This window comes from Petaurus breviceps, unplaced genomic scaffold (genome assembly GCF_028583685.1).
Source record: "Petaurus breviceps papuanus isolate PSGF00001 unplaced genomic scaffold, PetGlider_PUasm1.0 551, whole genome shotgun sequence".
Classification (NCBI taxonomy): Eukaryota; Metazoa; Chordata; class Mammalia; order Diprotodontia; family Petauridae; genus Petaurus; species Petaurus breviceps.
The window spans coordinates 3,428,253-3,553,436 of NW_027186372.1; the positions used below are offsets into that span (position 1 = coordinate 3,428,253).

At 38.8% G+C, this 125,184-nt stretch overlaps 2 protein-coding genes, 2 long non-coding RNA genes and 1 pseudogene across 8 annotated transcripts; 2 read left to right on the plus strand and 3 right to left on the minus strand.

Annotated features, from left to right (window-relative positions):
* The first annotated feature begins 35,411 nt into the window (after window positions 1-35,411).
* Window positions 35,412-62,286, plus strand: LOC138172628 (uncharacterized). Its single transcript, XR_011171191.1, has 4 exons — window positions 35,412-36,232; window positions 48,879-48,950; window positions 58,345-58,421; window positions 62,160-62,286. It is a non-coding gene; the product is annotated as an uncharacterized lncRNA (long non-coding RNA).
* Window positions 35,730-38,977, minus strand: LOC138172629 (uncharacterized). The gene is made up of 2 exons (XR_011171192.1): window positions 36,985-38,977; window positions 35,730-36,664 (listed from the first exon to the last, which is right to left on the minus strand). It is a non-coding gene; the product is annotated as an uncharacterized lncRNA (long non-coding RNA).
* SFXN1 (sideroflexin 1) lies at window positions 56,105-103,220 on the minus strand. 5 transcript variants are annotated; one of them, XM_069102340.1, is made up of 14 exons: window positions 102,312-102,435; window positions 95,180-95,300; window positions 93,057-93,184; window positions 85,528-85,602; window positions 84,662-84,829; window positions 83,798-83,968; window positions 82,875-82,973; window positions 73,760-73,835; window positions 72,377-72,462; window positions 71,229-71,356; window positions 68,179-68,228; window positions 60,322-60,371; window positions 59,923-59,970; window positions 56,105-58,403 (listed from the first exon to the last, which is right to left on the minus strand). In XM_069102340.1, exons 3-14 carry the CDS (start codon window positions 93,065-93,067, stop codon window positions 58,307-58,309), a joined length of 1,059 nt encoding a protein of 352 aa, XP_068958441.1. In that variant the 5' UTR covers window positions 93,068-93,184; window positions 95,180-95,300; window positions 102,312-102,435; the 3' UTR covers window positions 56,105-58,306. The 5 variants fall into 5 exon arrangements, with proteins under 5 accessions (XP_068958441.1, XP_068958444.1, XP_068958443.1 ...); XM_069102343.1 differs by lacking the exons at window positions 93,057-93,184; window positions 102,312-102,435 and adding an exon at window positions 103,136-103,154; XM_069102342.1 differs by lacking the exon at window positions 93,057-93,184.
* On the plus strand, window positions 101,822-102,568 carry LOC138172842 (proline-rich protein HaeIII subfamily 1-like). Its single transcript, XM_069102721.1, has one exon. It carries the CDS (start codon window positions 101,822-101,824, stop codon window positions 102,566-102,568), a length of 747 nt encoding a protein of 248 aa, XP_068958822.1.
* A 16,867-nt stretch (window positions 103,221-120,087) lies between the features above and the next one.
* Window positions 120,088-121,198, minus strand: LOC138172501 (large ribosomal subunit protein uL10 pseudogene; annotated as a pseudogene).
* Between the last annotated feature and the right edge of the window lie 3,986 nt (window positions 121,199-125,184).

Consider the following 125,184-nt stretch of genomic DNA (forward strand, 5'->3'; position numbering starts at 1 on the left):
CTGGGGCATAGAGATCCACCATGCCCTACTGGAAAAGTTGAAGAGGGCGTGGGAGAAGATATGGGAGAGAGCAGATTGGAGGAGGGGATATCCTGTGGGACTGCTGTTTTGGGGTAGTGGGTAGGGGGAAAACGGGGAGAATATTTGTAACACAAAATCTGGGGGAAATGAATGATGTAAATCAGAAGTTAATAAAGCATTTGAAAAAGGAAAAAAAAAGAAATGCTTCAGAAATGCCTGAAGGATAAAAGGAACCTATTAAGGACCAAAAGGTTTCCCTGCCTCCCCAAAAGGATTTACCCTGGAGTTTTGTCTTTTTTATGAACCAAATTTCTGAAATTCCTTGTGATTTCAACTCAGTATCCTGCCCATGCAAACGACCTTCAGAGCCCCCTGTGGCTGGGCTCCCCTGGGAAGAGGATTGAAAACTTGACCTTATCTATTCAAGATTACTTGTCATTTTTTTTCCTATAGGGACTCTTCATGAGGTATTTTTTTAGCTATTGAATGAATGAATGAATGAAGCTTTTATGAAGTGACTAATACAGGCTAGTCCCTGTGCTAAGTGTTGGGGATGCAAACCCAAAAGAGAGATAGTCTCTTCATTCAAGTACCATATTCTGATAGATATGCTCTCCTCTGGTATAGAAAGCAGTGGTATTTCAAGACCTAAATGTACCTGGGGGTAGGGGCAAGGACACAAGGCTGGTTCTTGGGAAAACTAGGGTGTAGCCCTTGCCCTCCAAGGAATGAACTGTGTGTTCTGAGTCATGTCGTAAACTCTCTGGCTTTGATTTCATCATTTGTAAGGTAAGAATAGGAGAAACATTGGAATCCAGACATAACAGGAAAAAACCCTTGGATGTGAAATCAAAGACCTGAATTCCTGCATTCCCTTGAGCAAATCATCCCAACTCTATGGACTCCATTTCCCTATCTCTGAAAAAGGAAATGGGGTTAGACTAAAAAGTTTCCAAAGTCCTTTTCAGTCAACATTCTTTCTCAGTTCTCAGGTCCATTCTACTTCTGACAAAAGTGGACCTTCCTTGCTCTTTCCCTGAAATCAAAATCATACATGAACCAGATATATTCTCAACTCTTGTAAGGCAAAAAATGTATCACCTCCTCCCTACCCAGACTCCACCCACACCATCTTGACTATCAGAACAGACCAGAGACTTGACGCCTCCTCCCACCTACCATCCCCAGCCCCTCTACCTGCTGCTCAGGCACTGAAATCAATATTATCGTTGCTTCCATGAAGGGCTAATCAACTTGTCTGTCCTGTGGCTCCTCTCAGAGTCCCTCTGATTCTGTCTAGGTTTCTGTTCCTTTTGTTGGCCACTACTTTGACTCACTCATATGCATGCATAACAGCCCCATATTTCCTGGTTCCTATCCTATTCTGCCTCACCCTTTCATTGTGCCCTTTGGAAACTCCTAACAAACTTCCCTTCATACTGTAGACCTATGGAACTTTGTCTTCTACCAAGGAAAATATTTTTTTTTCTATTTTGAATTCAATTTTCAACATTCATACTATTTTCCTCTGGTGGAACATCTTTAAGGCAAAGGACTATTTTATTTTTGTCTTTGTATACCTAGCACTTAACACAATGTTTGGCACATAATAGGTGTTTAATAAATATTTGTCAAAATGAAATTAAAATGATATGAAATCTCTCCTAGAAAGCTTTCATTGACTAATGAATCTCCATAGTGGCCTTTCCCTAGCACTTGGGAATTCATTCTTCCATATTATCAGGTTTTCTTAGAATAGTTCTATCAAAAACATAACACCAGCATTAGCGGTTGACACTTATAGTTTAATACATAGTGGCAAAGGTACTGGAATAAGAATCCAAGAACCTGGGGGGGGGGGCAGGGTGGGGGGAGAGGATGAATGGAGGGATGGATGAAGTACAGTGCAACAGAGTTAGGGTAAAAAGAGAGGCTGAGAAAGAAAATAGTGAGTAGAAGTAAGATGTAGGGAAATCCACAAATAGCAATTATAACTTTGAATGTGAACAGGATGTTTATAGCAGTTCTCTTTGTGGTGGCAAAGAAATGGAATTTGCAGGGATCATCCTTAACTTCAACCTCACACTATAAATCTCATATGATAGTAGCGAATAACTTGGGAGATGATGGCTCTCTGTTTTTTACCTCATTTGCCGTTGAGATCAAAGAGAGGGTTGTTGAACAAGGTTATTTCTTAAAGCTTTCCAGAAAAAAAATGTTGCATAATTTTGACATATGCAAGGGAAACAGATAGTTGAAAGAAAGCCTTTAATGAATCATTTTGTTCCACCAAGGCAAATTCTTTTTAATAATTAACAAATATAAACACAGTGGAACTTGTGATTTTTATGTTTCAGTTAATTGCATGACTGTAAAAATATCTATTTTAAAATATTTTTGGCAAAAAGCCTACCTGTTCTCTTATCATACTGCTACCAAGGATGCCCTTCATGTTTGTTTATGTTATTCTTATAAAAAATTTTACACAAATGGGAAGGTAGACATATAATTTGATTATTACTGATTGCTTTTATAAGGGAGGGGTAGTATGGTCCAAAATTTTTTTCTATATTCACCCTGAATTCCCACATTGAGATGAGAGGGGGTTGCATCTATAGAAGCTAAGTGTCATTACATCCATATTCTATATCATTGTTGAGTTAGGGAAAAGAAAACCCTTAGTTCAGTGACTTATAAATGCCTCACTTCATCCCAAATTGAACCTGAACTATTAGAGTGCTGGTGTTAGTCTCACACCTAACACGGGGTCTGTCTAAGATGTACATATTGATAAATAACTCCACAGGGTATACGTCTTTGATAGTTACTCCTCTTTGAGATAGCTTGAGAATAAGCACCTCAATGCCTTAAAATTGTGTCATCTCCAGCACATATCTCTGCTAGATTTATTTCTCTAGTCCACTTCTTGTTTTCAGCTGTTTTCTTTACTGCCATTTTCTTCTCCCTTCCCTAACACATTGGAGACTTGTCACATCACTGTCTGAATGTAGTCACCTCAGTGTGAAAAGACTTCATTGTAAAATCTTTTGTTAATCTATCCCATATTTAATATTTGTTTTCATCCTGCTTTCAACCCTGTATACCCTTGGAATAGTGTTTCTTGGTCAGATCTCTTAACAAGCTTTCTTTACATTTGCTTTTCCTCCAACTGTTTCTGGCTATTTTATGATGTGGTACTACACAAAACATCATACCTCCTACTCTGAAAAATTATACAGATGAATTTATATTCTAAACAGATATTGCCATCAGCATGCTATACCTTTGTCTGGAAAAATGGTCAGCATTTCCTTGACTACAGCACTTTCTGGGTTCTTTTTCAATGTTCATTATGACAATTGATTGACATAGGTTAAACTTCTTTTTTCAGAAAGGCAGCAGTAGGGCATAGAAGATTGAGAACTAGTCTTAGAATCCTAAAGACTTTGGTTCACGTGTCATTTCTGACACAGATTGATTGTGTCACTGACAAGCCACTTAATCTCTCCTAGTGTCTAGGTCACTCAATAGTACTACGTTTCACAGAAGATGTCAATCTGCATTGGGAGAAGAAATTTATCAGTGGGTGCTGTCTGTGACGATAAAGGCACAGGCCTGGGGTCTTTAAACTTCTTTACATTGTTAAGTGTTAATGCTGTCCCACCTCCATTTACCTTTTTATTTTGGCATCAAACAGCTCTTTTAACACCAGAAGACCAGAACCTCAACTGATACAAAAATATATAGAGTTTTACTTTGAAATGAAAAATTTTCATCATACTAGCTCCATTTTCTTTGCTTTATAAAAAAAAATTGTACTACGTCCATTGACACTGTTTAGTCTTTCAAAGTATTTGCTCTAGCCATTAGAAGTATCCAAATTAAATTCTAGTCCTTCTAATCTTAATGAGGTCATTCTAGAATTGTTTTAATTCTATGCCAACTTTTGCTCATTTGTATTTTTTTTGTAGTTTTGTATCAATTTTTTCTGTTCTAACAAGATTGTTGTCTGACTGAACATAGGTAGTTGATTTGGGAATGACTCCCACATCAGCAACAAGCTGTTTCCTCTCCATAAAATACAATCAATCTCTTGTCCAGCTTTAGGACCCACCAATTGTTCTTGACTAAAATATTCACAATGTGTAGTTATGAGACGTCTGTGTGGCCTATAAGGCTTTATTCTTTTCTTGTTTCTTACTCCTAAATCATATTTTCCAATTCTATCTTTTCCTATACAAAAAGGAAAGCTTTGCACTAAAGTCACCCACTAGCAAAAGAGATGTTGATTTAATTTCAAGGGTTTTACTGAGTTCTGCATAGAATTTGCCTACCTCTTCAACCTCTATAACAGATGTTGGCACATAAGGTGCAATCATTTTCATGGTGCTATTTTTGTAAATGCTTATCATGAGCACCGCAATACAAGATGACTGAATATCCCGTGAAGAAATGTTTCCTGATGTCTCTGGATGCATGTTAAAAACCAACTCCTTTGTTTTACTCTCCAAGGACAACTGGTGAGCATCCTTCCATTTACCTGAAGTTTCCTTTTATCCTCTGATTTCTTTTATAGTGAGATTTTTTTAAATTGGTTCAATCCATTTCCTACAGTAGCATTTTACATGTTGGTCACTAGGCAAGTATCTCACATTTAGGGAAACAGCTAAATCAATTTTTATGGATAATCTAAAGAACCTTTACTCTCTAGCTGCCTTTTTGCCACCCTGGTACCATCAAAGCAAAAGCCCAAGTCCTGAGGGCCATATTGTATTTTTCTTTGTTTCCCATTGGTTGCCATGGCCAAAGAGTGGACACTAAGTGTCCAGCCAGCCTCTGGTGGGGAAGCTTTCTGTCACGAGGAAACCTGGACCTCCCAAAGCAGAAGGTTTTCAGAGATCATATCTGAGACCCTTCCAGGGAGGTAGAATCTGACAGAGCTTGCATTTGGCTGGCATAACCTTCAAGAACTTACGGTTACCTCCACACACAAGTCATTGAGGAAGGTCTGTGTGGAAGGGTTTATAATCACAATAATAGAAAAAAGCTGACATTTATATTCTGCTTTAAATTTTCCAATTGCTTTGTGTATATTGTCTTTTTCTGAATCTCATATCAACTTAGTGGGTAGGTAATATGAATATTATTACCTCTATGAGGGCTCAGAGTTCAAAGGACAAAGGAAGGGAGCAAGATACACAGGTAGCAAGTGTTTAAGCTAGGATTTGAATCTGGAACTCTATTTTAGGTTCAATGTCTTTCCATTATATTTCATTGCCTCTATCAATATATTTTCTGCTGCTTCCTTCTTGACCCTCAGATATTAACACAGTGTTAGGCACAATGTAAACACACAAATGCTTACTGTTCAGTTAATTAATCTTCCCCGCTATAAAAGTCATCTTCACAGATTGAATGCTGACATTGGCAAGCTGGAGTCTTTCCTCATGGTTACTTGTTTGAAGAATGTCCTGATCTCTTTCTGTTATTTTCTGTGACAGCTTATACTGCATCAGTTGCCTAAAAATGAATGCAATCATGTAGTGAATATGAATAACAAATAGCTTTTGCCTTGAGCATTATAGAACATTTTGCCTAGACATTATAGAATAGAATTCTTCCATTTTTAAGTCCATGATCATAGAATTGCAGAATCTTAGAGAAGGAAGTTATCTCAACTGCCGTATAATCCAATTTGCCTGGGAACAAGAATCCCATCAACCACATTATTGAGAAGTGGCCATCCTTCCTCTCCTTGATGGCTTGCAGTGAAGATCTAGAGACAACCCATACATCCTTTGAATACTTCTAATGGCTAGAACAACCATTATAAAGTTCTTTTTAGAAATCAACACTCAGATAAACTATTGTTAAGCAAATAATCTTCTAACGCAAAAATCATCCAACAAATAAACACCTAGAAAATCGTGTTATTCATTAAATTAAAATTAAAATTTTTATTAAATTGTTATTAATTATTATATATTTTGTATAATAATAATTATTGTAGTTATTAATTAAATTAAATTTTTAATTTAAATTTTAAAAATTAAATTTAAAATCATGTATTATTGGTACCCCTGCCCTCCTAATGCCTAGTACAGAAAAAAGGACTGCTCCCATCTGCTGCTCCTTATTCTTCACTTACTAGTTCTGTGTCCCAAAGGAGAAGCAAATGCAGCTACTAAAGCATATCACTCATGATTCAGGTCAACTGCTATCTCTTCTATGAAGCTTTCCATGATTTCTCTATCCCTCATCCTCTTATAATAATTTGCTTATACCTGCTCCATGGTACATGTCATGTAACGTTTTTAGTGTTAGTTATATAGTTATATATATATAACGTTTATAGTGTTAGTTTTTATACTTGCTTTCTCTCTCCTTCCAGACTTCAAGTTTCTTGACAGAAGTAAAAGAAAGCACCATTTTGTTGTACAAAGTGCATTGGACTTGGCATAAGAAAACTCATATCAAATTCCACTATTTATTATCTGAAAAGACATTGGGCAAGTCACTTAACCTCCCAGGGCCTGTTTACTCACTTATAACATGGGACTCCAAATACTTATCCTTTCAACCTACTTCATAGAGTTTATTTGAGGATTAAAAGAGATAATTGTAGTAAAATCTTCTGTAGCTGTAAAGTGTTGTGTATTTATTCAACATGCTAATAGGCATAATAACAAAGAAGCTAGCTTCACTTGATGGGTTCAAGTCCCCAGGCCTAGACAAACCACTCTCAGGTGCTGAAGGAACTGATGGAAATCATTGGCAAGTCCATGACTTTTCAAAGGACACTATTTCTGCCAAGGGAACTACTAAGATCTGTAACTTCAGAATAGTCTATAACTCTCTCCTCTCCTTTACCCCCCCCCAAGTCAACTACCTTCAACCTTGACCTCTCTCACACCTGCCCCCTTGTCTGCATTCACAAGGCCACTACTCTAATTCAGGCCTTTGTTACTTATCCCCTGCCCTATTGCAATAGCCCCCTAATTGCTCTTTCCCTTTCCAATCCATTCTCCCTACATATGTCAAATAATCATCCTAAGGCACACAGTCTGGCCATTTTATGTCTCCACTCAAAAGCCTTAGATGTTTCCCTATTTCCTGAAGGAGAAAAATAAAACTTATGCCCTTTATAAATCAGTTCCATTCTAACTTTCCAGTCCTTCTTCATATCACTCTCCTCATGAACTCTACAGTCAGGGTAAAACTGCACTGTGGGTTCTTGGGGCGCAGGATTCCCTGTCCTGCATCCATGCATGTATACATGCATCTCTGTGAAGACTGCATTTTCTCTTTACCTCCACCAATCAGAATCCTTGTCTTTTTGTAAGTTTCAGATCAAATTATAACCTCTCCAGGAAGCCTTCTTTAATTCCCCCTCATCTAATTGTTAATGCTCTCTCTAGCCTCAGTTTACTTCATTTTACTTATCTATTCACAGGTTAAGTCATTTACCCCTGTTCAAGGATTGTTTTGTTTTTGTCTTAATATCCCCCAGAATTAAGAATACTGCCTTATACACAATTAAATTTTGTTGAATTGGACTGTATTCTCTTACCTAATTAAAAAAAATGGATCTATGATCTCACTGATGTAGTTACTATAGTGTTGGATATTCCAGCCCATCCTATACCTTCTCATCCTGTGTGACTCTTATTCGTGCCTTCACATAAATCCTTCACAAGGTGGCTGCCAAACATGGTGGAAACTTCATCAAGATCTCTTGACATTCCATAGATATGAATGGAACACATAGGCTATCTGTCCACTGGCTATCATTTCTCATTCTCACTATATGACAGTCCTCCCTCCATTTCTAGTCATACATTTTTTATACCCCCTTCTCCTAAGAAATTCTTTATTTATGACATGATATAGTCTATTCATGGCCACTATACATCTTTCTATTGTCTTTTATGTGGCCCACTGCATTAATTTTTTAAAGACACTATTGCAGTCCATGACTTACAACCACATAGCATCACCAGAAGTATATTGAAATTTTTTAAATCTTTTTTTCTGGGAGAAACTTAAGGTCATTAAAAGTATTATGTATTTTCCCCAAACCAAGCCAGATCACTCTTCCTCCTCTTCAGTTTTAGGCTCTGGTAACTATTCATCTGCAATGTTGGTCCAATGTGTAGATAGACAGATAGATAGATAGATAGATAGATAGAGAGAGAGAGAGAGAGAGAGAGAGAGAGAGATGAATGGATGGAAGGATGCATAGATGGATATGGATAGATATATATAGATACACATGTATATGTGTATATCTATCTCTTGCTCTCATATATATAGAGAGAGCACATATACACACATGCATATATATGTATGTATATGTGTATATTGATATAGATACACATGTATGTATACATATGCATATGTGCATATATATGTGTGTATCTATATATCTCTGTTATTCTCTTTCTCTCTCTCAGAGAGAGAGAGAGAGAGAGAAATATGAACTAACCATCCCACTTCATATCATAGACTGGGCAAGAGACGTTCTTTATCCACTTGGTTTTTCCTATTTGGATAGTAAAGCTGAGTCTTTTAAAAGTAATTCTTATTTATACTAGGACAAATATTAAGAAAAATTTTAGATGAGAGAAGAGATGGAGTCTGGGAACAAATAACATAGGTCTAAGGGTGATATTTTCTAAAATATCTAAGGATCCTATTTTAAGAGGGGGTACCCTTTTCCTCTGCTTGAAAAGGTAATTTGAGTATCTTTTAAAATGATTATTAATAGTTTATTTTTCATCATTTGCAAAGTGTCTTTTCATGACAACCATTATTTAATTGAATAATATGTATTATAGCTTACATGTTTATTACATACATGGTTTATAGCTCAGCTCAAGAATTACCTTCTACATGTAGTCTTTCTTTATTTCCCCAGCTACTAGTGCCTTCCCCCCAAAAAACCCACTTTGTATTTGTTTTTATTTACTAATATATACACATATCTCCTTTTCTAGAATGTAAGTTCCTTGATGGAAGGAATTATTTAATTTTTGCCTTTGTGTCCCCAGCTCCAAGAACATTTTGTAACACTTGGCACACTTTGTAAATGTTCATTGAGTATTCATAGATCATTGGATCATAGACCTGGAAGGCACCTCAAAAATCATCTAGTCCACTCTGTGCATTTCATAGAGGAGGAAACTGAGGCCCAGAATATTTAAGTGACTTATGCAAGGTTACATAAGCAGTAAGCATCACAAGTGGAATTTGAACCTTGGTTATCTCTCACTGTTTCCCGATAGACAGCAATTCCTTATAAGATCTGTATGTCAGCTATGCATCTGTTACATTTCCTGGGTACTGTTATTTTTTTATGAAAAAATTTTTTTAATATAAATACAGCAACAACGGCAACAATATTAGCTGGCATTTATATGGTGTTTTAAGGTTGCAAGCCTTACTTTGCAAAGTACCTTACATAGAATTAAGTGATGGTCTTTGACTCTTTTATTTCCCACTGTCCATCTTTGAAGACTCCCAAATGAAAAGAGGCCAAATTCAAACTTTGAGATGACTGTGACTACTGAAAGAACTGAAGAAAGAAAGAAAAAAATTGAAGATTGGGGAATAAAGGTGCAATTACTTGAAGAGGAAAAGCATATGGGTTACATTTGTGGTCCCAATCCTTTCGTATTTTTATAAAAAAATCAATTAACATTTTTCACACCAAATCCTTATTAGAAATAAAGGTAGGGGCACAATTTTTCTTGTTCATTTTGATTGGGTCTGTGATTTTATTATTGTGCAGAATGCTTGGTAACTTCCTCCAGAAATGATAACAGAACCCCACTTTGTTCCCCAATTTATAGTGTTAGCAAGATGGGCCACCAGGTGCTTAACTAACCTGCCCGGCTCACACAGTGATTTGTGTCAGTTAGGTCTTCCTGACACCAGGGCCAGCTGTCTGTTATGCATCCTGCCTCTTTAATGCACATAAGAAATCGCTATTTTAGAACATCTCAAAGTGGGAAGGGCTGGATTTCTTTTTTGCTGTTTTTGTTTTTGCTGTTGTTATTAGTCCCTTTATAAAGGATTTCATACACAAAGTTGAGATTTCTCTAAGGAAAAAGGAATTTAATCCTTCTTTGGGTCTGGAATGAGAGGGGACTCCATGAAATCTTAAGATATTTTGTGAGGGGGGGGCTAGGTGGTACAGTGAGTAGAGCGTCGGCCCCGGAATCAGGTGTAACCTTGGGCAAGTTACTTAACCCCAATTGCCCTCCAAAAAAAAAAAAAAAGGCATTCTGGGATAAAATTAGATAAACAAATGGACCTTAGTACCGAGTTTCTCTCTCTCTGTTTCTCTCCCCTCTTTCTTTTTCTTTCTCCTTCCTTCTATTTCTCTCTCCTCCTTCAAACCTTGACCTCTCTATTTCTCCCTAGACCCACCTCTCCCTCTCTCTCTTTGTGGTCTTTGTGGCACTTCATATTACAATGACTTATCTTTCTAAAGTCACTAAAAATTCCCCTTTAATTGGAATGGGAAGCAGCTTTTCTGTCATTCCAGACTGTCATGTCCTTCCTCAATTCTCAATTCCCTTCAGAATGGAAATACAGTTGATGCATACAGCCTGGGGGCTTGAAACAGAGCCCCACTGCAGTGAAGGTTATAATAAGAGGCTAATGCAAATCTCAGCTTCCATTCTTGTCTTGATTCCAATCTGGAGCCCCTGGAAGAGGAAAGCCTGACTTTGAAGCTTGGGTGTGATTCAATCCCCATGTTACATGGTGAAGGGTCTCAGGATTGAAGAGTGGGGAGCAAGAGCCTCACTCAGTCAAAGATATCACCCCTGAACCTGCTACAACCTTATTCTTTATGTATTGGAGGAGGGGGAAGATGGAGACAGTATCTCACTAGGAGAATATTGATGATAAAAAGTCAGGCTTGTGTTCCAGGGTGATGTACGGGATGTTAATGTGTGCTATCTCACTTTTAATATTATTCATCTGTTCTCCTTCTCTTCTGCAATTCTCAGTTTAGTCAAGAAACATGGCACCTACTACTACTACTGGATATTGTTTTAAGTACCAAAGATCAAAACAGTCTCTGTCTTCAAGGAGCTTATATTGCATTATGGTAAAATAACATTTACATATAAGGAAATGAAATCTATATGCTAACTGATTTTAAGAGCATTGGCATCTGGGGAATCAGGAAAGGCCTTGTACAGAAAGGAACCCTTGAGCTGGATTGAAGGGGACTTAAAGTGTGTAAGAGGTGAGGAGAAAGTACATGTGCAAAGATTTGGATATAGGATATGGAAGTTGTGACTTAGAAACAGCAAGAAGGCAAATTTGGGTGCAGTGTATACTCTATTTAAAAGGAGTAATGTGTAATAAGCCTGGAAAGGTAGGCTGGAGTCCTGTTATGAAGAACTTTCAATACCAGAGAAATTTATATCTTATCCCAGAGGCAATAGGAAGCCACTGGAGCTTTTTGAGCAGCGGAATGACGTGGTCTTGGATCTGTGCTTTAGAAGCATCATTTTGGTTGCTGGATAAAGGATGGATTCTTTTCATCCCTTCTCAAACCTCTCATGGTTTCCTTTCCCTCACCTGCTTAGATAAGATCTTTGCTTCATATTTTGCAGAAAAAAATGAGGCTATTTATTTATTGTGAAATCCCTCCTCTCCCCTCTTTCTCACTTTCTTTCACTCAGACACCTTCTTCTACTGTCTCCTTTACCCCAGATTCACATGATGAAGTGACTTTATCCTTTACCAAGGTTAACCCCTCTTCCTGTTCAAATGATCCCATTCTATCCTTTCTCCCTCCAATGGATTTCCCCTTTGACATCTCTATACACCATTTTTTCAATCTCTCCCTGTATACTAACCCATCTCCTACTGCCTACAAATATACCCATTTTCCACATTCTTAAAAAAAATATGTATCATTTGATGCTTCCATCCCCATTATCATCCTACATCCCTTCTACTCCTTGTAACTAAACTCCTCAAAAAGATCATCTATAATCATTGCCTCCAACATCCTCTCACTCTCTTCTTAGCCCCTTCACATTTAGCTTCCAACCTTCTACCAAAACTGCTCTCTCCAAAGCTACCAGTGATTTCTTAGTGACCTATTCTCATTCTTCATTCTCCTCAGACCTCTCTGCAGCCTCTGGCCCAGCTGTTCAGTCTCTCCAACTCAAGACTCTTCTCTCTAGGTTTTGGGGATTCTGCTGTCTCTTTGTTCCCCTCCTTTTTGACCACTCCTTCTCTGTTTCCTTTGCTGGATCTTAATCTAGACCGTGTCTTCTAACATGGATGTCTGTCCTGAGACCTCTTCTCTTCTCCTTTTAGAAGATTTCACTTTGTGATTGCATGGGCTCCCATGGATCTAATCACCCCCTCTAGGCTGATGTTTCTCAAGTCTGTCTATCTTGCCTTATGCTGGCTCCAGTGTTACACCTCCAATTGCCTTTCAGACATCTTAAGCCAGATCTCTAGTAGACACTCTAAACTAAACAAATCCAAAGCAGAAATAATTTTATTTTCTCTGGGGAACCTACAGCCTCAAGGTCACATGTGGCCCTCTAAGTCCTCAGTTGTGGACCTTTTATTGAATCCACATTTCAGGGAACAAATCCCCTTTTATTAAAAAGAATTTGTTCTGTAAAACTTGGATTCAGTCAAAAGGCCACGCCCAAGGACCTAGAATGCCTCATGTGGCCGGGATGCCTCAGGTTCCCCAACCCGGCCTTAAACCTTCTTCCCTCCACATTCCTTATTACTGTAGAGGACAATATCATACTCCCAGTCCTAAAGCTTGCAACCTAGGAATCATCCTTGGCTCCTCCCCATCTCTCATCCCTATGTATTATGTTAATTTCACCTTTACAACATTTCTGAAATATGCTCCCTTCTCTCCACTGACAAGCTTCTCAGTTTTCATGTGGAAACATTCAGGAAAACAAAGGCAGAATGGGTCCTAAGATTTCATAGGCTAGTTAAAAAGTTCATCCTGAGCCCCATTACCTATAGGATCATAAGTCCAGAGATCAAGGGGACTTTGAAAATAATTTACTTCAATTCTCTAATTTAATAGATGAGGAAAATTATACTTGAGAGGGTAAATGACTTACCCAGAGTCACATGTGCAGTAAATAGCAGAGCTGGGTTTCAGACTCATATCTTGAGACTCCAAGTTCAGTGCTCTTTCCATTGTACCAAGCTGCTTCTTCAGGGACATACAACAAGTACACAAGGAAGTAAGGACAGGGTAATTTGAGGAGAGTAAGAGTATTACTAAGAAGGGCACTTCAGGCATTTGTCTGGGCAAACGTATGGAGGTGGGAGATAGAATGTTGAATGTAGGAAAGAGATAGTAGCTTGGTTTAACTGAAGCATAGAATTTGTGAAGAAGGGGAATCATAAGAAATTAAGATGCAAAGAGAGGTTGTGCTAGACTGTTGAAGATCATAAAGGTCAGGTTGAAGAGTTTGTCCTCAATGAAGGGTAAAAATAAGATTTATGCTCACATTTTAATAGGTTGTTTAATGGGTTGTTAAGGTTTACCAAACACTTCCCATCAAATATACTTCAGGATGCATAAAAATTAGGGTTTTTTTTAACTGAACATGAATGTAACTAAGGCATTAGTGAATGAAATGTAAATACTCACAAAACTAGGAGATAATATGACCAATGCCTAGAAGAGTGAGCACCAGCTGTGATGTGAACCACCCAACAGCAGAGGGCTCTCTAGGGCAGCCATCACATTTCCTTTGACTCTTAGGGAGCTGGTTGACATTTTCTTATTAGCATTATTGGTAGTATGGATTTTCTTTGACTAGACAAGGGGTTGACTTTGATTATGTTTGTTTTGTTTCTTTTTATCATTAAGGTCAGAGTTTTCAAATTTCTCTTTGAAGGTGATCTTTACTTAGTTCAATAGTATTTCCATTAAAACTGACTTTTTTTCCAGAGCAGGGAAGGCAGAGCAATTGGGGTTTAAGTGACTTGCCCAAAGTAACATAGCTAGTTAAGTGTCAACTGTCTGAGGCTAAATTTGAACGCAGGTCCTCCTGACTCCAGGGCCTGATTTCTTTAGGTAAAACAGGTTGATCTTACTTATCCTATGAATATGTCTTTTTGTGGTTACAGGGTACAGTGGGTATGTTTTGGTCATGTAGCCTATAGGAGGTAATTGCCAACATAGTTTCCTTCTTGAATTGGGGCAGATTTCATAGACTGACCAGTTGTTAATAAATCTTCAAGTAGGGTCATATGATCCGTGCCTACTTATTTTGTATTTTATTTATAACTTTATGAACTCTACTTGAAAGAATAGAGAGCAATCTGAACATGGAGCCTTTTGTCACATCTGGCTAAAAAAGTCTATTGTTATAAAATGGATGTAGCTCTCTAGAGAGCACAGTTCTAAGGGGAGTAAGTGCATTCCAGGTACAGGAAATGGACACTGCAAAGGTAAGAAAATGAAAGACAGAGTGCCCTGGATGAAATACAGCAAGAAGGCTACTTTGGTTCGACAGTAGGGTACATGAAGGGGAGTAACATATAATAGAGCTGAAAAGGTAAGAAGAGTTCCAGTTGTGAAGGGTTTTACATCACAAATGGAAGAGATTATATTTGATCTTGGAAGTAATGGTGAGCTATTGAATTTTACTAAGTAGAGGAATGACATGGTCAGACCTGCCCTTCAGAAAAATCACTTTGGCAGTTATGGAGGATGGATCAGGCAGGGAGAAACTAAGGCAGGGAGACCAATTAGGAAGCTATTGTAGCCATCTAGATGAGAGGTAATGAGGGACTGAAATAGGGTGGTAGCTCTGCGATCAGAGAGAAAGGACATAAATGCAGAGAAATTGTGGAGGCAGAAATGACAAGATTTGGCAACTGATTATATACTGGAGGTTAGTGAGTGTGAAGGTTGGAGGATGATATCAAAAGTGAGAACCTGTGTGATTGGAAAGATTGTAGTCATCTTGTGAGAAATACAGAAGTTTAGGAGGGGACAGATATAATGGGAATAATAATGAACTACTTAAATAAGCTGTACACTCTGAAAAATAGGAAATGGATAAAAGGAAAGACTTTGAATTTTATTATTGACATTTCTTAGAGAAATTTAATTAATATAAAATAATTGCCATAATATAGTAGCAAAAGTAGTCCAGAAACCATTTCAGGAAGCAAAGACTTGATTACCTTGCTGAACAGAAAGAAGCGATAACTAAGGGCAACACTGATTTATAATTCAAGTACATTTGCAAAACATTAGGAAAGAGGAAGAGTAATATTATCTTGAGAAATATAGAAAGCAGTGGGGAAACAAAATGAACTTTGAGTAAATTTTATTTCTTTCAACTAGCAAATATTTCTTTTCTTTCTCCCACCCTCCTCCACTGGGAAAAAAAAAAAAAAAAAAGACAGTTATAATACATGTCAAGTAAAACAAATCCCCATATGGGCCATATCCCAAAATGTGCCTCAGTCTACATATATAGTCCATTATCTCTTTGTCAGGAGGTTTGGTAACAAAATAAGCTTGAATAAAGCTTGATATGAGACACAACCTAAAAAGATCAACCCAGTAGTGTTTTTAGATTAAACTAGAAGGACAATATGTTAAATGGAGCAGACATGAACTCTTCTAGGGATTGATTACAGTGGAATCATTCATTTGGACTCATACACTAGTATGCAATATTTTATATGAAATAGTGAAAATTAGTTTTCTACTGCCTCCAAGATAAAAATACCAACTTCTTATGCTGCCATTAAAGTCGTCCACCATCTGGTTCCAACTTGCCTTAATCGGATGATTTTACATTACGCTACCTCCTGTAGTCTACATTGCAGCCAAGTTGAATACTTGAAGCCTTCTCTGATTCCACCCTGCCCCCCACCCCCAGCTATTAGTATTCTCTGCCTTTTCAATTACATTGTATTTCCATTCTCAGTAGAATGCAAACCCCTTGAAGGTAAGGACTTTTTCTGTTCTTATAACCCCAGTGCCTAATCCAGTTTTATATAAATACACAGACACACACATATATGTATATGTATATATACATGCACATATATATCCACATGTGTGTATGTGTTCACATATGTATATATATTTTTATGCATATATGCAGCTAAGTGGCACAGTAGATAGAATACTGGGCCTTACATCAGAAAGATCTATTTTTCTGAGTTCAAATCTGACCTCAGACACTTACTAGCTGTGTGGCCTTAAGCAAGTCACTTCACCCTATTTGCCTCAATCTGTAAAATGAACTGGAGAATAAAACAGCAAACTCCAGCGTTTTGCTGGGAAAACTGCAAATGGAGTCATGAAGACTGGGACATGATTGAAAAATGAGTAAACAACAATAACTCCCTTTCTGCATATATCTCTATCTATCTATCTATCTATCTATCTATCATCTATCTATCATTACTGAACTGACCTTATGAATTCAAATCCCTCCAATTAACAGGAGCAACAACAATTGTGATCACGACAGACATTCAAGAAAATGAAGTTGAGAAAAACAGTTTGATTTGATTGAGAACAAGCAGAAGAAAATTATGCAACATATTTTTAAGATATTCAGGCTTTAATTTCTTTTGAGATATCTTAAAAAAAGGATTTATGAGAGTAAAAAAAATTAAGGCTATATCGTTACAAGAAGGGATGATTAAAAAGATATTAGTAGTTACTAGTCCATCTTGCCTTATGCAACTCTAGAAATTAGCTCCTTAATTATACACATGCCACAATCTGCATTAGTGGAGGGAGTTCTCACACCAGAATTTACCCAGGATGACAAAATCATGAATGACAAGTTGTTTTGGCATCTTGGATCCTAATCTCCCTTCTCTGCAAAGCATTTATGCCAGCAGAGGAGTTCAGTGATGAGAAGATGATCACCAGATTTTCTTGTTCATAACATGCATTTAGCTCAGGCCTTTTATGAGCAGTCCTTTGGGTTACCATTAGTTTTGCTTACCATGAGATATTTCGATTGCAAAATTCACAGCTGTATAGCATCATGAGTTAAATGCACGTAGATATGTAAACAAATGTGATTTCATTCTTTCTGCCAGTGAAGCTAGCCTATTTGTTCTTCACACACAGCATTCCACCTCTAGCCTCCATGGCTTTGTAGAGTTGGTGTCTGATGCCCAGAAGGCGCTGCCACCTAAACCTGGGCTTTTAGAAGGCTTTGCTTTCTCTAAGCACTTTAGAAGTTAAGGTGACACTGCACCCTGGAAGCCTTTGTCTGTCTCTGTCTCTGTCTGTCTCTCTTACCTTCTTTGTCTTTGTGCTTCCCACTTTTTATCTCTGTACATTTTGTCTTCAGAGTAGGATGAGATTTCATTGAGGGCATGAGCTGTTTTGATTTTTGTCTTTGCACTTTACACATAAAAAGTGTATAATAAATATTTATTGAATCAAATTGCCATAGACCTCCCAGTCTTTCCTCTGTTCACAAACACCCTTCTCATTTTTTATATCCATTAAAAAATGATCAGAGCTTCCATGTTCCCCACACTCTCTCACAAATGCTAAACTGACTCTCTCCTGCTTTGTAATGGCAAGCACAGAAGTAGTTCACACTTTGTTTCAGCTATTGAATTAACACCTTGTTTCAATTCAAGTATCAAGTCTGTTAAGAAACAGAACATATGAACCCCACAACTTGTGAATGCTAGAACTCATGAACTCCTGCAACAGGAAGGGGAGGAACTAATGACCATATATAAGGAGAATTTCCAGGCTAGAGATGGCACAACTGAGAACTGAGGACTATTGTGGTGGCAGTGAAGGAGAAAACATGTGGTATCCCAGCACTCTGTTTGTGTTGATATTTGTTTGTGATACTTTGTACAGAAGCTCTGGGACCTTACTGGAAGCCCTGAAAGAAGATTTGTATGTTTACAGAAGTCCTGGAGGAGCGTTTTGGAGGTCCTGGGACTTTACTGGTGATTTGTGCTGAACTCTTGGACCTTGTTTGTGGGTCTATGTTGATTTCTATGTTAATAATTTGTGTTGAGTTCTCAGACCTTGTTGGTGGGACTGAGTTGATTTCACAGGAAGATAGTGAATTGTTGTTGGTACTGGCAATGTGCATGAACATTATTGTGGCTCTGTCAAGCTTTGTCTTCCCAGAAACAGGAACCATGAAGGATTTGAGATGGACTGGACACTGTGAGCTTCAATATGGAACAGGAACTAGACAAGGAACTGGGATCTGCCTGCCTTTAAACTCAGGTGACAGTTGGAGCTGGGACCATGGAAGAGGAACCATGAAAGCTGAGAGCCAGCCTTGAGTCAAGCTAAAAGAAGACTTTACTTGGATACTGACTGAGAAGATTAGGATTTACTGTGACCTAGGGGTGGAGAACTTTGACTTTAGTACTTTGTGATTGAATTAAGGATTTTGTGATTGACTAAATGAATGTACTTTGGTGAAAACTATGTGGCCATTTTAGTGATAAGCTGTTGAGTTGTGATGTGGTGAATGCTGTATTTTTATATTCTGTCATAAGTTGTAACATTGTTAATGCTGTACCTTGATTTTCTGTGAATGTTTTGCTCTAATTTGTTATTGAATAAATAGAGAGTTTGCTATACTATGTAATCAGAATCTTGAAAGCTGTTCACTAGTTTTCCTCTGGAAAACTGCTCATGCATGGCTTTACATGCTTCCATATTGTTTTTCTCTACATGCAGTCACTATATGATCGATCAATCCTTCCTTCCAAGCCCTGGACCAGCTCACTCCTCCTGAATCACTCTTCCCTCTTAGGAATCCTATAGCTTCTTGAAACTCATTCTATATTGCTATGTCTAGTTCCTATTGACAGCCCTCTTATAAACAGCAGTGATAGGTGTAATGCGAATGTAAATTTTAAAGATCTTCCCTGCCCCTAGGCTAAAGTGCACCAGAAGCCTGGGGAGGGAGGCTTGTTTTTCAGTAGATACTTTTTGATTGGCCAGTGGGTCAATAAGGTTGTTACATTCTCTGAGCCAGGAGAAGGCTATATAAGCCCTGATGTGTAGCTTTGTTTTGGGACTCACTTTGAGAAGTGTTCTGTGATTTGATCTGAATTCTGGGAAGTCGTTGTTGAGAGTCCCCCGGCTTTGAAAAACCCAGAATGTGGAAACCCAGATGTTGACTGGGTATGGATGTAATGGTTGGACAGTTTGGAAATCTGTCCACTTGATGTTTCTGTCTTGATAATTATGCCTGTATACTTTGAGGTTCAGGGTGCTGACCTTTTCTCCTGAACAAGGTAAACGATATATGTCTGACTGATTAAAGTAAGCTTGGTAACGCATTTTGAGTTGCTTTCCTTTAACAAAGCAGATCCAAGAACCTGTGGTAGCTGCAAACCCTGAGGACGCTTGGGGTGCTTGCTGCTACAATAGGAAAATATCCTAATAGTTAGATGACACAATGGATAGAGAGCCCCTTCTGGAGTCAAGAACATGAGAGTTTGAATCTGGCCTCAGAAACTTACTAGCTGTGTGACCCTAGGCAAGTCACTTAACCCTAGTTTCCTAAACTATAAAATGGGGATAATAATAGCACCTATCTTGCAGGATTATGAGAATTAAATGAGATAATAAGAAAATACTTAGAACAGTACCTAGCACATAGTAAATGCTTATCAAAATGTTAGCTATCATTATTAAATAAATGAGACCAGGGGCTAATTGGTAGCTGTTATATTTGGCATGTTCCCTTCTATCAGCATCCTCAATGCCATCATCTGCAAAGTAAGTGAGTTGGGTGTGTTGCAGGGTCTTGGGGACAAATTAACCTCACTTATAGATTATCCTTTAGCTTCTTGACTTATATTTATTTTCATCATCAAAAATTCTAGGTTTATATAGAGGTATGTGTGAAAATTTTCTTAGTAACTACTAAAATTTCAACATATCTCATATTAATTAATCAAATTGTTTGGAGTTCCAACCTAGGGCATTAAATAATATCTAGTAAAATGGAGAAACTTTTTTTTCCCCTATAAGTCGTTGATTTTGTCTTTCTGTATACTAAAAAATCTCAATATCCTAGAATTATTCATTATTAAAGTGACTAGTTACACAATTTATTAACAGAGTAATAAATAATAGCATAAAAATGTAAATAATTATTTATAATGTTGTAGCTGTGAGAAGGAACATGGTCAGAGTTGACTCTAACCATCAATTATACCTAGAGAGTTATTTAACTGGGCATAACTGGTCCAGCTATATCACTATTAGACACCCACCTCTAAGAAATCAAAGAAAGAAAAAAAGGGTCTATATATAGAATGTGTGTATATACTATCTCTTTTCATGACTCCCCCAAACTGAAAACTAAATGGATACCCTGTTATTAGGAAATGATTAAACAAATTGTGATAATAGAATTTTACTGTGCCATAAGAAATGATAAAATGAACAATTTCACAGGGAACTGGGAAGAACTTTATGAAATGTTGTAGAGCAAAGTGAGCAAAATTAGGAGAATAATTTATACAATGAAAGCATCTTAAAGAAAAAGTTCTTTGAAAATCTTTACAATTCTGATCATAGAAATCATAAACAATGTGTCCAAAACCCTTGCCAGTCACATCCAGATAGTGAGGGGATGAACTTACAATGCACAAAGAGGCATACGTGTTTTGATGTGGTGTTTGTGGAAATTTGTTAGACTATCTAGAGATATATGGAAAGATTCATTTTCCATTTTAAAAACTGCTAAATAGCAGAGGCCTTGTGGGAGGAACATATTGACATAAATACCTATTACCTTAAAATTAAAACAATAAAGTATTACAAAAAAGCAAAATATATTTTGTACTCTCACACCAAAAAAAATATCAAGGTAGTTGCAGATGACTTCTCAATTCTTGAAATGAAGCCCCATATCAATTAGTTTATGCATAATAACAAATAAAGTCCTTTCTCATGATTTCTTTTCATTTTCTTCTTAAGGTAAAGGCTAAAATACTTTAATTGGCAAAGATCTTTCCACATTCTTTTTTTTTTGCTTTTTGCTTTTTGGAGGGGAGAAGGCAGGGCAATTGGGGTTAAGTGACTTGCCCAAGGTCACACGTCTAGTAAGTGTTAGGTGTCTGAGGCCGTAGTTGAACTCAGGTCCTCCTGACTCCAGGGCTTTCCACATTCTTTTTGCTTTCTCCAGCTTCTCTCCAATGATAACACAGAAAATAATAGCCTCTTTAGTTATTCTCCAGCCATCATTCTAGTCTCTCTCCAGACTCGGTTCTTCTACAATTCTCCTTAAATTATGTTTTCATAAAGTAATAGTTAAAATAGTTTTCCAAAGAAAGCTTTCTCTTACTCTCATTCTCTCTGTCTTCCCCATTATTTTTTTCAAACCATCCCAATTAACTCTTTTTTCTTTTTCAGTTTCTTAAAAACTGCCAGCTCTGCCAAATTCTAAACATTCCATTTGGCTCATAAAGCTATAGTAACATTAATTAATTGAATTTCTAAGAGAGGCATTTGAAATAAAAGATCTCAAGGACTCTTCTAGACTTACTTTTTATGAGTCTAGTGACCTAATGTAGTCCCCAGGTGTCTAATCTTGTATTAGATCTTTATGGACCTCTAACAAACTTTGTTCTGGCATTGAGAATGTCCGCTGTTTTAAGTATAGAGGTAATCAATGGAACAGAGTAGACATACAAATTATACCAGAAAATAAATATAACAGCCTTGTATTTGACAAGGGTAAAGACTTAGGATTTGGGAATGGAAATTCATTATTTGGCAAAAATTGTTGGAAAAACTGGAAAGCAGTGTGGCAGAAACAGGGCATAGACCAATATCATATGCCCTTTACCAAGATAAAGTCAAAATGGACACACGATCTAGATATAAAGAGATATCACAAGAAAATCAAAAGAATATGGCACATATTACTTATCAGACATATGGAGAGGTAATTAATTTATGAAAAAACAAGAGATAGAAAGCAAAGTTATATTAAAATGGATAATTTTGATTACATTACATTAAAAAGGTTTTGTACAAATAAAACAAATATAGCCAAGATCAGAAAGAAAGCAAAAAGGGGCGGCTAGGTGTCTCAGTGAATAGAGCACCAGCCCTAGAGTCAGGAGAACCTGAGTTCAAATATGACTTCAGTCACTTAACACAAAACTAGCCATGTGACCTTGGGCAAGTCACTTAACCCCAATTGCCCTACCTTCACTCCCTCCAAAAAAAAAAAAGAAAAGAAAAGAAAGAAAGCAGAAAATTGGGGGAAAAATTTATAGACAGTTTCTCAGATAAATGTATCATATCCAAAATATATAAAAAAACTTTGTCGAGTCTATAGGAATACAAGTCATTCCCCAACTGATAAATGATCAAAGGAAAATAGGTAATTTTCCAATGAAGAAATAAAAACAATTTATAGTCATATTAAGAAATGCTTTAGGGGCGGCCAGGTAGCATAGTGAGTAAGAGCACCGGCTCCAGTGTTGAGAAGACCTGGAGATCGAATCCCAGGCTCAGACACTTAGCACCCACACAGAAACACCTGGCCGTGTAACCTTGAGCAAGTTACTTAACCCCAATTGCTTAGGGGTGGCTAGGTGGCTCAGTGAGTAAGAGCACTGGCTCCAGGGTCGGGATGACCTGGATCAAATCCGGGCTCAGATACTCAGCACCATACCCAGAAATAACTGGCTGTGTAACCTTGAGCAAGTTACTTAACCCCGATTGCTTTTTAAAAAATGATTCAAATAAATATTGATTAAAGAAATGCAAATTAAAGTAACCTTGAGATACCGTTTTACACCTATCAAATTGGCTAGATTGAAGGGGAAAATGGCAAGTGTTGGAGGGGATATGGAAAAAATTAGGCACTAATTCATTGTTGGTGGAATTGCAAACTGATCCAACCAACCATTTTGGAGAGTAATCTGAAATTAAGCCAAAAGAATTATTAAATTGCCTATACCCTTTGACCTAGCAATACCACTATTAGGTCTATTTCCAGAGATGACTATGGAAAAAAGAAACCTACATGTTCTAACATGTTTATAGAAGTTCTCTTTGCGGTGACAAAGAACTGGAAATTTCGGGGATGTCTATCAATTGGAGATTGGATGAACAAGTTGTGGTATATGATTATGATGGAATAATATTGTGCTATAAGAAATAATAAGCTCGATGACCTTATAAAAATATGGAAAGGCTTGCATGAAATAACAAAGAGCAAAATGAGTAGAACCAAGAGAACATTGTATGCTGTGAAAGCAATATTGTTTTAAGAATGACTTTGAGCAGATAGGTAGTTTTGACTATTATAAATGCCCAAATTAACTATAAAGGACATATGAATAACAATGCTATCTTCATCCAGAGAAAGAACAGATAAATAGAAGTAAGTATAGAAGAATTTTGCATACACATACCTATTTGTATTTGATGATACTCTTCTGGGGGGGAGGAAAAAAGGGGGGAAATTTACATAACTTTATTCTTTATTTAAAAGCAATAGCAAGTTGCACATAATAGATTTGTAGTTTCACATGCAATCATCTTGTTTTTTCATTATGCTGTTATAGAAATGCTTGTTTTATTCCATAAATGAAAAAATAAATAAAATTTTTAAAATGTTAAGTATACTGATTGCCCTCATTTATGAAGATTTTGATCTGGCATTAATGATGTCTTAAAGCACTTCCCAAAACACTACCTCATTTATAGGCTATCAACTCACTTGCCTTTCATGGACATATCCCCTTTAATAACACATTAATATAGATTTGTTGATTCACAATTAATATACTTGCGAGAGTCTCTTAGAGTTGGTATTTAAAAGAAAGCTGGATGGAGTCTTCCACAGCTTTGGGACATATTCTTACTCTGGACCTTCTCTGATGAGGGCATGTCATCCTATGGGCAGAATATTCTTAACCAAGCAAGACAGAGTTAGTGAGAAAAGATAAAATTGTTCATTTATAGACAAAAGATACTACTAGTGTAGCTGTATGACCCGGGGCAAGCCACTTAACACTGTTTGTCTCAGTTTGCTCATCTGTAAAATGACCTGGAGTAGGAAATGGCAAAACACTACAGTATACTTGCCAAGAAAACTCCAAGTGAGGTCAGGAAGATTCTGACATGACTTAAAAACAGCTGAACAACAACCAAATCTTTAAGGGGCTTTAGAATCTTGGAACTACTAACTTAATTATCATTTTAACCAGCATTAAGGGTAGGGATTTGGAGAAACAGTAAGGAGATGATTTTCTCTAATTCTTATCTTGTAAATAAACAGAGAATTCCTGGAAGAGTCTGTGAGGAGATTGAGTTTTAACAGCTATTTTAAAGAGTTTTATTGTAATCTTTCGAAATACTGTTTTGCCATTGTAGTTGGAAAGAGGCTGTGAGAAGACTGAGAGAGAAAAATGTATTTCTTAAGAAGAGTAAATTTTTGCCTTATATTGTGAATCAATAAGAGGATTCTTGAGAGATTTTGGCTGCTATCCTGAGAAGGTTTGTATAGCTCATGAATCCTCAGACGTAAGAAATCTAGCTAGGAGGGATGGTGAGAGATGACTCTGGCTTTGATGTTTCACGCAGCCAAAATGTTGTGAACAATTACTTTCCATATGTTGAAAAGACAAGAACCACATCGCTTACTTAAGTTCAGGAGAATGGGGATGGAGAGACGGATGGACAGACAGATAGTTGGTTGTTGTCTTTCATTCTCCAAGAGGACCAAAATGGCACCACTCTGTGAGATTCAAGGTGCCATGTGCCCGTTGTGGCTAATCAGACTAATACGAGCCCAGAATGCTCAGGCACAAATAATCCGTGTGAACATTTGGGGTGTATTCTCTAAATTGGCACATCTTGTGTTTCTCTTGAGCTACTTCAATTCTGCTTTGCTCATAGAATACAGCACCTTCTCTGATGAGGGCATGTCATGCTGGGCCATCCTGTGCTGGTGTCTCCCACGTCACACAATCAATTCCAAAGTTCTTAGGAGAGACCTTCTGAGCCTCCTTGTATCATTTTTTTCCAACCACCATGTGAGCACTTGCCCTGTGTGAGTTCTCCATAAAATAGTCTTTTTGGCAAACATGTGTTTGGCATTCGATCACCATGGTCAGCCCACTGAGGCTGTGTTCTCTGAAGCAGAGTTTGAATGGTTGGCACTTCAGTTTGAGAAAGGACCTAAGTGTCTGGTACCTTATCCTGCCAGAGGATCTTCAGAATCTTCCTAAAATAAATCAAATAGAAGCAATTCAGTTTCCTGGCATGACTCTGGCAAACTGTCCAGGTTTCACAGGCATACAACATAATGATTCTGTAGAATTTCAGTCTAATACCTCTTCTCTCCCACACTTTCCTTCAGATCCTTCCAAACACTAAACCAACTCTGGCAATGTGCACACCAACCTCACTGCCTCTGTGCATATCCCTGGGAAGTATACTTTCAAGGTAAGTGAACTTAGCCACAGCATTCAAAACTTATCCATTTGCTATAACCGATGGTTCCACACATGGATGATGTGGTGCTTGGCTGATGGAGCCCCTGTGTTTTCTTGGTGTTAATTGTTAGGCCAAAATTAGCACAAGCAGCAGAGAATTGATCCATACTTTGTTGCATTTCAGCTTCAGAGGTTTCATGGAGTCCACAATCATCGGCAAACAGAAAATCATGTACCAACACTCCCTCCACTTTAGTCTTGGCTTGTAGCCTTTTCAAGTTGAAGAACTTACCATCAGTGTGGTAGCTCACCTTGATGATGTGTTTGTCCTCATTGAAAGTATTTGACAACATGGCTGAAAATGTCATGCTTGGGAAAGCATGAGAGCATTGTCCATTCTCTAGAACCCGAGCAAGCATGCCATCATGAAGCTGATGTACAATACTGAAGAACTTCTCCTGGCAACCACATTTCCACACAAGTTTCCCTAAGCCCTTATGACTAACAGTATCAAAGGCCTCGGTTGGTTTTACAAATGCTGTGTACAGACCTCTGTTCTGCTGCTGGCATTTCTCCTGGACTTGTCAGGCGGCAAACACCATATCAACTATTTCTCGGCCCTTTCTAAAGCCACACTGGCTCTCAGATAGATGACCATCTTCCAGGTGAAGGATCGGTCTAATAAGGAGGACTCTGGCAAGAATCTTGAAGCAATGACTAAGAGAAAGGCCACTTTGTGATTGTCATAGGACGATCTATTTCATTTACCTATGTGGCATATATATGTATACCTATGTGTATATGTGTATATATACATACATGTGTATGGACAATGCAGGCATCCTTCAACTCCTGGGGGATAACCTCCTATTGCCATATAACCCAGAAAATTTCAGTCAGCTTTAGTATGAGCAATCCCCCCCTCCCCCATCACCTGCTCCTTATAAATCTCAGCTGGAATAGAACCACATCAGGTGTTTTGTCACACAAAAGAAGTCTAAGGGCATTCAGAACTTGAATTTCAGGTAGGGCTGGAACTTCAGTGAGTCGGCCTTCATTTGCCAGCTTTGTTTCACTCGGGGCTCCGATTAGGATGTGGCACCTGCTGCGTTCTCTTGCAACAAGAGCTGTTTGTCTTTCAGGTCTCCTGGATCTTGTGCTGTCTGTAAATGTGAATACATTCCGTGTACCTATGGGTAGCACAATCATCCTTGCAGAAGTTTTTGTGCATTTGTGCATTGCTTTGTGTTTTGACTGTGGAGTGGAATCCCCACCAGCCGTGGTAATTAGACCAGGGCTGGGTAAGCAGACGGTTTCTAAGGCCACCTCTTCCAGCCCTTTCCTTATACCAGGAGGTGACTAGTGATCCTTATAAGGCTGCTCAGACACCCAGGGGGCTGCTGAATCCCACTGCTGTTTCCACTGAGAAGATTACCCTCTGGCCTGGGCTGCCTGTGTGTGGGATTGTGACTACAGCTCCCAGTGTATCTGGGAGTCACTTGTCTGTCACCACAAGACCCTGACTCCTCTAACTCCCAAACAGATTTGAGAACCCTTGGTTACTCTCAACCTGGGTTAGCCCATCTACTAAAATAGTTTACTGGAGTGTGGGTGCTGTGAATTCTACAGCTTCTTGGAGCCACAGGTGAGAGTTAGGTGAACACCAAAGGTGGAAAGCAGCACTGAAAAGGGCTTGGTAGCCCTTAAAACAGAGGTATTAATTTTCCCTGAACACATGGGATGAGAGAGAGAGACAGAGACAGAGATACAGAGACAGACAGAGACAGAGAGACGAGAAAGAGATAGAAAGAGACAGAGAGAGAGACGCAGCTACTTATGAGGAAAAGAGAATATCCCAGTTGATTAAATAAATAATATTTTTAAAAATGGGGCAGGGACTCAGAAGTAACTGATCAAAGAGAGAGGTTGCAATTTTTGTAGTTTATAATGAAATATCCAAAATCTGTCCCTGGATTACCTTAGAATTTAGCATGATGAGAATAAATATGGTACCAAGTCAAGTAGAAGCCTCAGCACTCCATTCATGCTAAAAGTTGGTATAGATTCTTTAAATTGTGCTGGACACGAAATTGAAAAGCATTTGTGTTGAATAAAGTTAATGCAGTTAGGATAAGAAAGGAAGCCTTCATTTGAGGAAAAATCCTTTCCATTAAATATTCTAAGGATATAATAGCCAAGACAGAAAATGAGCACAAATTAGACTGAGCCATTATCCAGTGAATAAATGGTCAGAGGTTGTTTGTTTGTCTTGACACTCTTGAAAAAAAGTTTTTTTTTTTTTAAAAAACTGAATCTCCTATCGTGCCCAGGCAGAAAGTTCAGGGGCAGCTCATGTCCCAGTCTGGGACTTTGACTGATTTTATTTATGAACTGCTTATGTTTGCTCCTCTCTAGATGACCTGGTGGCCCCCACTTCTTTGAGTTCATAATTTAAATACCAAACTTGGTGCGGATATCCCACTGACTTAGTCCACTACAATTCAAACCATTTTTTTTTTGGAGGGGAGACTTGCCCAAGGTCACACAGCTAGTAAGTGTCAAGTGTCTGAGGCCGGATTTGAACTCAGGTCCTCCTGACTCCAGGGCTGGTGCTCAATTAAAAACTCTTGAGTACAATATTTTCCAATATCAGCTTCCCCTATAATAGGAATTATAGATGTGCATTACCATTTCCAGTGAACAAACTTCTCAAGAGAGGATTGCTCCAAATCAGAAATCAGAATAACTTTGGGTTTTACCTCATATCCAGCAAAATGGCAAAGATGACAACAGATGGAGATAATCAATTCTGAAGGAGTTACAGGAAGATAGGCAAATTAATACACTGTTAGTAGAGCTGGGTGTTGGTTCAACCACTTTGGAAAGCAATTTAGAATCATGCTAAGAAAGTGACTAAAGTGGTCACTATCTTTGACTTAGAAATTCAATGGATAGACCTAGAATCTGAGGAAATCAGAGAGAAATAAAGGTCCTATATAAATAAAAATATTTATAGCAACACTTTTTGTAGTAGTGATAATGTGGAAACAAAGGCAATTCCCACCATTTGGGGAATGGCTAAACAAATTATGGTATATGAATGTATGAAATATTACCACTCTGTAAGAAACAATATGAAGAATTGAGTGAAGCACGGGAAAAATTAAATCTGAGTGAAATGTACAGATCCAGGAAAAGAAAGTACATAATAGAAATTTAAAATGCAATGGAAAGAAAAACAACAAAACCCCTGAAACTCTATGTGGTATAATCATAATGACCAACTTTGGTTCTGAAGAATGATTGAGAAAATGCCCCTCTCCCCTTCTTTGTACATATGGTGGACAATGGGTACAGAACAGTGCATATATTATCAGACTCAATTGAGGTGTTAATTGTTTTTATTGGACTTTCTTTACTGTTTATGAGTTTATTTAGCTTTTTTAAATCAGATTAAATGAAGCTTGACCTGCATTTAATGATTAGTTACCCTGAGTGCTTGTGTGGGATCAGATTTCTATACTTTGTTACATGAACCCTGACACGAGTCAAAATGTGATGTTTCTTAAGGAAGCTTTGGGTTGGAGCACAAGGCATTAAAGAGAGATTAATGAGAGGTCTTGATGACTTAGCGCAGGAGATATAAACCCAGACCTTTGGTTCAAGATCACAGGTCACTGTAGAGATCTTTAGCTATGATAGAGTGGCAAGCAAGCAATCTGGAGTCAAGGGACATACCTTTGAACCAGATCTATGACTATATTTGCATCTACCTCAGTTTATGTCTCTATAAATTGAGAAGGTTTGGCTACGTGGTCTCTTGTGATCCTGTTTAGTTCTATATTCTACAGTCCCATGGTTCAAAAGAGCATCTCCAGAACTGATTCCTAAATGATTCCTATTCTCTGCAATGTTCCTCTAAACAAAAGCTCTAGCTCAATTATCTCATCTGCAAAATGGAACTGCTGTGAATGGTTAGTGTGAGGAAGGTGTTTTGTAAACTTTAAAGTGCTTTAAATGTTAGATACACGGGCCTGTAAAGGAGGACTATGCTCTTTCAACTTGTCTTCTAGGATCATCAATTCATAGATTAAGAGTTTGAAGACACTTTAAAGGTGATCTAATCCATCTATCGTTTTACTGAGGCCCAGAAAGGGAAAGTGGAACTTGTCTCAAATGGGAATAGGAGCAAGCATTTGTTTTGGTTGGTCTTCTCAGAAGGAGTACAGGGCCTAAAGTCAGGAAGCCCTAAGTTCAAATCTGACCTCAGAAACTTACTAGCTGTGTGACCCTGTGCAAGTCACTTAACTCTTCCTCCGTTTCCTCATTTGTAAAATGATATGGAGAAGGAAATGGTAAACTACTCCAGTATCTTTACCAAGAAAACCTTATGTACAGTATGGTCCAGAGGCTCACAAAGAGTCAGACATGACTGAACAACAGGTGTTGCTACCAATTCCCTTCTCAAGTCTGAATCTGTATGTAAAGGTTTAGAAAACCAAGTAACAATAAATGTGCTGGAAAGTGTGTAATAGCAATATCTTGTGTCCCATAATGTTTCCACCTTTTGAAGTGTTTTCTTATGTATCATCTTAAGTGAGGATGACAGTGTGGTTGTCATGAATTAAGGTCCCAAGATGGGGAATGGACAAACTGGCACAAAGATTTCTTATGATCATAAAATAATGGATTTAGATCTGAAAAAGATCTCAGAAATAATCTGGTTCAATACCCTCATTTAATGTATGAGGAAATGTTGGTCCAGCCAAGTTAAAAGACTTGCCCAAGGTCACAGAGTCAGCAAGCTGATATTTGAACCTAGATCATCTAATTCTTTCTAGAAAACAAAGGGACACTTAGGTAGAGAAAAGAAAATTTCATTTTCCTAAAAGGATCACTTAGTCCTGGAAGGTGAAGATGCCCATGTTCTGATTTGTAAAGAGATTTAGAATTAGAATATTGGTCAACAAGGATTCACCATATACCTGCTCTGTGGGTTAGTTGCTGGGGATGTGATGACAGAAATGAAAATCCCTGCTCATGAAGGACTTTCAATATAGCCAAGGGAGATGGAGCATACATATATACTTGTATGTAAACTTGTCATAAGATAACTTAAGGGGTAAGGCATTGATCCCTGGCAGAACAGGAAAGGCTTCATGTAGGTGACAGCATCTGAACTGGGCCCTGAAGGAAACTAGAAATTCCCAGAAGCAGAGATGAGAAGGGAGCACTGAAGGATGGAGCTGGAAGTGACCTGGGGAAAATATCTGATCCAAGAGACTCGTCTTATAGATGAGGACACCCATCATACTATGGGTTGTGATCATATAGTGGGTGTATGTGTAGATCCACGTATTCACCCATACAGGTGAAAGCATAGTGAAGAAGAAAGACTTAGCCTTCTAATTCTGGCTCTGCTGATTAATACTCACTCACTCCCCTTCCCTGGGCCTCAGTTTCCTCCTCTCAAAATGAGATGGTTGCACTAGATGGCCTCTGAGACTCTGTCTAGCTCTGGGTCTTCTTTCATCAATGATCCTGTTGGTACATGCCTCCAATTCAAGTCCAGGGCTTGAAAAAAGCTGCTTGCCGTTCACACTCAGCCCTCCTCTCCAGCTTATGGCTTATTTGTTTGTTTCATGTTTCCTCCAAGTAGGAGAGAGACATCACCAAACCACTCCATCAGGCTCCTGGACTCTAGAGATGTTTACTGCTAGTAACAACAATAGACTTAAAAGCTCTGTGCTTTTTTCTTGCATTTGAACCGTGGCTGCGCTTATGTAAAATCTTTACATGGCTTGTCTGTGGCTCGTGTGAGGATCATTATGTTCTATGTTCTGTTAATCCTACTCACCCTTTTACAAAATCTGGCTACACCTTCTTCTTAGCATCACGACCCTTCTTTAAGATTTAACTCAAACTTCATTTACATGAGATCTTTCCTGATCTACCCTTCTCCAAGCCAGGCCCCTCCCAACCTACCCTACAATCACATTATATCTATTTTGCACAGGCCTACATATGTCCATCCTGTCTCTCCGATAGACTATAAGCCCCTTGAAGGAAGGGAGTTTGTTTCATTTTTATCTTTCTACCCTCAGCTTCCAGCACAATGTTTGGCACATAGGAGAGGCTTAAATGCTTCTTGATTGATGGAATCTTTGTCACTTTCTCTGGTATACAACTCAATCATTTACAATTCTAATATAAATGAACTTGGGGTTTTAGAGATAATAGATCAAATAATTGATTAATGGAACAAACACTTAAGTGCTTGTTATATGGAGAACACTCTATCTAGATCACCAGGATGTATACAAAGATGTAGTCCTTTTCCTCATGGAGATTTTGATTTGGTAGGATATAAGAAAAAAAAAACCATAAATATAAAACAAAATATTACATGATAACTGTATGAGAAAAGTACAGAGCAGAATGTTGCGTGAGACTGGAGGGGGAAGATCTTTGCCAACCCAGAAACTCAGTGAAAGTTTGTTGTAGTAGATGGTGTTTGAAGTGATTTGTAAAAGAGGGGCAAATGTTAAATCAGAGACAACATGGCATAATGCCAAGGCGTCAAACTAGCAGAAGTCCTATTAAGACACTTAGCGTGGCTCTCTTCTATATACACAAGCGCCTGAATAATCATGGTGAGCCACTGAACTCAAGGAGTGAACAGTCAGGCTCTGCAACTACCACAAGTCTGAGGCTGTAAGTGTGGTCATTCAATGAGCATCAAGTACCCACTTTTCCTTTTTCTTTTTTTATAGGATAAATTGAGGGGGTGGGAAATCTGCTACAAAGTGCCCTTTGAAGGTGGGTGGTCCTTTATTTTAGGCTATGCACATTCATAAATGACTGAATTATGAAGCAACTTCATTATGAGGGAAAAAAAAAAACTTTTAAGACACATTTTGCAGCCTTGAGCAGTTCACATCTAGAAAACTCCAGGGAAACTAGTCAAAGTCAGGCCTGCCAGATTTGGAAAAGTCTGGATAATAAGCAGCATGTTCTTTTACTTACTATTAGGCATGAATTGTAATTGGGGGCCGATGAAGGTAACTTTATCCCTATGTAGTTAACACTGCATTTCTATTTCTAGTCCATTTCAAAATCCTCGAATATAGACATGATAATAAGGTTTTGCTGTGTATTGGGAGATACCATGCCCTTAGCTCACTGTTTTTTAAAAAAATTCTAATGCCTAGTGTTTTGGGGATGGGGGGAGAGGGTCTTGGAAAATTGAAAATTCAGAAAAGTGTGTCATTGTATATCCTGAACCTTTTCCCTTTCAAGGTTCCTTGTCTCTTTGGTCACTGAGAAAAGAGTTGAGATAATCTCATTCAACTTTTTGGTGTCATGTACTTTAATACTCTAGAATCACAGAATTGTCCAGGTAGAGGTCACCTGAGAGGGTTACATAGAAAGAACAGAGTAATGAGGAGGTAGGTGGAAGAAGGGATGCGAATAAGCACGTAATAACTCATTTGATCCTCAAAGAAACTCTGTAAAGTAAATGCTATTATTATCCTCAATTTATACATTAGCAAAGTGAGATTAGGTGATTTGCCCAGAGTCACACAGCTAGTGAGTATCTGAGGCTGGATTAGAACTCAGGCTGTATGACCCTGGGTAAGTCACTTAAACCTGTTTGCCTCAGTTGTCTCATCTGTAAAATGGACTGGAGAAGGAAATAGCAAATCTCTTCAGTATCTTTACCAAGAAAACCCCAAAGGGGGTCACAGAGAGTCTGAAGTTTCTGAAACAACTCAACAACTGCCTGATCCTAAACCCTGTGCTCTATGCACTGCTCCACCAACATGCCTAAATGAATCACTTACTGGTGTTATTCAAGAATGGAGGATAAGATAGCGTGGTCAGTGTCTCCTAGATCTAACTTCGGGCTATATCCTTGAACCAAGGCTTACCCTAGCTAAATGTCAAGAAGTTCATCATCAAGTGTTTTTTTTTCAGTCTTAGCAATTCATAAATAAGGCCATTTCCAAAGGGGAAGAGAGGCTGAGATCTATACAGGCAGAGAGAGATTAATCCCAAATTGAGGGATCCATCCATCCATCCATTCAACTAGCATTTTTTAAAGTTCCTATTATGTGCCAGTCACTGCTGGGCATGCATATAGCCTGGGGTATTCAAAGACAAAACACAAAAACAAACAAAACTGACCTGTCCCCACATAGTTTACCTGCTATTGGGGGAAAATGAAATGTGCACAGATAAGTGAATGCATAGTATACAAACCAACTTGGGGTGAGGTAGGGTGTGTGTCATGAATCAAGATAAGCTTCCTTCCAGAGGCTGAATATGCACTAAGGCTTAAAAGAAGCCAGGGATTCTAAAAGCTGGAAGTGTGAATGGAATTCATTTTAGGTGTGGGACATAGCTTCCGCAAAAGCATCGAGGTAGGAGATGTAATATCTATGGGGAACAGCAATCATACCATCTAGGCTACCATCCTGCAAGCCTGTCTACGAGGGTATTGTGACATTCCAGGTCAGAGCCTCAGATCTTCAGGATGTTGTATGTGTGTGTGAGGTATAAAACCTTGGTTTACCTTTGAATTTTTCAGTGTGTACCACAACCTCTAGCCCCACCCCGCAAATATACAATGAAGTGTTAATGATATTGCTGACCCTTTCATTTCTATTTCTTTTCAACCCATTTACCATTTTCCCTCCAAGAAAATATTTCACTAATCTTATTTTAATGTCAAGTCTTCAATTTGCCTTTTGTCCCAGTCAGTACCTTCTAGATCTCTTATCTACAATTTGCTTTCTCCCTTTTGAGTTTCAGATTTGAAAGTGGCTTCCGGCACTTTGTCTTGTAGGCCTTTATGGAGACTTGATAGACTGGAATAGATGGCCTCTGAGACTCCTTAAAACCCTGGAATTCCATGATCCTTTCATCTTTTGCATCTGGAGCTATTTGGATTCAGAGAGCAAGACAAGAACTGTTGGTTAGGGGAGGTTAATAGGACCAGGGAATGAAGAGCTTTAAATGATAAACAGAAGCATTTATATTTGATCCTAAAAGTAATAGGGACCTATTGGAGTTTATTGAGGAGGAAAATTACATGCCCAGACCTGAGCTTTAGGGAAGCTTTGCAAAGGATGGATTGGAATGGGAAGACATTGGAAGCAGGGAGACCAAAGAGGAGGCCATGGTACCAGTCAAGGTGAGAGATGATGAGGGTTGAATTGGGGTGGACACTGTGTGAATTGCAAGAAGGGAAAATATATGAGAGATGTTGTGGAGATAGAAATGGGAAACTCTGGCAATTGATTAGGCAATTAAACTTTGAAAGAGTGAGGAAAGGAGAATAATGCCAAGGGTATAAAACTAAATGCAAATCCTAGGAAGGAGGGTAGTCCACTCAAAAGATAAATGGAAGTTCAGAAGATGGCTGAATTTGGGGGAAAAGATAAAGATTCTCTTTTGGATATTTTGATGTCAATATGGGACTGGGAATCATGAGAATAATTAATTAGGACTAGGGTCCAACTGCATAGAGGTGATCATTAAATAAATGAGATCTTAAGAGGTCACCAAGTCAGAATGTTTGAAAAGAAAAGAGGATCTAGGATAGAGCACTGGGGATATACTCACAGTGAAGGGGAATGGTGTAAATCATAATATAGCAGGGAGATTGAGGAATGATTAGACTTAGAGGAGGAGAATTTAGAGCGAACAGTGTCCTGATAACCTAGAGCAGGGGCAGAGAACTGTAATAGTAATGGAATTTAAAGATCTTCCACGCCCTTGATTGGCAAGTAAACAGGTACTTACCATTTAGTTTCAAGTTAATTACATCTAGCCTCTGTTAAGAAACAGAAGATATGAACCCTTGTTGCTGATGTAACAGGAAGGGGCTGAATAGGGAGGAGCTAATGCCTATATATAAAGAAAAGCCCTAGCTGAGAGACACAGAACTTCTTGGGGCAAGCACCATGGAGGCAGAGCAGCTGCTGCTGGAGAGACAGACAGAATTTCTTTCAGTGAACATCTGGAGGCTGGACTGCTACTGCTGGACTGAAGACTGAACTGAGAATTGAGAAGAACTGAGAAGAGAAATGAGAATTGAGAACTGAGACAGAATTTCTTAGAGCAAGCAAGGAGGCTGGAGAAAATGATTTTGATTTTGAGAACAGAGCTGGAGAAAGTGATTTTGATTTTGAGAACAGAACTTGCGGTGGCAGAGCTTCTTTTGAAAGCCAGCCATACTCCTGCTGAGAGCTTCTGAGAACCAGCTGGAGCTGCCGAAGACTTCTTTCTGAGGGCCAGCCAAGCTGCCAAGGACTTCCGAGGGCCAGCTGAAACTGCCAGAGGAAGCATGTCTGTGGTGTCAGTACTTTGTCTGTATGTTTTGGGTCTATGTTGATTTCACAGGCAGAAAGTGAATTGAGATGATAGTGCTGACCATGTGTATGAATATTGTTGTAATTATTCTAAGCTTGGTGCTTGTAGACATTGTTGTGGCTCTGTTAAGTTTTCTCTGCCCAGGAACAGAAACTGTGAAGGACTTGAGGTGGACTGGACACTGTGAGCTTCAATGTGGAGCAGGAACTGCATGGAGAACTGGACAAGGAACTGGGATCTGTCTGTCTTTGAACTCAGGTGGCAGCTGGTTAAATTCAGGCAGTAGCTGGGTCCATGGAAGAGGAACCATGGAAGCTGAGAGCCTGCCTTGAGTCAAGATGAAAAGACCTCTCCTTGGGTATGTAATGCTGACCAATGAAATTGTAACTTACTTGTGACCTAGGGGTGGATGGCCTTTGTACTTTCCACCACCCCTTAAGAGGATACTGAGTAGTGACTAATGATGTTGTTACTTGATTGCACCCTGTGGGAGGAGGACTTTGACCTTTGTACGTTGTATGCTTAAGGATGATTGAATGATTAAGTTACTAAATTATTATACTTTGTTTAAAACTATATAACCACTTTGGTGAAAACTGTGTGGCCATTTTAGTGATAAGCAGTTGAGCTGTGACATGGTGAATGCTGTATTTTGATTTTCTGTGAATGTTTTGCTCTGATTTGTTACTGAATAAATAGAGAGTTCACTATACTGTGTAATCAGAACCTTGAAAAGTTGTTCATAGCAGCAGTCCTCTGGAAAGCTGCTTGTGCTTGGCTTTACAGGAACCTATGGCCTCAAGGTCACATGTGGTCCTCTAGGTTCTCAAGTATGGCTTTTTGATGGAATCTAAACTTCACAGAATAAATATCCTTAATAGGGGCAGCTAGGTGGCACAGTGAATAGAGCACTGGCCCTGGAGTCAGGAGGACGTGGGTTCGGATCCGGCCTCAGACACTAAACACAAAAACTAGCTGTGTAACCTTGGACAAGTCACTTAACCCCAATTGCCCTCCAGAAAGCAAAAAAAAAAATAACCTTAATAAAAGGATATGTTCTGTAAACTTGGACTCAGTCAAAAGGCTGCACTTGAGGACCTAGAAGGCCACATGTGGCCTCAAGACCACAGGTTCCACATCCTGGATTAGATATACAATACACAGTAATAAATGGCCATAGTAATCTGGTGTTTGTTAAATACAAAGATCCAATCTATTCTTGGCTGTTGTTCCATATCCTTTACCGTCTAGAATATTGTATTCCAAATTCTCCACTTCTTTATGGTGGTGGCTGCTAAATCATATATAATCTAACTATGGCTTGTGAGTACTTTAATTCCTTCTTTCTAACTGCTTACAGTACTTTTTCTTAAACCTAACTAGATTGCTAACTCAAGCCTTGATTGACATTACCCCCTCAACTGCCTTTTCCCTCTGATTGGAGGGCTGAAGGATGGAGTACCAAACTCTGCCAAGTACCTTCCCTGTTAGAGTGTAGAAACTGGACCCTTAACACTCACTCCATTCTGCATCTTCTGCTCGGCCTGATTGTAATTCCATGGAACAAGATGTTTCTGCATGAGATAGACCCTCATGTTCATCCCCATCCCTGTTCCTGCCTTCTTTAGTGTGTTGTCTCCCCTTTGGGATTGTAAACTCCTTGAGGGCAGGGACTTTTATTTATTAATTGTATCCTCAGCTTTTTACATAGAGCTTGGCACATAATATGTACTTAATCAGAGTTTATTGGATTGGATCAAACCTGGAAGCTCTGGATTTTTACTATGATGTTCCTGGCAGTTTTCATTTTGGAGCTTCTTTCAGGAGATCATTGGTATATTCTTCCTATTTCTATTTTGCTCTCTGGTTCTCAGAAATCTGAACAGTTTTTTATTATAGCATTTATTTATTTATTTTATCATCCTTTTGTTTTTAAATTTTGAGTAGGTAAACAATATATCAATTATACATGTGAAATCATGCAAAATAAATTTCCATATTAGGCATACTTGCAAAAAAAAAAGAAAGAAAAATTAACAAAATGAGCAAATTATACTTCAATTTACCCTCAGAGTTGATCAGTTATCTCTCTGGAGGTGGATAGCATTTTTTCATCATGGGTCCTTTGGAATTATCTTGGATCATTGTATTGACCAGAACAGCCCAGTCTTTCATCATTACAACATTGCTGTTACTATGCACACTAATGTCCTTGTACTTATCACTTCCCTTGGCATCAGTTCATATAGATCTTGCCATATTTTTCTGAAACTACCTTCCCTCTTGTAATTTCTAAATGCACCATATCATATGCCACACTTGTTTAGCCATTCCCCAATTGATGGGTATCCCCTCAGTTTCCAGTTCTTTGCCACCACAAAAAGAGCTGCTATAAATATTTTTGTACAGATATGTTCCTTTCCTTTTTCTTTGATCTTTTTGGAATACAGGCCTAGTAGTGGGACTGCTGGGTCAAAGGGTATGCATAGTTTTATAGTTCTTTGGGTCTAGTTCTAAATTGTTTTACAGAATGGGTATAATGGTAAGGGAATTTGAAGATCTTCCCTGCCCCTTAATAAGCCAAAGGGAATTTGAAGACTTTCCCTGCTTTGACAATATACTCTGCCCCCTAATAAGCTTAATGTAATCACATGGAGCCTGTGGGGGGAGGAGTTTTCTGGAGGGTGGAGCAGAGCCCACAGGAAGCTGGGAGTCAGAGGTAGCTAGACTGGGAGGAGGAGAGCATCCAGCCCAGAGAGTCAGTCAGGCTTGTGAATAAAAGGTTTATTTTTTGTTAGTTTGTGGGAAGGCTTAAGGATGCTCTGACTCTCTGTGCTGTTATGCCTTATTAACTTCTTTGCTACTATGATAAATGGCTTAATGGTTTTGGGATTTGGTTCTCTGGTGTATGAACAAGTGTTTTGCTTCTGTCTTATATATGGAGAGTCTGTTATATTTTGTGATTGAACACCATGCAGGTATCTTTATAGTGATCATGGGCATTGGTGCTACAAATGATCAGGCCAGTCCACTAATCCACAAATAGTTCATTAATGTACTTATTTTTCCCTCATCCCCTGCAGTGGTTGTCATTTATGTTGCAGGTGAGATGGTACCACAGAGTTGTTTTAATTTGCATTTTTCTAATCAATAATGATTTAAATGATTTTTATATGACATTAACTTTGGTTTCTTCTGAAAACTCCCAATTTATATCCTTTGACCATTTTTCATTTGGAAAATGGCTCTAATTTTTTTTTTTTTACAAATTTGACTCAGTTCTGTAATCAGTATGTATTTGAGAAATGAGGTCTTTGTCAGAGAAACTTGCTGTAAAAATTTTCATTGTCTGTGGTACCTTTTAGCAAAGTGTAGGTTTTGTGATTACTCCTTATAAGTAAGTCTATTTTTACTTTGAGATCATGATTTTTTTCTATTTTAGTTAAAGTATGTTAGATTCTGTGCCAGTTCTTTATTTTAATCTTGTAAGTGTCTTTCTGTTTCAAGAGTTTCTCTGGTAAACAACATATGGTTGGATTCCTCTTTCTAATCCATTTTGCTATCTGCTTTCATTTTATGGGTGAGCTCATCCCATTCACATTCACAGTTATAATCACTCTGTATTTCTCTCCATCCCATTTTCTGTTTCTTCTTTTCTCTCTTTTTATTCTATCCATCTTCAAGTCTATTTCGCTTCTAACTACTGCATCCTTTAATTAGTCTTCCCTTTTATCATCCCCCCACATTTCTCTTTATCTCCTCCTTTTTCCCTATTGAGTAAGTTACATTTCTATACACAACTGAGTAGGTATATATATTCTTCCCTCATTGGACCAATTCCAATGAGAGTGAGGTTCAATCATAGCCCATGATTTCCACATTTCCCCCTCCACTGTAAAGAACTATTCTTTGTGTGCTTCTTTGATGCAAGAACATTTTCTTCATTCTACCTCTCCCTTCCCCTTTCTCCCAGTGCATCCCTCTTTCTTACCCCTTCATTTTTTGGAGATCGTCCCAACATACTTGACTCATACTCATACCCTTTGCATATGTAGTCTCCTTTTAACTGATCTAATAATGATAAAAGTTCTCAGGAGCTACATATATCATCTTCCCACGAAGGAACATAAACAGTTTGATTTTATTGAGTTCTTGATGATTATTCTTTCATGTTTACCTTTTCATGTTTCTCTTGAATCTTTTTGTTCCCTTTGTTTGTTTATCCATTCTTCCAATTTTCTTTCTGCCTTTGGACTTAGACTTAGAGCTGGGCTCTTCTATACTACTGGAGGGAAGGTCTGAGTCATCCTGATGCTGTTTTCTTGGAGTATTGAAAGTTCAGTTATTCCAGAGTCTGAGAGACAGACTGGGAACTTGCAAGCTTTCAGTGCTTCCAAAGGAATCTTACCCAGGGCAAAGTTTGATTACTGTGCCATCCCCACCCCCACCACAACCCAGTTTGAGCTCTGTAATCCTAATCTCTGAGCTTCTTGACCAAGGTTTGGGTCTGTGTAAGAATAGACTGATGCTAGACTCTGTCTCTGTTGCTCAGGTGGTTCAGAGACCCTTGGTCCCCTTTGGTCCCCTGCCTTGGTTATTCCTTTTAAGACTGGGCTATACAGTAGAAGTGAGACCTGGCTCTGAGTTTGGGGACTGAGCCACACCATGGCTCTTGGCTTCCTTTCTCACCACCGCGGGCCCCCCTGCAGAGAAAAGCAGCACCACCACAGTGAGTGGGTCCCTTTCTCACTTTGTCTTAGACTTGCCACCAATTATTGGATAGTGGGTGGCAAAGTTGCCAATGACACCTGTTTCAGGTGCAGTGCCCTAGGGGGGTCTTGGAGTGCCCTTATTTGGGTCTGGGACCTCCTTTTGTGCTGGCAGCCCACCTCTCTCTGGGCACTGTGGTGCCCTGTGTGCTGCCAGCTCCTGCCAATCCTGTCCCCAGGGTCTACCAAACTTTGTTTGTCTTTTTATACTGACTCGGGCTGGACAAAGGATTTACTCTGTCTTTTTTTCTGGATTTCTTATCAGGTTTTGGACTGGCACATTTCATAGATGTTTAGAAGTGTTGTTTTAAATAGGATGTTAATTCATGCTTATGAGTCTTTTGTGGAAAAGGAAATTTATAGCTGTTTTCTCTCTGATATCTGCCTTGTGCTTTAAGTGTAGCCTCATCCTCATCCTCATCAATATCATCATTGCTAGAATAGTGCTTCGGGATTTGGAGAACACATTCTAAATAGTATTTCATGTTATCCTTACAACAACCCTGGGAGGGAGAAACTGTTATTATTCCCATATTACAGATGAGGAACAGGCAGGCAGAGGTCATGTGGCTCTCCCAGGGTCACACAGATAGTAAGTGCCTGAGTTGGATTTGACTTCAGGTCTTCCTGATTTCGGGTCCAACTGACTAGACACGAACTATACTGAAGCTTTTGGAAGAGTTTCTTTCCCATGTAAATTGGGAGTGGGAGGATAAAGAGAGAATGGGGGAATAAAGAGTTTGACTCCCTCTCTTTGGGATCAAAGCTTAAGCAAGACTGAGTCTGATCCAAGTGAGCCTAGAACCAATACCCATTAATAGGTGGTCCCTACTCCCTTCCCACATATAGGATGGATTGTGGGTAACACATGACATTCTTCAGATTTTTTTTCCCATAGCACGTGAGTAAGCCAGTTATTGTGGGGGTATTCCAGGTTTGGGAGCTGGCAAGGTGTGAGCAGAAATATAATAAGAGAGTAGGGGGATTAAGAGTATAGTTGATCTGGTTCAAAAAGGGGTCTAGATTAGGGAGGAAGAAGACAGACAGAACAGAGATGTGATAGCCTGAATATGAACTGTGAGTTAAAGGGACAGGAAGATAAAGAATAGGTTTAGGAAAAGCATAGGCAAAATGCAATATTATTCCTGAATAAAGGAATTTCAGATTTATTGATCAAGGAAGTAGAACAAATTTTAGGTGATGAAAAGATCAAAGGTGTGGCAATTACTACGTCTGCAGCTAAGGTGGAGTGAAAGTAGGTCATGGGAATCGAGAGGTTAGTGTGTTAGAGGGAACATTAACATGCATGCTGAAATTGCCTTGTATAAAGCCAGGAGTTGGGTTAGAGAGAGATCTATGAGCAAGGCACTGAACTCATTGAGAAAGGAAGGGGAGTGTCCTGGGAGCCTGTAGTCAGGAGCCCCTACACTCTGGATGGCATGAGAAACATGGATGCATGTCCAAGGAAAAAACTTGCTGAGTGATAGAGGCAGAAGGGAAATTCTAGAAGGCAGCAATGGGAACAAGGAATTTTCTGACACCTTCATTGCCTGATCCCTTCCTAACTCTACAGGCTTCCTTCACATAACTCTACTCCACACTGTCTATGGCTTACTCATAACTCTACTCCAGGCCTGCACAACGTATCAGCCGCAGACTGTATGTATTTTTTCTGGATTTGCCAAAATCCTTTCAAGGGCCTAATGTTGTCCAGGCCTGCTCTATAGCCTCTCCGGCCATAGTGACCCTACCTGCTCTTCCATACGCACGATGTTATGTCTGTCATTACCCTCCAGACATCTGTCTCATGGAATTCCTTGTTCCATTCAATGATGAGTTTAAGAGCTGCCATATAGGAGGCTTTTATGGTTGCCCCAGCTACTAGTGCCTCTGCCTCCAAGGTTACCTTTTACCTTCAGGACCAGTGAGACCATATCCCAAGCAGGGAGGTGACAAGTATAACCAGGACTGTAAAGCATGACAGGAGAGGCAGTTGTTATTTGGGTGGATCCAGTTCTCTGTGGATGTCAAAAAATAAAAGGAACATGAGTGGGAGAGGCCTAAGATGAGGGGAACTTTGTTAATTATAGAACCCAAATTCCAGATGGCATGGTGAAAGGGGCTGGCTTATCTGGAATGGGATATTGCAGGCCTATTGAGGTAGATAGAGATAAGAGAACAGGAAATAGGGATGGTGACATAGGTTATTTACTTTTATGCAATGGGGAATTTAGCATCACTGGAATTGAGAGAGGAGGAGGTAGGAGTTAATTATTGGGGAAAGAGTCCAGGTTGAGGGGAAGCAGATGGAAGCAGCTCCTCTAATTAATGCAAGTGAGTCAAGCTTTCTGGGTCGTGGTTCTGCCTCCTGGTCTTGGATTGCATCCTAAGCCAGGTGCCGTTGCACTTTGTCACAGAGCTCTACCTACTTGGGTGTGGTCCAGTCCTTCTCATGGAATGAATCTCTTCTACTTTTGCTATTTTACTACTCAATTCTTACCAATTTCATCATGATTTCAGAACCCAGACTTTAAGGTCATTCTATGCATGGCATTTAAGCAGAGACCAGATGGCTGGACTCTTAGGGCTCCTGTAGAAGGAATTCTTATACTGGGTAGCTGATTGCATCCTGTTCAGCCCTATGCAAGCTTCTGGGAGTTTTTGATTCTTTGATTCAGAGTTTGAAGGCAACAGATCCCTCAGAGGTATTCATATATGGTGGACTATTCATGAATGAATAAAAAATGAATGAAATACATAATTTATATCGAATTGCTTAGCTTCAAAAGTAGGGGTGAGGGGAGGGAGGGAGAGAAAGACTCTAGAATTAGAAATTTTAAAAGATGAATGTTAAAAAATATTTATACATTTTATTGGAAAAAAATAAAATAACAATTCTTTTCCAAAAATGAATGAGAAAGCAACCATGAAGCATTTACTCTGTGCTAAGTTCTGGAATGCAAACACTAAATCAGGACTTTCCTAGCACTCAAATTGCTTAAAATCTAATTGGGGAGATAACACACACACACACACACACACACACACACACACACACACACACACACAGGAATATACAAATCACATTCAAACCAGGCAAAAAGTAACCTTGGAGGGAAAGGCAATAGTTGCTGTGGGAACAATAAAAACTTCCTGTAAGGCAGCTCTTGAACTCATTCTTGAAAGAAACAAGGAATTCCACGAGGCAGATGTCTGCAGGGTAATGACAGACATAGCATCATGTGGAAGGAACAGCAGGTAGGGCCACTATGGCTGGAAAGGGTGTAGGGGAGGACTGAGCAACATTCGGACCTCAAAAAGATTTTGGGCTGCCTGGAAAAAATACATACAGCCTGTGGGCAGCATGTTGGGTAGGCCTGGAGTGGAGTTATGTGTAGGCCATAGACAGTGTGGAAGAGTTATGTGAAGGAAGCCTGCAAAAATAGGAAGGGATCAGGCTGTGAAGATTTTTAAGTGCCAAACAAGGGATTTTATATTTGGTCCTAAAAGCTGATGAGGGGGAAAATGGAAGAATCTGAGCTCATGAAATATCTTTTTCTTTTTTAAGACAAGTTGCAGAAATTTTACCTAATAAAGAAATAAGTGACAGAAATAACACTGACTCGAAGTGATTTTGAGGAGATGGGCATATTTATACTGGAATTTTGAAAAGCCCTTTTTGAGTTTGCACAAATGCAGCTAGCAGACCAACCATACCAAAATAGCATAGTTTGAAAAAGCTAGAAGTTGCAATAATCCTCATGCCCAAGCACATTATCCCATAATATTTGACAGAAAGTATTAAAGTATATATGGCCTGCACACAACAAGGCATTTTAAATGCTCTAGGGAGCACTTTAAGTAACTTTAAGCATTTAAAGGAATGCTATAGGCAATGTGAAATGAACAATTACCCCCTAATGTCAGTTTATATATCTGAATTTGCATTTATTGGGTTAGCTTTAAAAGAGGGTAGATGCCTGTCTTCAAAAGAATCCTTCTTTTTAGGAGACTTTTCAATAAGATACCTATTATGTTTAGTTTGCTCAGGATTCTGGCAGATAGAGATGAGAGAAGTTAAGCTCATTCAATTCAGCCCAATTCAATCCAATGCAATGAACATTTAATTTTATTCTAGGTAGCGCAAAGGATGTCAGAGAAATACTGAGTGCAGAACACAGGAGCTCTGGGCTGACCTTGTATGAAATCCAAAGGAGAACTTGGTTGTCTGGGAGATTGTGGTCTTGCCTCTATATTCCCTAGATTCCCTTAATGATTTGGAGTAACTGAGTTGTTATTTCTTGGTCTAAATTAATATTCCTCCCACCCCCAAATAGCAATGGCGGAAATCAACCCCATCACAATCTGTTATGGGTCAGTGGATAGAATGCTGGGCCTGAAGTCAGAAAGACTCATGTTCCTGATTTCAGATCTGACCTTAGATACTTACTAGTTATGTGATCCTCTGCAAGTCACTTCTACAAAAATGCTGTTACGCAAAACCACAGTGCTGGAAAAGACTTCATCTGAAAGTTCATCTCGTCCAACCCTTCAGTTTTACCTAGGAAGAAACTGAGGACATGAGAGGGGAAATGGTTTGCCCAAGATCAGTCACACAGATAGTCAGCAGCAGGACTGGGACAGGACCCCAGCACGGGTGAGTCTGAGGCCAGTATGATGGCCAGTAATGGCCAGCACCCCATACTTCTTCCAAGGAACAGTGGAACTAAAGATGTTACAGGAGTAAGATGGAAACAATAGCAGTGGCAGACAGAGAATCCAAAGTGGACATCTTTCGTGAAGAAGAAAAGCATAAAGCTTCAGAGCCCAAGAGGTGGCTAGATGGTACAATGGATAGAGAACCAGGCCTGGATTCAGGAAGACCTGAGTTTAAATGTGGCTTCAGACACTTATTAGCTGTGTGACCCTGGGCAAGTCACTTAACCATGGTTGCTTCAGTTTCCTTACCTGTAAAATGAGCTGGAAATGAAATGGCAAACCATTCTAGTTCTTTGTCAAAAAAATTTCCAATCAGGTCATGAAGACTCAGACATGACTGAAAATGACTAAACAAGGAGTCCAAACTCTTTTGTCCCAGCATCTCCCCAAAAGTCCTGGATTCTCAGAATTTGCCTTCTGTCTCAGAAGATAGTACAAACTTCCATGGGAAGCTAAAACTGCCTAAGTAGCTTTCCTTATATGAGTGGGTAAAGGCAGAAATACCCTTCATCACCATGGAGCATGAAGACTGTGATCTCAAAGATATGGAAAAGTGTCTGGGATTATTCGACTATATCATTAATTTTTGTGGCAATGATTTCATACTATAATATAAAGTTCTAATGAACTGTTTCGTCTTAGATTTAATTGTGGACCCCAGATAACATCACATCCCCCACACTATAACTGCAGTTATCTAGCTCTTTAGAGATGCGATTTGAGGCATCCCGAAATCTGCCACCCAAGCAAAGTGACAAATTCTTTTACTTCAGGGAGGGTGGTTGAGTCTGTGGGAGAGAGCGTAGAGAGAGGAGGGTGGGTGAATTCTGCGAGCAATGCTGCCCTCTCGTGGTTGCCTTCGAAGATGACGGAGGGATCACTGGGAATTGTTCAGAGGGCTCTTGTTCCCAAGGGCGATGAGGAAGAGGAAGGCTTGAGAGTCGATCACTTGGAGATGCAGCAAAGCGTCCACCCCTGGTTGTACTGTTCCTCTTGATGGTCGTTCATCCCTTGTTTCTGGAGAGAACCAATGACATCACGGGATGATGTCTTGACGTGTGTATAAAGTGGGTTTAAGTGCACTAGGATTGTAAGTAAATATACAGGAGCACAGAACTAGAGTTGAAATGCAAGCCCTTAGAGGTCACCTTGTCCAACTCCTCACTGAGGGCAAGTCAAGTGAGTTGCCCAAGGTCACACAGTAAGTAAGATTTTAATCTAAGCCCTCTGACTCCAGTGCCAGTGTCCTTGACCTTGTGTCCCACTGCCTTAAGCTCTTTACCTCTTCAATCTTGAGTCTGAGTCTCAGAGCTGGAAGGCTCCTCTGAGGTCATTTAGCCTGACCTATCCCCTCTGTGACATACATGACATGTGATCATCCAGCCTTTACTTGAAGCTTCCGAGTAAAAATGGTTCACATCCTTTGACTGAGCAATACCGCCAAGGGAAAGGCCCCCAATGTATGACTATATTTAAAGCAACAATTTGTTTTACATTGCTACAGAAATGATAGAATTGTGCAAAGAATTGATAACAAAATGGGTGTCTATTGTTTGGGGAATGACTGTCTGGTAAAATGACTATTTGGTAGAATTGCATTGGTCAGTAGTTAAATATGATTGAATTGAATTAGGAGTATACCCAATTTGTCATCAGAAGACCTGGGTTCAAATCCTACCCCTACTGGTTGCTTCCTGTGCAAACTTACCCTCTCTGGGCCACAGCTTCCTTCTCAGCGAATTGAGGGAGTTGGACTCAATAAACCCTATTTCTATTTCTAAAACTTGGGCAAATCACTTAATTTCTTTGATCTTTACTTTTCTCAGAACACAACAGGATTTAGCATTGGGAAGACTGTACTAATTGTGTAGTCCAACCTCCTTATTTTAAAGATGAACAAACTGAGACTCAAGGAGTGGTAGAACCCACAATCAAACCCAACCAAGTCCTCTGACTAAATCCAACACTCCCTTCTTCTTGTCAATATTCCAACTAATTGAGCAGTCAAGCTGGGGTTCAGAATCAGAGAGGCAGCATGGCAGAGATATCAGAGCACTGGGTTTGGAGGAACCCAGGAAAACCTTGGTTCAAATTCTGCCTCAGTTCTTACTAGTTAGCTATGTTTTCCTTGGCAAATTTCTGTTGTTGTTTAGTAGTTTTCATTCGTGTCTAACTCTTCATGACCCCATTTGGGATTTTCTCTGTAAAGATACTTGAGTCCTTCTCTAGTCCATTTTACAGGTGAGGAAGCTAAGGCAAATAGGTAAAGTGACTTGCCCAGGGTCAAACAGTTAGTATCTGAGACTAGATTTGAACTCAGGTCTTCCTCACTCCATGCTATTTATTGCACCACCTGGCTACCCCTCAAAAATTAAGAATTTAAGAATTACAAGGGTCCTCAATAACTATCAGCAGCCTATACAAATAGGGAATGCCCACTATGACATACTTGACAAGTGGCTATTTGTCTTTTGCTTGAAGACCTCCAATGAGTTCAAACCTTTTTGAGGCAGCCCATTCTACTTTTGAATTTTGGAAGCTTCAACTGTTGGAATTTTTTTTTCTGACATGCTTATATTTTACCCTTTGGGACTCTCAGAGATTGCTACTGGTTCTGGCCTCTGATGTCAAATAGAACAAACTTAATTCCTTCCCCACCCAACTGTCTGTCACATACCTCAATCAATCAATAAATCAATAAATAGATAGTAAGTGCCCAATATATTTCAGGTACTGTGCTACACTGGGGAAACAAAGAGAAAGATAAAACAGTTCCTGCCTTTAAGGAGCTTATATTCTACTGGGGACACAACTTTTTGCTTCAATGTTAGTAAGACTCATACATGCTATTGATCTTTAAGGGAGACTGGAATACTACATTTGAGGCTGTTGGATATTTATGAACCCATGAATAGAATTCCTTGGAAGGCGCAGTCATGAGCATAAATAAAACTTGGAGAAAATCACTAGTCAAAAGATATTGTACTTGTAAAAGGAGCAGCACTGATAGACTCAGTGTCTCTGAGAGCAAAACTCAACTTGGTTTGTTATTTTTTTCTATATAGTTTTTAAAATATAAGAGACAACAAAATCAAAGTAAATACTTACTAACCCTTCTGACTGGCTCCACTAATAAAATATTGTGCACTGAAGAAAAATTTTACTAACAGGATGTGAGAATGTAGGAGAGTAAAAACATTCTCACCATTAAGAACCCCCGGAAATATATATATACACACATATGTGTGTGTGTGTCTAATATATATTTGTCTTTCTCTTTGTTTCCCCAGTTGAGCACAGCGCCTGAAATATATTGGGCATGTAGTAGACATTCATTGATTCGTTGATTTACTGAAGTATGTGAAAGGCAGTAGGGTGAGAAAGGGATTACACTTGTTCTATCGGGCATCAGAAGCCATAACACACACCCACACCCACACCCCCCCCACACACACATATATATATATATATATACACATAATACACATTCACATATATCTTTTTTCTTATTTTCAGGCAAACTACAGCAGTCCTGTTAAAACCAAAAGGGAGTTAAACTCCATTTCAGTAGCAATGAAATTCTCTTTGGTAAGTAAACATGCCAAAATTTTTCTCAAACCAGAAATGAAAACATAGACATTGTCATTCAGGTCATTCAGTGCAATAGAAGTCATTGGCATCTGTCTGTTCCCTCAGATTTCCCTAGGAGCATCACTGCTCTGATCATCAAGGCAGGAAAACATAGTGTGCAGCCCACTAGATCTGTAGACTAGAGACCTGGATTTAAGTTCTGGTTTCTCCATTTACCAACTGAGTCTTATGAATTTCCATTATGTCTCCAAGTCTCAGTCTCCTCATCTGTTAAATGGTGACAAATGAATGAAAACAAATTTATTAAACACTTACTATGTGCAAAGTACAGTGTTAAGCACTAGGGATACAAATAGAAAATTAAGACAGTCTCTGCTCTGAAGGAACTCACATTCTAAGGGAGGGATACAACACATATAGAAGGTTTTGGCTGAATATCAGATGGAAATGTTACTTAGAGTGCTGCAGCAAATCAGATGGTAAAGCAGCCTCTTTGATGTCATTTCTACAAACAAAATCATATCACTTTCTGATATTAAACTATTTGATAGTGCCAAGGATTTTGGTGGTGAGAACCTTCTTTTCTGGGTCTTCAGGAGCTCTAGCTGCAGTCAACAATAGTCAACAAGCATTTATTTATTTGTTTTTCATACTGTATAGCTTTTATATTTTAGTTATTTTTAAAAATATAACTATTTTTAGTTTTCAAAAAACATTTATGAAAAACTTATTATGTGCTAGAAACTGTGCTAAATTCTGGGAACACAAATATCCAAGCAAAAAGACAAGCAAATATACAAGCAAAAAGCTCCTGCCCTCAAGGAGCTTACATATATGAATGTGGAAGAAAATACATAAAGATAATGAAAATGAAAAAGTGGAAATGTGAGAAGGGGTGTGTATATATATGTGTGCATGTGTGTGTGTGTGTGAGAGAGAGAGAGAGACAGAGACAGAGACAGAGGACAGAGAGAGAGAGAGAGAGAGAGAGAGAGAGAGAGAGATATGAAGAGATGGCTAGGCTAGGCAGTTTCCTTAAGTGGAGATTCTGGGAGGAGCTATTCAATGAGGAGGAGCTTAAGGGTGAGGGTGTTACTGACATGTAAATACTAGGACTGAGTAATCTTCCCTCCATCATGAAGAGGCATCTGGGACATGATGGAGAAGTCTAGTGTGCAGCCAGGTGAGAAATGAAGACGTGAACCATGTATTTCCAAGGGGTTGTTTTCTGGGATGATGGTAGGAGGGATTGCTCGAAACAGGACGAGTGATTTTGACTCCATGGGGAATTGCCCCTCCTGGGATTCATGAGTTTACCCAACTTGGAGTAATTGCTTAAGGTGGACACGTGTGCTTTTATAGAGTTCTTACATGGCTCAAATGAGTTGACATTTATCACAATTATTATTCTAGGATGGCAAATGGAATAAATCCACTCCAGTGGCCACACTTTGCCTCTTCTGGTTCCCATATTAACTGTTACTTTTACTGGTCTTTTAAGGTCATGGTTTACATGAATAACTTTGGGGTTTAAGCTTTTCTTTCAATTGCTCCTGATGGTTTTGATAGTTTTGCTTATCTGGCAGTAATTCTTTACTGGACTAGAGAGATTCATCAATGAATTTGCCCAGGTATTCACTTGGCATTATTATACATGGTCAGAATTTAGGAACGTAATAGTAATTCAGACAGAGGATCAAAAAAAAAATGGGTGGTATGGATAAATCATTATTTTATTCTGGGATGTAGGGTATATTCAGGGAAGACCAGTAGCTTTGGTGTGAGGGATGCTAAGCCCTTTCAGGGCTGCTTTCTATCATTGGTGTCTACCTGATCCACCTAATTCTCACATCCCAGTTAACTGTTTAAGCAGATGGGCTAAACCAATTTGAAAGTAACCAAAGGGTTTCAAACCCATTGGTGAGTTAGCAAGGTGTTTACCACAAGTATATGAAGACTTCCCCTGGTGTAATGGGTAGAAGAGAACAATTTGTTCCAATGGCCATGAAGGCAGCTGAAGCTCTGTGGAGCGCTTGGAGCTTGGTTAGACACCAAAGATGCCAAGGTCGCTCACTTTATCTTGAGCCATCACCAACAGGACTCTGTCCTGCCATTGGACTGTGATGACTCTGAAGGAGAGAATAAATCAAACGACTTCATGCAACTCTTCCTCACTTAAATCCAATTTATGCACAAATCAAAAGACATCACCCACACCATTTTACCATTTTTATCTATCTCAAAATCATGTGGTGATAGATAAGTGATGAAGCAGCAGCTGTGGATACAATGGGTGCTATAGTCACAGTCCTGCACACAGACGGCCCAGGCCAAAGGGGCGTCTTCTCGCTGCAAGCAGCAATGGGATTTAGCAGACCTCTGGGTGTCTGAGTAGCCTTTTAAGGATTGCATTGCATTTATAAAAGAGAAGAGAAAAATTGCAGGCCATAGCTGGCCCTGTATTATAAAAGATGCACACAAAAGTAAAATCTGCGTGCTAACAAACTCGACCAGAGTAATCCAGGGCAAGGAAAGGCTCCAGGAATATTATGCACAATAAAAGATGGGCTTGATCAAAGGTTGAGTCTGTAACAGTGAGTGAGAGTCTGAGCATTGAACCTGACAGACAAGGTGAGATGGGACCCAGGAAAAAGATCCAGTAGCACCTATTTCTTCTCCCCAGTCCTGGAGAGCTCAAGGCTTCACTGTGTCCACCCTTTAAAAACTTTTGACACCAGTTAATATTAACAGGCTTAGACTGAGCCAATCTCTAACCTGCGAATTCTTGCAGCTTCTCAAAGCAGGCCTAGAAATAGGAATGCCAGTAATCAAGTAGCTGTTTAATTAATCCATTTCAGAGTGAGGAATGCTCTTTAAGTTGAAGTAAAAGCAGTTTATATACATCAATTAAGGGTGGGAAAGGAGGCCAAGGGAAGGTGGATTACAAGAATTTCCCAGGGCCTGAGTGGTTTTCCACAACAAGCCCCGAAGTCCACAATATGACAATTCTGGAACCAAGTCTTTGGGGGGTTTTGATCCTCCCCCCACCCCATTCAGGGCACAGAACCAGAGTTCTGTGACAAGGGAACAGGTTCTACAGTCTTTGATTAGCTTCACTTAAGGTATACAGGCACAAGAATGCAGTGACTGTGAGAGCATTGTCAAGGTTTGATTGATCATTTCAAGTTGCATTGTAAGTCTGACTCCCAAGTCAGAAGAGGCAATTCTGAGAAATCTAATCTATGAGAATATTCATTACACATATCATATCCATTAACATGGAAATCATAATTCCCTTCATAACCTTAGTACAAAGCAGCCACAAAGAATTTCAGGGGCACTCAAAAGCTTGTGGTGGATTACGATGGGTAAAGTAATGGGTAACACAGGCAAGGCAACTATACTCAGCTGAACTAATTTGAGGTGTCCTCATTGCGATCCTTGTGGAATATCATACTCTCGCTAACGGCTAATTAAATCTTTCTGTTACCGGTTGAATGACTCATGAGTGTCTCACTTTGTTCCACTATCTAATCCAAACTACCAGGGACTAAATTTTAAAACAATTATGGTACCTCTAATAATACAATGAACACTGAAGACAGCCTGAAATTTCTAAGTCTTACCTATTTGTGTTTGTATTTGTTTATGTGCATGTGTGCATGTGTGCGTGTGTGTGTTGGGTGAGGAACTTAGGAAGTATGGTGGCTGGTGGCATGCACCAGACCTATGAGTTAATCAAAGCTGGGAATTCCTGGTGAGGAAACTATGCCCTCCTCACCTTCATCTCCCACTCCAACCATCACCAATAGATTTGGTCTTCACTGAAACTTACTGTCTTAGAAAGTTCATTAGGGGGAATGAGAAGGTAAATTACTTCCCCAGGCTACATAACATCAACATATGTCAAAAGCTGGAATTTGAACCCAACTTTCTGTTTCTGAGAAGGGATCAATGAGTTTACTGAGTAGTCATAGAATTAACTGGAATTAATAGAGGTCATAGAATTTCATATTAGGTCAAACAGGCCATTTTGAGGGCTGTGGAGAATTTTGCTGCACTTGAAAGTGTTCTAGGCAGCAGAGGTGAATCACAGAAGTTCAAAGGTGGGAGGGATCTCAGAAGCCTTCCAAGCTGTACCATTTATTTTACTCTATGTGATCTGATCACAAGAGCTAATTTAGACTCGGAAGGAACTTGGAGTTCATATAATCCAATTTCCTCATTTTATAGAGGAGGGACCCCAGGTCCAGAGTGGTCAGGTGACCAATATCACATAAGAGTAGCTGACAAAGGCAGGATCTAAACCCAAGTGCTTATATTCCAAATTCAGTACTCCTTCCCCTGTTCTAGAAACTTAATTACAATCTCAACAAATATAAACAAACCAGTTAAATAGGGAACAGAATTTCAGTTGAAAGGGGTATTAAAGGTTGACCTACCCAAAGAACTAATTTTCAGATGTAGAAATTAAGACAATGTAGACTACCCTATCCTACTCACTAGTCCCAGTTTAGCCCCCTGGCTAAGATGCTGAATGGTCAGCAAATACTAGTAGATGAATTTATTTACTCTGAAATCCTCAAATGAATGTGATCTTGATCAGTTTTGGAATTCCTTCTAATGATATAGACCACAATGCATTTGTGCCTTCTCAGACTCTGCACATCCTGTCTGTGTTTTCTCACAAGTTTGCCACAGGGGGTCCATCTCATGTGCTAGAAGCCTTTTTGCCTTTTCCTGACACTGAGAAGTATCAGTGGGACAGTCTGTCATCCAACACTCTTCGTGTGACCAGTCCATCCACGTTTATGTGGACATCCATTTATACATATCTATGTATGTATCATACATATATACGAGCATATACTTATGTATATGTATATACATACATACATACACATGCATTTGTTTCAATCCTCACAACATACTTTCTCTGGTGGATAGGACAGGTATCACAATTTTACAGATGAGGAAACTGAGGCTCAGCAAGGTTGACTTGCTCAAATAAGCAGCAGAGTTGAGCTTTGAACTAATAGCTTGACTCTAGTTTTGATACTCAACAATATAAGAGGTCCATGGGAAACATGCAATCCATAACGCTCAAGTATGGCCCAAACCAGATGGAGCTATCTGATTTTAATGTTGATCAATTCATTAAAAAAAGATACACAAACATGGTTGAGGTCAATTTGCAGTCCACAGGGACCTTTATCTATGGTTTAGTGGCCCCTGTTTGTACTTGAGTTTGGCATCACCGTTTCATACTTAATAGGAGCTGTTAAGAGTAAATTCTGCCTCTAAATACCTATTAGCTGTGCAACAAGTCAAATTTCTGGGAGGCTGTTTTCTCATCTATAGAATACAAACATAATGATACCTATGGTACCTTGAAGTGGTGTTGTAAGGCTCAGTCAATAATGTATAAACAAAACTCTACACCCTGAAATGCCAGGCGTTATTTCATTATAGTATTTATAACTGCATTACAACTACCTCAGAACCTCTGGTACTATCAGTTAAACCTTTAGTCAGTACCTTATTTGGCTGCCGGGCTGCACCTCATGTTTTTAAGTACTACTACCATATGAATTGGGAGCTAAGTGGCATAGGAGACAGAGAACCAGGAAAGGAGTCAGGAGGACGTGCCTTGGGTACTTTGGAAGTGGGTGATCCTGGGCAAGTCACTTAAACCTATTTGCCTCAGTTTCCTCATCTGAAAAATGACCTGGAGAAGGAAATGGAAACCATTACAATCTTTGCCAAGAAAACCCCAAATGGGGTCACAGAGAATTGGACATGACTGACAGACTCAACATTGTATGAATTTCTTCCTGTAGAAGTATTGGTTAAATGATGAATCATGTACATGCGTGTGACTGGATCCATTTATCATTCACTATAACTGAAATTGCAAGGACAACCCCCACTTTCAGAGACTTTTCTTACACAGAATACATATTTATAATTAAACATGTTTTATTCTAATCCTTTTCACTGGCACTGAATTGTTATTTTAAGAGCCTCTTATGACTTTATAGTTGGCTCTACCCACTAATACAGATGAGCAACTCTTCTCTAAGCCTTCGTGTTCCCTATAACATCAAAAAATTAACTCACTTGCCCCAAATCACACAGCTAGGATATATCAGAGGTAATGGATCATCCTACCTCCAAGGCTTAGGCTCTATTTACTACTCCATACAGCCTCTCATAGTTTTCTTATGAATCTAAAAAGGGGTTGCCCTTTCCGTCAAATGATGGGATTAGTCTAGAAGACCTCTAACGTCCTTTGCTACTATGACATTATATGGCAATTATTACAGAAATGGTACAAAAGTGGTTGAGTCTTACATTTACGTGGGCTATATATTTTTCCCCCCTTTACCCTAACTCTTACTGGGTTTTGAAAGTTAAAAGCAATAGAAATGCTACATCAGCATTTGATCCATGTACTCAGCAGCCAGGTGGCACAATGGATGGAGTATTGTGTCTGGAGTAAGGCTCATCTTCCTGAGTTCAAATACAGGCTCAGATACTTATTATCTCTGTGACCCTGGGCAAGTCACTTAACCCTGCTTGTCCAGCCTTCTCATCTGTAAAATGAACTGAAGAAGAAAATGGCAAACTCCTCCACTATCTTTGCCAAGAAAACCCCAAACTGGGTCATAGAGAATTGGGCACAACTGAAATGACCAAACAACAAACCCAGTATCCCTAGCACATTTTAAACAAATACCTTAAATAACCATGACAAAATAGATGGTTTGACTAAGGAAAAATATAATGGAACAGTTTTTTTTTCTGTTGAAATTTCTTCAGACTTGTTAATTTGAATTTGTTCTGTTAACTGCCATAATTAGGATACTGGCTTTGCTGGAGTTCAAACATAAAAACAAAACAAAACAAAACAAAAAAACTTGGTTTTTTCCACAGACTTTTTTGGTCTAAGAGAATTTCATTAAGAAATGGGGACTAATTATTACCAAAAGCAGAAATATATTCTTCAAAGAATGTACAACATAAAGACTAATTTCTCATCAGGAATTTTAAGTTGCTGAAGGTGATTCAGAATATTGTGCTTGAAATGTATGCAATTGTTAACTAAAATTTAAGATTACATTTGTCTGGAATAGTTAAAAAAAAGACAATTTCATTTCAATTTGAGTTTATTTAATATTTCATCCAGTTGAATTTAAATAGTACATTGACTCCATCAACACTGGCAAGACATTGTGCTAATACTGAAATTAATAATATCAGTCACTGTCATCACTTAAAATTATATTCTTCTTACAGAGCATTAATAGAAATATTAATAACTATTCATCTTTACCAGTTTTAGGATCTTATTGCACTTTATTTAAAATTTTTTTAAAAACACATTTTTTTTCTATAAGACCAGCATAAATTGCCTGAGCTTTGCTCATTTGTTCTTCTTATTAATACCATGAAACTGTACAGATAAATGATCTGTAGAAAAGCATTAATAGTCTGAAGCTTCAATAAACAAACTTAAAAAAAACATATCCATGATATTTGTCATCTTTCTGTCTGTTGCTTTGGTCACATTTTCTTAATGTGTATAATTTAATTTATCAGTCTTCAAATGAGTGCATGTCTCTTACTAGTGAAAGACATACTTAATATGAATCATCTATTAGGTTGAAATAATGTTACAAATGAATTGCTGGGGAGGCTTTCAAGGTCAATTGAGGCAAACAGAATATACAAAAATCAGTTCATTTAAACAGGAGCACATCATCATGAATATGTTATGTGTGGTTTCTTTGCATCCTTATTTGAGCTTATGCATGTAATTAATGAAAGAGCCACCAAGCAAACTACAAAGGTCTGTGTGTGGAATGTCAGATTTTTCTTGACATGTTTATTGCAGTAAAATATATCCAATGTCAGAATGCACCGAGGAAGCCATTTTTCTCCATCTAGACAGTTTTAAGACAAAAATGTGAGGTGAAAGAATGATTGAAGAGATACGGGTGAGAATCACTCTAGGAGACTAAAGCTTCAGATCTGTTAATCCTTTCAGATGAAAAACACAGAAATAAGCAAAAAATCTTGTTTGTGAGAAAATTTACTCTGATCACACAGTAAAAATATCTCACTACTCTACTATTTTCTAAATGTCCACACATTAGCTATCTTTAGCCTCTTCATAAGAAGAATCTACTTTCAGTGACACACTCAATCATCTTGTAAATTAATCTGAACACCTACAAACTTGACGTTTAATGTCTAATCTTACACCAAACATATTACACTGCCAGTTGTTACAAATGATATAAACAGGGAGGTGTGTGTACTGACTATATTCAAACAGAAGATGGAATGTAATGGAGAACATTCAAGTACAGTTTGTAAGGTCACTAACGGATTAATAAAATACAATGTTTTCTTAGTCTTTCTCAAAGCCAAGAAGAGCTTGAAATAGAAGCCAACACAAGGAACTGGACACATAAGCAAATGCTTGCTGAAATACTCATTTTAGAAAATCAGACAATCTTGGTTAAATATCATTGTTTTTAGTATACTTTTAAAATACAGTATTGATAAACTGTAATAGTTTGATAGCTTTAAGTGATTTTAAATAATGTTATTTAAGTAATTAGTAATAGTGTAATGTCATTCCAAATAACAGCAACTATTCCAAAGGAAGGTGGATGCCTCCTTAGGAATTTAAAAGCAAAGGGATATATCAAAACAAATTTATTATCCATATTGTCAAATGAAAAAAATGCCAAGACTATAGGTTAGCCTTTATTTTAGTAAATAAAAAGGCCTGCAAAGTATCCTTTGATTTGAACCCAAGGAGAAAAGTAGAAATCTGGGTCTGTGTTGCATGTAACAGAGGCGGCAGCAGGCTGCATGCCAAGAGCAAAGAGTTTAGCAGTCTATCCTCCTCATCTTTGGCCTGTTCTGAATCCCTTCTGTGTCCTCTTGACCATACAGAGGGGTGCAAGCTGGATCGGTTTTTTTTCAATCACCTTCCACTGGTTATTATTTAATGTAAACATTTTTGAATCAATTGATCAACAAATATTTCTTAAGTGCCTACTGTGTGCCCAGTTTTATGCTGGTTTTGGGCCGTTAAAAGTTTCTTACAAAACAGCAAGCCTGAAAGTGACAGGATGGGTTTTCTGACAAGGATGACAAGGTCCTTTGAATTAAGGTATAATTTGCAGTAACAGATTTAGTCAATAAGGTAAATTTGGATACTATGGAATAGTTAGCTAGTTATAAGAACACAGGTCAAAGAGTTCTTTTTACCAACACTGGCTTAATGTATTCGGGTTTGCATGATTATCCTTGGAGTGTTCAAGTCTTCTCCCAATTTATAATCCCTTATTAAAGTATACACGTTCTATTTCAGGACTGGTCTCTTGAATCTTGGCTTTCAATTCTGGTTCCAAGCGTGTAACAGACATCGAGCTGAATGTGAAAGAAATGGTAAAGTTATGACTTGACCAAAATTTAACAAGTGAAATGAAACATCCATACAGATCAGGGAGTCAGGAATGAACTGATAAAGGTTGAATATTATTTGACAAAATATCCTCCTTCCCTTTCTCCAATTCAATGCCTACTCTCTTTTACAGTTCAACTCAAATGCCATCTTCTCCATAAGGTTTTCTCTGATTTCATGGAGAAATCTTCTCCCTCAGAGCTCATAGAGCACCGTTTTCTCTCTCTTTTTTTTCTTTTTGGAGGGACAACTGGGGTTAAGTGACTTGCCCAAGGCCACACAGCTAGTAAATGTGAAGTGTCTGAGGCCACATTTGAACTCAGGTCCTCCTGACTCCAGGGTCAGTGCTCTACTCACTGAGCAACCTAGCCACCCCACACTGTTTTTCTTTCTATTGCACCTATGAAGTACTGTATCTGTCATATCTCCTTTTTAGACTGAAAGCTACATGAAATTAGAGTTCATGTCTCATCTAAACATTTTACTTTCTCAAGCACTTGGCCAAACACTCTGTACACAGTAAGTATTGACATGTTCTTATCATAACTAGACCAGAAACAAAGTATCTTGTTACTATAGAAAAATAAAAACAAAACATGATTTCTCATCATTTCTAAAATTTTAATCTACATACTTGAGAAAAAGCATGATTGGGAAAGATTTCATTTACTCCCCAAAATATAAATTATAAATGCAAGACATGATGTAACAATTCAGGTTTATTCCACTGAGGATAAAATAGTGATTATAAAAAGCGAAGGTAAAATGCACTTCTGTGAACTCCCGTTTTTCCAACGGTAGAATGAGGGTTATAATATGTAGGCTGCCACACTCACAACTTGGTGATGGAAAGAGCGTTTTGGATATAGTAAAGTACTCTAGAAACATGAATTAATTGTTTTGTCCAGAATGAAGTTGGTAAATGTTTCAGTAGGGAGCCTGAACTCAGGTCTCCTGATTCAAAGTCCAGTGTCTTCTTACGTAAAATGATTTCAAAGATCCATGATTTCCACAATGTCAAGACTCTCTTTGTAATTCTAATGGATAGTCTTCATTTGCTACTGTGGTCAAAAAAACTCATCTGGTGACGGATTTGGTAATGAGTTTTTCTGCTATTAGACTGGTCCTCAAATGGCAAACACAATCTGTCACTAGAACCATATCCAAAGGCTTTCTAGATTATTTGGACTATAATATAGTGTTCCTTTGAAAAGCCAAGGTCACCTTTTATGATGGCGCAGTACTTTCTTTATTAGTTCTAATGAACTAAGGTACATATTGAGTTTGATTGGATTTTATTTAAATCTCAAAATCAAAATTGTTCTTGAGTTAATACATGCCTTATTAAAAGTAATTCACAATCCTTCCAAAACTCAGCATTTCTTCCCTATCAGAAAGAACCCAGACCCAATCAAAATGAAGACTCTAATCTTCCAAAATTGATATTTCTCCAAATAAAACAGCCAACAGCACTGAATACCTTACCTTTTCTGAGGAAACAATGCACAGCATAGAGGTGTAGCAAACACCAAACTATAAAAGAACAAAGAGATTTTGTTTATCACGGAGGACACATGGTTATTACTCATATAGCAGTCATGGCATGTACTTTTCATTAGAAAAAAAAAGCCAGATAAATTATGATTAAATAGCTATTTCTCCACTACCTTGTACTTTCTACAAATACCTGTTTAAAATACAATATTGTACAAAATGATCTAATGAAAACAGGTCAAATTATGTTAAGGTTCTCTTGTATAGTCTTTATTCCACTACTGGCCAGCCACCCAGCTTGGTTCACATTCTGTCTTCCCTCCTTATACTTTCTAATGCCCTCTAATATAATTTATCCCTTAAAAGCAACAGAATCAGAGTATTACTCACCAGAAGCCAACTAATCCAACTTGAATAGGGGCACTCATCCAGGGGAACCTCTGCAGTAGAAGTAAATTCCAATAAAAATTTTTTTGCACCAGATATTTGTGGTTAATTTCTTATGCTGATGAAAGACCCGATTTTGGGCAGCCACTATACAATTTTTATGTAACACTGACAGCTGCCAACTCAGGCTTTCTATCCCCATCTAAAATCTACAGATGGGTAAATAATCAAAGTCAAGTGACCTTTAACAGAAGACATTAATTAATTAATAGTTGAATATATAAAATCTGTGCTGCAATACAATCACAAATTAGCTCTGATTAATTTCATTATGGTTGATGCCACCAGTGCATAAGCAATGTCCATAACATCTTTTTGTTGTTATTTGTTTTGTTAATGAGAACATAGGTAAGTGAAGTAAGTTTAATGGTCTTTGGTTAAGGAAACAAAAGGTTGCTGGAATTTTAGGTTAATGTAAGGAGGTAATAAAAAAAGACCTGGTTAAAGTACGTAAGAATTACTGTTACCATAACTACAAAAGCATGAATCCATCCCTCAATGATGAACACTTGTGGACCACAGAAATGGCTTAGAACAGATCAATTTGTTCTAAAGAAAACAGTTAAGTTAGAATCTATACAACAGACAACTTTGAGATTCAGCCCAAAGCTTGGAGAAAAGACAGAGACAAGATATCTTCCAAAAGAATATTTGTGTGAATTAGCAAAGTTACTAGAGAGGGATAAAAATGAAAAAGAGATTAATTATTACTATGAGTAATAGACTCCAGTGCCTAGTATAGTGCCTGGCCCTATGTGGGGCCTAAATGTGTAATAGGCATGAAATAAATTGTTAACTGGGTACACTATAAATTGGAACTAAAAATTGAGGCAAATTTTCCAAAAATTATGGAGTTGGGTAAATAATTAGATCCTGGTTAACTACTGCCAATGATACATTTTCTTGCTTAGTGATAGTAAACCCCAAAGAGCACTAGACTTTAGTCAGGATACTTGGATTCCAGTTCTGTCTCTCAAATCGACTGGTTGTAGGATCAGTTAAGTCACTTATCCTCCCTGACCCTCGGATTTCTCAACTTCAAAATGAGGGCAATAATATTTGCAATTAATTACCTCATTATTATAAGGAAAGTGTTTTACAAGCCAGCCTTCACACTAAAGGCATGTAAATAGTTATTATCCCCAAATTTTCCAGACATATTATTGCATATACTGTTGTTGCCTGTATGAGCTTTCAGGATGGAGGGCTCTTGAGAATGCTTAATTAAAGAGGACGGAATTTGCAGACACATGAGGCAGGAGGATGACATTTAATCCCAAGATGAGCTGACCCACAATGATTAGGTACTCATCTCAAGTTAAGATACTGACTTGGCCAAAAGATATAAGATACTACCTTAAGTTTTATACGATTTGCTAAATGAATATCTTAATGTGCAGAAGAGATAGGACTGATCTCAGAGAATTCTGAAAAAAAAAAAAACACTAATTGTGGTTGCCGTGTGTGTTGGAGAAAATTAAGAACACTCATCACGCATTTGGTCCCTTCTTTCTACTCATATGGTCACCTCTCCCATTCAGATTTTTATCACCACTTGCCTACATACTGTATTAGATTCTTATTTGGTGGTGTCCTTACTTCCAATCTATCCCTTCTTCAATTAATCCTTCACACAGTTTCTGGTAATATGTTAAGGCACAGGTTTGACAATGACACTCCTGTGAAAACCTTCACTGTATCTTTATTGCCTCTAGGGTAACATAAATTCCTCAACCTGACATCGAAGGTGCAATACAAATGACTCCAATTTCTCTTTCCAGCCAATCTGGACTTCAGCTATTCTCATCTTCCACCTTCAGGAATCTACAGAAGTTATATATGCTTCCTTCTCAACTTCATCTCTCTGCAGTCTTCCTCCATGGAGTTTTTTTATCCACTATCTCATTCCAAAAAAATAAAAAACAAAACCAGAAGTGATTTAAAAGTTAATGTTGGTAAATAATTAGTGGTCTAACTCTTTTGAAGGATTAAAATTCTTTTTAATAAACTTTCCAATTTTCTTAAATATGTAAGGAATAACTTATGGGAAATAGTATAAATATTGATAAACAACATAAGTGGTGGAAACTATAAGTTTTGTATATCAGAGTACTTTCTAGTCATTAAAAAAAAGCATTCTTGGCACTGTCCCTGGATTCAGGTCCAGGTTCTAATCCTGTGGCTGTCACAAACTGGTTCTGAGGTGCTGATTAGGACATAATTCAGTTATCTGTCCTGATTTTCCTCTTGTATAAAATGATTAGTTTAACTGGGTGATCTCTAAGGGCCCTTCCAGGTCTATCTAATATTCTATGTTTTAAGGAGCCCTTCCAGCTCTGACAATCTAAAACTCTACCTAACCTGAATTTAAATTAAATGTGCAGTCACTAGACCAATCACTAGGTGGTAGTAGTAATAAAAATAAGCTTTGGGCATTTTGTGAGAAAATTCCTGGAACAGTGGAACATCTCCTGGTTTTAGAATCAGAGACCCTGGGTTCAAATCCTAGCTCTTTCACATTATGGCCTTGAGCAAGTTACTTAGCCTCTCCATATCTCAGTTTCCTGATCTGTAAAATGATGAGGTTGAATAAGAAAGATGGCCTCTAAAAGTCCCTTCTAGCTCTAAATCTATGTAGTATAACTATAAAGGAATGAGATTAATTCCTAATGTGGCTCAACATCATATTCCCTTCATTAGTCTGTTAGGAGGGAGGGGATTCAGTCTAAATCCATGGAATATGAGATTCCTTCTACATATTTTGTACAGAGGTCAAACCTGCAACTTGGTATATTTTGTATAATGTGCTAACCAACTGAGATAATCAGCATAATGAGTCGATAGTCAGGATACCTTTATGAAGGAACAGTTTTTTTAAATGAAAATTTAGGGTGAATCACTATTACTATTTAAATGAGACATCAATAGTTTAATTACTAATAAGAGTTCATCAGAAAGATTATAAAAAAAGATGATGGGAACCATCCATAATGAAAAAAATATTCATAAACACATCAAATTTTGTGCAATAAGTATTTTTGCCACCTTCCCACTCCTGATGTTTTCTCCAATTAATTCTTTAGGAAAAGGTAAGAAAATAGAGATTGAGGACCCAGCTCCCTATTGGAAGTAAGATACAAAAATGCACCAATGTTCCCTGACATTTAGAAACACTATGAGATCATAGTATCATAGCAAAATGAAAGGACATCTGAGTTCTAATAGAGGCTTTCCCACTATCTCACTGTATGATTTTGAAGAAGACATTTCTCCTCTCTGAGACTTAGCTTCCTCTTCATTTGTCCACTGAGGGGACTGGATTTAAGATCTAAGGATCAAAACATCTTAGAAAACCTATGAATGAATTCTAGACTAAAATTAGCCATGCTGAACTATGTCACATAGAAGAAGCAATGCATCAGAAAATTATGGAATAAGGAAGCTTACCACTGACTCATTAATAATTTCTCCATGGTCTAAAATGCAAAATAAAAAAAAAAGCAACCCTCAAATAAATTCCTCCCTATTTCATGAGTCAGAGGAGACATTTGGTGCTCAGAGGTTTTGCCAACAAGGGACAATTATGGCAGGACTTTTCAAGCTGGAAAGTTTTTGACTAGGCTTGGCAACAAATTACATCTCTATCATAACACCAAAGAATTAGTATGAGAAGACTTTAGAACTCATGTAGTCCTACCCTCTTGTTTTGCAAATAAGAAAACTAATGACCAGAGAGTTAAAATTTTATGTCTAGGACCACACCACAAAACTCACATCAGAACCCAGGTCTTCTGACCCCAGAACCAGCAGTTTTTACACTGGACCTACACATACTCCGCTTCTCTAGTGAGAAAGAGGCTAAGTGTGGAAAGTCTCTCCAAAGAACGACACAAGATGATTCCTTTTTTGGTCTTAGAAACTTGTAAAGATTGATGTGTTCTGGATGTTGCAATTTGCAGTTATGGAGGGAGAACAAAACCATGGATCCTTAAAAGATTCAGATATGAAAACAACCCAGAAGAACACGGCTCCCACCTTTAATGACGAACAGTTACAGTGGCATTATTATAAACCCAATGTGGCAACTGAGGTTAATATCAACTTTTCATTGACTAGATTTTGAGATCTTTTCTAATAACTCATCACATTTGAAGGACTTCTCTATATTGACAAAATCCATCAGTTAATTAGACTGAACCTCCCACTGAAACTTAGCAATGTAGAAAAGGGGAGGGACAGAGGAGAGCACACCATACAGAATCAATCAATAGCTTCTGCCAAGCAAGATCTTCTACTAAGGCATGATGTAAATATCATTATAAAGTAATAATGGATATGGAGCCTACCACCAACTAATTCTAGTCTTGCTACTCTTCCCATTCTTTCTTTCTTTTTTTTTTTTCCAATCACAACAGAATAGGAAACTGAGGCTCAGAGAAAAGATATTACTTGCCCAAGGGGACACAGTTAACAAATAACAGAGCCAGGCTTGTAATCTGGATCTTCTGACTTTGACTCCAGGGCTCTTTTCACTATATCCCACTATCTTTTCACCTTTCCTGGAAGAATTCCTCTTCCTATTTCAATAACTTCTTGATGCAAGAAGTGGTATAAAAGATTTTCCTGCAAGCAAAGAAGCCTGAAGCAAGAGAGTGGTTTGTAACTGCCCATCCAAACGAATTATGGATTGATGTGCTAACAAGCAAGGAATAGGCTTAGCTTTGCTGAAAAACTGAGGCTACAGTATTAATCTAGGCAAGATGTGATGAGGATTTACACTATGATGATGGCCATCTGAGTAGAGAAGGGGCCAGGTACAATGTTTGACAATTTCCTCATCTGGCAAATGAAAGAGTTGGACTAGATATCTTTGGTCTCTAGTCCCATGATCCTATTATTCAAGCAGGCAAACCTCCTTATTTTATTTGATGACAAACCTTCAAGAAGCTTAATGTAAAGTGACTGAGAGAGAATCATAAAATCATAGATCTAGATTAGAAGATACCTCAAAAGCTATCTAGTCTAACCCCATTTTACAGATGAAGAAACTGAGAGGTATAAGAGGTTGTGACTTGGCCAAGATCCCATAGGGTAGCAAGTAGTTGAGGTGGTATTTGAGGTCCCCTCACTCCAGAGCCAGCCTTCTTTTTATTATGTCATGCTCATATTTGCATCACTAGCCTGACTCTTCATACAGAGAAATAAAGTAGCTTCCACTTGCCAATGGAAGGAAATTATTCAATAGACAGTTTTGTCCTATTTAAAGAAAGTCTGCCAGAGTCAGAACTTAGGCATCAAGTCCTAGTTCTGCCCTCAGGACTTAATGTGATCTTGGGGCATTCCTTATTGTCTCTGGGCCTGTTTTCATGCCTGCAGAATGAGATGTCTGGCCTGGATTAACTTTTAGATCCTTTGCAGTTATGATATCATGACAAAAGTATAGTCTTCCTCCTATTACTGAAACTCAGAAAGAACAAAACAATTCCAAATGTCATAAAAATAATGAAGTAATACTAGCATTGTATGAACCAGCTTCCCTCCCACTCCATCTTCAACTAGCCAAAAAACCAAATTTTCTCTTTTTTAAAATGCTTTAAAAGAAAAATGCATATTTCTTGTAAAATCAGTCATATACAATGTTAATGGGAGCATATCTGTTAGTAAAGCTGACTGGAAATATTGTCAGTGCATTGGAGCCAGGCTCTATGATTTGATGGACTTTTAGAAGTCATGAACGGGTGCAAAGGAGGTGCCAGTTAAATCAAAGCTCACTGCTGATTCATTTTGTAGTTGAACTATGGAAAACACTGCCAAGAACTACCAGAATAATTCTGTTCACCTGAACTCACAGTTTGAGAGGCAGAGAAAAAGGAGCAGGAGAGCAGAAACGACCATGATGGTGCCCCTGAACATCATACGGCCTTGAAGAAACCACTGTCAAATTCATCTGCAAAACTCATGACAGCCATACATGGTTATATTGTAGGTTAAACACTGGGTGGCTGGTTGCCAAATTAAGTCTTCCTTTCTTCTTCCAAAAAGGTTGAACTGATAAAAACAATTTTGTTCCCATGTACATATTATCAACTCAGGCCCTACACTGAAACATCTATTTTACAAAATTTTAATTTCTGTGAAGGGAAGCGAGTGCATGACTCTTAGTATATTTGGGACATCTCTGATGCTTCCAAAGTTGTATATGGTATTTTGTCTCAAGAAACATAAGAACAAAAGTCTAATAACTAACTACATGTAAAAAAATGGCAGCCTGATTCAGTATGTATGTGTATGTATATGAATATGCCTATACATATATATATACATACATACACACACACACACACACACATATATATATATATATATGCATGCACATACAGGCATACACCCACACAGACACTAAAATTTATATTCTCTTCCCAAAGCCTAAATTTGTCTGAGGAAAATGGAGATTTAACTGTGACAAAAACTTTTCCAGTCATTCTGTCACTGTATTTACTGATTACATTGGATGCATTTTCCCCTTGCACACTAGATCATGAGTTGCTAGAGAAAGGGATCATATAGTCTTTATTTTCTCTCTGTCTCTTGCAGCACCCTGGACAGCATCCTGCCCATAAAAGAAATCATGATAATGTTTAATGAAATGGAGTGTTGACATTCTAGGCATTCCCAATAAATGTGAACTGTGCATCAAATGATACTATAGAGACTTGAAAAGTTAATACACTTTTTTAAATGTCTAACTTACCATTAGAAAATGACCTTAATCATGTATTTCATAGTGATTAAAATACTAATGTGTATAAAAGGTGAATCTTTTCCCAATCCCCCAAATGCTAGAGGCCTCCCTCCTAAACCACCATCTAATTAACTACTTTGTATTTATTTGCTTTTATTCTCCTTTTATTTATCACTCACTCATTCACTCACTCACATACACACACACACACACACACACACACACACACACTTATTGTCTCCCCGTTAGAATGTAAAATTAAGAGGAGGGAATGTGTCATCTTTTAAATTTCTTTCCTCTACACCTGGCAGATAGTACACTCTTAACAAATGCTTGCTGACTAACTGAACTGAATTTATTAAAAATAATTTTTACAAATGCCACTCCAAGGGGATGTGGCTGTGATGATAAATAGAAATATTTCTCTGAAAGTATTGTTCTTGTAATACAATATCAACTTCAAAACTGAAGTAGAATTTACTCTGAATCATCATAAAGTCCTTGCTTTTCTTGAGCTGGATCCTATTCTATTAAAGAATAAACCCTGGACATCAGTTTTCAAATACAAAATATATAAAATGGTTCATATTATAACTTAAAATATTGGGGTCACTGTCATCAAAGTGATGTACTAGATTCCTGATGGGGCCAGCAGGTAAGCTACTGAATCATTAATAACAGTATTTAAGGAGGAAAGGTATTGCTTATTCAGGATGTTCTATAGAGTAACTTTTGTTTACTAATTCAAATTCCATCCCTCCCTTTTACTTTTACAGAAACATCCAGTTAAAGCTCAAGAGGAGTGTTCAATGAGGTCTAATAACTCAACAGAAATAGTGGGCATATTGCATGTCTGGAAGTTTTTCAAATTTCTGAAAAAAATGTGTCTGGAAAAACAATATATTTTTATTGGAACAGAAACATTTTATTCAAATACTTTTTATTCTTTCATCAGTTTGCATGTGAATAGGAGATAAACTTAAAGGTGAAATGCTGGGGGTAGCCTGGGAAGTTTTGACATATAAAAACAATTGAAAAGATGCCATAAATACACTTACCTTTAAAAATGCTTTCTTCTCCAAAGTGTTCATTATAAATGGAGGAATGGCTATAAGCAAAGGAAAATGTTCTTAAAACTTTAAACATACTGATTATATTTAACATTTCTATTATAATAGCAAATTCATGCTAATTTTAGGCTATCTTAACACAGACAAAGTGAAAAATATCTTAAAGGATCCTCTTATAAATTAAAAAAAAATCTGCTGATCCCATTTGCTTATTATAGATGTGAAAGTCCTAAAAATGCTTCTGTCTGCAGATGACGTTGTGTTGGTTGCATCAGGTCCTAAAACATCGTGGAGGCTCCTGGAAAAAATTCTGTAACCACTCAAAAAGTTTTTGATTTAACCATCTATAAGGAAAATACTAATGGATGAAGAATGTCTATCTAGATTGTGACATTCAGTTACAAATAAAACCCTTCCACATGGGGGGGTTGGGGTTATGGGTACAGTGCCCCTGCAATATGAAAAATCTGCATAAAATATTTTGATCCTCCCTTCATATTCCCTTCTTTTTTTATGGGGTGTTTACACTACCTTATTGTAAAATCTGCGTTGATACTCTATAACACTATACATATGTTTTATGCATTTTTGAGTTTCTAAACTTTTCCTCTGTTATCTGCTGGCATTCAAGTGTCATCTGTGGCTTCCACACAACTCTCCCCCCCAACTCAATTCCCATTCAGTTTCTTATGCTGACCATAAGTGAATATATAGTGTACCTATGTATCTATACATATACATGTATGTGAAAAAATGGACAATGTACAAATGGACAATGAGTTGGTTTTCATATTAAGGAGGATAGTTGGTCAGATTGCCTTTAAGAAACTGACAGGTTTCTTTCATGATCCCATACTGCTCCCAGAAAAAATTCTCAATTTTTCAATATCCAGATATGAGACAAATTCAATAAAGGTTCCAAAGAACCAAAAATGAGTATCAAGCAGAGGGAAAAAGGTATAACAAAAAATACAAAACTTCAAAGAAGAACTGAAGCAAAAGATAATATCAGAGAAATGAACAAATGGAAAAGATGTAGCTGGTCCTGGAACAAGAGCAAGCAGACATCCTAGGTACAGCATTGATATCTTTTCTATGTGATAACTCCCCAGGATCCTTACTGTACCCTATCTGAACTTAATTTGAGGCCACATATAAACACCATAAAGGATGGGTAGGTTGGTACGCATGGGTTTGTGATTTGCACTGTTGGAGGGACATCCAAATTGAGATCCCAGATCCATTTGAATTGTATGCTATACTTTGATTATGTAGAATCAGCTTGGCAAACTTGAATACGTTTTAGAAATCACTATTTTAAAAAATCTAACAATGCATAAACACTGACAAGATCAAATAATTATGATTTGTTTTCCTCAGATTTTTAAGCAAAATGTGCAGACTTTGAATAATATTACTACTTCAACCTGAAGAGACAAACTAAAGTCTTCAGTTAATTTCTTCTTTTCTTTCGTAAAGGCTTCCAGAAAACTTTCCTGGATATATTCAGTTAAAAAAATGATTTAGTTAAGGGCACTGTGCCAAGTTCTTTTCAAAATGTTATCTAAGGAAAACACTCACAAGGTTATCTCAGTCACAATCAATCACACCATCTCTAATGCTTTTTATAATCTTTATCAGACTACAGACTCCAGTTTGGCAGCTTTCTGGAGGTTCAAATGTTTTAAAATAGTTTCAGCAGAAAAATCTAGGCTGTCTAGAAATTATGTAGTTTTAAAAAGACATAATAAAAACCCAACAAAACTTGGTAAAAGGGTGCTAATGAAAAGCTTCTGAAAGGAAACATCTAATGGAATAGCTCCCTTATGCATGAAGTAACTATAAGAAAGTTTCCATTAAAGTTTCAAGTCACCTTTCAATTAAGTTGCACATTCAACAGTGTTCACATAGTAGAGCTAAAAATCACCTTGATATGGAAGATTAAATTAACAATCCATTTTAATAAAACATCAGAGAATCCATGGTTATGGTAATGACTAGTTATAGAAAAAACTATGCTCAGAGAATCTACACAGGTGAGAAATCCTTCAAAATCTGTGCTGAGCTTTTATTGGATCATTTCTTTCATTCTAAAAGACATCAGAAAATGTACACAAGTGAGAAATTCTATAAATCTGCTGATGGGGGAAGAGTTGAATCAAAATATGTACTTCAATGTCCATCAGATAATACATATGATATAAACAGCATAAATATGGAAAGGTCAGGAAAGACTTTTCCTATGTAGGAGGAACTCTGTAAATGTGGCATTTGTGGGGAAAGTTTCAGTTAGAGCTCACATCTCAATGCAATGAAAATCTAAGAGTGAAATCTTCTAAATATCTTGTATGGTATGAGCAATATCTATAATATTCATGTCTATTCAATTAGAAATTATCTCTAGGGTGCGGCCAGGTAGCACAGCAAGAAAGAGCACCGGCTCTAGTGTCAGGATGACCTGGAGATCAAATCTGGGCTCAGACACTTAGCACCCACCCAGAAACACCTGGCCACGTAACCTTGAGCAAGTTACTTAACCCCGATTGCTTTAAAAAAAAAAAAAAAAGAAATTATCTCTAGGACAGGGGAAAATTTTCACTGGACTGGCTATTCATTACCCTTTAAAAGAAAGCTTCTGACATCTTTTTTATGACTAGCACTGAGCGCAGCAGTCGTGCCGTGAATTCCACACTATGATGGCATTTTGTTTTGGTATCCTCTATTTCCCTGGGGTGGTTCTAAATATGGTCTGACAGATCCCCAAATGATTATAATCAGGGCAAAGGCTCATCTCTAGGTTAAATGGATTCTTAGTCTAAGGCTAAAATAGAGTCATTTTAGAAACCTTTAATAAAACGTTTTAAGAGACCTAGTTTAGGCCATAATCCTTGGGATTCCACTTGAGTCAAATAATTCATTTTTAGGACTTAATCCTTTCCCGAAAATTTAGACATTTCTATTAAAGGTTATTTTTCAGTCCCATCTCCCCTGGCCTCACAAAACCAAAAGGATTAAGTTATCTAATGAACTGTACTAACCCATGCCAGGTGCTGCCATAAGAATTCTTGAGACCACCACTTGTGCAATAGCTTGTTGTGCAGCGTTGACTGATTCACCTAATCGGTTTCCATTTTCATCTGTAACAGGAATACCAACTTTGAGCTCCCTATAGAAAAACAATAAAAAAAGTTTACATATACCTTTGCATTTTGTGGACCAAAATTAATATATTTAGAAAACAGCCAATCCTTTTAAGACCTAAACACACATTTATGAATTATCTGTCAGGAAAGCATTATAATTATTTTTCAAAATATTACAAAATTTATTTTAGATGTGACAGAAAAATAAAACTTTGTATAAGTACATTGTTTTTAAACTGCTACACTGGACCAAAAAGAATTTAATTCATAACATGCCACTTTAAGGCCAAGATTATATCTTATAGAAAAACCTAAGATAACACTTTAGAGGCAGGTATTGGGTAATCTGATGGAGAGCTGACTTGAGAGCTAGATACATGTTGACTGGGTCACACTGGGTGAGTCCTTTAACATCTCAGTGCCCCAGGACATTCTCTAAGGCTCTCCACTGTAAAGCAGTTTCCAATCTCCTTTGGTAAAGGGAGTTTCCTCACTGAAAATTACCTATACCAATGAAATCACAACTTCAATTAAAAAAAAATCTATGCTCAGGAGCAAAATGTAACCCATAGTTTCTCAAAAGAGATAGTATGCTGGATTACAATTAAATTGACTTAATCCTTTCCATACTGCAACAAAAGCTTATATACTACTAGTGGATACAAGATGATCTGTTAACAGCTACTAACACTAAAGTTCTAAATCCCACTTTTACCCTGGTGCTTGTAATCCGATCCAAAATGCCTTTTCTTGTTCTTTCTTCTCCTTTAACTTTTGCCAGTTCTAAAAAAATACTTCCAAAGATATAAATTAATATTATTTTAAGCCTGAAACAGGTGGTCTAGGAATTCTTTAAAATTTTTTTTTTGCCTAGATCTAATGTCTCACATAACTAAATTTATGTCTCAAAACACCTTTTTTTTTCTAAAGAAAACAAACATGAGGGCACCAAAACTTGTTTATTTAAAGAGATACTTCCTACTACCCAACACAAGCTCAGGTACAGAAGATACATTTCTATTCCAAGAGTATAACCATCATACCTTTGTCTCATTAATGGAATATTAATGCAATTAGCAGCAGCTACAGCAGCAAAAGGAACCAAACGTCCTATAAGGGGTGAGACATGCTAAAGAAAAGAAAATATCAAAATCATTTTGTTATCTCTGTAATATTGAACGAATACTATAATTTCTCCATTAAAAAAACTATTTAAAATTAAAATCCCATAAATTAAGTTCAATTTAGCTAGAAGGACACATGCTAGGCACTGAGAAAGATACAGACAAAAGAACAAAATAGTTCCTGTCCTTGTGACGTTGTTCTTGTCATGATGGAGCTTAGAAGCCAGTATGGATGGTAAAGTGAATATGTAGTAACATACCTAATAAGAACATAAATACATGCAGAAATACTTAAAAAAAATTTCTGAGGAAAAATAAGAGTACTATTAGCATAATCAAGGAAGCAATATGGGTAAGTTATGGGGCAGGAAGGCAGAGCCAGTAGAATTAGAAATAATCACACTCCCTCACTCTGAGGCTATCTATATATGAGGATAAGCAGTGGTCTATACAGTGGTCACAGTACTGACTGTCTGGGAAGGAAGGCAAGAAAAACCAGTACTCCAGGGCAGAGCCGTGTGACTCACACAATTTGTCATGTAATTTTCTGTGTGCCTATGTTCTTCTATGCCGAGTCCCTGGGGAAATCCTTTGTATCAGTATGCTGCCCAAGAACTTGGAGCAGAGAGAATAATGACAGGACAGTTGACAGTACCTCTGCATCACAAATTTAACAATAGATGTGTCCTTGGCCACACTTTCTGAACATCTTCCCTATTCTCCTGGCTATCTGTGGCAGTCATATAGCTAGATATTGACATCACTTCTGGTTTTGTTTTGTGTCAGGAATACCTCCATGGAGGAAATGGGATTGAATGCTAGGCAGGAAGTCAAAAGGCAGCAGACACGGTAGAAGTCATTTCTGACATAAGGATGATAAACAACATGAATACAGGCAGGATGAGTTCAGGAATGGTGACATATGTTAGAAGGGATCATAATTAAATATTTTAATATTCTATTATATATGCTTTCAGGAGAGCACAAAAAGGTCAAGCTTTAGTTTTCAACATTGTTTTATGTTATATATTATTTTTTTATATACTTGGCACATGCACACACACATATATAATATATATGATGAAATATACATACACATGTTTAAGATCTTTAAATAATTCTCAAATCTACTTGTTGGGCATCATAATAGCAGAGATAGGTCCAGCAGGCATTAGGCACTGATTATGGTGAGAAGGAATATAAAGACCTTTTGGAGAAAAGAAAAACCTAGGGAAAAGTTACAGAGACAAATGGGACGGAAATGATGGCAAAAAAGTTTAACTATGGAAAAAAGAAAAATACCTTGGTTAGTGCATTAAGTCCCAGTGCGGTTACTACAGCACCAGTAGTGGCAGATACATATGCTGTCCCCAGTTGGCTATAAAGAAGAACACATATATCACACTCATATAATAAAAAGTACCACAATACTTTATTCAATAATTATGGGCAAAAAGAATAAGCAGAAACTAATTTAACAACACAGAACTCTTGTCATGCTATATCCTTCTCAAATATCAATCAACCAAAATTTATTAAGTACTTTCTATGTGCCAGGCATTGGGATACGAAAACAAAGAATGAAACAAACCTTAAGGCAAGGATTCTGTGTTCTAATGGAGGAAGATAAGTACATACATAAGAACAGACAGAAACTATAAAGTAAATAAATACAACTGAAGAAAACACAGAATTAAATTCACATTAGCTTGGGAGGGGCAGCACTAGCAATTGGGGAAAATCAGGAAAGGGTTCATGAAGCAGATGGTATGTGAGCTGCCATCTTAAAGGAGGAGAGGAACTCTATGGGGTAGAGGAAAGGAGGGAGAACCTTCCAAGTTTAATGGCATGCAGACAGGACAGTCATGTGTGAGAAACAGGGAAACAGCCAGCATTGCTGAATCAAGTAACACAGGAGGGGAAGTGATATATAATAAGACCAGAAAGACAGGCAGGGGCCAGGATGGCAAAGGCTTTAACACAGGAGTTTATAATTTACCTTAGAATCAATAGGAAGTCACTGGAGTTTATTGAGTGGGGCAGCTACATGTTCATATATGTACTTAAGGAAAACTACTTTGGCAGTTTATAAATTTGACCATAGTAGGGCATGACTTGAGATGTTTCCCCTAGAAACTTGAAAAAATAACCAGAAATTGTTACTTCTACCAATCTAGTTGAGAGGTAGTGAAGGGATAAATTGCGGTGGTAGCTACATGAGTGGAGAAGAGATGTTGTGGAGGTAGAATGTCAAGATTTGGCATCTGATTTGACACTCGGGTGAGAGAAAGTAAGGAAGGAGTAAAGGAAAATGCTGGGATCTATAATCCAGAGAGACTAGAAAGATGGAGGTGCCTTGAACAGAAATGGAAAAGTTTAGAGTTTGAGGGGAAATATAATTAGTTCAATATTGGACATATTGAGTGTGAAATATTTTCAGGATCTCTGGTTTTAAATTGAAGCTCTGGGGAGAGAAGGGCTGGAGACATATTTGCAGGATATTCCAAAAGTCTTAGTGAAGTTTTAAGCTATGCATTGATGCATATATTCATACACATATATATATATATATATATATATATATATATATATATATATGTACATAGAAAGAGAAGAGAAGGGAACTGGGAAAAAGTAGGGAGAGGGAGACTGAGATTAAAAAAGAGCAAGATAGAGGCGGCTAGGTGGCACAGTGAACACAGCACCGGCCCTGGAGTCAGGAGGACCTGAGTTCAAATCTGGCCTCAGACACTTAACACTTACTAGCCATGTGACCTTCGGCAAGTCACTTAACCCCAACTGCCCTCCAAAAAAAAAAAAAAAAACTAAGAGCAAGATGAAGGGTGAGCAAATGAGAGACAGTGAAACTGGGAATGAGAAATAGCAACGAAAAAATGATGTACTGAGCATGACTGCAAAAATAAGTAATATATAGAATAAGCTCAAGCATACAAGCCCTGTGTTATGCTCTGAGCATAGCTGGCTCTTGAAAAATGTTTGACTTAATACAGGGACATTTAATATTTTAACTGAACATTTTATAGCGCATTTGAAAAATCATACAATTATATTAGTAAAGCAGTCAAGTTAAATTCTGCTGTGCTTATATTAATCAGAACCGGTTGCCTCAAAATTTTCAAAATGTATTATCTTAAAAAAAAAAACTGATGGAGTTGGCGACCTCTAAGGTCCTTTCTGGCTCTTAAACTTGTAATCCTATGATTCTAATTTTAAAGGGGATATATAATAAGTTCAGGACTTAATGGGCTGCAGGTATAATAAACCTACAATGGCTAACTTGGCACCCTTCCTTCCACATTACTACAGGGAGCTAAACTATGTCTTTTGATGGAGGAAATGGAGGTTTAAACTAAAAGTATGTAATGAGAATTGTGTCCAAACAAAGGAGGTGACGATTCCACTGAACTCGGCCCTGCTCAGACCACAGCTAGTATGCTATGTTCAGTTCTGGGAGCCGTGTTTTAGAAGGGGTATTGAAAAGAAAAGGGTAAGTAGTAGGGAAAGGGGGATCTAAAGATTAGTTGAAAAAACCTGCAATGCTGTGTTCATAGAAAAGAAGTCTTTGTGGGTATATGATCGCTTTCTTCATATATTTAAAGGGCTGTTACACAGAAAAACAATTAGGTTTTTTTTTTCATTTTTCAAATGCTTTATTAACTTCTGGTTTACATCATTTATTTCCACCAGATTTGAGTTACAAATGTTCTCCCCATTTTTCCCCTACCCACTGCCCCAAAATAGCAGTCCCACAGATATCCCCTCCTCCAATCTGCTCTCTCCCATATTTTCTCCCATACCCCTTTCGACTTTTCCAGTAGGGCATGGTGGATCTCTATGCCCCAGTGCCTGTATATCTTATTTCCCAATAACGTGCAAAATAGTATGTATATATATATATATATATTAACATTTGATTTTAAAACTTTGAATTCCAGATTCATTCCCTTCCTCCTTTTTCACCCACTCTTACTGGGAAGATAAGCAGTTCAGTATAGGTTGTACATGTGTAGCTACTGCAAAACATTAACATAGTAGATATATTGTAAAAGACTGACTATATTTCCCTCCCTCCTATCCCACCTCCCACTCTTTCTATTCTCTACTTTGATCCCATACCTTTTCAAAAGTGGGTGCTTCCAACTTCCCTCCCCACCTGCCTGCCCTCCCTTCCATAATCCCCCCTCTCATCCCTTTCCCCCCTACTCTCCTGTAGGGTGAGATACCCTATTCAGTGTGTATGTCATTCCTTCCCCAAGCCAAATTCAATGAGAATAAGGTTGACCCATTCCCTTTTGCCTTCCTATTCTTCCCCATCATTGTAACCATTTTCCCTTGCCTCTTCTATATGAGATAGTTTATTCCATTCTGTCTCTCCCCATCTCCTCTCATTATATTCCTCTCTCACCTCTTAATTTTACCTTTTAATTATCATCCCTTCCTAGTAAATTGGTCCTGTGCCCTCTATCTATGTATTCCTGTAGACATATATACACACATTCACATATGTATTCATATGCCCATATACCCTCCAATATAGACATATATATGTATTTCTATTCCCTTCAACTATTTTCATACTGAGAAAAGTTTCATCAGTAACAATTATTGTTTTTCATGTAGGAATTTTACTAGTTAAACTTTGATAAGTTCCTTATGATTTCTTTTCCCTGTTTACCTTCTCATACTTCTCTTGCTTCTTGTACCTGAATGGCAAATTTTCTATTCAACTCAGGTTTTTTCATCAAGAATTCTAGAAAGTCCTCTATTCCACTGAATGACCATATTTTCCCCTGAAACATGATACTCAGTTCTGCTGGGTAGGTGATTCTTGGTTGATTTTTAATCCCAGCTCCTTTGACCTCCAGAATATCACATTCCAAGCCCTTTGATTCCTCAGTGTAGAAGCTGCTAGATCCTGGGTTATCCTGATTGTGTTTCCACAATATTCAAATTGTTTCTTCCTGGCTGCTTGTAATATTCTCTCCTTGATTAGGGAATTCCAGAACCTGCCTATAATATTTCTAGGAGTTTTCTTTTTGGGATCTTTTTCAGGGGGTGAACAGTGGATTCTTTCAACCTTTATTTTGCCCTCTGGTTCTAAAACATCAGGGCAGTTTTCCTTGAGGATTTCTTGGAGGATGATTTCTAGGTTCTTTCTTTGATCGTGGCTTTCAGGTAGTCCAATAATTTTTAAATGATCTCTCCTGGATCTATTTTCCAGGTCAGTGGTTTTTCCCATGAGATATTTCACATTGCCTTCTATTCTTTCATTTGTTTGGATATGTTTAACAGCATCTTGATTTCTCATAAAGTCAGTGGCTTCCATTTGCTCCAATCTAATTCCAAAGGAATGATTCTCCTCAGTGAGCTTTTGAGATTCTTTTTCCATCTGGCAAATTCGAATTTTTAAGGCATTCTTCTCCTCATTGCCTTTTTGAGCCTCTTTTGCCAATTGAGTTAGTCTATTTTTAAGGTGTTATTTTCCTCAGTCAGGCTGTTGGAATCTCAGTTCATAATTTTCTTGCATTGTTCTCATTTCTCTTCCCAATTTTTCCTCCACTTCTCTTATCTGCTTCTTAAGGTCCTCTATGGCCTATAACCAGCTGGTATTTTCCTTTGAAGTTTTTGGTGCAGGAGTTCTGATTTCACTGTCTTCCTCCTGTTACATGATTTGTCCTTTCTGTCCCCAAAATAGGAGTCTAACGTTGGATTCTTCTGTTTGCTTTGTTTCCTTTGCCTGGTCATGTTGCCACTCAATTACTTGACTTTTGGGCTTTTTGCCACAGTAGGACTCTGCTACCAGACAGGGAAGCTTCATACCAGATGCTGGGATTTTCTCAGCTGCTGGAGGTATTAGCTGGGTGCCCTTGCTGAAGCCTCCACACACTCTGGCAAGCTGGACATATACCTCAGAACCTCCACCCTAGACCGCAATCCAGATCCAAGCAGGTTAAAGCAAGAGCAATTACCTCTCAGCCTGGTTGCTCGGTCCCCCCTACATTCTGCAGGCCAGGAGCTGAAGCTGCCACACGACGGTGGCTGCACAGCTGTGGCTCCTCAGTGGCTTCTCGCCCTGGGGGCAAAAGCTGAGGCACTCCCAACTACTGATCCCAAAGTCCACAGTGCACTGACCCCTCACTTTGTACTTAGCATCTATGTGTTGATAATTCTGGAAACTGCTGCAGCTGCTGGTGATCTGGAGTCCCACGAGCTGGCCGCTGGTCAGGCCCGCCCTGGGGCTAAAACCTCGGTGTGGGGCTGGGATCAGCTCCCAGAGCACTGCGCTGACCAATTCCTGCCCGCGTGTCTGGCTCTCCTCAGCAGGAGGTTAGATTCTCTGTGTCATTCTATGGGTTCTGTAGCTCCAAAGTTTATTCAGAGTCCCCTTTTACATCAATTGGGGAAGGCGGAAGCCGGAGCCGCATGGAAGACCTACTTCTACTCCACCATCTTGACTCCAAAACAACTAGTTTTATTCTCATCAGATCAAGATATCAAAGAGAGTGGGAATGGACAGTGGAGAGGCAAATTTCAGCTCTATATAAGGGGGAAAAAGCTTCTTAAAAAAGTAGTACTCTAACAATTCCTTTTGATATAGAAATGATCCTGGATACTAAAAAGGTTAGCCACAAAACTCAGGTAAGTTCTATCATGTTGGAAAAGCTTCGGATATAGTCTTAGGAACAGGCTACATCTGTCTTCCAAGAACCAGCCTAGCTAAGAATCTAGAAACTCATTACTAGTAAGCTGGCTCCTTGGTGATAATTAGATCACAGCAATGATAACTATAAGCAAAGATAACTATAAAATGGCCCTTAAAACCATATCGCTCCCTTTCTACTGCTTCAGTGAATAGCAGAGTATTGGAAAATGGAACAAGTGATATTAACACAGTTTTTAGATAATCTAAACCAAAGGTGGGGAATCTGCAGGTCTTGAGGCCACATGTAGTCTTCTAGTTCCTGGGGTGCTGCCTTTTGACTGAGTCCAAGTTTTACAGAACAAATACTTTTATTAAGGGAATTTATTCTGTGAAGTTTGGACTCAGTCAACAGGTTGCCCTCGAGGACCTAGAGGGCTACATGTGGCCTAGAGGCCACAGGTTCCCCACCCCTGAATAAAATTATATTAACTGTTGGTACTGTTAAAGTGAGATCCATTGCCCAAGGAGTGGATATACTACCTGGAGAAGTAAATTATATTAATCTTAGTTTCCTTGATATAAAGGAAACCAAAATAAAGGAATTGGTGGAGTTGGTCTTACTGTGTCTAAAGCTTTAAGAAGCATTTTAGCAGATATATGGTCGTCTTGAATTGTGCTGTTTATAAGTATTTTGCAAAAAGACTCCAATAAAGATAGCTGAAGGACATCTGTGACAGAGGAAGAAGAGGCAAATAACTTCCATGAAGAACTTGATATGAATCTCTAAATAAGATCAATATATACTGTGGTAGGTAGGTACTCAATGCCTTTGATGAAACATAGACAAAGGTGAGAATTCAAAACATATGCAAACTGTATTATAAAGTTCAATCTAGGATTAAAGAATGAGGGAAGCCTCAAATAAACTAAGAGTTTAATTAAAAAAAAAAAAGAATGAGGGAAGCCAAAGGCTTGTGAATGACAACAAAGTCATATCTCTCCTCATTTTTGTGGCTAAACTTCCTGAGAAAATAATCCATGCTCCATGCCTCTACTTCTCCTGTTATTCTTCTAAACTTTCTGCAGCCAGGCTTCTAATCTCATCATACAACCCAAAACATCCTCTCCAAAGTTAGCAATGGTCTCTTAATGGGCAAATCTAATGGTCTTTTCTCAGCATGCCTTTGCAACACTCGGCGGGGTGGGAGGACAAAAAAGAGACAGAGACATGTTTCAATGAGTACTGAGTTCATCAGTTCTCTTTCTAGAGAACAGTGTGGATAGTATGTTTCATCATCAGTCCTTTGGAATTGTAGTTGGTTGGTCATTGCACTACAGGGCTCTTAAGTCTTTCAAAGTTGTTTGTTTTTATAATATTATTGTTATTGCATAAAGTATTCCCATTCTGCTCATTTCTCTTTGTATTAATTCATGCACGTCTTCCTAAGTTTTTCTGAAACTATACTTTTCATCATTTTTTACAACACAATTAGTGTTTCATCACATTAATATGCTGTAATTTATTCAATCATTCCCCAATTGATAGGCATCCCCTCAGTTTTCTTTTTTTAACTACAGAGTTGCCATAAATGTTACTGTATATATGGGTCCTTTTCCTCTTTGATTTCTTTGGGTTATAAATCTAGTAGGAGAGTTGCTGGGTCAAAGGGTATGAACAGTTTAATGGACTGGGAGCAGAATTCCAAACTGATTTCCAGAACAGTTGAACTTATGCACAGTTGTACTACCAGGGCAGCTGTTTTCCACATCCCTTCCTGCATTTACCACTTTCTTTTGATGTCATCTTAGCCAGTCTGATTGGTGAGATGGCACACCTCAGAGTTGTTTTAATTGCATTATCTAATTAGTAGTGACTTGGAACACTTTTTCATTTATGGCTTTTGATAAAACTTGCAGGCATTCAAACACGTCATTGCATCTCCTATATCCACGCCGTTATGCTGGCTGCTCACTGTGGCGGGAATGCTCTCCTTTCTCACTCACATCTACCTTTTAGTTTCGCTGACACTCTTTAAGACTCAGGTCAAATCTCACCTTCTGTAGGTCTTTCCTGGTCCCTAAACTGCTAATGCCATCCTTTCTTAAATTACCGCTACATATCTCTGATGTTTCCAGTTACTTACAGGTTGTCTACCCTACAGAATGTACGCTCCTTGAAGGCAGGGAGCGTTTTGTCTTCCTTTTCATCCCTACTGAATAGCACAGTGTGTCTGGTATACAGGAGGTGCTTAATAAATACTTGCTGACTAGTTCTGTAATAGGAGTATTTTCTTGACAAAAATAACTGGAATGCTTTAGACACGGCAAATATGAAATGAGACTATACAAGAAAGAAAAGGGATCATATTTTAGCAGACATGAAATGACTTCTTAGTAGCACTCCATTTATATCCTCATATTGTCAGAAAAAAGTGGAGGAAGGCCCCAGCACACCAGACAGAGATCTCCTGTGGCCATCTTACAGGACAGCCTTGATAAGAGTCCTAGCAGAACAGCAGTTACGGGAATGACCTGCATTACCAGATGAGACACTCACAATTAGAGGTCTCAAAAAGTAGAGCTGGCTGCCATGGGAAGTCATAGGATCATAGACTTAGAGCCAATGAAACCTTGGTGAGTTTTCCATTGCTGGAAATCTTCAAGAGGAAGCTATATGACCATTTCAGAGGGGGTGCTGTAAAGGCGATTACTGCTGAAGTACACAGTGGATTAGATGACCCTCTGAGATGCCTTGTAGTTCTGAGACTGTGAAAGTGTTTCTCAACAAGCCTCATAGAGAACAACTTCAGCCAATCTAGCAAAATAAGGCACATGATTTGGGGTCGTTTACCTTTAACTTCTTATTTTTTAGCTGACCTATTTAAAAAATAAAGACATAAAATTACATCACCATGGTTTCACTAAGCTTTCCAGAGATACCAATACAGATCCAACTTTGTTCCTAGAATCACCATACTACATGGATTCTGATGTGAAAGTGGATATATTTTGCTAATGCTCACTGGCTATAGCCCATAGGGTACCAGGCCAGGGAGAAATGAGCAAAGGGACATAGTAGGAAAGCATCGATACCATCACAACTTTCATAAACACTAAATCTATAATGGGGCAGCTGGTGGTTCAGTAGATAGAGCATTGGGCCTGGAGTCAGGAAGACTCCTCTTCTTGAGACACTTCCTAGTTATGTGATACCAGGCAAGTCATTTCACCCTGTTTGCCTCAGTTTCCTCATCTGTAAAATGAGTTGGAGAAGGAAATGGCAAACCACTACAGTATCTTTGTCAAGAAAACCTCAAATGGGGTCATGAACAGTTAGACACAACTGAAATGACTGAACAAAAAATCTATGAAGGCAAGCTAACAAACTATTTTGACATAAAATGTGGATTTAAGTTTCTTAGACAACTTTTATTTAATATTATGCTAGAAAGACATTTTGAAAAATCTAACACTGTAAAAGTCTTCTTTTAAAACAACTCAGGGGCAGCTAGGTGGCACAGTGAATAGAGCACCGGCCCTGGAGTCAAGAGGACCTGAGTTCAAATCCGGCCTCAGACACTTAACACAAAAACTAGCCTTGTGACCTTGGGCAAGTCACTTAACCCCAATTACCCTCCAAAAAGCAAAAAACAAAACAAAACAACTCATATAACAAACTAATACACAAATTAGGTAATTTTTAGATAGCGACTTAAAAATTAATATTCATTGCGATAGATTACATATTCTTACCTAACAGTAATAGGGGCATCACCACTTCTGTTTGTATAATTCACAACAGCATTGAAGGACTGATTAATCCACTGCCAGAAAAGCACTGCAGGGGTAGTTCTGAGGGTATGAGGAAGAGGGAAGGGAGGGGGAAGAGGAAGAGGCGGAAAGAAGGGAAGGAGAAAAGTGTAAAAAAATTTAACAATACTTTCTTACCTTCCTGCCCCCTCCAAAAAAACCCCAAAGGAACCAAGAACCCTGAAAAAAAAGCAGGCTAAAAAGATGATTTACATATTTCTTGCAGACTTATAAATTAGCGGGGTTCGCCTGATGCACAATTATATTGCTTATCTTCGGATGTTTCAGTTTTCCCTTCTGTGTTCCTTTGTTTCCTTAGCCCTCCAATGCCCACTTTGGATATCTTCTTTCCAATCAAACCCAGATCTTAGTTAAGGGCCTAGTAAAATCACTCCCACTGAGATACAAAAGAAATGTAAAAGAGTTACTCCACCTAGGGGTATCCATATTTGATTAGGGAATCAACGCTTTAAGTCACTAAAATTAATATTTTTAGAATTTCAGTTTTATTGATCCATTTTGTGGGCCCAGAAAGTGCAAGAAATCTTACAAGCTTATTTTGCCTTTCTATAAGTACAGGTCTATAAATGGAAAAAAAATTATGAAAACGATGATTTTCTGGTAGACTTTTCTTTTTCTTCCCCTCCAACTTTTCCTTCATAAATAGGATTAGATAAAATTCTATCCCTCTTCATTAAATGAGATTCAGTACAAAAAAAGGAGAGCATTCTTCTAGTCCAGTAGTTACACAAAAAGGAACACGAAATACACATTAAAAAAGTAATACTTCAGTTTGAATTAAAGTGTATTTTATCAACAGGGTTTGTATCAAACTTACTTGAATGACTGAGTGCTGTATAACTTACCTATAAAATGTCATCATACAGCCTGTGATTGTCATGTTCATGGGCACCTGAGCTGACATTCTTCCTATCAAAATCATCTTTTCACCAGTGTCAGGATGAAAAGCTGAATCATAAATATACTTTGCTCTCCATAATTCATTTTCTGTGAGACCAGGGGGTACAATTCCTTTTCTAAAACAAATTGCCAAAAAAAAAAAATCAAAAAGAGCGTGTTATTAGCTTAAAATTAGTCCCCAGTGATCACATTTTGTGACAGGATGTGGCAGTCACCACATCCAGTGCTTTCCAGTTTTTTTTTCTTTAAAAAAGTACACATGATGCACCGGCATCAGATTTCTATGTAGTCTATAAGATCTTCACCTCTATCATTCCTTATTCTTACAGTATATTTTCCAATACAATTTTTGCCATCCATATCTATTCCCACATTTGCATTAAAATCAATAAATACTGGTTTATGTTGATTTAATGTGGAAGATCTTAGAGGTCTTCGTAGAAGTTTTATATCTATTCTCTGCAATTCATGCTGATATATAAGCTATAAAAATTTTTATGATAGTTTTTTATGGCTTTTATAAATTAATACTAATTATCTGCATAGGTGTCTTACCCCTAAAAGATGACAAAGTTCTTGAGGTGAAGAATGACTTGTGCTGCCCCAAATCCCATCCCAGGTACTTCTTTCTCAGACGACATTTAACAAATGTTTAAAGTGAGTGGCTGAATCATGATTTTTAGATGATTAACATGAAACCCAAATTAGATGCAGCAGATTTAACAAGAGACGTCTTGAGATAAGATTTAACTGTAATTTTTTTAAATTAATGTGACCGAATCAGAAAACATTAAAGCTATAAACGTTACCTGTAATCATGAACAATTTGTCTTGCATGTTCTAGTTGTTCATTAGTTAGCAAAATATTTCGTGGGTCAGTTACAGTAAAAAAATGACTGGCTCTTCCAATAAAAGTACTTTGATCCCATCGTGGTTCCTTGATATTAATATTTAGTGGTATTTCAGCTGACATTGTTCTAAAGGAAATTAAAAGAGGTCATTTCAGTATTTAAAATTAATTAAAGACAGTAGATAAATTTATGAAAATCATTATGGCCAGAAATAGTAAAGTTTACTAATGTTCCACCTAAAAGATGTACAGAAGGTTAAAAAAGCCAAAATCTTAAACAGGAGTCCATGAAATTCAATTGTTTCTAACAAGTTCTCCAAACCACCTTCCAACCCACAAACATTTCTGGTTATATTTTCATTTTTCCCATTTTGAAACAGATTATATATATAATTATGTAAACACTGAAGCAAAAAGGCATGGATTATATGTTATATCAGAAAGAACAGAGCTTTAAACTGAAAATAATTTAAGCATAGCCATCATCATTAAAATTATAAAACACAATGTCAAATTAGCACTGTATTATATTTTAGTGAAAAAAATGTGTGGTGGCCTATTATTAATGATAATTTTGTGCAAAAGTTTATATGTAAGACTTCTCCAATAATCTGCAAATTAAGATTAAACTAGCCATGATTAGGACACAGATCATCAATTTGAACCAAATATCCTCAAAACCTTATAAGGGTAAAATAGGCCATAAAAGTTCCTTGATTTGAGCTACCTAAGACAAGTGCATGTCACACACACACACACACACACACACAGAGAAACTCTTATACTTAAGAACATAAAAAAAGAGAAAGGACCTTGAAGACTTACAGCCCAAAGTATGAAGCCAAGAAATTCACAAAATTCTTAAATACACTGTAGTACTTTACTTTGTCTTCCTGTGTTCTATTTAAAAAAAAAAAAAAGATATAGTAGTGTTATACTTCAGAATGAGATACACATCTATTCCAAATCTGTCATAAACCATCACCAAATATATGTCTTTGTATGCACAGTATAATACAGTGGAGAGAGTGTTATGCTTGGAGGCTAGAATCATGGCAAACCACTTAACCACTATGAGGCTCAAGCAGTGCCTTAGGACTTTTCTAGGTCACTGATATTTGAGCTCCAAAATCACTTACCTTTCTTTCTTTTTTTAAATTTATTTTTAGTTTTCAACATTCATTTCCACAAGATTTTGAATTATAATTTTTTTCTCCCCGTCCTTCCCCTCTCCCCTCCCCAAAATAGCAAGCCTACTGAATAGCCCTTCCCCCAATCTGTTCTCTCCTATATCCTCCCCCATCACCCCCCCAAACTTTCTAGTACGGCAAGATGGGTTTCTGCACCCCAGTACCTGTATATCTTATTTCCCAGTTACGTGTAAAAAACACATTTTTAAACATTTGTTTTTAAAACGTTTGAGTTCCAAATTTTTTTCCCTTCTTCCCTCCTCATGCACCCCCCACTGGGAAGCCAAGCAATTCAGTATAGATTGTACATGTGTAGTTAACCACATCATTTCCATAGTAGTTATATTGTGAAAGACTAACTATATTTCCCACTATCCTATCCCACCCCCCACTCATTCTATTTTCTCCTTTGATCCTATCCCTTTTCAAAAGTGTGTGTTTCTAACTACCCCCCCCCCATAGTAGCAAGCCTCCCCCTCCCCCCCCCTACTCTCCTTCCCCCCCCCCCCATTTTCCTATAGAGTAAGACACCCAATTGAAAAATTACTTACTGGGGCGGCCAGGTAGCACAGCGAGTAAGAACACTGGCTCCAGTGTAGGGATGACCTGGGGATCAAATCCGGGCTCAGACACTTAGCACCCACCCAGAAACACCTGGCCATGTAACCTTGAGCAAGTTACTTAAACCTCAATTGCTTAGGGGAGGCCAGGTGGCTCAGTGAGTAAAAACACTGACTCCAGTGTGGGGATGACCTGGATCAAATCCAGGCTCAGACACTTAGCACCCACCCAGAAACACCTGGCATTGTAACCTTGAGCAAGTTACTTAACCCCAATTGCTTAAAAAAAAAAAAAATGAGTAACTTATCTTTCTAGTATTTTCTTGTGCATATTGCTAGGCGCCATGCTGTGCTCTCTACAGGCAAATAAGACAAAAGTACTCCCTCCTGAGAGCTTACAATCCAAAACAGGCAGCAGAAAAGTTTTAAATGGTGATAAACCATTTAACTACATTCTTGGGTTTAGGCTCAAAGCACAAATTTGGGTTTAATATGAGGTTCTACTTCATTCTAATATGCTTATGCCTGGCTAGGAGGAATAACCAGCAGGGTTTTTTTTTTTGTTTTGCTTTTGTTTTTTTTAAAGCAATTGGGGTTAAGTAACTTGCTCAAGATTACATGGCCAGTTATTTCTGAGTGTGGTGCTAAGTATCTGAGCCCAGATTTGATCCAGGTCATCCTGACACTGGAGTCAGTGCTCTTACTTGCTGAGCCACCTGGCCACCCCTAAGCAATTGGGGTTAAGTAAATTGCTCAAGGTTACACAGCCAGGTGTTTCTGGGTGGGTGCTAAGTGTCTGAGCCCAGGTTTCGATCTCTGGGTCATCCTGACACTGGAGCGGTGCTCTTACTCTCTGTGCTACCTGGCCGCCCCCAGCAGTTTTCTTAAGAGAATAGATGAAAGCAGGGAAAAGTAGAAAAATCACAGCAATTCCAAAGTAGGTGAAAGTCTTTTGACCTAGGTAGCTGAATTGCAGCTGACCTACACTGATATCTGCACCTTGGCCAGTGCTTACTTACTTACAATTCCATTTGGGGATTGTAAAGCTGAGGCCCTTAGGAACACTACCAGTACTCTTGAGAAGTAGCACTAAGAATATACACAGGGGGTTAGAAAAATTCCTTTCCCGGTATCAGTACCCTTACCATTCCAAAAACTTTCATTTCTACTGAAAGAATTAAGCTTTAAATGTTTCACTATTTAGGCATTTATTCACAGCTAGCAAATATGTGGCCAATCTGACCCCTTTCATAGTCCATAGCCACCCTGCAGCAGCCATTCCATTGTGCTCTTGCAGACTCCCACACCCATCACTTACCATTTCCACTGAATAGATAAACATTTTAACTCAAGCCCTAGTCCTACCCCGAGGCTATGAACTCCTAAGGATGAATTCCTATTTCAATGATTAACAGACTCCCTACTGATGGATCCCTTACTCCCATCCGCCTTCATTTCCTCCAACAATGTCCCACTCTAAAGCTACCCACCTCTTTCAAAGTCTTCTTTAGAATGTCTGCTTCATAGGTAACAAACTTGCTTTCACCTTAAACCTTTTCCTTTCTCACTTCTTCCGTCATCTTACATTCACTAAGACCTGTTTCTTCGGCCATCCTTTCTAGCACTGATTGAAATTTCACTCATTGACCAAGGTGGCAGATTTCTAATAATGCTTAGTCCCTATAGCCACTACCATGCTCTCCCTCTCCCACTGTCACTTAGTAAACTCTCCTCCTTTGAGGTTCATTCAGTCCTTATCTGCCACCCAACCAAAATTCTGGCAGCCTTTATCGATAGATCTCTATGGCACTCTTATTCTGTCCTCAATGACTTCAGCACTTGGCTCAGTCTTTTTCCTTCCTACCTCCTGACCTCCTACTAGGGGACTTCAACAGAAACACATGTATCTATGTGCATATATGTGTTTGGGGGGGAGGGGAAGAGGAGGTGGTACTCTTTCTAACACTACAACCTCTCAATTCTTTAACTTACTCTTTTTCAAAGGCCTACTCCCTGATCAAACCTAAGTTACATTAAGATGATGCTCTGAATATCATTTTGCCACTGATGCTGCCATCACCCCTAAGTATTCCATTTCCACGTTCAAGATTTCTGAAATTTCTTTATCTAATCACAAACTGTTCTTCCACCTCTACCTTGCACTCTCAACCCTATTCTTCATCCATACTGTTACCTCTAATCCTTTCATCCCTCAATTCTTTCCCAGGTCATCACCCCTGCACTGTCTCTACCCTCTTTCCTTCCACATATTGACCTCTTGGTGAGCCCGTTCAGTGTACATTGTCCTGTTCTGTCAAGTACATTGATCCCTCATTGGATAACTGCTCTTCCCTGTCAATCCTTTGCCTTGGATTGCCCCCACTATCTGCTGTCTTTGCTATACCTCATATGCTGCTGAACAAAACTGGAAAAAAAATTACAAAACTCATGCTGACTAGGTCCACTACAAATGTTACGTAGTCTCAAGTGGACCTTCACTATGGTGATGTAATTCTTTTATATCTCTAGTTGATTCACTATTTAATTCACCACAGTGGCTTTTCCAAACTTTTTTATCCCTCCTCAAGCCTCCCGTATTTTCCCTTCTACCCATCCTCTCAGCTGAGAGCTCTGCATATTTCACTCAAAAAAAATTGTGGCCATTCACTTAGAAACCTCTCACTCCCAGCCTTGCTTATTCTATGCTCCTCATCTCACAGCACTCAGAAGCTGTCCAGCACCATTTTCTCCTTCATCCCTGTTTCACATGAAGAGGTAGCCCTTTTAATTGCCAACACAAATACCTCTATATGCTCAAGTGACCTCATTCCTTTTACTTTTCTAGCAGACTGTCCCCCTTTTATAATCCCTCCTCTCTCACTAATCTCTCTCCCTGCTGACTGTCTACTAAAATGCCTAGGGCTTCTCCACCCTCAAAAAACATGCAGATTTGATCCATCTAGCCTCACTAGCTATCCTGCTAGAATTCCCTTTCCTTTTGTGACTGTCTAGACACCTTTAAAAAAGTCCCCCCAAATCAGGGACATCCATTTCTTTTCTCTTATTCTCTTAACTCTAGTCTGGTTTCATCATTGTACTGAAATCACTCTCTACAAAATTGCCAGATCACTGGCCTTTTCTCAATCTTCATTCTTCTTGACCTCTCTGCAGACTCTGACACCGTGAATCACCCTGTTACCCTTGATATCCTCTGCTCCGTAAGCTTTCTTACACTGGGTTCTCCTCCTGCCCATCTGACCATTTCTTCTCTGTCTCCTTTGCTGGATCTTCATCCAGGTCACGGCGTTAACCAGGGATGTCACTTAAGGCTCTGTCCTGGGCTCTGCTCTTTTCTCCTATTTGCAATGGTTATCTCACTTCCCAAGGACTCAAATTTCACCTGTGTCCTGATGATTCCGAAATCTTCCTATCCAGCTCTCACCTTTTTCCTGATCTTCGGCCTCTCATTTTCAACCACTTATTTGACATCTTGAACAATAAACATGTCCTATAGATATTTTAAGTTCAACATGTTCAAAACTGAATTCATTATCTTCCCTTCCAAACCCTCCCCTCCTCCCAAGTTCCCCATTACTGTAAGGGATAACATCATTTTCCCAGTCACCAGGCTCCCATCCTAAGTATTATCCTTAAGGCCTCACTTTCTCACTTCCTTTCCCCATCTTGAATCTGTTGCCAAGTCCTGCCAAATCTACCTGCAACATCACTTTTATACTCTCCCTTCTCTCCTCTGACACTGCCACCACCCAAGCACAGAGGCCCTCATTACCTTAACTCTGGACTACTGCAGTAGCCTACTGGTTGACATTCCTGACACAAGTCCCTCCCCACTCATTCATCCTTTTTCTACTCAGCAGTCAGATTAAGCTTCCTGAAGTATGGATCTGACCCTGCCAGCTGCTGCCTCCCTTCAGTAAACTTTAGTAGCTCTAAATAGAATAAAATTCTCTCCATGGCTCTAAGCCCTTTATAATCTGGCCCCTTCTTCCCTTTCCAGTCTTCTTATACTTTATTCCACTCCAAAGACTCTATGCTCCAATGACACTGGCCTCCGCATTGTTCCTCCCACATAAAACTAAATCTCCTAATTCTGAGTGTTTACACTGACTATCCCTAATATCTGGAACATTTTTCCTCTTCATTTCTGACTCACAGGGTCCCTAACTTCCTTTTGCTAGCAAATTTTGTCATTCCTACTTAATCGCAGTGTCTTCCTTTTGACATCATTCCCATCTTAGCTTTTATATAACTTGTAAAAACAGTTGCTTGTAAGCTGTCTCCCTCTGTGAGCTCTTTGAGGACAGGTGACTTTTTTTTTTTGCCTTTCTCTGTATACCCAGAACTTGGGACAATGAATGCCATGTAGTAGGTGCTTAATAAATGCTAGCCTGGTACTCAGGGGAACAGAAAAAGTTTTATGCAATTTTACTGTTAGAGCTGGACCTTGAGAAGACTAGGGGATGATTTTACTGACAGGGAGACACACTAACAATTTAGTGACTACTTCTTTAGATAACACTGGATTAGATGATTTAGCTGAAAAAAATCATTACCTGATGGCCAACCTTCTGGTAATGAACTCAAAGAACTTGATCTCGTATGACAGATATATAGCTTGTCACTGAGTTCCCTATTTTCTATGTGTCTTGGAAAATCATACCAAGTAGAGTCAATGACATTAATACAATTCTCACATATTGGCTATGCTTAGATTTAGTTTCTTTCGTTCATATTTTAAAAATTATGCTCTACCTTCATATGTCTACTACTTTTTCTTCACAGAACTAAAAAAGATTTAATTCAACAATTAAACACCTCCTATATGTTAGGGACTAGAGAGACAAAGACAAGTCAGGAAGCACTTATTTTCAATAATTTATTATTTTTACTTTTCAAGTTACAAGTATTTTTAAAATAATCAGCCCCTCTAACTCCACTGCCAACCCTGAATTAGGCAAACTAAAACAAGGTCCAGCCTAAAATCAATGGATTTATTACAAATAGTGTTCTTCAAACCCACTAAACACTATTCCTTCTGATACCTAAAGTCTCCCTAGTAATAAGTTAAGGACAGTATTATTGCTTTGAAGTAAGATGCATTAGCTGAGTGAAAAAGCTAAGCTCTCTTTATGTACTTAATTTTATTACCAGGAGAGTATTTAATCTGAAGGGAAAACTGGGCACTAACTTCTAAAGGAAAACGTGAATTAGTCAAAATAAAAGGAAATCCTTTGCTCTGAGACCTTGAAGGAGGGAAGAGCAAGTAAATACAATACAATACACAGATTCTTAAAATAATCTTTGCCATTAATTTCAAACTTTACCAATCGCATTACCCAACCTGTTTTTTTAGGTAGCAAAACTCTCATAGCCTCCTGTCTCCCCACCACTGCATTGTCTAATGAAGGTATTTAATTAGTAAAATGACCAAGGCTGGAAAATACAAATTCATGAAGCAAAGGTCCTAGATTACTCATAAACCAGATAAATAAGAACTAAGGTCCTTTGGTTTTAGGAAGGAAGATTAAATATAGTAGAGATAATTTTATAACATGTCTTAGTTCAAGAATGTATAGATACATTTTTAGAGAATCAAATTAAAAGAATAGAATTCTAATTAAAATGTTCTAAGTACTATTAAGACATTAGAAAAAAATTTAAACTATATAAACAATGTGTTTTTTTCTAAATCTGAAAAAAAATTAAAATATAAGCATACATTCTATTCTTACAAAACCAGATCATTCCAAATAGGATAAAGGTTAATTATTAACAATGACACACATGTTTTAAATACAGATTCTTTTCAAGAGAAGATTCACCAATAAGTTTATAAGTTCTCTTTCTCTCAACTGTTGTCTAACAGTCCTTTGTGCATTAAAAGAACTCAATGTTTATTAGAGCTGAGTTGATTTTTGCCCCTTCATGATATATACAGACTCTTCACATTTGTTTGAGAGTCACTGCGGCAAAGTAACAGCACACTTAATCAGATGCAATGTCACTTTAAAGTCACTACAAGTAGGTCATATTTTCACTTATACTAGTTAGCAGTAATATAGCAGACAAAAGAAATACAAGTCAAGTTAGCTTCCTCTGAGACCAATATCATTTTTGTGTTTGAGCCTTACATACTATAGATGCTCATTCAATAACTAAAACTTGCAAGTAGAAGTATAATTATTTCTAATTCACAAATGTGAGAAAGTTAGCTCTCAGCAGACATGCTAAGCACTGAGTAGCTTTTTCAAATTTTTGCTACAAAAATTTGGAGAGGCAATTATTTTTAATGTAGGTTCCCCCCCAAAAGCACTAAACAACAAATAAAGATGAAAATATGAATAAATTTTGATTAATATTTCAAGCCAAAATTAGCCAGGAATATTGGTGTAGGAATCGAAGGGCATAATAATTTAACAAATTTAAATTAGCAGGTTAATCTCTAGTTGGGAAAATATCCTACACATAAAGTAAATGTAGAATTGTCACTGGACAAACAGGTACATAGTAAGTACTTTGCTTAAAAAGGCAAAGAATTTTTTCTTATACTACTAAAGAGATGGACAATTAACTTATATCTTACCTTATTAGCATCAGATATCTGATATCAATAGTTTTGGTGAGATATCCCAGTGTTCTGTAGCATAACTTTATGCTGATTATTTCAATGGATAAAAAAGTTGCTATTATCAGACCTCATTCACTTGAAATCTACAATTCAAATATGGCATGTAAGATTTCTATTTACTAAATCTTTGGAAACAAGTGGACTAACCAAATGGATGTTTTCATATTTAGTGTAGACCTTGTATAAATTAGGATTTTAAAACCAAAGTTCATTCTCTGTGAATCTACCTTTGGAAAGTACTATAGTCTGTGTGAGGGAAATAAAGAGACTGGCTAACATAAAGTCCCTACCAAAATCTATAGGGTGCCAAGGTCATGATGTTCTTTTCCTTAGTTTTGTTTAATGGACTTATTTTCTACTCAACACCAACTAGTCTTACAGATATGTGTTAATATTCACAAGAGGAATAACAGTTCGTATTTATTAGTGCTTAAAGTTTTGCAAATTATTTCCCTTATAACTCCTCTTTCAAGTTAGGTTGGTATGGCAAAAAGTACTTTAATCACTTCAAATCAATTGTCGCTGCCAGTACCAACTATGTCCCAGTGATACTGGATTAGCAGCAGCAGCATTCTATATGGCACATGGAGAATTTTTGCACTAGATAGTTTCTAAGATCCCTTCCAAAACCAACATTCTACGTTTCAAGATCTCTTTCCAGCTCTAACATTAGCAACAAAAATAGCACATGCACAATCCCTGGTCCATAAGACAATGTTCCCTTACAAAAAGGGGAATATGTCAGGGTCACAGATTTTTTTCCCCTCTGCTAAGGTTTTACATTTACCTCCTAAATGAACATAAAATGCGCAACGCCAAGCTTAAGCTATAAACAAAAGCAAAAGCTAGTGTACAAGATCAACACTAATAATATCTCTTAAGGAGTGGTCATAGGGGCGGCCAAGTAGCACAGTGAGTAAGAGCACTGGCTCCAGTGTCGGGATGACCTGGGGATGGAATCCGGGCTCAGACACTTAGCACCCACCCAGAAACACCTGGCCCTGTAACTTTGAGCAAGTTACTTAACCCCAATTGCTTAGGGGCGGCCAGGTGGCTCAGCGAGTAAGAGCACTGGCTCCAATGTTGGGATGACCTGGATCAAATCCGGGCTTGAATACTTAGCACCACACCCAGAAATAACTGGCCGTGTAACCTTGAGCAAGTTACTTAACCCTGATTGCTTTAAAAAAAAAAAAAAAAAGAGTGGTCATGGATGGTTCTGAACTCTATTCAAGAAATTTTCATTACTGAGGATGAGAGTTCCCTGAGGACAGGAACCTTTTCCCTTTTGTTTTTGTATTCCCAGCATTTCATATGCTACTTATAATATAGTAGGCAATTAATAAATGTTTCTGCATTGATTGAAGCACAAAAGGCTTCCATTTTATGAACCTTGAGGACTGTGTTAAACTATGACAATATTTTTATTGGAGTCTTAAAAACATTCCAACTCTAAAAAAAAGAGAATAATTCCTTCATAAGTCAAAAATCTAAGCTTAACTGGTAAAGAACATTGCATATAGTCAGAATACCTAGAGGTTTCGATTCCTAGCAATGTCAAAGACTAGAATTTGACCCTGAAAAGTCTTTTACCCTCTCTCAGAAAAATTCTTCTATAGAATGAAGGGGCTAGATTTGGATTGTTTCTGAAATAACTTCAAGCTTTCAAATTCTATGTCCTAAAGTCTCTTTCAATGCTAACATTCTACATGCTTGTTCCCTTTACATCTAAAAATGTTCTATATTCTAGGTACTAAGATATCTTCTAGTTTAACATGTTGTGAATCAGGTTAATGTTTAGAACCCTTCATAAATGACTCATGTATGAAAAGCCTAAGAAAATTTTAACTTAGTCCTGTTTTGGCTCCCTGTTTCAATGGTTCACAGAATTTTGCTGACTTTCCATTTAAGTTTATAGAGTCCAAAGAGGTAAAGATATCAACTTGTTTTGAAGCTCCCTGTGTGGAAAAGTATCCCAATTATTATGGTGAGGGCCTTTTGGGGGTAGAGGAATGGCATGATGGGGAGTAAGTATGGCACAGTGGAAAGAACACTGGACTTAGAATTCTGCCACTTACTAGCTCTGTGACCTTGAGCAAGTCCCTTCACCTCTCTGGGCCTCAGTTTCCTCAGCTGTAAAGTGAGGGAGTTGGACCAGATGGTCTTTATGGTCCATTCCAGTTCTAACATTCTTTGATTCTGTGAAATAGGTAAAGAGACATTTCAAATCTTCAGTAAAGTCAACTGAAAGGTGTTTTTTCAATAAAGATAATTTAATTATGGCAAAAATTAACATATTTTTCTGTTAAAAGTTTCATCAAAAATTATACCTTTGTAAAACGTTCCATTTTGTGTTAAGTGATAAGAAAAGCTATTTTAAATAAAAACAAACTTAAAAAAAACTAGATCTATGCTTTCATCGGTATAGGGAGCTCCTCATGAGGAATTTCCTCTCCCTGAGGAGAGTGGCATTTTCTCTGCAACTTACTTTTAGAGCAGGCTTGTCCATCTTGAGGCCTGCAGGTGACCTATGGTTGCTTCCTGGGCACCTGAGGATTTTCTATACATACAAAGGATATTTTTCCTCTATATTTTTCATGGGCTACCCCAACTCCTTGAGCTACCCAAAATCCTTTGGTGAGCCACAAGTTGTGCAGGCCTGTCTTAGAGTTTCCTAGAGGAGTTAAATGATTTATCCAGGGTCACAAGACCTTTGATAAATTTATTGAAGAGTCCTTTAAACTCAGGTCTTCCTGACTCTGAGGTCAGTTCCTTATCCCCTATGCTATGCTGCCTTCAATAACTTTATTACAACTTAGAAAACATTCTCTAGGGGCGGCTAGGTGGCGCAGTGAGTAAAGCACCGGCCCCGGAGTCAGGAGGACCCGAGTTCTGTTCAGGACTCAGACACCTAACACCTACACACACACACACACACACACACACACACACACAAACAAGCCATGAAACCTTGGGCAAGTTACTTAACCCCAAATCCCCTCCAAAAGGAAAAAAAAAAAAAAAACAACAACAACAACAACAAAACATTCTCTAAACTTACAGACTCATCATACTCACAACCTGTTTGATTTTAAGCTTATTTTTACTACCATAACTGAAATAAAACATATGCAACTGATTATTAAAAAGCTGTGTGATCTTGGGCAATTTGCTTTTCCTCCATGAGTTCTAGCTTCTTCCTCTGAAAAATGAAGGGGTTGGACTAAATAATTTCTTCAGTCCCTTTCAGCTCTGAGATTCTAGATTTCATGTGATTCCTTTCATGATGAAACAAATCTGCCATCAATTAGATGAAATTTATTAACAGAAAAAATAACTAAATGGCTTTTTTTAGTCACACAGGGTTAAAAGCATACATTTTAGTGACAAAATTAAATGGGTTCTGCACCTAATCATTGATAAGCAAAATGCTTTTTATCTGAGGTCTCAAATGATAATTTTTCCATATTAAAACTGCAAACATTTTTCATCTTAAAAGAATGGTTCTAGAACAAGAGTGGGGAACCTTTGGCCTTAATGCCACATGTAGCCCTCTAGGTCCTCAAGTGTTTCATAGAACAAATCCCCTTAATAAAAGGATTTGTTCTGTAAAAGTTGGACTCAGTCAAGAGCCTGCACCCATGGACCTAGAAGGCCACATGTAACCACAAGGCTGTACCCACCCCCTGTTCTAGACAGATTGCTAGCTCTCAACATACTCTCAAACCCACTTCCAATCTTTCCTCAGAACTCCAGTCTCTTATTTTTATTTGCCTACTGATTACCTCCAGTATTTTAAAGTCCTGATGGCACTTTAAAGCTGATATGTCCTGAACTAAATCCCTCATTTTAATCCCCTAACCTTTCTATTTCCATGAGGTCATTTTTCTAGACACCCTGGATGAAAATTTCAGTCAAAAGAACCAATCAACAATTATTTATTCAGCATCTGTGCGCTGGGAGGTCTGGGGATCCAGAGACAAAAGTAAAGGCCGCAATATGAGAATCTGGCAAATGAATGGACATTTGGGGTGAGCCAAAGTGAGGAGTTGAAAAGGACAGTGCCGTTTAATACAGGGCACTAGAGGGATGGCAGCGCCATCCCAGACAAAAATAGCTAAGTTCAAAAGAGCAGCAGGTTTAAGGGAAAACTGAATACAATCAATTTTTGGACTTTGAGGTTGAATTTTAGATAGTCATGGCATCCATTTCAAAATGTCCCCTAGGTATGGGTTGATGCATTTCTAACATTCAGGAGAGATTAAGGTTGCACAGATAGCTCTGGGAATCACCAGCGCAGATGATAAGCCATGTCACAGGAATGGAAGAGATAGCCAAGACCGAGTGTGGGGAGAATATAAGAAGGTTCATCATAGAGCTCTGTGTACACCCATAATTAGAGGATTTATGGGGCATGATGACCCAACAAAAGAGACCAATCTGATAGGAAAATCATGAGAGAGCAACGCCATTATAACCCAGAGGGTAAAGAATATCCCGGGAGGATGATAGACAGTACCCCAGCATCACATTATCTCCTATGAACCTTTCAAGGTATCTTAAGCTGCAAAAATGTCTCCCTCTGACATTCTGTTAATTCTGCTCTTTCAAAATTTGACTCTTAGACATTAAAGTTTTTGGAGGGGAATGTTGGGAGAGTTCACTATTTCCATGAAAGCAAAACAAAACAACAACAACAAAAATTGTATTTTGCTAATAGACGATGTAATAGTATCAAAACATTTTTGAGCAAGTTTCTCTGACAAAGGCCTTATTTCTCAAATATACAGGGAACTGAGTCAACTTCATAAAAATAAGGGCATTCTCTGACTGATAATTGGCCAAAGGATATAAACAGGCAGTTTTAAGAAGAAATCAAAGCTCTCTGTAGTCATATTAAAAAAAATGCTCCAAATCATTATTGATTAGAGAAAGACAAATTAAAATAACTCTGAGATACCACCTCAAACCTATTAGAAATGTCAAAAATTCTGGAGGTTATGAAGGAAAATTGGTAAATTATAGAATTGTTAGTGGAGTAACTGGTCTATCCCTTGTGGAGAACAATGTGGAACTATACCCACAGGGCTATCAAAATGTGCATACCCTTTAACCCAGAAATCCCAGTAGTAGGTCTGTACCCCAAAGAGATCAAAGAAAATGGAAAGGTACTTATATGCATAAAAATAGTTATAGAAGCTCTCTCTCTTTTTTGGTGGCAAAAAATTAGAAATTAAGGGGATGCTCATCATTTGGGAAATAGCTTAACATGTTATGGCATGTGATTATGATGGACTACTATTGTGCTATCAAGAACTGATGAGGGGGGTGGTTTCAGAAAGTCAAGACATATAATATAAACTGATACAAAGTGAAGTGAGTAGAACCAGCGGATCATTGTGCATAGTAATAGCAATGCTGTAATGATGATCAACTGTGAAAGACTTGGCTACTCTGATCAACACAGTGATCCAAGATGACTCATGATGAAAAAATGCTATCCACCTCCAGACAGAGAACTGATAAATTCTGAGTGCCCACTGAAGTATAATTTGCTTGCTTTCCTTTTCACTTTTTGTTATGACTAATATGAAAATGTTTTGTATGATTTCAGTTGTATCCTTTATATCATATTATTTGCCTTCTTAGTAGGAAGTGGATGAGTGGGAGGGAGGGCAAGAATCTTGAACTCAAAATTTAAAAAGAATGTTTAAAGGAAAAATTTAAAAAATGGAAGACATAGTAGGTGATGGCAAGATCATGTGTATAACCATCTCTAGAGTGGAGATAAGAAATAGGTGATGGGAGCTGAATAATCTGAGGAATTGGAGTTTGAAAGAACACCAACATTTATATTGAATTCCTGATGTATAATGGCAGTATTAAGGAAGACCATAAGCCATGTGCTGAATTTCTTGAGAAAGGAGGGAGAATGATCTGGAGATTGCTAGATAACTGTTATCCCTATCTGGATTGTTTGTCATACCTGGGGGGAGGAAGTCTCAGAGAAGAGCATGTTGAGTGATGGCAACAGAAGGAGAGTCTGAAAGAATAATTTTTGATACTCCCCTTACCCTTCCAGTCATTTGATAAGACAGGCTCCTCAGTCTTTCATGTTATTCCTCTCTTCCCCCTTTCACTAAAACCATGGTACAGGGGAAAAATTAAGCTGGACTTTGAGGAGGAACTCAGTTTAAATACTGTCTTCTTCACTTACTGTGTCACAGAGGGTAATAATCTCTCTGGGCCTCAGCCTTCTCATCTATAAAACAAGGGGGTTGGGCTTGATGACCTTTACATTCCCTTCGAGTCTGAAATCTATGATCCTATGCACATCTATGTTCAAGTCCTCTGGTCTTCTAGACTATAGTAGCTACTGGTCTCATAACTGATATTCTTCCCTTTTTGTATAGTCTTTCTCTATTTTGTCCTTTGCACTACCAACAGAATAATCATCCAGCTTTATCTTGCCATAAACTCAAATGCCTACAATATACTAGGAGCTAAGAATAAAAATAATACCAAGTGAAGTCCCTGATCACAAGGATTTTACATTCAGCATCTGGGGAGGAGGATGAGGGGTCCAGACCCATTATGTCATTGGTGTGGGGAGCCACCTAGTGAGAAAAAGAAAAACTCTGCCTACCAATGCAGATCAGCAGGTGCTCAACATTCTGTAGTCAGAGTTGTCTATGGCACCACAATGTGAAGTGACAACCAGAACTACATAACCAATATGTAAAAATAGGGGGGTTTGAGCCCAGCTCTTCCTGACTGGGCAACTCTCTACCCACTACCCCACATTGCCTCTCTGAAGCGTTCTACTTAATACTCTAAATACCTAACAAATTCTGCTATTCTGTCTCCTTCCCTTCACAAAACCTCATCCCTTTGCTCAAGCCATCTCCCAAGCTTACAACATCTTTTTTTGGATGAACTTCACCTCTCTACCACCTCAAAGACTTTTGATACTCTCTCCTCTCTCCAGGGTAATGTTCTCACCCTCTTCAAATCTATTCTAAGTGTTTGCTTGGATCTTTGCCTTTTCCTTATTTTCATTAGTATCACACTATTTGTATACATGCCTTTCACATCTATGAGATTTTGAGCTCTTTGAAAGATGGGGTTGTCTTCTATCTACCATCCTTTAGGTTACAGCATCAGACCTCACCCATATTAGGAATTTAATGTTGGTGGGATTTAAGTGAAAACAAAATAAAAAGCAGTAAAATACCACAGAAGGAGAAATCAACTTATTTTGAAATACTGTACCACAATTTCTTTGGAGAAAAGAGATTTGTAACATTTAAACTCAATGTGTGTAGACTGCAGACCTATGCATTTTGTTACTTTGTGCAAAGTCATGCAGGGCATTTTATGGTTCTATAGTATCAATGGAGTTTGTTGATTTTTTAAAAAGTTACTTTGTTTCAATATTTCTTCAATATGTTATTACTGTTATACAAATACTGCCTACTATAGCTATTTAACAGTAGTTCTACTAAAAAATAATAAAAGAGCTGGAAAAGACTTGAAAATAACTCATTTGCCCTTACATTATTAATTCTATTAATATTACATATTAATAGTTGTAATAATTAATATTACAACTATTGTTCCAAAAACTAATTAGTTCTTTACCTTTCAGAAACAATTCTATCCAATCTCTATAGCTTCCACAGGACTAATTTAGGATCAAAGGATTTTAGGGCTAAAAGAGACCACAGAGATCATCTAATTCTTTGTAAGGATTAAAGTAAGCTGACACATTTTAAACACCTACATTTCAGAGATATGCCTGTGAAGATGAAGGATGTTCTAAAACTTCCTTTCCTTTTATTGGACTACTTTGGCTTTATAAGGCCTTATCCAGCTACACTGGCCCAGGGAACATCACTCTCTTTGAATTTCTGGTGGACTTAAAAGCATAGGGCACAATATAATCCTTGAATTATAGAATGTCAGAACCAGAAGGGGTCCAGGAGATAAAATAGTCCCAGTCCTCATTTTAGCGCTGGAGAAACTGAGGCCCAGAGAGATTAAATAATTTGTTTCTGTTCATCTAACTAGCTACTTAGCAGGGGCAATGAGGTACAGTGCAAAGAACTCTCAATCTTTTATCAGGAGACCCGAGTTTCTATTCTAGGCTCTACAACAAACTTGTACCAAGTTTCTCTGGGCTTCGGTTTCCTGTAAAATGAGGTGGTTACGTCTTCCAGCTCTAACATTTTAAGGTTTCTGAGTCTTCAATTCCTTTAGGGCAGCGGTTTTTCACTTTTTTTTTTTAATCTCATAGGCCCCCGTGGCAGTTTGTCTTCTTTCTTAGAATAATATTTTTAAACATATAAAATAAAGCACATAGGATTACAAAGGAAACCAATGATATGGAAACACACATCAAAATGTAAAAACAAAATTCTCCCTTAAGAGATTCAGTTTGGGGCAAGGGAAGTTCCTCGTTCCCATCCTGGTCTTCTCTCCTGGCACGCTGCCCCGGGCACAAAACCGGCAGTACAGACATTTCTGCTCTCCGGGTTCTAGGCAAGATCAAAGACCAGCTGGCCTTTATATAAACGGTGAAGCTTAAAAAGTCCTTTCCCCACAACAACCCCGCAAGATCAGTAAGGCGAATACAATACCCCCGCTCTGCTGCAAAACTGGGGCTCACAGGGGGGCTTAGCAACACCGGGTTCCATCCCTCATTCTGGCACAAACCAAGCATGGGCGGCCTGGTTCCAACTCAAACTCTGCCCCCTGCGCCCGGCGAGGCCGCCTTTGCCCTCCCTGCGGTGGGCGCTGGGCACCTGTCGGCAGAATGGGAACCACTTGGCTCCTTCGGACCTCAGCCCCACTGCGGACCGAAGCGCCGGGGCGTGGGGAGTCCGGGGTCCAGGCCCTCGCAACGCCCGGCGCGGGCCCCTCCGGGCGGCCGCGCGGGGACCCCAGGGCGGCAGCCATCTTGGATGCCCATTTGGAGCCAGGCTGCTCCCCACTCCCCCAGAATCCGGCAGAGGACCTGCCGGGGCCGGGAGGGTGGATGCCTAGGTATCCTGGGAGAAGGAGGGAGCGCTCCCCTCCCGCCCCGTGGGCTCCGTTCAAAGGCAGCTGGGGGGGACGGGGAACGTCCTGGCCCCGGACCCCCGCCTGGCCATAGACCCCCCCGGCCCCTGGGGCCTGCCTCCTGCCCGCCTCGGCCCAGGGCGCACTCACCGCTAGCTCCCGCGGGCCCCGCAGCCTCTGCGAGCGACTCCACGGCTCCCGGAAGAGAAGCTGCAGCCACCCCCCAGCCTGCGCCCGCCGGTCAGCCCCCGCCCGCTCGCGCCTGCGTGCTCCAGCCCCCGAGCCCACGCCCAGGCCCCGGGAGTGTAGACACGGCCTGTGGGCACACTGCCATCCCACCCTCCCGTTTTCCGGTGGGAGGGGACCCAGGGCCAAAGAGGTTAAGTAGTTTGTCCGAGATCACTTAGGTGGTAAGTGAAGAGCTGGCAGGGGAGCCCAGCAGAGTCTTAGATCAAATGCAGCCCTGTTCCCGTACTAGGAGGGCAGTAAGGGGGGCACAGCCCTGCATCATCTTGTGCTCCTATGCAGGGTGACTTGGAGCATCTTAGAGGATTTAGGTCTGGAGGAAGCCTTCCACATGATCCAGGCTTGGAAGACGTTTCTCTCTTCTCGGGCCAGCTTGACCATCTGAATAGTAGGGGCTTAATAAATACTTCGTGGTTTGACACGTCCCCTGCAGATCCTGGAGCCCTAAACCGTCCCTTCCCCTTTCCTCTCGCCACGGCTCCCGGTCCCCTGGCTCACCCAGGGCTAATTGTGTGTGGGCTGTGCATTTGCAATACAAGATTGCCCAAAGCGTAAATGCTATCTGTGTCTACGAGATGAGACTGGAGGTTAGGTCCTGTAAGGAACCATGGAGGGTGTGGGTTGGGAAGGAGAGGCATCTCCCTGGGGCTGGGTGCCCTCGGCGTTAGTCAGGTCTTCCTCCCCACCTTTCTGCTAGTTAGTCCCCTGAATTATGACTTCCGCCTTACCCCTTGGTCCAAGATGTCTCTTGAGACAGTAGAGTATCTCTCCTTCCCACACCATCTGCTTCCGTAGTCACAGCTCCACCCTCTCCCTACCACCAAATTCAACCCTGATCTTCCTTAAAGGCATGCAAGCCTCTTCCTTAGCCTTTTCAATTTCCCTTTTTTGTTACTTTTGTTGAGTCCTTTTATGTAGGTGTCTGACTCTGTGTGTGACCCTATTGGGGGTTTTCTCGGCTAACAAACTAAAGTGGTTGGCCTGGTTTCCTTCTCATTTTACAGATGAGGAAACTGAGGCAAACAGGGGTAAATGACTTGCTCAGGGTCACACAGCTAGTAAGTATTTGAGGCCAGATATGAACTCAGGAAGATGGGTCTTCCTCACCCCAAGCCCAGCACTCAAATGTTTCCTACCTAAGCCTATCTCTACTCTGCCATCAGAGTCCCTATCACTCTGCCCTACTAAGAACTCTGGGCATGATAATATTTTCATTACCAAACTCTGTGAGGAAGCCTTTTTGTAAGCCTTGAAACTATAGATGTGTGAGGCATCACTGTATTGCCTTAGCTAGCAAAATAATGCATACCAAGTTCCTTGGGTGACTAGGCAGGGCTATAGTTAAAAAGTGTAGCACATTTGAGCAAAATCTAACAGGTATATATTTTTTTTTCTACATTGAATCAGCCTTACCCACAAAACACAGTAGAAAGAATTTGGGAGGTTCAAAGACAAAATGAAGGGGTGGATTGGTGTAGAAAAGTCAGAGTTAGCCATCTTACTATAGTTAGGAAGTCTTTCATTTAGTTGGAACTAGGCAGTTCAGTTCTATTTGACAAGTATTTATTGTGTCTACCTATGTGTCAGGTACTCTGCTAGACATGACAACAATGTGTAATCTGAAGAGAAATAAGAAGTAGAAGGGGGGAGAGGATGGGAAGAAAGAGGAAGGCCAGTTGACAAAGGAAAAGGAGAAATGCAAGTTCATATAAAGTATTTTTTTTTAAGTAGAGAAGAAAAGATGAGGCAGAGGGAAGACTTTTTTTTTTTTTTATTGAGCAATCAGGGTTAAGTAACTTGCTCAAGGTTACTGTAATGGCAATGCAAATTTAAAGATCTTCCCTGCCCCTAGGCTAAAGTGCACCTGAAGCCTGGGGAGGGAGGCTTGTTTTTCAGTAGATACTTCTTGATTGGCCAGTGAGTCAATAAGGTTGTTACATTCTCTGAGCCAGGAGAAGGCTATATAAGCCCTGATGTGTAGCTTTGTTTTCGGGACTCACTTTGAGAAGTGTTTTGTGATTTGATCTGAATTCTGGGAAGCCGTTGTTGAGAGTCCCCCGGCTTTGAAAAACCCAGAATGTGGAAACCCAGATGTTGACTGGGTATGGATGTAATGGTTGGACAGTTTGGAAATCTGTCTACTTGATGTTTCTGTCTTGATAATTCTGCCTGTATATTTGAGGTTCAGGGTGCTGACCTTTTCTCCTGAACAAGGTAAACGATATATGTCTGACTGATTAAAGTAAGCTTGTTAACCCATTTTGAGTTGCTTTCCTTTAACAAAGCAGATCCAAGAACCTGTGTGAGCAGGCACCCTGGGGACACTGGGGTGCTTGCTGCTACAGTTACATGGCCAGTTATTTCTGGGTGTGGTGCTAAGTATCCGAACCCGGGTTTGATCCCCAGGTCATCCCAACACTGGAGCTGGTGCTCTTACTCCCTGTGCTACCTGGCCACCCCATGGGAAGACTTTTTAATACATTATGCTCTTTTTAGTAATTTCAAATTAAAAAGACAACATGTTTTTTGAAATGTAGTTTCCAATGTCATTACTGTTTCTTTGTGGAATTTCAGTCACTGCTTACATAAACACCATATCTGATTTTTGTTTTTCCATTTAACAGGAACGGACAAGCCAGAGTACAAAGTGCTAGCTAGTCTCATTCTAACAAATATGGCCAAGTACTTAGTTGTGTTTGAACATAGAATTTAAATAGTTTTTGATTTAAAAAAATCCAAAGCTTGGGTCAGCATAGAAGAAAGGACATTTGTGAATACAGTAAAAAGTCAATGATCTGAGATAAGATCTTATTGACTGTTATAGTAGATTTTTTTCCCTTCCAGAATTTAATAGAGCCATAATTAAATCCAACCAGCTTATTGTGTTTTTAAAAACTACTTTTTGCTTCACACTATAAACTAAGCAAAAAAAATTTTTTTAATCCCCTATAAAGACTAACGTACAATTCAGGGTGGATTAGACAACATCATTTGAGGCCTAAATATTCTTTTCCAAATGAGTAAAAATCATACTGGGAGATGCCATTGGGATCTTAATGCTGAACAAGACCTTAAAGACCATCTCACACAACCCTTTCATTTAAGAATGAGGAACCTAAGACCTCTAAGAGCAAGGCTTCCCTGAGGTCACAAAGTAGCAGGGATGGCGTTTGCACCCAATTATCTCACTCCAAATTCAGTGCTTTTTTCATTACTGCCTAGTTGCCCAAAGGAATACTAAGGAAGCCATAATGGCTCAAATTGTGGCGGAGCCAGATCTTATGGATTTGACCTTGGGTACATTGCTTCAGCATTATGGATCTCAGTTTGTTTGTTTTTCATCTGTAAAATGAGACAGTTGATCTCAAATATCCCTTCAAAACCCTAAATCCCATGATCCTGTGAATTACTGTTTCAGAAATTGAAACATTAACTAGAGCAGGGTCCTTAAAATTTGTGTGTGTGTGTGTGTGTGTGTGTGTGTGATGGACCTGATTAGCAGTGTGGTCAAGCCTACAGCTCCCCTCTCTGAATAAAGCTTTTAAAAACATAAAATAGGGGTGGCTAGGTGGCACAGTGAATAGAGCACCAGCCCTGGAGTCAGGAGGACCTAGACTCAAATCTGGCCTCAGACACTTAACAAAAACTAGCCATATAACTTTGGGCAAGTCACTTAGGCCCAATTGCCCTGCCTGTCCCCCTCCAAAAAGCAAAGAAAAAAAAGCATAAAATAATATTGTTATACAAGAAATCAGTTATATTGAAATACAGTTATCAATTTTTTTTAAGCACAGCTCAAGGACCCCTGAATTAGTGATACTTGTCACATAGGTAAGTGTCACTAAAGCTTTCTATAACAGATCTGTCGTGTCTCTTCCACCCCAGCTGTTGAACATGACTCTACTTTGACTTTGTACACGGGAAGAGAGTGATAAAGTTGTAATAAGGGACCCTGCAGCTCTTCCTTACTACAGAGTAGCAGAAAAGGCACTGATCTTAGAGTCAGAGCTAGGCTATAGCTATGCAGATGTGTGCAAATCACCTTGGTACTCTGAACCTGCTTCCTCATGCATAAAACAGTGGTAATAATATTACCTTTTTACAAGGTTGTTTGAAGGAAAGTCCCTTATAAACCTGTTTCACTTCCTATCTGTCCAACTATTCCTAAGGTTCATGTTCTGATTCTTCATTTGTTATGTTAACAGGGTTTTTACTGTAATGGTCTCTAACTTGAGAGTGCTTGGAGACGCACAAAACAGGTCAAGAGATGGGAGAGCCAGTAATCAAGCAGCAGTTTAATTAATCAATTTCAGAGTGAGGAATGTTCTCTAAACTGAATTAAAAGCACAGGTTATATAAATTAAATCACGAAGGGGGAAGGTAGATTATAAATAATTGTTTCCCAGGGTCTGAGTGATTTCCCATGACAAACTCAAAAATCCCACAATACAATAATTCTGGAGTCAAGTCTTTGGGAGTCATGACCACCTTCCCTAGGCATAGAACCAGAGTTCTGTGACAGGAACAGGTTCTACAATGTTTGGTTCACTTTGCTTAAGGTATAATACAGGCACAAGAATGAGAGTATTGTCAAAGGTTTATTGATCATTTTAAGCTGCATTGTGAGCTCTGTCTCCTAAACCAGAAAAGCAGCTCTTGAGAAAATTAAATTATTAGTATATTCATTATACATATCATATCAATCAATATAAAATCATAATTCCCTTCACATTACTTCCTTTCAGCCATAAAGTTATAACTCTCCTTGAAGGCCAATGAGGAACATTCATTTGAAACATGATTTCAAAAAATTTCTTGATTATAGAAATTTTCTATGAAAAGAAAAAAGAGGGACATAATTCTCATATAAAAGGGGGAACACCTCCCTTGACTCTGTTTGATTCCAGGCATGAGCCTTATCTAACAAACATTCATGTAGTTACAGAGTGTTAAAGGAAAGACTCAGGATTAGCCAGGTATGAATTTTCCTTTTCCAGAAAGGAAATAACACAATGGGGAAATAAAGTCAGGAGGATCCTACCTAGGTCATGTCCTAGGTCATCCCTAGACTGCCTCACATGCCATTTTCTATTGTGGTCTTTGTGACAATTCAGACAACTGAATCAGACATCCGTGCAATCAAAACCCAAAACAAATTACAGTCCCAGGCATTTTTACCTTAAATAGCAAAATAGTCACTAATCACAATTTAGGGAGATAAGCACAACATAAAAGCGAAAGAAAACAAATGTTACTTCCATGAATGTTGAGAGATTGAAGGGACAGTTAAGTAGCAAGGAAAAAGAAAGGACTTAGTTCATAGATGGAGTGAGCAAATGTAAGAGGGTTTTTACTACCCCAGAGGCTGGGGCAGTATGACAGGGGAACACTTTCCACTCACTAGGAAAACATACAGACCATAACCAAAGCCTATCTATGGCTAAGGGCAGGTGGCAATTGAATGAAGTCGATATGCCAGCTTTCAAAGACGCACATATGGGAGAGGAAACTGCCCTGGGCTGGCTTCAGAGGCTTAGATACATTGTACTTGGTATAGGTGGGACACATCTCATAGGCGGTGATGGCAACTCTGTGAAAACTCCTCTTACCAATGTTTTCAAGCTAGCTCCACTGGCTTGTCACTTCCCCAGTGACTGAATGAATGAAGGTCTTCCTTCATAGGGAGGGATAAGTTCTAAGGGAGTATTTTAAGTCTGTTTGGGCTAACCCATAGTCCCATAGTCTTATCAAATTTACACCCCCCCTTCTGAAGCTTTTCTTATTTTGTGATGAGCATTCTTTTTCGGGGAGTGGCTCTGTCTCTTCTTTCATTAGGCTAGGAGGCATAGGTCAGCATTTCTGGGTGAGATGGATATATTAATAAAGTCATGCTTATTGGGACATGTACTTCAGGAGTTAAAGCTGCAGTTTTAGCTGTTTGGTCAACCAACTCATTTCCACAGGCATGAATGCTGTTTTCTTGCCCTGGAATTTTAATTACTGCTACAGCCTAGGAAAGCAGTAAATGGTCTAATAGGTGGGAAACCTGTTTCTAATTTTTAAGGGACTGTCCTGAGAAGGTGAGGAAACTCTGATGTTTCCATAAAATCCCAAAGTCATTTGCGACCCTAAATGCATACCTGCTATCAGTGTAGACATTAATCCTTTTGGCCTAATTCACAAACCCTAGCTAGTGCCTGGAGCTCAGGTTGCTGTGCCCATCAGGTAGTGATAAAGTTCCAACCAGTTCTGGAGTGGTGATGATGCTATCACCAGCGACCAAGTCTCCTTCCTCATTGCTAAGATAAGATAAACCAGTATACAAGTAAAAGCCTACTCCTTTTAAGGGAGTTTCCTTCAGGTCCTTCTGGGAGAAAGCAAGTCTTCTAGATAAATTACACAGTCATGGTCTAAAGCAGGGGTGGGGAAACTGCAGCCTCAAGGCCACATGTGGCCCTCTAGGTCCTCAAGTATGGTCCTTTGACTGACTCCAAACTTCACAGAACAAATCCCCTTAATAAAAAAGATTTGTTCTATAAAACTTGGACTCAGTCAAAAGGCCACACCCACATGGCCTCAAGCTGATGGCTTCCCACCCCAGGTCTAAAATCTCATCCTCACTTTCTACCTCATGTAGATAGGTAGCTGGATTGAACTTGTTTACAAATTTGGTGGTCAGATTAAGCAAGTCACTTCGAGGTTGGCTAGCCTGCTGGAGGACAAATGCTAAGTACAGTGTGAATTTAGGAGTGTTTCAATGGCATGGGGAACATGTACTGTTCAGGAAGGGTCAAGACAAATGTCCTCAGTGGCAGAGGCTGTGTAGTAGTAACTGTGGCTACTACTGCCCAGGAGGCCTGTAGCAACATTGTCCAAAGTTTTGCTATAGTATCCCCTGGGAGAAAGTTTTCACCATGTTTTTCTGTCAGCATACTAACTGAATTCTGTCCTTTCTCAGAGACAAATCAAATGAGAGAGAATAGTTGGGGAGGCTGAAAATTGGTGGTTATGGGAATCAAAGGAGTTTTGGGCTCAGGTACAGAATCCTTTAAAAGATGATAAAGGGAGCAGGCAATATTTAAAAAGTCAGGCATCCAAAGACATCAGAAGCCTGCCAGACCAAGAAAGACATGGAACTGACACTTGGCGTGGGGTACAGGAAGCTGAATGATAGCTTTAAGACAGGCTGAGTCTAGGCAAGAGGCAGAGTGGTAATGTCTTAGGAACTTTGCAGAGGGGAAGGCAAGCTGGAGCTTATCCTTACATTCCTTATGGCCTCTTATTAAACCATTAAGAAGTCCTGAATAGAAATGTCTTGGGTGAGGGAAGAAAGGAGAAGGTCATCAACATATTAGAGGAGGACAGAATCCTTAAAATCTAATGAGCACAAGTCTTGTTTTAGTATCTGTGAGAAGTGTATGGAGGCTCAGTGAATCCCTGCAAAAGGACAGATCAAGCATATTGGCATCTCTCCCAGATAAAAGCAAAAATGAATTGGCTTTCAGGGGCAACCAGAATTGAAAAGAAGGCACTACAGAGTTCAACCACCATGAAGTAAGTGTCCCAGCTTGGTACTAGGTTAAGCAAAGTGTGGGCATTTGGCACAACAGGTACTCTGGGTATTACAATATCATTAACTGCTTGGCGGTTATGCACAAGTTGTCAGTTCCAACTACCAGACTTCTGGACTGGAAAGATGGGTGTGTTCATGTAATAGTAATGGTATTTAAAGATTCCCCTGTATTGGCTTGGTTTTTGGTTTGATTGTGTTAAAACCCAGAGTTTGTTAATCCCACTTGTGGGATGGACTTGTTGACTTGAAAAGAGAGTGATGAACTGGGAGGAGCTGGTGATGTAAATTTAGAGAGACAGAAGACAAGAGAGAGGAAGAAGAACTTTTTGGAAGCAGCACCCTCTTGGAGGCAGAGAGAGACTGAGAGGATTGCTGAGGGCCACTTTGAATTGCCCAGGACTTTTGAGACCTGCCCCAGGAGCTGCCAAGGACTGAGGAGACATGGCTATTTTGCTGGTACTTTGTCTGTCTGTTTTGATGTTGTTTTGCCAGATCTGTCCACTGGTGAAAGACAGTCCTGTTTTTGAAGAAGTCCTGGAACCTGGCTGTTGGTTAAGAAGCCCTGAGACTGTCCTGCAGACAGAGAGTGAATACTGTCCACTGGTGAAGGACAGTGCTGTTGTTGCAGAATTCTTGGAACCTTGCTGTTGGTTCTGAAGCCCTGAAGAAGGATTTTCTTGTTGTATGTTTACAGAAATCCTGGGAGAGGGTTTTGCTAATGTTTTCAGGGGTCCTAGGACTGTTCTGCACACAGAGGATGAATTAATGAAGAGACTGGCAATGGATCTTGTGGCCTTGCTAAGCCGTGTCTCCCCAGGAACTAAGATTGCTGAGAACTTGCCTCTGTCAAGATGAAGAAAAGACCTCCATTTGGGTATTAAGTGCTGTGCTTAACTCTGGGGTAGATACAATTGTGATCCAGGGGTGGGGAACTTTTTTTTTTTAAAGCAATAGGGGTTAAGTAACTTGCTCAAGGTTACACAGCCAGTTATTTCTGGGGTGTGGTGCTAAGTATCTGAGCCCGGATTTGATCCAGGTCATCCTGACACTGGAGCTGGTGCTCTTACTCGCTGAGCCACCTGGCTGCCCCTAAGCAATTGGGGTTAAGTAACTTGCTCAAGGTTACACGGCCAGGTGTTTCTGGGTGGGTGCTAAGTGTCTGAGCCTGGGATTCGAACCAGGTCTTCTCAACACTGGAGCCGGTGCTCTTACTCACTGTGCTACCTGGCCGCCCTGCGGTGGGGAACTTTTGACCTTTTTGTGTTCTATGATTGAACAAATGAATGTACTTTACTTATGATTGGAAACTAATCTCCATTTGAGAAGAGGGGCTTTGTGATGGACTAAATGAAGGTACAGCCTAAGGGTGGAGTAGTATTTAGAACAGGGACTTTGTAATTGATTGAATGAATGTAAGGTCCTGGGTTGGGGTAGTACTTGGCCATTATTTAATCATACTTAGTAAATGCTGTATTTTGAATGATGTCATATTTTGATCTTCTCTGTTCTTAATTTGTCACTGAATAAAATGGAGAGCATCTATGCTGGTATTTTGAACCTTGGGAAGTTGCCTTTGCTTGGCATTAAATTACAGTTCACAGGGGAAGTATAGGGAATAATGAAGACCTTGCATAGATAGGTATTGGCAAAGGGCCTAATTCCCTCAAAGGCCTCAGTGATGTATAGATAATAAGGATTTAGTGGGTACAGCACTGATAACTGACCCAATATCAATAGCATCTGAAGCCCACAGGCTAGAGGAAACTTAGTTAAGAGCTGGATTGTCAGAAGGAATACGGACACTTTCAGATATAGAAGGTATCAGGGATAAAAGACACAAGGAAGTGGTCTGTCCTGGGTTAAATGAAATAGTGACCTGTAATTTATGGAGCAGATTCCCTCCTGGTAAGTGACCAGGGACCTCAGGGTCCAGGACAAAAGGATGAAAGACACTGATCCCTCCAATAAAAAGGGAAAGTGGTTCTGAGATATAGGCTACAATGGTCTTATTATTTGGCATTTAAAATTCTTTATAACATGACTCGTTCCTACCTTTCCAGTATTCTTATACTTTTTTTATTTTGTAATATTTTATTTTTTTCCTTAATTACATGCTAAAACAATTTTAAAACTTTTTTTTTTCAAGTTTTGAGTTCCAAATTTCCTCCCCTTCCCCTTGCCTGAGACATTAAGCAATCCAATATAGTTTATACATATGCAATCATATAAAACATTTCTATTTTAATCATTTTGTATAAGAAGACTAGGAAGGAAGGAAGGAAGGAAGGAAGGAAGGAAGGAAGGAAGGAAGGAAGGAAGGAAGGAAGGAAGGAAGGAGGGAAGGAGGGAAGGAGGGAGTCCTTTGGGATTCTTATACTTGACTGACTCCCTTCCATATATCCTATGATTCAACTACACTAGCCTACTTACAGTTTCTTGAACATGTTACTCCATTTTCCATCTCCATACACTTGCACTGGCTGTCCCACATGACTGGAATTCTCTGCCCTCTCACCTTCTTCCCTTGGTTTCCCCGGCTTTCTCCAAGACTCAACTCATGTCAATTCTATAGGCTTGTCCCGGGCTCCCTGACTGCTGATACTTTCCCTTTTCAGATTTCCGTCTCCTCTAGATAGCTTATATGCACCTAGTTATTTATACATTGTCTCCTGTATTAGAATATATATTCTTTGAGGGCAGAGCCTATTGCTGTCTTTCTTCTTATCCCAGTGCATTGCATCGTGCCTGGCATGTGTTTTAACTACTTAATAAATGCTTGCTAACTGAATCAACCTTATAGCACCATAGAAACATAAGCTGATTGACCTGGTTGCCTGTCCTGGCTCAGACACTAGTAGGGTGCTAAAGACAAATTATTTCTTCTCTCTGAGCCTCAGTTTTCTGATCTTTAAAATGGATATAATATACTTTGATATCCTCTATGATTATTATTTTTCTTTGAGTAACTTCTTCATAGGGGCTATACCCATTTTACATTCTTTCTCTTGTTCTTTAAATGTTTATTTATTTATTTTTAATTACCAAGACAATAGGCTGCCAATCTGTGAATCCTAATGTGGCCTGCCTCCTTTTGTGCTAATGCACATACTTGTCATTTTTTATTCAGTACTTATCATTACTTTGTCAGAGTGAGTTTAGTGATTATAATAAATAAAATCATTAGTAGTAATTATGACTTCTATGATACAGGAGGAAAAACCCACTCCAGTGGGATAGCTGAGAAGCATTGTCTTTTGGAGGCTAACACACTCCAGCTCCTACAGTTCTTGATGGCCTGGCTTCTATTTTCCTTTTTCTTTGTAGCTATCCTCTCCATTTTCTCCAGTTTTTCTCCTTCCATCTTGGCCCATTGTTTTGGTACCATAGCAATTTAAAATAGTTGTCCTTTGTAGAAACTCCATCTGAATTGGTTGCCAACTGGGCTCTAGGGTTAGCTTTGCCCTGGTCATAAGATACTAGCCTAGTGTCCACAATGAAATGTTCTTTCTGAGACATACACGATCAAGATGTCTCAGGCCCTTATGTCCTTTATGAAAGCATAGCCATAAGTATTCTAGGCCCAATATTGAGACTTAACTTTAAATCTGAGAGAAAGGTTGGAGTGGAGGGGGTACATCAGAGGAGAAATGCTGTTAAAGAGGTTAAAGGGACTTTGAGGGATTAATTTTACCCATTTGATTTGTACTTATTTGCTCAGCTCTTTGGGATGGGGATGGTAGATCTTTCATTCTGACTTTTGCTTTAGTCGATAACATGCATGATTCTATTGTTTTGTGCTCAGGGGCAGACAGAATGGGAGGAATTGCTAATCCACCCTGGAATTTTGCAGAAATATGAGCCAGTGATTCTAAACAAGAAATTATAAAAGAGTGGCAGTGGAGAGGTGCCACAAGCTGCAAAACTCGATAGTATAACTAGAACTAGATTAAAATGTAATTAGGAAATGTTTAACAAAACAAGTAAGAATAAAATACAACACAGCTAATGTTAATTTGTAGTTTTCTAAAGTCAATATGCTGCCTGCAGGGATCCATTTCTATTCAAATTTGACACCAGTTGGGTAAAAGATTCCCTTAAAGATTTTGTTATTGAAAAGAAAGAATGGAGGTGGCTAGGTAGAGCAGTGAATAGAGCACCAGCCCTGGAGTCAGGAGAACCTGAGTTCAAATATGGCCTCAGACACTTAACACAAAAAACTAGCCGTGTGACCTTGGGCAAGTCACTAAACCCCAATTGCCCTACCTTCCCTCCCTCCAAAAAGAAAAAAGAAAGGGAAGACAGGTTGGTCATGAGGCAGTGAATAATATCAAGATAACTTGAAGAATGACCTTAGAGTATTGCCTGGACTTCTATGATTTACTTGTGTGAGAACATGGACAAGAGGTATCCAGGATGAGCTGGCATGAATAGGTTATAATATGCACCATTGGAGAGAATATACTCAAATAGAATCAGTCATTCATTTAAATGTGATTAAGAGTCCTAACAAATGGAGAATGTAATGTGGAAGAGTGCCCTCTCTCCCTTTGCTCATTCATATGGATTGGAAAGAAGTCAATACAATTTCACAACAATTCTTTGAGCACCTACCATGTGCAAAATACTGTTGGGGATGCAAAGAAAGAAAAACTCAGAACCTACTCTCCAGGAGCTTACCATCTACCTGTGTGACCTTGGGCAAGTTACCTACATTCTATGGGCTTCAGTTTTCTCATCTGCAAGATTAAGAAGGTGAATTACATAATCTTTCAAGTTTTTTCAGTTCTAAGGCATCTGATCCTACAATGGGAAAAAGTTAAGTATAAAAAAATCCCCCTACAATACGAGTGAAAGTGACATTGATGGAGAAAGTTCATAGCAAAGTTCTATGACAAAAATAGGAAGGAAGAGATCACCATTTCTGAGGAAAGGGGGTCAGTGGGTATTTCAGGTTGGTGGCATAGTGTATAAAATTCTTGATCTAGAGTCAAGAAGACCTGAGTTTGAATTTAGCTTCAAACACTAACTGTATGAGCCTGGGCAAGTCACTTAACCTCTATCTGCTTTAGTTTTGTCAACTGTAAAATGGGAATAATAAAAGTACCTATCTCCTGAATGATTATAAAGACCAAAAGGGATAAGTATAAAGATCTTAGCACTGTGCCTGGCACACAGTAGCTGCTTAATAAATGCTTATGTTCCTCCTTCTTTCCTTTCTTACAGGAGATGATATCTAGCTTGATCTTTAAAGAATAGGACAGACTTCAAAAGATAGAGTAATCTGGTGGGAGATGGGAACATGTCTTAGACATCTGGGACATCCTGAGCAAAGATGGAAGATGACTCATGGAAAACAGGAGGTAGATAAATTATGGGATAATTTTCTTCAGAACATAAAGTACCTCAAGGGAAGCAATATGAGAAAAGTCAGAACAAGCAGCCTGATCCAGATTTGTGGGGCTAACGAATCTATGCTTTATCCTAAATGCGGTGAGATAGCATCAAAAGTTTTTAAGTGGAAGAATGTCAGAGTAATAACAAAACACCAGGACCGAAAACTGGAAATCTGTGCATGGTTTTTCTATGCTTAGATATAACATTAGCTTTAAGAAATATTCTGTAGCAGAGATACATCTGATGGAATGGGTCTACACATGCCAACATTTCTGAGCCCTGAACTTAGCTTGGCACATAGCAGACATTTGCTAAATGTGTTTTTGACTGATTGATCAATTATTGAGTATATCCCCAGGACCTTAGTTCCCATGACACCGTGTGCTTGAGCATAAGATAACTGCTTCCTTGTGTGAGTGATGGCTGCAGATGAAGCATGGTACCGGTGATCAGGTTATGTTACCATAAGCGAAGAGAGGCAAGCTGAGAAAGCACAGATATGATTGTGACCAGGGTACTGGGAAATGCCCAATACCAGCCCAAACAAAAAATGTTTGGAGATGTAGCCAATGAGAATATGTGGTGAAATCAGCAAATAGAAGTTTCCAGCCACGACAGCATGACTGACAATTGAAGGTCCAAGAATCTGTAGCAGAGCATGTGTTTTGAAGATTATTTCCCAAATACCCTGGGGGGAAAGAGGGGAGTTTTTGCTCACTCCTGAGTATGTGAGAATTTTTCCTATGTAGTAGAGGTTGAATGGGCTTATAGAGGTCACTCAAGGAACATGATCCCAGAGCTCTTCTGGAAGCAACAGAAGACTCTAAGGACGTGGTGATTCATTTATTGTGCCTTTGGTTGATGACAGCTTTCTGGCTTCTTCTAACCTTCTCGTGGCCCAATGCTGAAAGGACTTTGGAATTTGGAATGTTGTGGTAAGCTTTGAGCGGTCCTTTGGTCAATTGCCTGGAGAGTGGTGACAGGGAAGGAATATTTCATCAATTAAAAGATGAGCTTCTGGCTGGTATTCATACAGCTACAATTCTCCAGGTAACATGACGTTTCTCACTGAGGAGGAGGAGAAGATGGATCCTTCTCTGTCCTGGTATTATGGCAAGTTGTCCCATGTGGAAGATCTTGGCAGGACTACGACTACTTATGCCTGGGCCCCTGGTCACTTCTGCCTCCTTTGTACTTTTTCTTTTCTGATCTTAGGGCAGTGTATACTACAGTGAATGTACCCAGGCAGAAATCTGACTTAGTGAATTAATAGGTCAGAAGTGAATGGTGTCAGGGAAGGTAAACCCAGCAACTACTCTAACATTATTGAAATCAATAAGCACTGACAAGAAATATACTAACTTTTTTTTAAACTAGTAGACATGTTTGAGCAATGTTAATTTGAGGTAAGATATAAAAATGCCTGATTTGGCAGTCCTACAAACTGCTTATTGGGGAGGCTAGGAGGCGCAGTGAATAGAGCACCAGTCCTGAAGTCAGGAGGACCTGATTTCAAATCCAGCCTCAGACACTTAACACTTACTAACTGTGTGACCTTGGGCTAGTCACTTAACCCCAATTGCCCTGCCTTTCCCCTTCCAAAAAAGCAAAATAAACAAACAACAAAACAACAAAGAATTAGCTTTATAGCAGATTGCAACAGCTGTTGTTCAGTCATTTCAGTCATGTCCAATTCTTTCTGACTTCTTTTAGGGTTTTCTTGGCATAAATACTGGCTTACCGTTTCCTTCTTCAGTTTATTTTACAGATGAGGAAACCAAGGGAAACAGGGTTGAGTGGCTTACCCAGGGTCACACAACTAAGAAGTGTCTAAAACCAGATTTGAGCTCAGGAAGAGGAGTCTTTCTGACTCTAGGCTCAGCACTGTACTCACTACGCCATCTAGCTGCCCTAACTTCAATTACTGAATTATACTTTGCTTTTATTAAATGTATGCTTATTACATGCCTAGCATTTCCTTTGTGTATAAAAATATGGTACCGGTTTCATACCTGACTCATATTATTATCTACTGCATATTATTTTCTAACTACATTCTTTTTTGGGGGGAACCACATGCCTCATCCAAAATTGAAGCTGTATGCAGTTTTCTTGGGACACTGAGGTGGGGGTTTTAACAAACTAAAGATTAAGAAAAGGAAGCCTAAGCCCCCCAAATAAGACAAGCTCCCCCAGAGAACTAAACCTTGTACAAATCATGTCTGAGTATAGAACATGGAATGTTGTAGTGTCCTGTTCCCTTGTTCTGTAAAGTCAACTGATGTTTCATTATTTCAATCTGAATTTTATGTTTTAGTATTTCTAATACACTCTCCTTACTTAGTCCATTTGCATGGACCATAGTGAAAATTGAATTTAGTTACACTCAAAAGTTCCCAGGTGTACTGAATAGGAGCCTGAAAGGATTCAGAAAGTTAAACACACACACACACACACACACACACAGATAAACAGCTAGTGGAAGTAAGTTATGTCATTGAAAATCCTTCCATGAACTTAATGATAAGACCTTAATCCGAGTGAATTCAAGGTGGGGGGGGGGAGGGAAATGAATTGCAATCTGATAATACTTTAGCCAAAAATCAGTCAACAGCTATTGTATCTCTGTCCCTAATCCGTTGTACCAGCTATAGGATCATGTTATGTATGCAGAGGTACTATAATGGAGTGAGGCGGTAACATATAAACTAAATCGGCTGAGCAAACAGCAGTCATGTGTTAGTTGACTTTATCTACATGTTGCAACCACACTTTTCTTATCCTGCATTAACTGTGCACACGACAGATAAAAAGAAGCACAAGCAACAAAGAAATAACTTTGGTGCAATAATAGCAGGAGCCATAACTTACTTGTCTATTGCACTTTAAAGTTTAGGAAATACTTTCTTTATAACGTGCATAAGTTTAAACCAGAGAACTCACTGCCAAGAATTTTCCCCAAGATTAAAGCTGGACTCCACACACTACAAAATATCTGTGGCTGCATCATTTCTGCCAGTAATAGAGCATTACATTCATTTGATGTGTTTAGCCTTTTTTCAACTAACAAAAATGATGAATATGGAAAATATGGAGAAGCTTTAGAAGAACTTCATGAAGTGATATAAAAGGGAAAATAGAACCAGAAAGTCATTATACACAAAGACTCCAACAACATAAATATAAATACAATATTCAATGTTATATAATTACAATGGCCAAGATTTATCCTGAAAGAAATAAATGGGGGTGACCAGGTGGCGCAGTGAGTAAAAGCACTGGCCCCAGAGTCGGGAGACCTGGGATTGTTTCTGGGCTCAGATACTTAACACCCACACAAAATAACTGACCATGTAACCTTGAGCAAGTTACTTAACCCTGATTGCTTTTAAAAAGAAAGAAAGAAAGAAAGAAAGAAAGAAAGAAAGAAAGAAAGAAAGAAAGAAAGAAAGAAAGAAAGAAAGAAAGAAAGGAAGAAAGAAAGAAAGGAAGAAAGAAAGAAAGAAAGAAAGAAAGAAAGAAAGAAAGAAAGAAAGAAAGAAAGAAAGAAAGAAAGAAAGGAAGAAAGAAAGAAAAAGAGAGAAAGAGAGGAAGAAAGGAAGAAAGAAAGAAAGAAAGAAAGAAAGGAAGGAAGGAAGGAAGGAAGGAAGGAAGGAAGGAAGGAAGGAAGGAAGAGAAAGAAAGAAAGAAAGAAAGAAAGAAAGAAAGAAAGAAAGAAAGAAAGAAAGAAAGAAAGAAAGAAAGAAAGAAATGAAAATGCACATTTTTACCTTCTCCCCCCCCACACTTGCTCAAAAAGTAATATTTGTTGTCTGGTGTTACTTCTTTCATCTGGCAGAAGGATTCAAAAGGCTTGGCATACTGAAAAATAATAATGACCCCCGAAAAATTGCAGGTACTCAACAGATATCAAAGAGCAAATGTGTACAGAAGAAGTTAGTTGCTTGTTGAGAAAATTTTTTATTGATGTTTAACTTGTCTGATGCAATAGAAAGAGACGCAGACCAGGACTAAGGAGACTTTGGTTCTAATACTAGATCAGCCACAAATTACCTCTGATACTCTGGAGAAGTCACTCAACTTTTCTGTGACACAGTTTTCTCATCTCTAAAATGTGGGGATTAGGGGTGGCTAGGTGGCACAGTGAATAGAGCACCAGCCCTGGAGTCAGGAGTTCAAATCTGACCTCAGACACTTAACACTAGCTGTGTGACCTTGGGCAAATCACTTAACCCCAATTGCCCTGCCTTCCCCCCTGCAAAAAGGAAAAAAAAAATGTGGGGATTAGACCAGGTGATCTACCAGGTCCTTTCTAGTTATAGAAAGAGTATTCTACTTATATTGTTAAATGACATTAGACAAGTGTATATTTTAGATGTACTTTTTTCTGTGTAAAAGAAAAACACCCATTCATTTTTAATTGACTTTGTGTAGTCAAAATTATAGAGATCTTTGAGTGCCTTGAAAAAATGAGAAGAAGAGATTTCAATTCTGAAATTGCATATGGTGAAAAACATTCTCAAAAGGAGCACATTCGTGATAATGGTGGTGTTTGAAATAAATCAAAATTCCAAATAATTTCCAGTTCACAGTAGGACTTGATTTACCTGAAATAACAATTAAGAAAAAAATAGGAGGAACATAATTGAGGTAGAGAGGGACAGAATCATTTTCTCCTATTTTTGAAAGTTAATCAGTCAATTTTTCTTTTCTTTTTTTTAATTAATATTTTTTTTTTGAGATAAATGAACACATTTATTTCTTTGTTTCACAAATAAACTGGCTGAAATAGTTGTTTCCTGTGGGCTAATCAAAGAGACCAAATCCCATATCCTCACCAGACTTCTCTGATTCTTCCTTGGCTTCCACCTTGGCGGGAACGGCAGCAGCAGCAGCAGCTGGAACAGCACCTGCAGGAGTGGCCACTGCAAATGCTGACAGGTTGGCCAAGAAGGCCTTCACCTTTTCAGCAAGTGGGAAGGTGTACTCAGGCTCCACAGCTACAGCCAAGACCTGCTTGTACCCATTGATGATTGAGTGGGATACTGATGCAACAGTTGGATAGCCAATCTGCAGAAAGATGCTGGCAATGTTACGGACACCCTCTAAGAACCAATGATGCAAAGTGACGTCCAGAACTTCAGGGTTGTAGATGCTGCCATTGTCAAACACCTGATGAATGATCAGTCCAAAGGAGAATGGGGAGATGTTCAGCATGTTTAACAAGGTCGCCTTGCCGGCACCCACTTTGTCTCTGGTCTTAATCAGCTGCACATCACTCAAGATTTCAATGGTGCCCCTTGAAACCTTGGTGGTGATACCCAGATCCTGGAAGAAGGAAGTCTTCTCAGGACCCAGGCTGGTATTCTGTGCTGGCACAGTGACATCATATGGGGCAATGGCACCAGCATGGGCAGCAGCTGGCACCTTATTGGCCAGAAGCATATCCCTAATCTCAGTCAGATCTTCCTTGGTAAACACAATGCCCATGTTCCCCCAAATATGAGGCAGCAGTTTCTCCATGGCAGGATTGTTCTCCAGATGTCCATGAATGGCTTTGTGCATCATGGTGCTTTTCCCCATCAATACTAGGGCCTTCCCATGGAGGGACATCTGGGTCTGCTGCATCTATTTGGAGTCCACCTTGTCTGCTCCCACAATGAAGCTTTTTGGATAATCATCCTAAAAGTTGGATGATCTTGAGGAAGTAATTGGATTTCCAGGTAGCCTTGTCTTCCCTGGGCATCACAGCAGTGCTTCAGTGATTGTCATGTGGGGTTTAAAGATGATGTCATTTGTCTGGGGAGACAGCTCTTTTCCTTTTGTTAAAAAGTTGTGAGTGAATGACCAATTACGTGAGCAAACCAGCCTTATCACATGAACACCAGTCTCTGAAAATCAAATGCACATCATTGAAGTGTGGCTATTAGCTTAGAAAGCAGTTATATATGCCAATGATCTAGCTCTTGGCATAGTATTAAATTACTAGAAGGATGAAAAAGCCAGGCCAAGACTGGAGACAGAGTTGCCCTTTTCTAATTTAGGTTTTGAGTCTGTGATACTACTAAGGAAATGGAGAAAGTCAGATGTGTATCTGTAGCTATCTGCTGAGTTATCCCTATATCCCAGTATAAACTATGAACATATGTCTCAGAGTTTTGTCTAATTACAAAAGAAAAAAAGAAGAAAAAGGAAATATAAAGGCTGCTGGTTCTAGGACAAGGTGAAAATTCTTGTTATCACATAAATTTGAAATGGGTTTATGGTTATGGCAGGAGGCTGTGTAGAAATTCCTCTGTAGATTCCCACATTCTGACAATGAAGACTAAATTCTTTAATTCCAACTCCCTTCTTTCCTTCTTCAAAAAAATTTTTTTGAAGTGTTTGAAGATTATTTATTTATTTATTTTTAGTTTTCAACATTCATTTCCACAAGATTTTGAGTTCCAAATTTTCTCCCTGTCTTTTCCCTACCCCCATCCCAATATAGTAAGCATACTGATTACCCCTCCCCCCAGTCTGCCCTCTCTTCTTTCCCCCCTATTTCTTCCCTTCCCCTCTCCCCCCTTACTTTCTTATAAGGCAAGATGGGATTCTATACCCCATTGTCTATATATCTTGTTTCCCAGTTGCATGTAAAAACAATCTTTTAACATTTGTATTTAAAATGTCAAGTTCCCGTATTCTTTCCCTTCTTCCCTCCTCACCCATGCAATTCAATATAGGTTATACATGTGTAGTTGTCTAATTGTGAAAGACTAACTACATTTCCCTCCATCCTATCCTGCTCCCCCATTTATTCTGTTTTTTCCTTTGACTCTGTCCCTTTTCACAAGTGTTTGCTTCTGACTACCCCCTCCCCCAATCTGCCCTCCCTTATGTCATTCCCCCTCTTGTCCCCTCCCCCCCTACTTTCTTGTAGGGTAAGATACCCAATTGAGTGTGTATGTTATTCCCTCCTTAAGCTAAATCCAAAGAGAGTAAGATTGACTCATTCCCTTTCACCTCCCTATTCTTCCCCTCCATTGGAACAGCTTTCTCTTGCTTCTTTTATGTGAGGTAATTTACCCTATTCTATCTCCCCCTTTCTCCTTCTCCTAATATATTCCTTTCTCACCTCTTAATTTTTTAGATCTCATCCCTTCATAATCAACTCACCCTGTGCCCTCTATGTATACATATACACACATACATATACACACACAAACATATATATATACACATATATACATACATATATACATACACACATACATACATATTACCTTCAGCTATCCTAATACTGAGAAAAGTCTCATGAATTATAAGTATCAACTTTCCATGTAGGAATGGAAATAGTTCAAATTTAATAACTTCCTCATGATTTCTTTTTCCTCGTTACCTTTTCATGCTTTTCTTGCTTCTTGTACTTGAAAGCCATATTTTCTGTTTAACTCTGGTCTTTTCATCAAGAATGCTTGAAAGTTCTCCATTTCATTGAATATTCATATTTCCCCTGAAGTATTATACTCAGTTTTGCTGGGTAGGTGATTCTTCGTTTTAATCCTAGCTCCTTTGACCTCTGGAATATCATATTCCAAGCCCTTCAATCCTTAATGTAGAAGCTGCTAGATCTTGTGTTACCCTGATTGTGTTTCCACAATGCTAGAATTGTTTCTTCCTGACTGCTTGTAATATTTTCTCCTTGACCTGGGAACTCTGGAATTTGGCTCTGATATTCCTAGGAGTTTTCTTTTGGGGATCTTTTTCAAGAGGTGATTGGTGAATTCTTTCAATTTCTATTTTGCTGTCTGGTTCTAGAATATCAGGGAAGTTTTCCTTGATAATTTCTTGAAAGATGATGCCTAGGCTCTTTTTTTGATCATGACTTTCAGGTAGTCCAATAACTTTAAAATTATCTCTCCTGGATCTATTTTCTAAGTCAGTATTTTTTCCCCAATGAGATATTTTACATTATCTTCTATTTTTTCATTATTTTGGATCTACTTTATAATATCTTAATTTATCATAAAGTGATTAGCTTCCATTGGCTCCATTCTAATTTTGAAGGGAGTATTTTCTCCAGTGAGCTTTTGGACTTCCTTTTCCATCTAACTAATTATGCGTTTTAAGGCATTCTTCTCACTGGCTTTTTGGACCGCTTTTGTCATTTCAGTTAGTCTATCTTTTAAGGTGTTATTTTCTTCAGTATTTTGGGGGTCTCCTTTAGCAGGCTGTTGACTTGCTTTTCATGATTTTCTTGCATCACTCTCATTTCTCTTCCCAATTTTTCCTCTATTTCTCTTACTTGATTTTCAAAATCCTTTTTGAGCTCTTCCATGGCCCTGTGACCAATTCATATTTTTCTTGGAGGTTTTTGATGTAGGAGTTTTGACTTTGTTATCGTCTTCTAGTTCTATATTTTGATCCCCTTTGTCACCAAAGAAAGATTCTGTAGTCTGATTTCTTTTCCTCTGTTTGCTCACTTTTCAGCCAATTAGTTGACTTTTGAGCTCTTTGCCATTCTGCTTCCAGAGTGGAGAGGGCTGTGTCCCAAATTTCTGGGGTTTTGTGCAGCTGTTGTCAGAGCTACTTCTTGGCACTTGCCTCAGAACTGTGAAGAGAACTCCCTCTCCACAGCTACCACAAGCTCTGCCATGCCAGTGCTCCTCCTCACCCCAGGACTGCCACCTAACACTGTGACCCAGATACAAGAAGGGCAAAGCAAGAAAATCCTGCCTCAGCACCAGCAAAGAGATTCCTACAATTGCCCTCTGGTCAGTAACTTGGGCCTCTCACTATCTGTGGGCCTGGAGCTCCAGAAGCAGCCACTGCCTTCTGCAGCCACCTCAGCGGTCTGGGGGAAGGGCCAAATTGAGTTCCTCTCTCACCCAGGTCCAGCAGGGTTTTCCTACTGATCTTTTACTCTCTCTTTGGTGTTTGTGGGTTGAGAAGTCTGGAAACTTCCATAGCTACCAGCAATTCAGCCCCTGAGGTCTACTCTGGCTGGTCTGTGCCACCAGAGTGTGCCAGCATGGGCAACATAGGACTGCCCTACATTCCTAGCCTGGTACCCTTCCTTTTTTTGGGCCAGGCTCTCCTCAGTTAGAAATGTATTTCACTCTGTCACTTTGTGGGTTTTGCAGCTCCAAAGTTTGTTTAGAGTCATTTCCCACAGGTATTTGGAGGTAATTGGGGGATGAACTCAAGCAAGTTTCTGCTTTCTTTCTGCTATCTTGACTATTTACCCCTCTCCCTGCCTTCCCCCACCCCCCTTTGCAGAAATTAGGGACCGTGGGCATGGAACATTTCATTTATCAACAAACTTGGTTGATCTGTTGATTAATTTAAATGAACAGATTTCCCCCTAACCCCTTCCAATTTTATTCTTTGTTATTAAAGGGTAGCTTTGTTACAAGTGGATAGAGGAAAAGAGAAGAATTCACTGGGAAATAAAGGTGATGTATTTGTTTAATTGGAAGGGAATATGTGGGGAGAGACTGTTTATATGCTTGGAGGATAAGAAACAAAAGTCTTCTCAGAACCCTGATGTCTTTAAAGGTTACATAGAAAAGGAAATGTGAGAGAGCTTAGAGGTGGTTTTGTTCTGTTTTGATGATCTTAGAAGAAGGCTAAAATGGGAGGGAAAGTTATATTGGGAAAGAAAGGAGGAGGAGAGGGAAAATATGATCATATATTAAAGAGGTCCTTAAATTGAATTCTATTTAGTCATGGAGGAGGGGTAGAGGGAACATGGACTTAACTATCACGTGAACCAGATAAGGAAAAGATTGAACACAGTTGAGTGAATACTTTCCACCTTACTACCCC

Coding starts and splice junctions, on each gene's coding strand:
- SFXN1 (XM_069102340.1), bottom strand. Junction 82,974..83,797: donor TGTATGATGACATTTTATAG/GTAAGTTATACA, acceptor TCATACCCTCAG/AACTACCCCTGCAGTGCTTT. Junction 73,836..82,874: donor GATGCCCCTATTACTGTTAG/GTAAGAATATGT, acceptor TCTTCTTTATAG/CCAACTGGGGACAGCATATG.
- LOC138172842 (XM_069102721.1), top strand. CDS start 101,822: ATGGGCGGCCTGGTTCCAACTCAAACTCTGCCCCCTGCGCCCGGCGAG.